A 144179-nucleotide genomic window follows, 5' to 3' on the forward strand; every position below is an offset into this window, starting at 1 on the left:
TCTGGTAACAACAACGACAAAAAAAAAGTTATGAGGTTGTTAACAAAATACGGTGTGGAGTTTGCAGAATATGTGGACAAAAATATTACCGACAGAGATGCACAAGGGCGGCTGGACCTGGTTGGAGGCCTCCTGGAGCTCAGCTTTAGTTTTATTTATAGGTATTTCTTCAGAGCCCCCCAATCATTGGATCATTGTTTTCTCTATTTATATATTATTGTTGTTTTAAAGGGCCTATACCAGCGGTCGGCAACCCAAAATGTTGAAAGAGCCAAATTGGACGAAAAAAACAAATATGTCTGGAGCCGCAATATATTAAAAGCCCTATTTAAGCCTTATAATGAAGGCAACACATGCAATATGTATCTTTATTAGGCTACTATCAAAATGACTAAGTTGCTACAAATACATAATGAGCATTATTAACGATTAAATGTTTATTTGCCCTGCAGTGCATTCTCCCAGCCTATACCTTGCAAAATCGGCTTTTTGAGTTTGTAATTTTCAGTCAACATAAAAAAACAACCCCAAAGCCGTATTTTAATCCATTCACGCATTTCTCAGTATTCCTCTAAAAACCTGCGTTCTGAGAAGGAGCCCCTCCCAACCCATGAACACGAGCGGGTTCTCATTATGTGGCATGGATAAGTGAGAACAGCCCCTTCCAGGAAGAGTCTGCACTGTCAGCACCGCCCCCATCCTATCACACACACCCACTTTGTCCACGGAGCTAGTGTTGATCAGCTGAAACGCTTTCATTTTATCTGCACAACATGCATATCCATCTTTGCAAAAAGTTGGATGTTGTTTGTTTTCGTGGGCTAGATGAAGAAACGCTGCCGAGGCCGACTCAAAATGCACGTCATGAAATGGGCGGCACCTACAAGTTGGGAAGGGCGGAGCCTCAGAGGTCGAGTAAAAAGGGCTCAGCAAAATAACTAAAATTTAATTAGAAATGTCGATTAGATTATAACATATATATGGATAAAACTGATTTGACCATTGAAATGATTCTTTCTGTTGTTGTTTTGAAGGAGTTGAGTCTTGCTAATGCTAATGGGCAGCTAATGGGCGGAGCTCCTGCCTGAGTTTTTTTGGTTTGCTCATTTTGCTGAGCTTTGGGCTTTGTCTGTTTTTTGATAAGGAGCCCTCAAGTCTTTCCTTTTAATATTTGCTGCTTTCCTTCCTTTCTTCTTACATTTACTGCTTTAAGGTTTTATAGTGTGCCTGTGTGGGGGTGTGTGTATTTTAGTGCTTCACCTACCATCATGAGATGTGTACTCACACAGACTTTGCTGTGGTTCTCTTTCCTCTCCAAACGCGGTAAACTGGGTTTTTGTTATAGAGACTTGGAGACGCATGAGCTGAGAGGTAATTTACCCAATATGCTTGGAAAATGTTGTTAAATAAATCCTGTTATTAAAAGAACATTTGGTCTGTGTAAATAATATTACTCTGTTGTTGAAAGGACTTGACGCTTGACTCGGACTTGAGGACAAAGACTTGAGACTTCCTTGTTATTTGAAATACAATGATTTGGTTCCATCTATTGCAAAAATAATAGTTTTAAAATGAATCTTTTGAAAAATATATATGTTTCACATTCTATTCAATTATGTATTAAGTGCAAATATACTAACAAGGTTGTCTCTACGGTGGCCCTGAAGCGCAAACCACATCAACAAGTCACTCAACACAAAAACATACTAAAGATCACGACGACAAGTAAATTCAATTCAGTTTTTTTTGTATAGTCTAAAATCACAACAACAGTCGTCTCAATGGGCTTCATACCGGTAATTGTAAAGCAAACATAAAATCAATAGAATCGTGAATGAATAAATAAGCAAAAGAAAATGCAACATTACACTTTATATATCAAAGCAAAATGAATGAAACAAAAATGAAACAATTTGGAAAACAACAGCAGCCGTGTAGCTTTGAACCCTTTGTGTGCTGCAAATAAATAATAAATAAATAAATAAATCTGTGCAATTCTACTAGACCTAGAAGAACCAAATGTTGCAGTTCCTCAAATGGCCACTGGGGGCTGGCGTCAGGAGGGAGAAATATACCATTGACTCCTTTGGTGAAAAGTTTGACTACAAAAATCAATTTAATGTTTTCATTCATTATGTTAAGGAGTTTTCAGTGACTTGTCTTCTGGTTCAACATATGTTGAGTGCGGGCAGGTTGGGTGGGTGAGGTGGGGGGGTTAAGTTCAATCCCCACCCTCTGTTACAGATGTGAGACAAACCTATATTTTTAATAACCTGTAAGCATTCCTTAAGTCAGAAATAAACTTTTTCGGAACACTCGGGTCAAAATGGCCCACTTTTGGATTTATCACCTGTTGGCGAGGTCAGAGATCTCCCACATGTCTGTGATTTTCTATGCTCCTCGCGGCCTTTAAGAAAGTAGAAGGTGGTGCAGATGGAGCTGGAGGGTGTAGCTACATATGTGTGTGTGTGTGTGTGTGTGGAAGGGGGGGGGCTTAACAAAATAAAAGCATGCAAATATGTTATCCTCTGAGTTCCACACATGAACAGAAAACGTTACACCGTGTTTTGGGCGGGTCGACGGTCTGCGTCTTGTTGCCGTGTTTACATGTGTTCAGTGATTTACTGCTGCGAGTGCTTTTCAGGAATGTGTGTTGCTGTGCTGCGGTTGATGGGCGGCGGTTAAAGAGCAGGAAAGTGTCAGAGCTGAGATGAGGAGAGGAAGAAGAACGGCCTCTCTGGATCTGAATTATGGTTTGATACGTCTCTTCAGCTTCTTCTTTGTTTTCCCTCAAACTCGTAGCAGGATCAGTTCAGTCGTATGAAAGACGCTTCAACATGCTGACAAACTTTTTGAAAACAAAAAAAACGCTAAACTTTGCTTAGTTGCCAATAAAACAGCTTCGACAGGACGGGGTCAACTTCTATAATTTTGTTGGAATCAAAGACTCAGATGAATCTTTGCGTCAGAATTGTTGGTGATCCGATTCCTAGCCTTGGTTACGAATTAACTTTGCGCCGAGGCAGAACTAATGTTAACCGTGAGTTTCCACCGGGACGCTCATGGTGTCTGTGCTCGCGCGCGTTTAAGAAACAGGGGGGAGGCAAATGGTGGCAGCGGAAGAGTGTGTGTGTGAGCGCACGTTCAGGGTGTGCTGCTCAGTTCACCGGAACAGTAATAAGAACGGTTTCCTCTAAAAGAACGGACACTGGTCCTTCTATTAACCCGCTCTGGAGGCTCTGAACGGGGAAGTGAACCCCGAAGGAGGATCCGCCATCGGCCGTAGATAGGATCTCGACCTGCATTTTCCGACCACGGTCAGAAACCTCATTGCAGGAGGTTCAACATCTATTAGGTGACAGAAGTGACAGTGAGCATGTCGACAGTATCATGCGACCCCCCCCCCCCACACACACACACACACATACACCTCCATCTCCTTACGCTCTCCTGGTTACACTTTGGATTTGTTTGGATGAAAGGAAAAGACAATTGGATAAGTCGAATGCTGTGTTTCCACATTTTATTGTTACATGAAGACAGCGTATCCCACAGTAACACATCTAATCTGTTAACGCACTTAAAACGGCATCACTCAACTGTAAAAATCGGGTCTACAAGAATAAAACTTTGCAAGTTTAAATGGGTTTTTTTCAGGCCAGTGTTAAGTACCTAAAGTTTCTTTATATTATTTTATATGGCAGATACCTACATAGGTTAATTTTATTATTTTTATATAAATTACAATTAATGCATTTTGCATTAAAAAAAATTTCTGCCTTTTTTGTACCGAAAAAATACCAAATTGAGATTTTAGTGTACCATTAAATCCCCAGGTCAGCATGTGAAGGTTTTTGAAACTGCAACCTGGCTCAGAGAATGCAAAGTGACAAAAAAAGGACAAATGTATGACAGCAACAAGTTCTCACGTTGAAGAAAAGGCGCCTACAGGACATGCAAACGCTAACTGCATCCTTGTGCAGCCGTGAACCGGGTCTTCTTTTTTCTTTAATTGTAAACAGCAGATAAATGGTGTGTGTGTGTGTGTGGGGGGGGGGGGGGTGTATGTGTGTGTCAGTGATGTCACGTTCCTGTGTTTTTGCAGGGGAACCCGATAGCACGGAACAATCCACGGCGAGCAGTTTTTTTGGCTCGGGAGCGTTCGACATAGCAGGGAGATAATTGCGGGCTTTGTGGCTGCGGACCCTCCAGAGATCTGGGGGATCAAACCCTCTTGGGTTTCAAACGCTTTGGTGACGCATTAATGCCTGCGAAAACATTTACCGTCCGGCAGATCACAGATGGAGTGATGTCAACGCAGCGCGGGTCCAGACCGGCCTCCGTGTCGCACCACAAAGCCTGTTTTTGACAAACTGTCCTGGTGTGAGATCTCTCATGTTATAGCATTTTGCAATTGAGATAATAAAAAAAATACATATATTTATATATATATATTTAGTTCTATAAAAGGGGTGTGTTTGAAAAAAAAGCTGGTGTTTGGGATATATTAGCTCCATTTTTTATAACTTTTTACTATAAAATTTTTTGGAATGTAGTTTTTCCCCCCAGAGTGATATTAAAAAGTTTTGAAAAGTCTGCTCATTACTGATTTCTTATAAGTATTTTTTTTTTTTTAATTTCAAGTTTATACAAAATCCTTTGGTCATGACCTTTGACCCTCTTAAAGAGAACCGTCTCAACCAAAAATGAGTCACCACACCAAAAAACTTAATAAAAAAAACTTTCTTCTGGGTATTTCTTACAAAGACGCAGGTCATCCGGAGTTTTGAGATCTTTGAACAAAACTGCACGCAGATCTTGAACAAGATAAAAAAACTTGCCCGTTTAACATAGAACAATAAAAATTTGGGAAACCGGAAAACAATATAAAAAACGTAAAAATAATTTAAAGAAAAACGTTTTTATTGCCTCAGAAACAACAAAAATATTAAGGTACCTTTAGCAAAAAGTCTTATTCTTGAAGTTTATTTTATTAAACCTACTTGAGGATAAGTATAGCACGTATGCTATAAATGTACGTGAAGTGTATTAAGTTTACGGTCGGAAAACTTCATTGGAACATTTGAATTTTACAAAGATAGTACATTAAAAGTAAACTTCAAGTGTACCGCCTCACTTTTAGTATAGAGTAACTGTAGTAAATAGCCTCAGTGTGCTAGGAGTAGCCATGGAGTCTCGTCGTAACTATGGATTAAACTCGTCGTTGTCTCTGACCCGATAGAACCAGAACTGTTGACCCCCTTTTCGCTTCAGTGGTCAAATTCAGACGAGCCCGGCTGAACATCTTCAGCTTTGCTTTCGTTTTTGGATTCACGTGTTTCTGTTGGCTCTCCTCGCCAACGAGCAAAAATCCCAACATCCTCAGTTCTGACCGCAGTTTCTGCAGGAACACGGATCAGAATCGGCAACATTTTCTCCCAAAGATTTGGCTTGCACACCACAGCTGTGGCGTTTAGAGGTGTAGCCTTCACTCCAAAGTGTCTCAGGTTGTCGTTCCACAGGGGAGTTCAGAGTGTTTACACGGATCTTTGACTCTTTGTCTAATTCTGTATATTTACAGTCTCCTGACCTGAAAACGACACTCGGAGCTCGGAGGAGGAGTAGAGGAGGCCAGGGTGGGGGGGTCAGATGCCAAAACTCCATGTATTTTGACTTTTTGCAAACTTTTCCGTACGGAAAGCTTTCAGCTTTCAGCTTATTCTAGCGCTGAGTTCCAAGCTGGAGTTTATTTGACTTTTTCCACTCACTTTACATAAATAAAGCAGAGGAAGGTTGCAGCTTGATGTTTACAGAAAGCTGCTCTCAGGGTTGACAGTCCGGAGTGACACCTCTGCTTCAAATGGACCCCGGCTCGTTTCCAAAGAAACAAATGGTGCTTGGCGATAATCCAGTGCACATGGTTTGGATTAAAGGCCCAGTGACGGTGTGTACCTTTTACACCGTAGTACTAGAGAGCTTGAAGGGACCGTGTGGGATTTTCCTGACACACTGAAACTCTGGCAGGATAAATTGACACGCTCTCCTATTTTTTAGCCTTCTTTTATTAATTTTCCTACAAAATAATATGCTTCCATCTTATTGTTAACCCTTGTGCTATCCTAGGCACTTTACCGTTGGGAGTTGGGTCATCTAGACCCACTAGACCAGGGGTGTCAAACTCATTTTAACCAAGGGCCACATCAGCATAGTGGTTGTCCTCAAAGGACGAGATATAACTTAAACATGTAACTAAATGTAATGAAAAATAAATGTAACTACTCCTTAATGTTAAATAACTCATTGTTTATTTATTATAACTTTTTAAAGTGACAATTACAGTTGCATAGAGACATATGTTTGCTTGTTATTCTAGCATAATTCCTTTTACATTTTATTCTGTCAGGTTAGGTTATATTGACAGTGTTAAAGTCCTAATGTACAGTTGCCCAATCCGATATTTCAAGTCTGATTCCCCCTAGATATGTGTGACAGTGCGCTTTCCTGTCTGGTTTTACAGAGAGACTGAGAACAGTAATAAACCCCCCCAACACAAAATCCTCCGGCGGGCAGCCGTGTGCGCACTTAAGAACGCACGCAGCTTGTAACGGAAATTCATACAGTGGAAATTAATAATTAGAACGCAGTAAATTTGTTGTATTTCCTCACGAGACGGAAACTTCTGTTGTGAGGATGTGTGCTTCTGAAAGCGCGCGCCCGTGTGTGTAAAGGGAGCCGCGTGCCACGTGCAGCAGAGGCAGTGAGAGCGCGCCGACGAAAGACAGTGACAGGCGCAGTGGGAGAGAAGGAGAGAACAGTCTGAAAGAAAGAAGGAAAGTCTGAACACAGGACTATCAGAAAAAGTAAATTATCAGCAAAGATGAACATGTTTAATGTGTTTATTACAGTCCCAATCACGCACCATATGCTGAACTTTAAACAAAAAAAACAAACAAAAAAAAAGTGCGGTGATGCCGTGATGAGGTCATCGTCACAGCCCTACTCGCGGGCCACAAAAAATGACATGGCAGGCCACATTTGGCGCGCGGGCCTTGAGTTTGACACATGTGCACAAGACAGTGCTCTGAACCCTTTTTCTTCAATGATTTGTGATCTTCACTGGTGTCCATGGATTACATGAAATCTTTCCACCTTTACCCACCTTTGTCATGGTAGGGAGAACACGTCAATGTAAGGGTGGGGTCATCTAAGATAGCACAAGGGGTTAAATATTATGAAGCCGAGGATAGAGCCCTGTGGTACACCAAGACTATTAATTGAGTAGAAGTAGCAACAAAAAGTATTTTTATTCCCAAAATCTAAGCTTGTTGAAAAAATATGGACTAAATATTTTAGATTTTATGAAAGGATTTCTTGATGATCTGTGGTAGGTGTGTCAAAAGGAAGTCCTGCAGGAACAAAATGTTCATATTGCATTATCTGATCGTAATTTGCAGAATTTTTTCCCTATTCAACAGTTCATTTGCTCTTACTGGCTCTTACTACCGCAGCATCAAAATGCCTAATGGGTTGATTGCAAACAGCTTTCCTCTTCAGATTTAGGTCTTCCTCCTGGCAAAAGTGTAAACATCATGCATAAAAACCATAAGTCAGACCAGCATTTGTGACTTTAGGTGACAAAAATGACATTTTACATTTAGTATATGAGAATTCCCGTGCTTTGGGAAATTATACCCTTGATGAGGACGATCATAATATTTTATTTCTAACATACTTTAAAAGGAAAGAAAGGACAAACTAGAAGTAAAATGGTAAATGGCGTATACTTATATAGCGCTTTCTACCTTCTTATGAAGGCCCAAAGCGCTTTACAGTCACAGTCCCATTCACCCATGCACACACACATTCACACACACATTCACACACTGATGGCGGCTCCGCTGCCAAACACTGGCGCCAACCTCCCACCAGAGGCAAGGTGGGGTTCAGTGTCTTGCCCAAGGACACTTCGGCACATGGGCGTGCAAGGCGGGAATCGAACCTGCAATCTTACGATCATGAGTCGACCGCCCTACCGCTGCACCACGGCCGCCCAAGTACAGTAAATATCTGTAAAGTCTCCCTCCATGGACTAGACCAGGAATGCCCAATGCATCAATTGCAATGAAGGAAGTGTGAGAAGATCACAGGCCATCAAAAAGAAAGAAAAAAAATTCAATTATATATTTTTTAAATTGCTGTGAGCCAATTATCATCTTTCCGTGAAGTATGTCAATTAATCGACACACAGAACATCCTCTGATACATGCGTCAGTGCACATGCGTGTTCAGCAACAGTCCGCTATCAAATGTGGAGTTTTTTTCCTCACAAAGGTGTTGAGCTTTCAGCATCAGACTCCCAACCGTGGATGTAGCTATTAATGTGGCACATTTTCTCTTGACTGGCTCCAGGTCAGTCACTTAAGAAGAATCTTAAACAGAATGGAAGGCTCACGGAACGTCTCTATTGTCCGAACATCACAACTAAGAACACACGGGTCCAGTTCCTCAAGCTTTTGAAGGAAAAATGACAGAGGAACCTTTTATCATGTTGTAATTTCACATATTCAGTCTAAATATATCAACTAAATTCATGATATTTTAAAATCTGCTTTTTTTTATACCATGTCTGCATTTTAAGTTCCATATCGTTTTCAGAGTATAAGTCGCTTTTGTTTTTGTTTTTTGCATAGTTCTATGGGGATTTTTTAAAAATAAATAGCAACAACAGTTTTTGCTACAGACAGAAACAAACAGAAGAAGAAGCGTCGCTCAGTCTTACACGAGGCTTGGCGGAATTGTTCCAAAGCAACACAGAGGATGAAAATTTCAACTATTTTAGTGATTGTAAGTAGTAATAATAGTTTAGTTGACTTGTTAGCATGTTCTTTATGCTATTGTTATTGAAATAATTGTATGTTGCACATAATACACTAGTAATATACTCAATTCCTTCTATGTTTCATGAAGCTAAATACAGTTACAGTAGTTAAGCGTGGAGATATTCTATTATTGTTATCTATTCAGTAATGTGATTTGCCTTTCAAAATAAAATGTCTGTTCTTGTTCCTGTATTTTGTCAAATACATTTATCCCAACGTAGCAAGTTATAGATGATTTTCTCTACTTCGTTGTGCTTTTTTGCCTGCTGTAATTGACACTATTCTGTTCCATTTAAAGCTTAATCCCAAATGAATCCCCACACAATAACAATTGTATTCATAAACAAATACAAATATATCAAATTTCATTGAAACATATTTATATCTATCAATAATCATATTTCTATTAACTTCTATTAACTAGAGTTTGTGTTGTTGACCTCTCTCCTGATGAGCGTAATCTAACCTAAAACTGTATTTATACTCACATTTTTACAGACACATTGATTTATCACCTTCATTTTGATTGTTTATTTTTCATAATCCTGCATCCTTAAACTCAGCATGTAATCTATCTGTTACACACCTCACATAACTTGGCCTCCCTGGAACAATCTGATTAGGCTTTTAGAAATATTTCTCTCATTTTCCATGTAGCACCTTCAGACGGGCTCGGTCTGTGACTTATTACTTTATAAATGAACTGAAACTGAACTGATTTGATGCATCTTGGGGGTTTTTTGGGGGGGTTTTTGGGGGCTGATCGGCCCGCCTGACAGAGAGAAACGCAAGAAAGCCGAGCTGGAAGAAGGGCCCGCCGGGTTTTATGAGCCATTAAAGTTTTATTCACCCCTGCACCAAAGCAGCCTTCGGCCAAAGGGTTACCGTGCTTTAAATAAACTCCCATCATTTCTGCCCAGCCCCCCAATATCTGTCTTCTGGCACCCAACCCCTCCACCCTCAGTCTAATGGACTGTTTATTGTTTGATGTTAAACTCAGACTTCATCGTTTTTTTCCCTCTCTGGTTCTTTAGAGGGTTTTTTGTTGTGTCTGTTTGTTGCTTCATTTTTGTCGTGAGTGCGAACTCATTCATTTTTGAGTCTAACATACGTGCAGAATGTCTATAAATTCCTGCTTGGTGGTGTTCTTCTCAGGAAAAAGACGCTTTCCAGCTGTCTTTCCCACATTTGACAGCAGGTGAAGATAATGTTTTGGGGGTGTTTTAGGGAGAAAAGAACACAGATTTTCATGGCAACACAAATTGCACATGACTTGGTCCCAAATATTTGGTGAATCAAACCAAATTCCACTAGAAGGGAGACCTGTGCTGTTTTCCGAGGCTTTCAGCCGGATCCGGAGCAGATTTTTAGGGGAAGGAAGGCAGGGAGGGAGTGGCGGAGGCTGTGCTCGCACTTGCGTTAGCGCAGCGTGAAAGTGTGTTACCGCTGTGCTGCAGCAGCTGGGGTGTCAGAGCGCAGGGATCCCACAGAGGAAACAAAAGAGATTAGTTTTGGCTTAACTTTTTCCACACTGCAGTGAAACTACCCCTGGCAAGGAGCCACAGCGGCCTGCCAGCTTCATGCTAACACGCACTCCTGTAGGGAATCTGCAGGAGCAGAGAGCAAACTTTAGTTCTAACTAGCAGGTAATTTAAAAGGGATTCCCCCCCAAAAATACATATTTGGCTTTTAAATGTGTGTTTTGCAATTCACACTACCTAAAAACAAAACCATGAGTCGCTAATTAAAATGAATAACCCAATCAAAACACCTAAGATAAATTGTTATAGTTTTAAAATGTGTGAAAAACAACTTTTAACAACTGTAAGGTTTTAGGTGAAAAAATTACCCAGTTTTAGCAAACACTTTTACACAAGAGTGAAGAAAAGCATACATTCTTTCAACTAACAGTAACTGAAATACCCCGACTACATTAAACTGTAGCCAAGGAAAAGGTGGCATTGTATGAAAAAAGGTTAATGATGCTTAAATGAAGGAGATAAATGACATGCTAACTGCTAAATTAGCTTACAGCAGTAACAGGAAACTACATTTTATATCTTGCAAATGCTACAGAAGAAATGCACGACGCAAGCACACTTTTCTGGAAAAAACAGAACAGTAAGCTGAAGACTAATCCTTACTTTGCTAAATAATGTTACGCTAGCTGGAAAAATTCAGGTCAAAGCAGCAGAATTATGCTAATCAATAAATACCAAAAAGAAACATGAAAATTCTATACAATGATGCTGAAATCATTTTTAACATTAAAAAGGTTAAGCTAAATTATCAAAATCATAATTTAGAAAAAAAAATAAAGCTTATAACTTTACAGGGTCAAATGCTAATTTAGCTAAAGAAGCTAATTCAGATTCAACATCATAGAAGCTAACTGCAATGCTATCATTATAATTAGCTAAATGAGCGTGTTAAATTGTAAAAGCCGGATATCTCCGTCAAACTTAACAAATAAATAAATACATTAAATAAATAATTAAAAAATATATATATATATAGATGGATAGATAGATAGATGGATAGTGTAGATATATATATATATATATATATATATATATATATATATATATATATATATATATATATATATATATATATATATATATATAAAAGAAACCTATGACTTTTGAAAAGGTTTAATTTTTCTGGGTCCGGACATGGAGGAGTACAACAGGCATTTTTACTGGTTTGGAAGATAAAAACATTGAAAAAGTTATAATGCAAAAATGATATCAGGGAGGTCCTTGATGGAGTGAACCTTGCTGCACTGGGAGAATCCTAAAGCCCTGCAATTGTGTGGGTGTTTGTGCGACACACAGTTGGGTCTGCAGCGGCTCCTTCTTGTGTTTATCTCACAGTTGCTGCTGTCATCACTTTCCACGCTGTTAAATCTGCTCTCATGGTTTCCCAAACCACCACCGTTTTGCACGTCTCTGCTGCCTGTTCGCCGGGGTGCCAGCCACCTCATTTCCTCTCCGCCCTGCAGACTGGGGATTCACTTTTGCGGGATGGAAGTGATGTTTGCAGAGCTCTCTTACCGTGTTGTGTTTGGGCTGACCCTTGGCTCAACTTTGACCCCTGACCCCTGCACAGATCTGTCATGAGAGGGAGCTGCTTAACAAAATGGAGCCCAGTTCAAGAGTCACAAAGACGGAGGCCGAGCGAGCTTTACCGCACACAGAGGACTCATTTATCCTCCCTGCACTGCAGTTTTTGTCCTCCTCTCCCATGCTTTCTCCTTTGGTTCCTCTACCTCTCCTTCTGGTTGTGTTCCCCTCTCCGCGATCTTCTCACCCCTGCCGGTTTGGTTTGGACAGCAGGGCAACGGATCTGTACCTGTGGCGGCGAGAAGCAGCAGGACTCCGGGTACGGAGGCATTAATGAGAGCGAGGCCTCGTCAGCCGGGAGAAATGTATGCTAATGATATGCACACGGCAGAAGCAGGCCAGGCAAATGCTGGCCCAGCTCCTGCTGAGCTCCGAGGAAGATGAGCGGCTCAGGTCAGAAGAATAGGAACAAAACAAAAAAAACACCACCTCCTCCTCTTCCTCCTCCTCCTCGTCTTTCTGCTTCTTCTTCGGCCTGCATCCCAGAGCGCGCAGGAGGAGGCAAGCCGGTAAAATCTGAGAAATGAGGCTTGTGTTGTGGTTTGTGTGGCCGTGTGTGTTTGCTCCGGCTCTGTGGGACGCTGCAGAGAAAACACCTTCACAGTAAAAAAAAAAATTCAAGTGATGCAAACCGTTTACTCTGAAAGCGAAGGACGTCCAGTTTCACAGAAACACGCGGTTCAACCATCAAGTCAGAAACTTTTTTGTAAATTTACTCTACATTTAGATGTGCGCAATTAACCAGATGTTAAAAATCAGCTGCACAAGTAAATAAAAGGCAATGAAATCCATGAAAAACAATTATAAATCCCTTTAATAAGATTTTAAGACAAAACATTTTTTTATTTGAAACAAATAATGTTTATTTTTCCTTAGATATTTCATTAATTGCTTAAAAAAGTGCCAAATAGCTGAAAAAGGACAAACACTAAATAAAAAGCAAAACTCCAAAGTAAAAGCTGAAATTATTCCAAGCATAACAAAAATATAAAAACATAATAGAATAGTTAGCGAAAATACATCACAGATTAAACCAAACTGAGCAGAAAAATAATTAAAACAAAAAGATGCAATTAGTGGTATTTTCTGGAAAATGTGTAAATGGGTTGAAACAGTTAAAAAAATGTAGATTAATGTTGTTTTAAATTTAGAGCTTGCATTGAATATTTTTATTTTGTTTTTTCTTTCATGCGCATTTACTTACATTTTTTTAGTATCTTGCAAACAGATAATAATGCAGTTAAGGAAAATGTTTACCAAAAGAATAAAGTTACTTAGAGAAAATAAAATAAATCTTTATTTTTTACATGAGGTAAAAATATTAGTGTTTACAAAAGCGTTTATATTTTATTTAGACATAGTTTTAATGATTATTTAAAAAAATAGTAAATATTTAGAGGCCGAAAATAGGTTTAAAAAATGATTTTTGACTTTTAATAATTTATGTTCGTCTTTAAATTAGTTTTTATGGCCTATTTTATTTAAAAAATATTAACAAATCTTTATTATTTCGCTTTTTGTAATAGTGATGGTCAGAAATAATCGTTCGGGCTTTTAAAGGGGTTCCGTTGGAAACGGCGGCAGCAGCGGCCGGTGTCCCGGTCCGCCGCGGCTCTCCGCCTCGCGCGCGCCTCCGCAGGAATTACGCACCGAAAGCTGTCCGCCGCCGCGGAAGGAGGAAACGGGAACCGACTCACACAACCCGGACCAAGACGAGGAGAAAGCGGAGGAGCAGCTCCTCCGAGGAGAAGCACCTGATGGAGGAGCTGCTGTGCCCTATGTCCCGCGCCACCTCGTGCGCTTTGGGCCACGGAGGAGCGGAACCCCGAGCTGCGCCTTCATCACGAGACAAACAACAACAACAACACCGGAAAAATCCACAAACAGCTGAAGACATTTAAAGTCATCGATCCCAATCATTGATTAGAAAGAATCTGATCAAACCTTTACGGGGAAACGATCAAATCAATCATCTTCCCTCCTCTTCCTCACCTGCTCCATGTCCATCCAGCCTGGTTTTAGGGTAATCCCCCCCCCCCCCCCCCATCCTGCTAGTGGCTTTGGGGGGGGCGCTTGTTTATGACAGCAGTAATGCTGGTAATTGTTATTGTTGAGATTACCTGTCAAGAGGAGAAAGGAGAGGAGGTGAAGCGGGGTGAGAGAGGCTCGGTGACGCGGGTGGAGGGGGGTGGATGGGGGGGGGGGGGGAGGCCGGGACACCCTGATGACTTCTCCGCTGATAATCAGCCCGCGCGGCCTGTGGGATAATTCAGCTGTCAATGCCACCTAACGGGGCCCGGCATCAGGCGCACGGCCCCAGCTGGCGCCCCTCATTTGGACCCAGGATGGAGGTGTGTGTTTCTGTGAGGGAGGGGGGCACAGCAGAGCTCATTTTAGAACTTCTGTAAATGAAAGCCATCATGGAACCTTCTGGCTTTTTCACATGATTGCCCCAATACTGTAACCCCCCCCCCCCCCAACATAAACTGCTTACAGTGATCAGAGCATCATTTTCAGTAAATATCACCGTTTATACAGGAAACTTTACAGTGAAAGTTTATTTTCTGCCATAAAGATAATCTTTTTTTTTCAAAAAGGCTTTAAAAACATGGCAGGAAGCTCACTAACATAAACACAATATGAATTAACTTTAACAAAAAATTTGCACAATACATAAAATATACAATAAACTTTATTTTGAAACGAAATATTTGATTTATTTTAGTGTACAGTTTAGTTTAAGCAGCAAATTGAAACTTCTGTAATTCTGTAATTCTGTAAAGAACAATAAAGATTTAAAATTTAAATCTGACTTCATAACTGGCAGTTAATAGTGTTTTTTTGTAACGATGTTTGTTAAAAAAATGAAATTTGAAGAAGTTATATTTATAAACTTCACAATAAACTGCAAAGCATTATGGGAACAATGTGTTTAATGTTTCTTTTCTATATTGTCTGCTTTGTTCTAGATTAAAATATATTTTAATTAAATACTAATATGCCATAATTCATAGCCGTCCGCTGAAAATTTACTGAAAAAAGTATTTTTTTAAAACAAATGAATCTGTAAATGTAGATTTTAAACAGACATAGTTGGATTCTTACTCTTTAATTTCAACAAAACTGCAGTCAAATGTGTTTATAACTTTTACGTTGGAGTTTCTTTTTTTGAAATTTGTGGGTTTTTTGTCTTTTTAGTTTTAATCACTTGTAAAAGTAAAGATTTGAATTCTTTAGTCGTTTACAGAAGTTGGCGTCAAATTCCTGGATTGTCATCAAATGTGAACAGTTTTATTTTGAAGCTGTTGCATTCATGCTCAGTAAATGCGATCAGCTTTTCCTGCACGCGCAGCAGCAGCTGAAAGGGCGAATCACTCCTGGAATGGATTTGGAGCAGCTATCAGCGTCGCCCCTGAAAGGCTGTCTTCATCAATGATGCTGGCTGACGATGGTGGAGGGGCGGGTGTGTGTGTGTGGGGGGGGGGGCTGTTTGGGCTGTGGAGAGTCTCAGATCTGTCATTTCACGCTTTCAGGGCCACCAGCAGCACAGAAACTGTCAGAGATTTGACCTGCCCCCTCAGCCCCCCCCCCCCCCCCCCCCCATCCAGCCGTGGATTTCTCTGTGACGCCACTTTTATTTTGGCGGGGCACACTAACTTTTGATCTGCCATTTTTGACACAACTTTAGAAAAAGAGAAATCAAGTCTCAGATTTTGAACTTTCTCTCCATTGCACTTTTTTTTCAACTCCTCCCCCCACTTTAAAACGACAATGTTAAAGACTAAATACCGGTAATCATCTTCTTGTTTTTTTGTCCTTCCTTTCTCAGAAATTCTCATTCCGCTAGCACGGGTGCTAAGGCGTTTAAGGCCCTAAACAATGCCATTCATTATCTCACCCAGATGCGGTGATTGTTGATTATAGGGCCTCCAATGTGCCCCCCCTCCTCCTCCACACACACACAGATGGGTGGACATTAGGTGAGAGAGGAGAAGCCGTGTGAATGGACTGGAGGGACGTTAGCGGCAACAGTGATTGATATTTGGCGTGTCGGCTTTTTAATGGTATTGTTATTCCTCTGAGTTATGTCCCGTCCTCCCCGCGTCTCGTCTCGCAGATGAATGGCGGTGTAATAATGAATAGAAATTATCCTGATTATTTTGTGGCAGAGGAGAAGTGTTTTTTTTTTCTTTTTTGGGAGGTGTGGGGGGGGGATTTTGTTTATTCTCTGTGTCTGTCGAGAGTTGAATATTTGAGGTGTAAAGATTTAAAACCTGCTTTGCGAAATAGAAAAATGTAGCAGTTTTTTTTTCTTTTTAAACATCTGAAACAGAGTCAGCACCCCCCCCCACCCCCCTGAAAACCTTTCTCTGATGAAAATGGTGTTTTTGGTGTTTTAACGTGTTCTTATGGCATTATTCTGATGATGGAGGAATTATATTAAGAAATTTAAGCTTAAAATGCATTTCTGAGTTTTTCTAAATTCAAATCGATGTGAATCAGAAGCAGATGAAAAAATGCAGTTTGAAAAAGATTGTAGTTGCTAGGTAGAAAATACGCTGGGAGGGGCTACAAGCTCCCTGCTCCGCCCCATTCTGATGCCTCCACTTGTAGACGACTATATCCATGTATGTCTTTGTTTACCTTGTCTGAGCTGCCATCTGGTTCAAAACTGTAAGCTAGCAGGAGAGCGTGTTCACCGGCATGTCCAAAGTCCGGCCTGGTGGCCAAATCGTGGACCGCGTTTAAATTTTCACCAGCCCACAGGCTCCTGTCATGACATCCATTAACAATTATTTCTGGTGATCAAATATGAAATTCATAGTAATTTGGGCTAGAATGTGTTTGGCTACATTTCTGTTTTATGTGAAAAAAGGAAAAGTAACCAATTAAAATTAAAATGTCAGTAAATATTCTATTTGCTTTTGATGTTATTATAAAAGTTCAAGGAATTGTCGGCCCTCACCAAGTACCCCCCCCCCCCCCCCCAGTGTAAACGGAGAACCTTAAGTTATGGGTGACAGAAAGGGGGGGGCGTGGTTGCTCCATAGCCACGCCAACAGTCCCGCCCACAGCTTGGAAGCCGCCCTGCAGAAACTATGTCCTGGAAAACCACTTTTGATTTGGGCTAAAGACGACCTGATTACTGAGAAGGCTTTGAAAATCGACCAAAAGATGATCCAAGCTGAACTTTAATGGAAGTGTTTGGTTTTGGTTAAAAATGTTCTTTAATGCGCCCTGTACATTTCCCCACCCTCACAATGTGTTCTATTTAGTAACCAAAGGTGTGGGTGGGGGTTACCTGACTCCGCCCCTTGCAGCTACCTGCTACAAACACTGCTGTGGTTGGAAATGGTCCAGCTAGTCTTTAAAGTTCAAAGAGTCCGCTTTGTGTCCCCCCATACTAAAATCAACCACATTTATGTTTTGACAAAAACAGGCCCTCCTAGGAATGAAGCCATCCCAGAAGCCCCGCCCTCTCTGTGTCAAACGGCCGCAACAATTGCCTATGTTGTCTGCGTTGCCTGCTGAGTGTTGATGGTGCGAACAGCTGAAGTGGACATCGCCAAAACACATGATTTAATGTGAAAGGCCGGCTTGTCCAAGGCAGTTTATGACACACTCTTCTGGCTCCTGCTGCTGTGCGCTGGGCCTGCCAGGAGACACACACATCCACACACACTCAAAGGCACAAACACACTTCCAAACTCTCCCCTCCATTTACCCTCTTTGCACACAAATGACGGTCATTATCACTTGCTGCTGGTTCCTCGGTTCCTCTCAGACTCTGTACGGTGGATCTCGGACAAGCCCCCGCGGACTCACCGCTCGGACTCACGTCACACACCTGGAACGATTTCTTCAAAAAGCTTGTGCTGACATCACTCTTAGAATCCCGTTTCTGTCTTTTTGGCATCTGAACATACTTTGTGCTAACAAAACCAATGACATTCCTGCTTTATTTTCTGAACTTTCTTTCATTTTAAACCATAAGAATGGAAGTTTCAAATTTGGCTAACAGTGTCTCCTCCCACAAAATGACGTGAACTTTCACTAATTTTTAGATTCTCGAAATGTAACAGAAACTTTCTGATACTTTTTTTCTATTTTAGTTTTACTAATTTTTTTACAGGATTCAATCTGTAAACTTTAAGGTAAACATTGAATTTAGGCTCCGCCCAAAATTACTTCATTTTCCAGCTTATTAACTCTTCGTGCTCCGGGGCCTCTAGGAGCATTTTTTTTAAACTTTCTAATTCTAATAATTTATCTTTAAAACTGTTTTTTTGTGGCAATGGTTAAACTAGAAACTGTCCAAAAGAAAGTCACTTCCGAGTTGCAGATTTTTTCCTTTTTTTGTCGGGGGGGGGGGGGGGGGGGGGTCGTTGTCATGTTCACGTCATCATCGGCAAACAAACCATTGAGTTCAGAAACATTGAAGGTGAAGCAAAAATGCTTATTTGTTCTAAATGTTTGGATATATTTAGCTCCTTTTTTTAGAAACATCAGACTTTATTCTTCATTGGTCCTTAGAGGATTTTAGATTTTATCACCTATGTGTTGTTTTTTTTCTCTATCAAATTTACCTTTACTTTTATTTACCTATACTTCAAAAATAATCTTGACCATCGTCCTTAGCTGTTTTAACCCTTATGCTATCCTAGGTACTTAACCATTGGGAGTTGGGTCATCTAGACCCACTAGACAGTGCTCTGAACCTTTTTTCTTCAATGATTTGTGATCTTCACTGGTGTCCATGGATTACATGAAATCTTTCCACCTTTATCCACCTTTGTCATGGTAGGGAGAACACGTCAATGGAAGGGTGGGGTTTCTCTAAGATAGCACAAGGGTTAACCTTTGTTCTCTTTTTCATTCAAAGCAGCATTTTTTATTTAAGTAATTGTAACTTCCTTTATAGCGATTTTACCCCTTTTATGCACTTTTGTACACATTTCCTCAGCTGTGAAGATTTTCTTTTTCACATTTTTCTTAAAAACAGCTTTCTGGAAAAGGTTTTTTAGAAAACAGTTTTTTTTAAATATGTAAACAATTTTTCATGAAAACAGTTCCTCTAGAAAACACATTCTATTTGTCAGGAAAGCGTTTTTGTTCTAGAATCATAGACTGGGTTGAATCATAATGTTTCAGCTTTATCCTTTTGTAGTTTTTTCTTTTTGTTAATATTCTTGTATACTGTTTTTTGTTTTAACTAAAGCCTTTTTCTAGGGGGGAAAAAGTTTTTAAAGAAAACTGTTCTTTTTTTAAAAAACATAGTTCTAGAAAATAGTTTTTTTCCATGAACACAGTTTTTTCATGAAAATGTAGTCCTTCTGGAAAAATTCAAGAAAAAACAGTTATTTTCATGAAAACTCTTTTTTTATGAAAACATAGTTTATCTAGAAAACAGTTTTTCAGCTTACTCTCACACACACACGCACACACGCACACACACACACACACACCATACAGAGCTCTAAAAGTGCTTTCTGTCTGTATCTTTTTTCTTCTTGAATCTCATCTCCCCGGCCTTTGGTGTTCCTCCTCACTCTCCTCCTCCTCCTCATACCAACATGTTGCGCATCATCCACTCCATCCATTCCTTCCTCCCACTTTCTTCCCTCTCCCGGGGTGTAATGTTGTGATGCCTTCCTCTGAAGCCCCCCCCTCCCCTCACCTCTCCTCCACCGCTCCCCCTGTAATCAGGGCCAGATGGAGGCAGAGATGGAGTGATGCAGGGAGGGAGGATTGAGTTCGGTCCTCTCGGTGTCTCAGAACGTGGGGAGCTGTCAGCCCTGTAGGGAGAGGAGAGTTCTCCAGCAATAAAACAGGGATTTATCACCACTCTAGCCCAGGGAGGGGGTAGTGGGGGGTGGGGGGCTGAAGAAATCAAGAAAGTCAGGTAGCAAAAGGGGGTGATGCGGGAGAGAAAAGAATAGAGTGGTTTAGAAACCCACAGAGGGATAAAAAGAGAGGCAACAAAAGTGATGGAGGACTCTTCATCATCGTAAAGCTGGAGACAGATGAAGGAGGCTGAAGGAGCAGAATGATGGACCGGCTTTACTGCTGGAAAAGCCCTGATGGAGAAAAACAAATTGCACCTCATCTGCTCGGCTTCCAGCAGCCTGACGAATGCTCCCCCGCCATCTGTGGCATCCGGAGAGACGCGCGTCCGTCCTGATGCCCCGCCGCATTCAGGGGGGACGCGGAGCGAGGAGAGCCCACCTCCCCGCTGAGCCAAATGAACCTGCTAAAATAACCACTCTCCACAATCGGCTGTGTAATTGAAACCAGAATGTGCAGGATTTGATAAATTGCTTGACCCCGCAGGAATGTTAAGGTCATAACTTTTTTTAGTGCGTTCCGGCGGCGCTGAGATGTGCAGAAGTGTACGTAAAGAGCAGAGCGTAATGGTCTTCCAGAGGCGCGGCGACTGTGACGGCCGAGCCCACCAGGAGCACAAGAACACACACTTCTCCTGCAAATGATCCGAAAAAACGTCCACGCAGACGGGATGTTTGAGCGCATCCCAGCTCAGACAAAAGACACCTGATGGCAGCGAAATATTCCATCTTAAAGGGAAATCTCTGTAATCTGGTTAAAATCTCCTCTTTCAAAAATGAAGCCACATGAAACGCCTTCAAATCGTTGGGGACATAAAAGCAGGGAGAACACTCTGTACTGCAGGACTTGATTCAATTACGCAAGCATCTTTATTTTTATTAAAACAATATATTTTCAGAATGCATTGTCTCTTAGCCCTAAATCAAATATTTCCATGCAGACTCTGACCTGCGGTGGCTTTTAAGGCTGCATGGACGTTGCTTTAAAAAAAAACAATACTGAACTTTAGAGTCAAACAGAGCTTCCCTCTCTTTTGCAGATGCATTGAATATTTTTCTTCCCAGGATCTGAGATGGATGGTGGAGCTGCTTCTGCTGCAAATCCAGGTGTCCTGAAGACCCACGTCCCTAAAAAAAAGTGTTTTTGATGTTTTTCACATGATCTTGTAGCATTTGTGTGATGATGTAGGACTCATATCAAGAAAATTAAACTAAAAATAGCATTTTTGAATTGTTCTTTATTCAAATCGTTGTAAAATTTTGCTCCAGGCTTTTGCTTTTACAGCTCTATTCCGATAAATGAAAGACTTGGTGTCAAAATTCCAGCCTAACACAAACCCCAATTATTCATTTCTCCCCCATGGTCAATTTTGAAATGGTTGGAACTTCTGTGAATTAAAGGGGAAGACGTAGATACGTCATTAACAAATCTGAGTCCCTGACTGGCCAAACTTCAACCTGGTTTAACTTTCAACTTGCATTTAACCCTTGTGCTATCCTAGGCACTTATAGTTGGGAGTTGGGTCATCTAGACCCACTGGACAGTGCGCTGAACCTTTTTTCTTCAATGATTTGTGATCTTGTCTGGTGTCCATGGATTACATTAAATCTTTCCACCTTTATCCACCTTGGTCATGGTAGGGAGAACACGTCAATGTAAGGGTGGGGTCATCTAAGATAGCACAAGGGTTAATGGCTGCACATTTTGTATGTAGAGCTTGGAAATGGCCTTAAAAACGTGTGTAGCAACACATGAACGTATGAGGTATGAATTTGGAAGACTAAAAACGCAGGTTTACACGCGTTTCCATGGACTTTTCATTGGAAGTGGCCGCTTGAACGTGTGTTGCTAAGTGTGGCATAAAAGGACACCATTTTTAGGATGAAACCAAATGGACTTCAGAAACTGTTTGTGATGTTTAAATCTGTGCAGTTGTCTAGATGACCCAACTCCCAATGCTAAAGTGCTTAGAATAGCACAAGGGTTAAACTCTCAAAGTTCCAACCTTCTGAGACGATTAAATCCAGTATTATAGACTGAAATCAAAGATCTGTTCAGGATAGAACATTTATGGAGATTTGGAGAACTGAACGCTTTCTGTACAGGAGACAGACCCATACTCCGACCCATACTCCCCGGTCAGTTTCAGGCGGATGATGTAAAACCCTCGACAAAGTCGGATGGCTTCCATGTTCCACAGTCTCTGCTCGTCCTGCAGCTTCCCTGCAGATCGTTGCTCCTGCACTCCTTGATCTGGAGCTGCAACGACGACTGCACTCCACTTACCTATTCTGCACTGAATGTGATGGGGCAGTAAACCTCCTCCGAGTTTCAATGAGTTTTCTTACTTGAATCAACCACTATGTTAGCATCAGAATGGCATACAAAATCTTGGATTATAGATGTTTGAAAACTATTTTGCCTGGTGGAAGCCTCAAAATTAGGATGTGGTTAACCCTTGTGCTATCTTAGGCACTTTAACGTTGGGAATTGGGTCATCTAGACCCACTAGACAGTGCGCTGAACCTTTTTTCTTCAATGATTTGTAATCTTCACTGGTGTACATGAAATCTTTCCACCTTTATCCACCTTTGTCATGGTAGGAATAACACCTCAATGCAAGATTACCAGTGAAGATCACAAATCATTGAAGAAAAAAGGTTCACCGCACTGTCTAGTGGGTCTAGATGACCCAACTCCCAACATTAAAGTGCCTAGGATAGCACAAGGGTTAAGTTGTGTTACGGTATGCAATGGTTCTCGAAAATGGAGATTACTTAAGTTCGTATAATATTATGCCGGATGGAAGCATCGAAATTATAGCGTTAAGCTCGTTCATAGTACTCAGATGGAAGCTTCTAAATTATGGATGTCACTTAAGCTTTTATCATATTATGCCAGTGGAAGCTTCGTATTTGGATGTTAAGGTGTGTCATCTTACAGGTTGGCGTTTGGCGCTGTACTCGAAAGGGAGCGGCCCAACGGACAAAGGTGCTGGGTCACACATAGCAGTCACACTTGTAAGTCTGAATATGGAATGCCTCCGAAACACACTTCATCTGATTACACACTGATATATATTTAAATTCTATCTTGATGAATTTGGTGTTGGGGTAGTTATTACTCAAAAGTTTATGGAAATTTGTCTCATGGAATTGCACGGAGTCTTATGCCAAAACTAAAAGAATGTGAAATGACAACTAAAGGAATGTGAAATGCAAAACAAAGAATGTGAAAATAAATATTATTGTTACTGCATGAGTTGTCTGACTGAAGTGAGCGACCTTGGAAGCATTTCGGGCAGGCAACTCAGGCAGGCATTTCACTTTGGTTACCCCCCTAGGGCGGTTCAGTTAATCAACTCACCTGTTCAGCGTCCTATTTAAGTCCAGGTGTGTAAGCTGTTCATCCTCCTTTACTGCAGCACTGCGTTTGTCGCCCCACCCTCCTCCCCAGCTTCCACCTGTGAGCTCCGTTAGGGGTAGTTATTACCCAAAAGTTTATGGAAATTTGTCTCATGGAATTGTACGGAGCCTTATGCCAAAACTAAGAAAATGTGAAATGCCAATGATAAAGGAATGTGAAATGCAAACTTAAAGGAATGTGAATGCAAAACAAAGAATGTGAAAGCAAAACAAAAGGTGTGAAAATAAATATCATTATTACTGCATGAGTTGTCTGACTGAAATGAATGCTGACTAGTTATTACCGCAAAGTTAGCTGACTGTTTTAGGAAAAAAACTGCACAGAGGCTTTTTTAAAGGTATTGTTTACGGTTCTATTCTATAAAACATTAAAGGAACAAAAGGGTCTCAGTATTTTCATGGTGGCTGGGTGAGCATGTTGTCAGACAGATCCTAAAACATCATAAATCTTTGCTAATATTGTTGCTAAAGTAATCTAGAGTCTGAATTCACAACACGGTTCTGCAACCTTGTCTCAGTTTGAGCTGCAAAGTTGGAAAAAACTTTTACAAAGTTCTGAAAAGACAGATGTTCGAGAGAGAAAAAAAACCGAATGGGTTAAATACTTCACGTATGTTTGAAGCGGCCTCCGTGTTCAAGTGTGGAGGACGTGGAAAGCCCCGCCAGAACCGGGGGGCATCCCGAGGTCAGCGCAACATAAACAGAGACGCGATTTACGATGTTTGCGGGCTGCCAAAGCGAGGGGTCTGCACTTTCTCACAATCATAATTGCTTTTTTCAGCTTTTCAATCAGTCTGTCTGTTAAAAAATATTTTTTGGATTTCATGTTTTCCATCCCTTCCTCTTGTCATTTGCCGTGTAGCTCTGCCTTCAAATGGACGTAAACCTTTAACGCTTTTTCTTAATCAGGAGCAGACTTTTTTTAATCCTGGTCCCGGCTCACTCCTGCTGACTGAAAGAGGGGGTAGACCTTGTCACACATGCGAACATCTGGTTGGACGTGGGGAGCATGCAGGCCAACAGCATTTCAGTTGACTGTTGACAGTCGTTACCTGTGACCCAGAGGACCCTTGCTGCTACCCGATAAAACAACCTTTGTACGGAGCCAGACGCATAAATATATCTCTTTAAATTTTCCAAAATAGCTTTTAATTTTACAAGTTTTATGGCCTTAATATTAAGTGCATATGTTTTACAAGACAGCGTGGCCTCTCGTTCACCCCCGAGGGTTCACCACGGGAACATTTTTCTTTGGTCTTATGAAGAAAACAAGAGACGGGGATAAAAGAAAAAAGAAAAGTTAAAGGCTTAAATTGATGGGGGTAATTTTTTTTCTCCTTGTCTTTGTGAGGATCCACAGAGTACAGGTCTGTTGGAAGAGTAGTTTTAAACATGTGGCCACCACAAAACCAGGTAAGGTACAGGTCAAGGAGAATGTCCTTTTGTGGTAAAAAATTGCAACAATTTGTTTTTCAGATGTATGTTTGGTAATTTTAGATCAATTCAATTCCATTTTATGTAACCCTTGTGCTATCGTAGATGACCCCACCCTTACATTGACGTGTTCTCCCTACCATGACAAAGGTGGATAAAGGTGGAAAGATTTCATGTAATCCATGGACACCAGTGAGGCTCACAAATCATTGAAGAAAAAAGGTTCAGAGCACTGTCTAGTGGGTCTAGATGACCCAACTCCCAATGTTAAAGTGCCTAAGATTGTACAAGGGTTACACGTTCTGTTTCTGTGGCTGAAGGATTTTCTTAAAGCTAACTGAGTGATTTAACCCTTGTGCCGAACTCGGCCTACGATCCAGTTTATTTTGGAGGCAGGATTTCACATTTCGATCTAAGGTGTGTGTTTTTTGCGGCTAACTTTAGCATTAGCAACACAATGAGTTCCATGTGGCTCTTTTTTTTACTCCCTCTGTTGTCAGATATAAAGTCACGAAACTGCTGCTCCTGTAGCTGCTTCATTTTTCAGTCTGTGGGCCGTGACCCCCCCCACACACACACACACCTACACACACACCTCTGCAGTTTAAGGGCCTGTTTGTCCATGATGTCATATGAGACAAACACATTGTGTTTGATTGGCAGACATAAACACTGATTGTGGTTCGAGCACCATTTAACGTTGGCCCACAACTCACGGCGGACGCTGACGCTATAACTGCGAAATGCCAAGGTCTTCCTCTGAGTCACCGAGGAAGATGAGAGGACTGGAGAATTCTGGGGGGAAAAATGGGAACGACCTAACAATACAGGGATTTTTATTTTTATTTTACAGAGTTGAGATGAATTCTGTCAAATGACATGGAAGGCTTTTTTTTTTTTTCATTCGCTGACATTTTTTTTAAACACAGAAACACAAGAATAAAAACCAATAAAAACAAGATGAGACAAACAAAAACACACAAATACATCATCAAACACATCCAGACAAATTCCATTCAAAGAAACTGATGATGAGAAAAAGAACACATGCTGCAAAGACTACAGCTTGCTCTGATTTATAGTGCAAATGGTTGTTGGACTCCAAAAATAATAATGCAAATGTGTAGGATTCTTCATCAAAAGACCTTGATGAGATACCCTGACCCTGAGACTGCTCCTTCTCTTCTACATCAATGTCCAAAAGAACACCTGACCACACTAAATAATCCATGTCAGAGAGCTACTCTGCATCAAATCTATTCCCTGAGAATCACACATGATCCCCAAACTGTTGTATTGTCACCTTGATCCCTGAAGAACATGCTCTGATCAGAAGTTCCATTTGTTCACCATGTGAGAGTTGTGACTCTTGTGCTATCCTAGGCACTTTAACGTTGGGAGTTGGGTCATCTAGACCCACTAGACAGTGCGCTGAACCTTTTTTCTTCAATGATTTGTGATCTTCACTGGTGTCCATGGATTACATGAAATCTTTCCACCTTTATCCCCCTTTGTCATGGTAGGGAGAACACGTCAATGTAAGGGGGGGGTCATCTAAGATAGCACAAGGGTTAAATATTTATACCTGACTTGGAGCTACTGTCAAAGACTTTAGACTTGACAAGAAGCTAAAGACTTACAACTTGGACTTGTATGTGACTTGTTGTGACTTTCTCTATGTTTTATTGTTTTCTGTAATGTGTAACCCTTGTGCTATCTTAGATGACCCCACCCTTACATTGACGTGTTCTCCCTACCGTGACAAAGGTGGATAAAGGTGGAAAGATTTCATGTAATCCATGGACACCAGTGAAGATCACAAATCATTGAGGAAAAAAGGTTCAGAGCACTGTCTAGTGGGTCTATATGACCCAACTCCCAACGTTAAAGTGCCTAGGATAGCACAAGGGTTAAACCACAGCTTTGTCAGGTCTAAACTTTCTACCTTTAGCTTCTAGTCAAGTCGTAAGTCTGTAGCTTCAAGTCGGTCATGAGTCTCTAGCTGTAGTGTCGTGAAGAGTGCTTCCATGAGAGCCAATCCAAATCCTGCAGAACATCTGTGGGAGGAGCTAAAACATCTGGAGAAGATCGTTTCAGACCTGAGACCTTTGGAGATGTTTGTTCCTGAGGACTGGACCTGCAGACAGACGCAGAAATCCTCCGACTGCACCTCAAAAGGTCATGCAGGGAAATGCAGACACATGGAACCATCGTGTTTGTTTGTGTAGGAGAACTTCGATTTGGGAGCGGAGCATGTGTGACACTTTTATTACAGGCAACCATTCTGTTAGATTAACACGGCCATTTTTCATGGGATGTTTACACATTTGAACCTTAAGCAAAAGTGACGGCATTTCCTTCTTTGAGACTCTTCGCATGAAGTCTAAGTTTTAAAGGGAGGCAACTCATCAGTTTATCAAAAACTTTTCACTTTTCTTATCATCCAGACCCCCCCCCCCCCCCCCCCCCCCCAGCAGTCAACTGAAGATAGATTTGCTTCAGGGAGGAAACTCAAAACCCCTTTTTGAAGACAAAACTGCTTAAGTTCTTGAATTTCTTGCTTTAAAGTGTTTAGAGACTTACTCCAGATTGCTCCTCCGACCTACATCAGTCATGCTCAGCGTGGAGAAATTCCTATTTTTGTAAAGATCAGGCTTAAAACCAACTGGTTTTACGTGTACATTTCAATCCTTTGGATGTGAGAGAGAAAAAACGATTTCCTCCAATTAGCTTGAAGAAATTTGCATTCATGGGAAGCAACCATTGTTGCGGCGCCCACTGTGATAACCGCGGCACTCGAGCGCTTCTTATTTACCTTGAAGCAGTTCTTGGCTCGTTGCTCCTCCATCTGGAGGCGACGACCCCGATTATCCGTTTTCCTAATAAATTCAGGCACGTCGTAGTCTACGAGCACCAGCGCCGCGTCATCCATCACGCAGCCTAACAATGGCGTCTCGCTCAGCTGCAGGCCTGCTGTTGATGCTTTTTGACGCCGTTTGCCGGCGCTCGCCGTGGGGATCAGATTTCCCCGTTCCGATGGAGAGTGTCATGATTGAGCCGTGATGGACGACATCTTGCCAGAGGACGGCCTGCGGCTTCTCGCGGGGCTTCACCCCCCCCTCCATTTGCATAACAAGCCCTCCTCACGACGCCTCGACAGATGTCAGGCCGGACAGAGAAGTTCGGCCTCTTCATCAGCTTTTGTGGCGGCTTCTCCGAGCCGTTCCTCCATTCTTCAAGCAGCCTTTGTTGTGTTTGAGCGGCTGAGGCGGCTTTTGTTTATCAGGTCACCAAAAAGAGGGAAAGCGGGAGTTTGGATGATAGTAACGTGACACATCTGCTCTGCGAGCTGCTCGTTCTCTGACTGTTCCAGGAAAAGAAAACAACTTTTTTTTCCAAAGAACAGTTCAAGAATTTACGTTCCTCCCGTGTGAAAGCTTAGTTTGAGGAAGCCTGAGAATGTTCGTGGAAAATATGAGCTTTGTGAGGCAGCTTTGTGTTGGAGGAGCGGAGTCAAACCACAAGCAGCTACACATTTACTTGGAGGAGTAAAGTGGCCGTCACTGCTCCCTGCTGTTGCGTGCCACCAGGAGAACATCTCCTGTTATTCCAAAACACGGCGCCCCGCGCGGTGAACCCTCCTCCCTTGTCTTCAGCTCGCCTGCATTGCTTCCTGCAAACCGTCCGTGCTCCATAAATCCTGCTCCTCCGTATCGCAACGCTACACGCCGCTCACATTCAGCCGCTTCGCTTGTTTCTTTGCTTTGTAAATCGTTCGACGAGCTCCTCAGGGTTTGGTGAGCAGTGAAACTTCTTCAGTGGCTGATTCTGCACTGTTTTTAGAAACCATAAAAGCCTTTTTAACAAACCTGATGAGAAAAAGTATCAACATTTTGTCAAAAATTGAAATCCAGAAAAGTTCCTTTTTTGAACTGTTCATAGCAGCTACTTTCGGGGGTGGAGTCCAACACTTGCCTTTACTCCGCCTCCTTTTTCAGTTGAGCATGTTTGTTTTAGCACTTGACTGTAAATGGGAACTGGACCAAGTGAGTGCGACATCATCCATAGAAAATGGCTTCGTCCCCATTTTTCATGATGTGGACGCCGCCATTTTGGAGCCAGACAATGTCAGTAAGCGGTGACTGGTATGGGTGGCTCTGAGTCGACGTTTCTATGGCAACAACTCTCCACCGATCAGGAATTATTTTTTTTGGAAGGCCACACCCTTACCACTTGAAATCGTTCCAAACCACGTACTTTTATTGAGGCATCTGATTGGTCAGTGAATAACTTACACTACAAAAAAATTCCTGAAAAACTATTTGGATTATCACAAACATGGAAAAAAGGGATCAGAGTAAGAATAGTTTGTAACAGCTGTTTATTTCCCTAAAGACATATATGGGATTTTGGCTTTGTGGAGCCAGAGGCTACTTCCTGAATTCTGGTTTAATTTTATCATGTGTTCTAATGACAATCAATGATTATTACATATTAGTACCGTTACTGTTTACTGAAATCATGAATGAATGTTTTCTGAAGATCATCAATCATTTCTAGGCACTGGATTTTGTTATTTCAAGAGTATCTATCTGATCAGAACCGGATTTAAAAACACTGTAAAACTATCAAATGAATGATATCAGTAGGGGTGGGATTATATAAGCTTGCTTCTTCCCACTCCTTTTCAAGCAATAAATCAAACTCTACTTATACTTTAGTTAATGATCACTGTATTTAAATAAGGAAATGTAATTTAAGTGAGGTTTTTGTTTTGTTTTATTTTCTGTCTTTTTAATCTATGCATTTCATCATTTCTGTAATGAGTTTGATAAATATGTGTAAATTCTTTATTGCTTTGACTACAATGCTTGAAATAAATCAATAAAATCAAAAAATCAAATCAACTCTAACATGCAGTTTACAGATAAAAAACAGCAGCATCAATAACAAAATAAAGAATTGCTGCTGGTTGTCATGGAAACCCATCCACAAGGAGGAGTTTAACTTTATGCACAATACAAAAAAAACAGTTTTGTGCCGATAAAACAAACACCTTTATGTGGCAAAAACTTTGCTTTTACTTTGAAATATAACTTTTTTCAAAAAGCGTAACATTTTTATTTGATGCTTATGTATTGACTGCCATGTTTGAAAAATGTTGGGATGGTTTTCCACCACGAACCTTTGTAACTCGCTGGTTCCAGAATGTGATGAAAACTGAGTTTGTCTGACAGGGACGACCTCCCGCTGATTCCTGATGAGCTGGGATTACTGAACTCATGAGATGTAGCTGAAGGTTTGACTCCACCCACAAATATAACCTCTGCTTCCTGAATCAAATATAGCAAGAAGTGCTGCAGGAGCGTCTGTTTAGGAGTTTACATAATTCCCAAACTGGAATTGTGAAAGTCAGACTTTTCCATGACCAGAAGGAGGACAGAACTGAAGGATAGAGGAGTGTGTTTAGCTCCAGGAGGAGAGAGTGTGTGTGTGTGTGTGTGTGTGTGTGGGGGGGGGGGGGGGGTCCTTCTGGGCCTGCTCTGGGCCAAGGTTATGGGAATATTTTATATTTGAGAAGTTTTTTTTGTACATTTTCATCTTAACAGCATTAGAACTCTTCAATCAGTTTTTACGAGAGCAAACTTTACCCCCTCCCCCCATTTCCCACGTAACGCACGCGCTCATATTGAGGCCCATTCTGGTTCTTCCCCAGGTGTGCATCGCATGGCCCCCTCCCCCATCTGTCCCGCATGCTACTTTTTGGCTCGTGCGCTGCGCGCTCGTGCCAAGGTGACCTCGATGGGAGGCAGGTGGGGGTCCGCAGGCGCTGACGGAGACTCTCCGATGGTTTGGCGAGGAGGAGTGAGGGGGGGGGGGGGGAGGGGAATGTGTCAAGGGACTCGATGTCTTTCACGCGCTTAGATGGCGATCTGGAATCTGTGAGCCAGGTGCGTCACGGTTTAGCTCGCGCTCGTACTCCCTCATCCCCTCCTACGCTTTTGTGCGCAATGACGCACTGAAAAATCACCAACTTTTTACAATTTTGCACCATAACAAATATTTAGAAGGGGGGTCATGGAGTTTCAGAGAAGGCCGGACCTCATGGAAGACTTCACCAGATTATGGAGGGAAGTCTTCATGTCAGATCTTCATCAGTCAAGAGGACCGTCGCTCCTCGTCCTCCTTTTCGTGCGCAATGACGCGGAGAAAAATCACAGTAGTTCATTCCAATGTTGAGCCATAAGAAACATTTGGAGGGTGCGAGGTTGTCACACTTCGAGGAGAACTTCACGAGACTCCGGAGTAAAGGTTTTATGTCAGATCTTCATCGGCCAGGACGATCTCCACTCATCTTCTTCATTTTTGAGCGCAGTGACGCACAGAAAAAACACAGAAATTCTTCCACGTCAAATCTTCATCAGTCAGGAGGGCCGCCGCTCCTCTTCCTCCTAGTTCATGTGTAATTACGCGTAGACAAATCATATAAACTCTGTGGCATAGCAAAGATTTTCAAATGGGGGGGTTGAGAGGAGACCAGACCTCAGAACTTCTCGTGACTCTATCCCGCTCTTCTTCTTTCTCTTCTTCCTCCTCAGCTCCAGAGTCTTGGGGTTAAACAAATGAAACTCTGGCCTCCTCTTCCTCCTTTGCGTCCTCCCAGAAAGCCCTCAGAGGAGTCGGGCTACAGATAATGAGCGGCTCCTTGCATTAAACGGACAAACAGCAAGCCGGCATCTCCTGACCCCTCCGTGCTCCTCCCAGCTCCATTGATCCCCCCCCCCCCCCTCCCCTCCTCCACCACCCCCAGCCCTTATGAGATAATGCAATTACAAACATCAATAAGGAGCTGCGAGGGGAATCATTATGTGCTGACAGTGATAAATGATGCTGCAGAAAGCAGCGGCTCCTCTCAAACAATCCGCGCCCAAGGGGCTTTTGAGGGCCGGAGCCTCGTCGCCAAGGAGACAGATGACATCCAAAATGGCCCCCGCTCGGTCCCTCTACTCCTTACACCCCCCCACATTGACTAACTGACTTTTATTTGGCCTTTTCTTCTGTTGCGCAAAGCAGCTGCGTGACTTTTTAGAGCAGAGTCGTTTTTCCAGAGAAAATATACTGAGTTTGATCAAAATCGGACTTAATGTTTGGATTTCTCCGTCAGAAATGTGTTTTTAGTGGTTTTGACTCAGTAGGTCGGGTTTCCCATCAGATCAGATCCAAACTAGTTAAAAAAAACTTCAATTTCTGATGAGAACACATTTAAATTAAAAATGATCATTAATTCTCAGAAAATATAAATAGGAAAAATATTTGTCTGCTAAAGTTGTGTTGTATTTTCAGGTTTTTGACAGTTAAATCTAAGTCGTCGCAGTAAATGTTTTGGGAATTCGTTTCAAAATAAATCATCTTTGGTTTCAAACTAATTATTTCTTTAAAGTAAATACGTTCATTTACACTAAAGCTTCATCACAGGATAAACGGATCATTTTTGGGATTTAAAAATGATTTTAGAAAATGCTTAAAAAACTGTTTTAAGACAGGAGGATGGCCGCGCCGGAACATCACCTTCCGGCTTCTGCGCATCATGAACTTTAGTCTTTTAAAATCTGTTTTAATGGAAAAGTGAATTTAGAGAAAAAAAGGCTAAAATCATATAAAATGTAGGAAAAACGCACACATGAACTAACACAGAAAACTAGTTAAAAAAAATAATCAGATTAATTCAAATTTATTTAGAATGTTTTATTGTATTTTTGTTGTTTCTTTGATATTTTTCTTCGTTTTAATTCAAATAAAATTATCATACTTTTTAAAATTAGCTTAAAATATTTTACATCTAAATAATTAAACTTTAAATGTGTTGTTGTCTGTTTTTATGTTTATTTTATGTTATGTTATTGTACGAACCCGCTTTTCTTCTTATTTGCTTTTTCTTTTTCTAACGGTTTTGATTTTGCACTCTCGTGTGTCAAAGCACGCGCGCGCTGTCTTCAAGAGTCCCGCGCGGACAGTTTCCTGGCCTCCCTAAAGAGGGCAGTCAAGCACGCGCTTTCCCCTGCAGCCTCGCGGCTCTCTGGAATCCTCAGCCGCGTGGAGGCGAAGTTACAGCGCGAGCCCGTTTTTGCTGCAGCCGATTCGACTGCGACCTGCCGCGCGGGCACCACGCGCGAGCGAACAAGGTTCAGTCTCTAATAAATAAAATATAAATGGAAGCTTGCACCTCGTCCGTGAAATAGAAATAGACTCCAGAACACACGCGCGTGTTTGAAACAAACACCAATGCCCTTCAAAATAAAAGCATGTTCTGAGAGGAGGCGTGAAATGAAGGGAGCCTATTGGCCACGTGAGCGCGCATCTGTGAGACACCAAACTACTTTCTCATCTTTGATCTCACTCATAACTTGTATTCTTTGGACACAAAAAAAACAAAATATTGTGAAAAATGTTTTGGATTCTAAAAAGGATTTTCATTTAAATTGTTGACCCTGAAAAACGTTTTTTAAATTTCTGAAAAAGCAGCGTGTCAGTAATGCTCACTTAACAGTTCGGTGTGTTTGGCTGCTTCTTAGGGTTGTTTATGAAATTATTATGCAATTCCTATTTCTGTACAGTTTAACTCAGAAACATAAAGAAAAAAAGCATTTTTTTAAAAAATAAGACACATCTTTAAAAGCCATTTTTAACACAAGTCTGGAGGAAATCAAAGCAGCTTTTGAGTCATGTGACAACAAAAAGAGACCTCCACATATGAAAGATTAAATTCTGACTTTTTTTCTTTAAAATCTTTTAAACTATGTCCTGTTTTAGGTTTGTACAATCAGAATATCCACCAGAACAAGCCAACTTCAATTCCTCTAAAATTCTGACTTCATATATGATGTTGGGCAGATGCCGTCAACATGGTTGGGATCTAAACTCCAATTAAAAACAAATAAAAACACTAATTAAGACCAACTTTGAAGTGAAATAAAACCGGGTCAGTTCATCCGTTAACCACTAGGTGGACTGTCACATAAGCAGGTCAGCCTCCAATTACTCTGATTTCAATGAGGTCCATCTTTTAAAAGAAATAAACAAACTGAGAGTCATGTTGTCAAAAATTCCACTAATAGGGGATGGAATGTGTTAAAGATTCTTTTTTTTGAGACGTTTCTCTTTGTATTTGTGAACTACTGTCGCTGGAGTCTTAAATATCTCATTCGTTTCACAATTTCTTCTCAATTTAGTTGGACAAAAAAAACTTTTTTTTTTACAGCAATTTGCAAATTTTCTTGTAACTTTGTGTGTCTAACAAGCTCGGACTGTAGTACATGTGGCAGAAAATATTCAAGTAGTCAGACAAAGTGAAAAGAAAAGAAAGAAAGAAAATGGCGTCAATTCAAACGCTAAACTGATTTTGCTAAATGTTTTAGGACAAATACACTTCTGGGATTTGCATAAATATCCCATCATTCTGCACTCTGGTTGCATGCTTCTATTGTTTTGTCTCAAATCAGACACAAAGTTGTCTCCTATTTTGTCTCATTTTCCAGTTTTTCTTAAAGGAAAAAACATGGAAAGAGTCTGAGATGTTGCCAGATTTGTTGAACATAATGTTAAAAAGACAGGAAAGTTAAAGCAGTGCAAATGTTTGAAAACTTTACGGAAACTCACAAAAGGTTTTTATCATTCATCAACAAGTCCCAAATTTTTTTTTAAAAAAAACACGCCTTCACTTCACTTTCCTGTTAAATTCATGTTTAAAAAATCCGCCATAACAGCATTTCACTACTTTCACACCGTCTTTGGCAACGTGCATTCAAGCAATCACTTCCAATAAAAAGTCAAAGTAAATGTTCAAAAACGCACGTAAAGGTGCAGAAACGCGGCGTTCAAACCTGTTGTCGCTACGCAAGTTTCATATATCTCAACAGAGCTGGGAAAGAAAAATAACCTAGAGCAAGATCCACCAGATTTACACCACGTTGACAATTCACACCAAACCTCTTCCCACTGTCGGCAGACATGCGGCAGTAAACAGTCGAAAAAGATAAAGAAGCCCCTCCCTGCTTGTCCAGTGGAACATTATTGCCCAACCATTAGTGCGTTCATTTCTTTTCTTAGTCATTTCTGCCGCCAACAACCAAAGAAAGCCACTACAAATGACAAGAGTGCATTTTTTCATTTATTCATTTCTGTCTTTAAAAAATTGCATTATGTCTCAGTGGGGGAGGGGGGCGGGTTTGATGATGGACAGGCGGCCCACGATGTGTGGAAAGAAACCAGAACCAAAAAAAAAAAAAAAAAGAGGAAAATGAAAAGTTCACATCTTTTGTTTTTAAAAAATCTATTAGAAACAACATAATATGCAGAACAATACAACAGCATTTACAGGAGTCCAGCGTCATTTTACAACAGTTTACAGTAAATCCTCGGCGTCCCCTCGCTTCCCCCCCGTCCGATAAATTCTCTCTCTGCTTCTGCGTCCGTAAAGAGATCCCCCTCCCTTTGGGCGTGGGTGCTACAGCGCCAACACCCCCCCTGATCCGCCAATCAGAGGAAGTCTCTGTCTTTTTCAAAGAAGAAGTCATCAGGTGTCCACATTCACGGCAGGCGACCAGTCTGTCGGCTCTGCTTCAATCACAATCAATGGGGGTTTGGGGGGGTCCATGTGGGTCTTTTGTGGGCTTTAGGGGGCTTGGAGGGGGAGTAAGTCTTGTGCCCACCAGAGAAGAAGTGGAGTCTTTTCAGAAGAAAGGGCTTGGGGTGAGTTGAAGACGAACCAAATCTAACGTTGAGTCCTGAAGGGTGTGGGGGGGGGGGTTCGGATCAGGAAGTTTAGCTCCTCGGTCTCTGGCGCACGTGTCCCCCTCCCCCCAGAGTTTGTCCCCACAGCTCTGAGGAGAAGAAGATCAAACTGGTTAACAATCAGCCTGCAAAATATCCTTTCTCGCCTGCGTTCACCTGAACATGCCCCGCCCACCCCTTACAGGTGTACTCAGGGCGGGTGGGGGTTTCATCTCCAACAGCTCTAACTCCAAAATGAAAGCCCCCTCAGGATGAAGTAGACACCGTCAGTCACTGATTAGCTGCCGCCCGGGTTCTAGCAGATTCTGCAAACTTAATCTGGGTCAGAACAAATCAAAGCCAGCAGGTGGTGGTGGTGGGGGGGGGGGTCCCGAAGCCAAAGGATTTAAAGAACAAACACACGCGATTGACTTGACGTGATACAGAGACTGAGTGTGTGAGAGTCTCCAGGATAATGCGGTTAACCCTTGTGCTATCTTAGCCGACCCCACCCTTACATTGACATGTTCTCCCTACCATGACAAAGGTGGATAAAGGTGGAAAGATTTCATGTAATCCATGGAGACCAGTGAGGTTCACAAATCATTGAAGAAAAAAAGGTTCAGCACACTGTCTAGTGGGTCTAGATGACCCAACTCCCAACGTTAAAGTGCCTAGGATAGCACAAGGGTTATCTGAAGCATCAGAAACTTCCATTCAGGTTTCCTGAACACCTTTGTTTGAAAAGACCACGTCGGTCTGGAAGGGAGGAGCAAACAGGTCCAACTTTCTCCCGCACCTCCATTATTTCTCATGTTAGCCACAAAAGCGGGAGAAACTTCCTGATGTCTGTGAAAGTACCACCTTTTCCACACTGTAAGGCGCACACAAAAGCCTTCGTCTTTTACAAAAAACAACAGTGCACCTTACAACCAGAAGGATTCCTTCTGGTTGGGTTGACTGACGTTAAAGCCATTTTGAGAGCTCTGTCTAAATATTCAGTTAGGCGTTATTGTGAATTTGCCAACCTGTAGCGGTGTCAGACTGTGTTTTTTTACGTTTATGACAAGGTTGGGAGTTAACTTAGTCACAATTACCTTTGTTTTAGCGTTGTCACACTTTTTTTTACAAGTTGGGAACAAGGTTGGGCCTTACAGGTATTGGGAATACGCGAATGCAGCTAACAGTTTTAGCGCGGCTAATGTGTAGCAAGTTACAAACACATTCTAGAATGACTGTGAACGCAGATTAAAACGTTTCAGTGACGTAAGGCTTTATCTCTGACTATTTAGTCTCGCTTAATGTGCCTTCTGGTTTTCTGCACTTTATCTATGACGCAAGTTCAAAAATAGACCATTTATTTTCCAAACCTGCCCGGTCCTTTCTGAAAAGGAATTGGCCTCTTGAGTTTATGGCAAAGCATTCCCACACCGTTATGCTTCCACTGCCACGGTTGACTGTGTTGGTTGATGTTTGTGGACGCTTCCATCTCACCCAAATACGTGTTAAAAAGGTTTTGGGGATAATCCAGATGGTTGTCTGTGTTTTTTTTTTTGCTCTGCAACGTCTTTTCTCCTTCAACTCTCCCATAGGGGCGTGTTCGTCCAAAAGTCTTTTTCTGACTGTTTAATCCTGAACTCTGACGTCACCTTGGTCTGGACTTCTGTCCGCGTGGACTCATGGATGCGTTCTTGGACTCATTTGGGTGGATTGCTCCCGGGAAAGTTTTCCAGCGATCCATGTTTCCTCCATGTGCGGATAATAACCGTCACAGTGGTTCTTTGGAGTCTCAGAGCTGCTACTTTAACTACTTTTTCCCTGTAGTCCACACGTTTGGACAAATGGATTCTCTGTGTTTAATGCTTTCTTTTCATTACATGAACCTGACTTTGAACTCGCCGTTCTCGTGTTTCACTATCAAATGACACGTTTGTGCTTTAAGCCTTGAAGACGAACGTTAGTTATGAGAGGATTCAGGGATAGTGAGACAGAAAACACAGACTCTATCTGGAAGCCAGAGTGGTCGCGGCGTCCATGTTTTCTCTGGCTTCATCATGTCTTCCTCCACAGTAACGAGGTCGTCCTGATGGTCGAAGTAAAGCCGGGTCGAGGAAGAGCGCACATCGCTAATAAGGTTTTTCGCTTAATAAGCCAACCCATCGCTGAGCCGCAAGCCTCATTTCTTAGACTCGAAGGGGGGATTCCGCCGGGGCCAAATCAACAGGGAGACACGGACAATGCGAGGTTCCTCCCAACGCTCGTTAATAGGAAAAGTTCATCCAACAGGAAATAAGTTAAGAAAGGGTTTGGAGGGGGGGGCTGACGGTGGAAGCTGGTGGTTGGGGTTAAGGGAAAGCATCTTGACCCCCTCGGTAGAAGGGTAACAAATTTGCGCCTAATGACTGCTGCAAGGAATTCTGGGAAAGAGTGTATTAGCCGGGACTGGACATCCAAAAGAGTCAAGCGCCTCCTCGTTTTGGGACAAGCTCCTCGTTGGTTGAACCATAAAACCCCAATGCGACGGGAATCCGTCCTAAGTATTGTCCAAAAAACTGGAAATAAAGCCACAGGCTAATTTAGCAGAATGGGGGAGGGGGTCATTCTAGAGTCACCATGGCTGTCATCAAAGGCTCCGCCGGCTTCCGCTTCAGTTGCTCTGCTTCATCTCTGTTGACAGGTGTATTGTTTCGCAGGGAGATCTGAGCTCCCAAATCCTCACTGAGTGGAAAGAATAACGCTAAGCAGGACTAATTATGACCCCGGCCTTCAGACCGAGCGCCAAAGGTCACATAAGAACTGTACGAACAACTTTTCATGACCAGAGTTCTCAGAATGAGGGTCAAAGGTCACATTACAACTGTAAGAACTACCATTAGTACCCATATAAGCAAAGTCTGTAGAATGAGCATTAAGAGTCCAGTTAAAATGTTTATGGGTTGTAGTGTTGTGACCCCAGCCTTAAGGGTCAGGGCCAACAGCTCAGACATCCAGGTATCCATGGAGGAGAGGAAGAGTTGTGATCACATTTTTCAATTTGCGTGATTCGTCCACAGCAGAACAGACTTTAGTGCAAAGGGCTTCCAATGTTCTGTTGGTCACACAATCGTGATGGCGTGTCCGGTCTGATCACGCTCATTGACAAGAGGGAGATCTACTTACAGCAGCAAACTCTACCACGTTTAATGCACCCGGGCCTGGACACCCCCCATTATCACCTCAAGAAACAAGACCAAACATCCCTTTACAGCTGAACCGCGTTCTGATGTTACTTAGACCGGGAGCTAACAGGAATTCATGCCGTATTGCTTCATTTCTTATATTCCTATTTACTCAAAAGTATTGTTTGTTCAAAAATAAGACCCCCCCCCCCACTCCACTCTTACAGACTTTTACCAACAAAAAAAGCAAAAACACATCAGGGATTTTTTACAGTCCGTGAACTGACGAAACGTTTTCTTTTTCAGTAATAGCGACTCACTTGTTAGCATCTGTTTTTAGAACCGCGAGATGCTCTCTGTCTGTGACAGCGGTCGATTACACCCCCTCCACTGTAAGAGCAGAGGAAAACTGTTCCAGAAACAGAATGACGTCATGACTTCAACACGGAAGAGCTCTTTTTCTGAAAGTCACTAGCTGCTGCTACTGCTAGCTTGACCGTGGTCGAGTATCCTGCTGTAGGTCAGGAAGGCCGTAACTGTTGTTCCAGTTTCAGATCCACTAAAACCCTTCAAATCTCCGGTTTTCATCCCGACTTATTCCAAACCTTTCACATTAAGAGCGCAGAAATTCCTCTTACGTTAAAAAAACCTGAACTCATCACAGGAAAACAGCTTTAAAATGATAATAAACATGTGCTCCTCTACTAATTGACCCCCCCTCTTTATTGTGCTATAGTCTGACCGTTCGATTGGTCATGAAATTCGACGTTCAACTGACCTAAAAACAGAGGCAGTAATGTTGGCTCGCAGATGAAGCTCTACAGAAAAGGCTTGTGTTGACTCTTGCCACCCCCCACCCCCCACCTCCTTTTTTTTAACTCCCCGTCTTCCCCGTCTCACAGAGGATTCCTCTGGTGGCCCAATTACGAGATTCAGCAGGCAAATTGAGGCTGTTTAAAGCGGGTCTGCTGGGAAGGCTGGCAGCTGCTCGGACACGGAGAAGCAGCGCATCCACACAGACGTCCAAGAACGCCTCCCCCTGCCTCCTTCCCGCGCCGCCAACCTGGCCCGCACTCCACCGCCACGAGATTTTTCTGTCTAGTCGGAAACAAGAGTGGCATATTTCCACCGCCGCGCACACGCACGATTGTGCGCCGGGTTAATGGTCTCTATTTTTGTAAACTGAATAAGTCAAATCCATTGGTCACAGCTCTGCTGATGGCATATTTAATTTAGATCTAGTCAATTAGGCCCTGCCGGCTACCTCCTCCATTTTGCACAACTTTCTGCCCCGCCCCCCCATCCCCCCATCTCACTGGCACGAGTAATCCTATTACCATGCACAGACACATGCACATGTACAGTTGTGCAGACCTGCACGGCTGCATGCAAACATCCGCCGCGGCGGCGATTTCACGTGGAAATGTGCGAAAACAATCGGCCGCTGTTGACCACTTTTACACACTGCAGCGCGACGACAGCACGCCATCCAGATATATGTGGGAGTCTGTTTGGCCCTGGGGCAAGAGGGAGGGAGGATGGTGGGGGGGGGGGGGGGGAGTTGAGAGATGGAAAAAAACAGAAGAAGGTGTTGTGTGAAAGAGATGGAGAAGAAGGAAGAGGGAGTCAGACAGACAAGGTGATGGAGGTGTGTATGTCTGAGGGGGGGGGGGGGGTAGTGTGTGGGGGCTGGGGGGGGGGGTATTAATGTGTCTTATGCACCAACCTGGCAGATTTATGACACTTAAGGGGACACTCACTTCTCCTTGCATCAGCAACAACCTGCTTGCATTTTTGCCAATCAGGTCTGTTGCTATAGCAACGTCATACTGCCCCCATCCATCCCCTCTCCCAAATGTTCCCCGTCCTCGTTTCTCATCTACCTTTGTCCATCCCACTTTAATGAAAACATGCCCAATGTTTCACCAAGAAAAATCTCCTCTTGACCCGTAAAGAATTCATTTCTGATGAGCGTTGATTTGTGAAAGTGTGAAGAGAATTATTGACGTGAGTCCGAAGGACGTAAACTATAAAGTCACATTCATCCTGTTCAATAATGACTGCTTAAGCTTTCCGAATGTGGTTCAAAGACCATTTTTACAAGGAATACTGTTATGAGCTGAGCCTAAAGTATGTGTAAAATAATGACTATCACGACCCTACTTTAAGAATGAGGGTCAAAGCCTCATGACCTGAATCCATCCATCACATGTGAGCCAAAACAATCATGTTAGAACAGTCAATGTATTAATATTACCACTGGTATGCTTCTATTATTATTATGACGTGAGATAAAAAGTTCCAAGTGGTAAATATTTACTTTTTTATGTAAGGATTTCTATTATGGTGACCCCAGCCTTCATAATGATCCATTTTGGATAGACCACACCAGCCCTTATAGGTGGATACCAACTGTCTGCAGACAAAAAATGGCCAAACTTGTATAGAAGCGCTGCTGGCCCGTGAAGAATTTTAAGATCTAGACAACCTGTTAAAAACAGAGAGCTAAAATATTTATGCTAATTTTTCCTATGGCCAATCTGTGGGCATCGGGTCGTAGTGAACGGTAGTGACTTTTTCAATCACCCCAAACCCTGCCCACTGTGCTACGGGTTCATTAGTGCTGTTCACGTGATAACATGTGTGCAGCCTGACTGTTAAAAACAAGGACATTAGACGATCAGTGTTGTTTATGTGGTCATCCTACAGGCGATTACGTAACACTTGTGTGCAGTATTTGTGCGCGATCAGTAAGGAGCCAGTATTCGCACCTTACAAACAATTAGAGTGTGGCAGAAGGGCGCCTTACAACAGCGCCACCTGTGTGTCGTAAGTGCTTGTGACCAACATTATCTTTACCAACACTTCACGATACACCAAACACACACATTACAATTGTACATTCCATTTTTCATGATGCCCCTTCAGGTGGCCCCATGAGCCTCAAGGAAACTGCAAGACCTGCAATGCCTCTGGATTACCCCAAAAAACTCGACGTACGGGAACCCCCCCCCCACACACACACACACGTGCGTGTTTGTGTGTGTACACACACGTACGTGGCACTAAGGCTTAAAGCGACATCATTTCTGCTCCTATTCCCGCCTGAGGAAAACATTTGTTGGTGTGAGAAAGTGATACAGTGGCACACTAACAGACAGGAGGGGAAAAGCTGATCAAAGGCTCTTTTTGGTGGACTGGGGGGGGAGGAGACAGGAAAGCCACTGAGGACCGGGAGCTGGTTTGTATCTGAAACCCATTTAGACTCCAACAGAAATAAACGATTTCCAGACGCTTTGACGAGGAACGACTTTTGTTCTCCAAAATTCTCCTTTTTCTGAAGTTTTGGAAACACTTTTGAAAACAATCAGACTGGAAACGAGCCGTGTGAGTCACTTCAAAGTCTTACTTACATTCCCATTTGGGTCGTGATTGGTCGGACTGGAGAGGGCGAGGCTACATGTAGTGCCACTGACCTTCCATGCCCATGTTCATGCCCATTCCACCCATCGGCCCTGGGAAACAAAAGTAACGCAATTTTATTAGGAGAGCTTGACGGTGGTTCCTCTGTGAAGATCATTTGAGACGAGGAGGTCTGTGGGTTCATGGGGGTGGGGGGGTCACATCCAAACCTGCTGACTTTAAGAAGAGAATCCCAGAAAACAGGATATCAGAGGAGCTTAAGGACAAACTCTGGGATTAGAGTTGATGGCGTGAGAGAGAGGCCGAGTGTGTGAGTCGGTAGGCATGGGGGGGGGCTGCACAGACATCCCATGAACGCTTGTGAGAAGAAAGTATGGCGCAACAAGACACATCCACACCTTGGGAAGGAGCGCAAGAGGACAGACGCAGAGGAAGCCTTACCAGGTGGTCTGATTCCCATGTGCTGCTGGCCGTCCATGACAAAGCCCCCCATCGGCTGACCATCTGGATTGTAGGGAGCTCCTTGACTTACTGGAGAAAACAGGGAGGGGTAGGGATGGAGGGATTGGAGGAAGGGGAGCGGGATGGTCAATTAGTGCTTTTAATTAAGGCTCGGCGGCCGGAGCGAGATCATCTGCTGGATGCTGCACGCGACGCCGCTTGGCGCTCTGCTGGGAGGGATCAGACTGATGCTGGAAAACGCTCCAGGATATTTCTGATGGACTACGGTTTACTAAGACACTAAGCTTCATCATTTTAACCACAGAAGCTTGTTGAAACCAAGATTTCTGTCTGTAAAATGAAGAAATTAACAAAACAAGTCTTAAACTGGGTTTACATCTACACCTGCAGGAATTACTTTACGACGTCCAAAATAAAAGCTGAAAATATTACGGTTTACGTCCAGATTAGATCTGGAGTTCCACAGAGCGCTACATTAGATCCTCTGATTTTTGTCTAACTCTTTTCCAAAGAATAATAGCGATGATCGTGGAGGATCTTAATGGGAATAGCATTAATTTTATTGACGTTTTTTTTATCGTTCAAAACACAATCTTTTTCAAAAAATGAGTAAGAACTGAAAGTGTAAAAGACAAAAACCAGAAAAAGACAGAAACCACAGAAAAACTGATTCTGTCTGTCAGCTCCATCAACCCAAATCCATGGTACATTTAATTACTACCAGAAACCTGGGGCATTTGGGTTTTAAAGTTTGAAAACATTTCTTTTCCCACCATTCATACACAATAATCAGATTATTTTCTCAACAAAAAGGGAAAAAACAAACATTTAAATGGAGGTTAAAGATGGAGATTATTATCATTTTTTAAATTTGTAAATCTGAGCTGTTGTTGAGAAATTAGGAAAAGCAAAACATCCCAGGATTTTCTGTGGAACATTGAATGCTGCATAGTTTTTTACAGGCAATTAAAGGCACCATGGATTTGTTAGTAAAAACATTAAGGCACAAATGCCCGGTTTGGTCAAGTTTATAAAGCTGAGACCAAATGCAGCCACCGTCTGCGGACACGCTTAGCGCACAGGAGTGACGTCACAGGTTCGATTCCCTGAACAAAGCGGTCCGCCGCGGCTCTGACCGCCAGCTCGTTCTTGCAGAAAAGCTGCAGAAAAAGAGCTTTATCTCACAAATGCAGGCCCAAAATTGAGCAGTGAGCAGAAGTGAAACCTGACCGTGACCCCCCCCCCATTGTTCTGCTCTCATACAAAACCACTTACCTCCCGTTTAGGCGGCTCGGGGGCCGGTCAAGCAAAAGCAGGACCTCAGCCCGGCTGAATGCCTTTGAACTTTACTGCGCCCCCTAATGCCACCCTGACCTCTGACCCTTATTACAGGTAATAAAGTTTACGACAGTCCAAACCAAGCCATGCACCAGGAGGAGGGACAGTGGTGTGTGTGTGTGTGGGGGGGGGGGGGGGTCCACTAGTTCTGTTTAGAAAAAATCCACTCATGATTTAGTCAAATTCAGCCAATTTTTCCACGTCAAAAACTGTATTAATGTTTGCTGTTAATGTGGCTAAGTTTTGAGTCGGGGGGGTCTGACATTCCTCTATTTACCAGTGGGGGGGGCTCCGTGTGCATGGAGTGAGGACGGCTTTCGCCTGCGCGACGTGAAAACAGTAACACTAGGAGACTTGCCTGCACGGTTTGACTGGTCGATCATGGGCTGAACTATTCTCCTCCTGGCGTTAATGAACCTGGGGGGTGGGGGGTGGGGGGCAGGAGAGAGAAGAAAGAAGAAACAATCAGAGCAAAGAAAAAAATATGTGGCCTCCTGCACAGAAACCACCCTGCACACCCCCCCCCCCCCTTAAGCCAAACCCAGGGCATCGATCGTATCAGAGACCTGGACTGAGCGAGTGTGACGTCATCCATACAAAATGCTTTACTTCGGGTTTCGACGAAATAACATCAGAATTCAGTGAGCAGTGATTGGATTGAGTTGGTCTGAGTCATCGTTTCTATGGCAACCACTCTTGCCACTCAGGAATGAGCTTGTTGGAAGGCCACACCCCCACCAATTGAATGTGGCTACATGAAATCTGTCAATCAAACTCTTCAAACTTTCAATGTGAGGCCAACAACTTTTATTCAGGCATATGATTGGTCAGTTTATAACTTAAATAACTTGAACCACAGAAAGAATATCGTGAAATAAAATATTAGGATTATAAAGAACGTGTCATAAAAATGTATCAGAGCAAGAATGGTTATTATAGAATCACTGAGTAACAGCTGTTTATTTCTCTATAGAAGTCTATGGGATTTTGGAGTCTTGTAACCAGCGGATACTTCCTGTTTGGAAGACCAGGGGAGGGGGCACTCAGTCCAGTTCTTATATACAGTCGATGATCCAAACACGTCGTTTGGCCAACCATAGCAATGATATGGAGCCTGTCCCGTCCCGCTAAAGCCCCAGAGAAAGTCTCATGTAAACAGGCCTAACAACGGCTCTGAGCGCATCTCTTTGACTTATGTGAACCTGCTTTAAGTCAACTCAAACACTGAGGTCTTTGTGGGGGGGGTTAACTGGGAGATTCCAGCTCAGACGGGGAAAACAAAGACGTTCGTGGACCGTGTGCTCTGTGCAGGGATGTATCAGAGTAGAGCAGAGCGGGGAGCCTGTGGCTCGCCCAGCGTAGTTGCTACATCACAAATAGGATCTTTTCAAACTACATTTTTTTTGTCTGTTTCTGATTCACAATGATTTGAATCAAGAAATACTCAGAAATGTTGTTTTTTCAGCGTAATTTTCTTCATACATGTCCTCCATCATGAGAAAAATGCCACAAGAACACGTTAAAAACACCCAAAACACATTTTTCGTTGAAGTGGGTTTAAATATCTAAGCTTAGAGCGTGCAGGCTTCTCACACGCTCGTGCACGCTCTGCCAGGCGGCGCTCTGGCCTTGCTCAGCTCTAACCCCTTTTGAAATGACCCCTTGGCCTGCTGTGACCCCACGGAGAGGGAGAGAGGGCTCCTGGGGCTCCTGACTTGATTTATGTGTTCCTGCTGTTGCCCCACCGGACACTTCTGTTTCTGCTGTGAAAGCCGAGCGCTCCCTCGACTTAAAGGGAACAATGGTCCTGCTGGAGTTTGAAAGCAGGAGCATTTAAAGAGTTCAGTGGTGGGGGAGGAGGGGAGAGGGGGGGGGGGGGGTAAGAAAAGGAGGCAAACACGCTGCATCTGTTTTGGAGCCTAATGGAGCACCGAAAGCTTTAAACCCCTTTGGATTTTCCTCTTTCAAAGGTTTGATTCTGTTACAAAAAACTGAAACTTTCTGATGGGGGGGGGGAGTGCAGGAATGCACTGACATGGCGTAGCACCATCAAATGAGAGAACGTCTGCATTTTTATCACTCTCCCTCCCTTCCTCCCCCTCCCATGTTACCCTGTTCTTCTGCTGGGCGGGGGGGGGAGGGGGGGATATGCAAGGGGGAGTAAAAAAAAAAAAAAAGGAGTGAGGGCCAAGAGGGCTGAGGAGGCCCGAGCATTCCTTTGGCTCCTCTCTCCTCCTGAACCCTTTGCTGAAGGTCAACTGGAGGCCAGCGCCGGCCAACTGTTGACCTCTCCTCCTCCTCCTCATCTCCTTCCTCTTCGTCGTGTCTTTCTGTCCCTGGTCTCTGCACGTCCTATTAATATCTGCCCCGCAAAGCGGTGAAGGACGCCGGCGCCGAGGCAGGGGTATTTAACTGGAACAAGGGCTGAAAAACGATGAACGGGGTGAGAATGACAATGTGAATGTCAAAAAGCAAAGTTAACGAAAGAAAAAGTTTGACAACAGTAGAGAATACTGAGAGTCCATCTTTAAGCAGGAAAAGTCCACTACAACACAGAAATGGGAAATGGGAAATTCCATTTTTTTTCAACTAAACCACGACAGAATATTAGGGACAGCATAAAAAAGCAGATTAATGTATGAAAATAAACTGAAATATAAAAAAAAAAATCAAACATTTACAAAAATAAAGTTGTGAGAAACAAGTTGATTTCCTAAACAAAAATATTGTAAAATTATGAAAAAAAGACAACAATTTACAGACAGTCCTAAAATTACTAGAAAAAAGTTGTAATTTTTTAAGAAAAAAGTTAAAAAATTGTGAGAAAAAAGTAGTTATATTATTAAAATAACCTCGTAAAATGGTAAGAAAAAAGTCGTGATTAAATTCATTTCATTCTTTGCAGTTACAATAAGTCAGTGTTGACTAATTTGCTCCTTTCCTTATTTCCTTATTTGTAAAACCAATGAACTCTACATCTCTCACACTGAAACACCGTGTTTGTTCTTTTTTGTTGTTTTTGTTCTTGTTCTTAGCAAACACACGTTTGCTTATTTATAACTTTATCATAAATTCTCAATTTATAACCTATACAAAACTAACTTTATTAATTTATTTTTACTTTATTCCCATATATTTATTAATTTTTTTTTATTGTGTCGTATTTAACCCTTTGATGAAATCCACACACAAAAATTTGCAATCTCATTTATTTTTAAAGAGATACTGATAGTATCTATGATGATATGTTGGTTGATTTGGTAAATCTTTGTTAAAAATTTTACTTCAAGATGTGAAAATGTCTCAAATTTGATCCACACATTTTTAAATGATTATAAAGAATTTATAATCAACAATGTTGCTTTCTCCTCAACACAGCAAGTAGTCGTTTAAAAAATGAACAACTGTAGATGAGTTATTCCACCACAAAGTTTAGAAATCAGGAAAACTTTTCCCGCCAAAAGCATTTTAGAGATTTCACTTAGGCAGCCATTTTAAAAAGACCAGGGAAAGCCCTTCTACTGCCCCTAGTGGAACGATGGTGAACTACAGAGCAGAAAATGTGGACCACATTTTAGACAATGGGTTTTTAAGGAGAATTTGGATCATGGAAATGAGATAGGGGTCTCAAAAATGTGTGATATGAATGTTTATATAGAACTATGCTAAAAAAAAGCTGTTTTTTCTGCCTCCAGAGACAAAAAAAGTCATAACATTTAGCTAAATAGCTACATGAAGCTGCAGACAGCAGATGAGAATATCCCAAAACACAAACAAATGTTGGACAAACATTTGGAGAAAAAACTGGCGAGATCTCTTTTCTTCCTTAAACAAACGGCAACGATATGTCTGAACAAAGTTCTGCATCCCAAAGAGCAGAGAGGAGGGCGGTGCTGAAAAGTTTGGGACGTTTCGACACCAGAACAGCTAAAAAAAAAAAAAAAAGCAGAAAGGCCGCCTCCTCTTATCGGTTTCCTTCTCCTGCTTTCTCTGCCTTATCATTCCTTCCCCGCGTGGTGGAAACTGGCAGCCCACCTCCCAAATCTACAGTCTGACCCCCCCCCCCACAACACACCACAACACACACACACTTCTCCCTTCAAATCTCATGCTGGTTTCCTGTCCCTGTCGTCCCCATATCTGAGGCCAGATGCACCATGGGGCCTGGAACAAAGGATAAAATGCCTCTCATAATAGCAGCCAAGGGAACGGAGGGATGGAGAGAAGAAGGAGTTGGAGGGGGGGGGGGGGGGGGCACTGGTCTGCAAACCAGACACTCTTGCTGTGACCGTTAATAAGCTAACAGACTGTGAGGGAAGGAGAGGCTGTGGTCAGAACCAGGAAAAGAGAGCAGAGTGAGGCTTCACCTTTTCACGACCCCCGGGTGCTATAGGAGCTGTGTTTACAGCCTCATGCCCCCCCCCCCACTGCCTCCCATCACGCCACAATGAGCTGCACTATCCAGCTCCTCCGCCAGCAACAAAGGATGCTGGGTAACACGCTGATGTCCAGAGAGAAACGCCAGAAAACATTTGAAAAAGCAGAGGAGAACGGCGCCCGCCCAGACCTCGCCGATGTCCCGCTCCCGCGCGTGCACAGGTGTGCACTGGGCTCGCGTGAAATGCCCTATTAAAGGCAAGAAATTGTCTTTTCCATAAGCCGCCTTGGCTGCGCGACCAATTGGGAGATCATTTAATAACCAGCAAGTGGAAAGATGCGGATTGGAAACACAAAGGTTCCTCGCATTGATCCACATTCACGGTGAGTATCTGCTGCACGTGTGCACGCACGCACGCACGCCTCCCAAGTCTGCAGCCATATCAGATGATTAAAGCCAGACTGACGGAAGATGAATCTGACACAGCATGCGCTGGTGCGCAGGCGCATGTTTCATCCAGAGGTGCAGATTCAAAATCTAAAGCCTTAGTCTTAACTGCCCCTACAGGGGTATCCAGGCCGTCTGCGGTCTATATGCGACACGCAGGTCGACTTGTGGAGCGGCCGACAGGTCATAGCGAACAATTAAACAACACACAATCCAGGGGTAAAGATCTTTTGGTTTTTTTCAACCCCACCAAACCCTTCGTACTGTGGAAGCAGCCCATTGGTGCTCTTTAAGTGTGACGATTAGAAATGAGGAAATCGGACATTCCAAGAGTCATTTGTGTTGGCATCCTAACATGTCACCTGCACGCCCCACGCATGCAGCTTTCCTTACCGAACCAGCGCCTCACTAACGACTGGAGTGCTGCGTAAAAAGGCGCGGTGTGACAGCATCACGACGGTACGGTCCATTTTCATGACGTCCACGTCCTAGACAACCCTAAAACCGCCGTACGGGTGCATGTGGCTAACACATACGTCTATAACCCTTTACCACTGGCGATGTCGTCCGCTGCTTCTGAGTAACACGCGCTCTGTGACATGACGTAACTTTTTCAACCGTGATCAACGTGAATCAGCAGATTCGGACGCAGAGAAAAGCAGCTTTTCATGACGGCTGTGCGGCGATACACAACACATTCTCAATGTCAAATGTTGCATAAAGCCACTTTTCTCTGTGATAGAATCCACTGGAATTACTTTAACTGCATAAACAGCTGACAAGTTACGGTAGAAAAAAGAATATAAACACTGAGCTAAAGGGAGCTCTTGTTTGATCCAAACCTAAGTTCCGGTGAGCTTTCACAGCTGCCCAACCAAAAGGATCACCACAGGAAACCAGCTCTGGACCAAACGGCTCAGTGTGAAAGCGCTCTCTGGAATTAGTCAGCCTATATAACCCTTGTGCTATCCTAGGCACTTTAACGTTGGGAGATGGGTCATCTAGACCCACTAGACAGTACGCTGAACCTTTTTTTCTTCAATGATTTGTGATCTTCACTGGTGTCCATGGATTACATGAAATCCTCTTCACCTTTATCCACCTTTGTCATGGTAGGGAGAACACGTCAGTGTAAGGGTGGGGTCGGCTAAAATGGCACAAGGGTTAAATCCACGTTTCCTGCCGTTTCACACACAATCAAGCTGTTAAGCATGTAGTTCCATTTCTCATTGTTGTTCATTATGCTCATTTAGCCATCTCCAGATTCTTTTCAGCTGATGAAACATTTTAGCTCCATTTTAATCTTGTTTTTTTCCTAATAAGCATCCAAACTGCATTTTGGCCTCATTTTGCTTTTCTAAATATGTTTTTCTGTCTTTACAGAGTATAGACCTTGAACCTGATTTGCAGAGGAAAGAAACCATTTTGTTTTAAAGCCAGATTATGTCATTTAACTCATTTAACATTTTCACTAGGATGAAGCAGTAAACGCTGTGTAAACATGTTCCTGAAAGCGAGAAGAAGCTGTCAGGCTCCGCCTCCTCTGCTGTATCAACAGCAGCTCTTTCTATTACAGAAGACTCAACGGTATTGGATTGAAGAGTGAACTCGGTTCGTCTTTTCTGACGGAGTCCACATGTGACGTCACGCCAGGCGGTCGTGCAGCATCTGAGCACGCTCCGGCGCGGGCCCTGCATGCATGCGTACGGTTAGAACACGGCGTGCTGCATGCTCTCACATGCCGGCGAGCCGAACTGTTCACTGTTTTTCCAAAAACCGCTTCAACAGTCGACGTTGTGTGAATTGCAACACAACAACCACCCCGGGAAAAAGAAAGGCGCTTTGGACTTGCACAGGTGTGTGGAGACGTGCTCTGGGCCGGCGTGCGATGGAGCGACACGGGACGGGCGTCCGACCGGCCGGCAAGTCACGCCACAAGAGTCTGGTGTTTTCAGTAAACAGCAGAGGGTTTTTTGGCAGGCTGGGAGGCCCTGAACCATCTCCAAATGCATGCATGCCTGTGCACGGACACACCCACACACACACACAGAGGCAGCTCTCTAATAACATGAGGTGGATTAGCAGGATCCAGCGCCACATATGGAGGCAAACTTAAGAAAACAGTGTGAAATTTGAAAGAGGCTTTAGACTGAGAGCAGACACGAGGGTCGCTTAATCCCCATTTACTGCACACACAGAAAGCGCCAGCCGCCGGGTCAACTGCCTAAGAGCCCGCCGCCGCCGTCCGCTTAGAACGCCGTAGATCTGCCGCAGCCGAGTTTCCAGAGAGGAGCAGAACAAACGCGCACAACTGGCAAGGAGCTGACTGAGGCTGTGCAGCGCCGAGCGGGACTTTCCAAACCAGACAACAATAAAGTGATGTTCACGCCGCCCTCCACAACGCAGGTTCAAGCCCCCATTTGAGCTTTCGCGTTCCAAACAAGTTTCAGACTCTTTCTAGAATTGAACGCGTGTTGAAAGTCAAGCCGGGTCAAACTTTGACCAAGGAAAGACTCAGATTTGGTAATGACGCTTGGCTGGCGTCCCTTTTAATTCACTTAAGTGCCAACTTGTTAAAAATGGATCTTGAAGGAGGAATTCCTAATTGTGTATTTCTTATGTCAGAATAGAGGAATGAAAGAAAAAGCCTGGAGTGAGATTTGCACCGCTTTGACATTTCACACCAAACCTCTTCCAAGTGAAGGTGGCGGACAAACGAAGAAGCACATTCTCTGACGTGCGTCACATCTTTAGCGTAAACGTAGCTTAAGAGCAAGAATAAACGTCCCGCTCAGCTCATTGCAACATGAAAAATCTCGCCAGGAATCTCATCTTCATTTTGCAGAAAAGGTTGGAGTCAGGATGTGAGGGAGAACCGGCGCTCTGTCTAACCTGTGACGTCACTGCGTCTTATTTGGAGTGGGAGCAGGAATTGAACCCACGGTTTTAGTCGAATTCTGAGCTACTGAGGTCCCTCCGGCTCTCGTCAGACTGGCGGCCGTGCTTCCACACAGATCCACTTTCTCCCGCCTTTTATGTTCTTGAGCACCACCAGCACCCACCGCCTCTATGCTGCTGTGTCCTGCCCCGACCCCCTCCCCGCTACAAAAGGATGTTGAGGAGAGGGGGGGAATGAAAAAGGGAAAGAAAGAAGGAGGAGAAATGCAGGTTTGTCCTGAGGCGGCGTGCTGTGATGTAAGAGAAATCGCAGAGAAAGAGGGAGCAGGGAGGTGGGTGGGGGGGTGCACAGGGACCCTGAAGCGCACAGATTTGTGTTGACACAATCCAGTCAGCAGTGGGTTGTGTCTGCACAGGTTGAGGACTCCTCCAATGGATTCCGGTCATAGCGACCGAGCCCGAGCAGCAAACACGGCTTCTGACACGGAGGGGTGAGGTCATACGTGAAGCGCACGTGAAGCGTGCGCGGATCTGCGGGAAGGTCAGGCGGTTTCCGACTGCTGAGGATGAAACAGGCTTCGGGGCAGAGCCGGAGCTCAGAGGACTTTCCATGAACAAGTTCCAGCATCGCTCGCTCTCTGCCCTCCCACCAGCGCCGCCGCCGCCGCCCCACACTCAAACATGCACCTCACTCTACCTGTTTGTGTCTGTTTGTTAACCCTGCAGCTGCTCTCAGGCTCCACACTAACACTCGCAGGAAAACTCCACAGGGAATTTCCTATATTTCCTCCTTACAAACCCAGAAAGTCAGGAAAGAAAAAAAAAGAAAAACAAATCAATAAAATGTTCACATTTTTAATCCACTAAAGACAAACAAGTTCAAACTTTCAGTAATAAATGTTATTATGACTCAGGAAGAGCAAGATCTAATAATTGAATCACAATTATTATTGTATTATTGCTGAAAAGATTACAATGACTGTGGAAAGGCACATTGTAACTAGGATAACTAAAGGTCGCCTCACAGCCTCTACCTACATTTGTGAGAAAAACTAAGAGAAGTTGTGGTCGTAACGTGAAATTCTTCACAGATGTATCAGGAATGAACCACGTCAAAACCGCTAAAGAAGTATGAATAAACACGCAAAGAACAGGTAAACCAATGTAACATGAACCGTGCGGGATTATTGCGCTCTTCATCTGTGATTAGTGCATCAATTCCATCATTTAAACGTGACGTGTGCCGTTTATAAAAGCTACACATCAGTGGTACATGCGTGCAGGAACAGTCGTGGAACGCTTTGCGTGTGCGTCTAGCAAAAATCATTCAACAGACCAAAACCCAATTCACATAAAGAACCCCATGTGGAAAATGGACTTAGTGGCTGTGTGTCATGGCCTTAACATTACGGCAAAGCCTTTAGGGGTTTATTAATCCTGCAAATATTAAGACCCAAACCATCCAAAAAATATGCAAAATGCTGCACTGTGAAATGTACACAATATTCATATCTGGCCCTGGACCCTCAGAGGGGGAAAAATTGCATTTCTAATGGTTTTACCAAGGCATACGTCATCATAAAAAGCCCAAAAAGGCATGGAAATACTATTTCATTATTGTAATGTAATAGTAACTTTTATAACCCAACTTGTATTGCACAGAGAATGAATTATCACTTTTTTATGGGGACAATTATGACTTTGATGGCCTAAACCTTCAGAGTATAGATGGAAGGACATTTTTTCATGACAACAATAAATATAATTATGACTCTAGCCTCTCATACATGAGATTAATAATAATATGGCCTGAACTTTTAGGGTGAGGAATAATAAGAGAGGTCAGGAGTATTATGCATTGTAAAATGCCCCTCAATATTTGACTAATTATTGACAAAGATCAAGAAATTGTCAACAAAAGCTTCTTTAAGAGCAAAAAAATATAATGTTGATGTTAAAAATAACATTAGTAATAGCAATTCAGCTAAAAAAAACTGCCGTTTTAATATTATTAACAGCAATAAAAGTGTTTAAAACCGTATTTTTGCACCTTTCATTTGTAACGGCATTCATGTTTGCATTTGCCACCCTTCTAAAGTCTTCTGCCCCCCTCCTGACCCCCGCCTCTGGATTTTATTAGGTAATAAACTAAAGGAAAACGTATATTTTATTATTTTGTCATTAATGACAGAAATATTGACTCAGAAATCAGGGGAGGGGGGGGGCAAGGTGCCCCCATTTGCCACCTCATAACTCCGGCCCTGGAAAAGGCTCAAAGGTTCAAAGTAGTTTAAGAGTCTTGTTCAGTCCAGAGTGAAAGAACTGATCGTTTTCTGACACTGCACTATTGCTAGCATGTTCTCCATGTCTCCCCGGTCTGCTCCATCACCTCCTGCTCTCCGTCCTCTCCTCCTGTGCTTTCAGAAACCCGATAAGCTGCAGACACAAATGCAGCCGCCGCTCCTTCCACGGCCAGTCTGCCCTTTTAAATACTCCTAGCCTTCTTCTCCCTCTAACTCTGTGTCCAGGCTTTTAAGACGTTCGTAAAAGGAGGTCTTATTGACAAAACAATTGCTCAGCGGGGCTTAAACACTGCCTTTAAAGGGGTATTATTAAATTGCAGGCAGGAAGGGGAGGGGCCGCCAACAAGGGAAACCTGATGACCTCTCCATCGATTTTTACATCACCGGAGCGTTAGGAGAACTTAGCACGGAGAGACGGACTGCATCCAGACGGACATTTTATATGTTTCTCGCTGAGCTTTTAGCTGCTGCGTGTGTCGGGAGTGGTGTAATTTTGTGAGCAGGTAAAAGGTTGTGTTGTTCAAAAAACGCTTGGATGCTGCGGCTGCAGAAAGGCGCACGCCTCCATCTACCAGCTAATCTAATTACTGCTCTCTTTCGCTGCTCATCCACGCGTCCGTATGATCCATCTCGGAGCAATTCCCAGCTCATTTTAATTGTTATTACTTGTTAAGAGCAGGTTAAATATGCAGTTTGCACACGGAGTATGATGAGGCCTGACTCTGCAGATGGATGGCTCTACAGATCATAGCTGCAGGACTTTTGGAAGATTTGCTGGAGCTTAAAAGCAGAAAGTCTCTTCAGAAGGTTCACCTTAGATCTTACATGACTACAGAGACTGAAGAATTTTCATGTACATCTAATCAAGAATATAGAATTTGATCCATCTGTTAAAGAAACCCTTTTTATCAGGTTTGCAAATTCATATATTTTTTTATTATCAATAAATTAAATCAAACTTAACTTCAGGCATTCTCATTTTTATTTTCACAGATCTGACTGGAACATGGAGGTCTTTCTGGTGGCATTGTGGTCAGAGATTTTTAAGTAATGAATAACGACGGTAAAATGTTTTTAATTTCAAAGGATGCCAGTTTTTTCCATGAATGTCACTGAGACTTACTGCAGAAAAAGAAGAAAATGCTTCAAGGAGTACATTTGGTCACTTTGAGGCCAAAAAATAAATGATATTTTGGTTCTTTCATTATTTCCCAACTCTTCTTTTCCAAAGCTCTGTTTTTGTATTGGTTTAGCCGTTAGCAATAGGCTGCGCTAGCATATACTTTTTTTGCATATTTGGAAACGGTTATTTTTCGTGTCTATTTATCCCCTAAATTTAATAGAAACAAATCAGATTTTTATTGCTGTTTAATTTTTAGCTATGAAAACGCTTTGATTTGTATTTTTAGAGATTAACTGGATCAATTTAAAGACACGCTCCAATGAAAATTGACTTTTTGGGTGTTTTTAAAATGTTCTTGTAGCATTTTTCTCATGATGAAGAACATATATAACATTAGAATTTGAATGTTCTGTGTATTTCTTTATTCAAATGTTGATGGATGAGGAGCAGACAAAGCCCCGCACTCTGAAAAAGCTTGGGTTTGTGACGCAGCAACATGGGCGATCCACATTCTCAGTGCCCTGCTCCAATTCTAAATTCTCTACCTAACAAATAGATTCATGTCCGTCTTTATTTTCCTCCTCCGAGCTGGACTCAAAAGTGTACGGCTGGATAGCTCTGATATGGCTCGCCATTTTTATTAATTTATTTTTATTTTTCCACGGTAATGTTATCTTGGAGTTGTGAGGGGCTGTAAGCTAACAGGAGAAAATGTAAAAAAAATGGCATGCTGGGATATCAAAGTAAGCTAACTTCCACACCATCCCAGAGGTGAATTTTGTAAGCAAAGCAAGAACATTTGTTACTCCTAGCTATAAGATTCACTTTCCTTTTATATTTCTTCAGAATAATTCAGTATTTGCTAGTTCATCTAAGTACTTTGAGCACTTTAAAAACGGTCTTTTTAGCTTTTGCTGTTAGTTTTTAGCTAGTTTAGCTATTGGCTTGTATTTTGAATGAAGCTAGCTTAGCAAAGATAGTTTTCTTTTCTAACAACAAAGGTAGCCTTAAGTTAATCACTTTTTATCATGTTCAGTGTACATTTGAGTTAAAACCAAAAACAAAAGAAATCATTTAAAACTTTAATTTCTAAGCTTTTACTTTTAGCCTAAGAGCATTTGATAGCTGTGGAATAACTTTTTTTAAATGGAAATTTACATTTGCTTTTTAAATGAACACATTAATTCTAACTTAGTGGTCAATATGTATAGTAAAAAAGTGAAAGTTTGAAGGAAACGTGGCTGTCAGAGGGTTTCACACTGACAGTGCTGGTTTGCTGTGTGTACAGGCATTGTTCACTTGGGTCCAGGTATGTGGTACACGGTGTACCTGTGCTGCAAAAGGCGTGGGCGTGGCTCCTCTCTGCCTTCAGGTATGTGTTTACATTCTCCGTATATGAACCGGCTGTGTGTGCTTTCTCTGTTCAGATTGAGACTCCCTGCTGGAGCGTCTCTCTGCCAATAATTCATGAGTGATCTGCGCCCCTCGCCGGCCTTTAGCATTTTTATTTAATCAGCTGAGCACCCCCCCATCCACCACCCCACCCCCCCATAGCGCGCTGGCTCATCAATAATGGACGCAGACATGTGTGTTAACACGTCTTCTGTGCGTGAGAGAAGCTGCTCGGCTGACAGAGCGGGAGTTTCTGAGGAGCATGCTACACGGCTCCAGTGTGTGTTTTATTGGCCGGTCACACACGCCTTTCGTCTGTGAGTTCACATGGGGGGGGGGGGGGGGGGGGGGGGGGGCTTGGCATGAAAATGACACCAAACACACTTTCCAAAGATCCTTGATTTTTCTTTTTTTTTTCCAAAGAGGCGATGCCTGAGCGACAAACAGAATCACATCGGGGGGAAATTGACTTCAGTGGGTCAGGAGGTACCATCAGCGGGGTTGCTATGGAGACACCCAATGACGGGGCTTCCCATCCAGCACAACAACACGCCTGTGAAATGGCAGTTCCCCTAACATCACCCCTCCGTCTCTCCTCTGCTTTTTACTCTCCATCATCCGTCTCGTACCTGCTCAGCCCTCATCGCTGCGGCTAAAGAATGCAGGGAAAATGTGGACAGGCGTGCGCACGTGCACACGCACGCATGTGTGTGCGCAAAGGGATATGTGAGGGGGCAGCAGGAATCCCAGCATGCCAGCTTTAACGTCTAATACCGCTCAGATTAACCACCCCCGGTTGTCTTTCACAAACCCAGATTAGCCACCTACGATTCACACATGTGGTGTAGTGGTTGTGCACAGATGTGCACGTGTCCCCCCCCCCCTCCCTCTGGGGTTTGTTGCTGCATCAGTGAGAGCTAGCAGTGCGAACTCTGCTGCTCATATGACCATCCGACTCCCCACAGGTCACAATTGATCCCATGTGGATATCAGATGGGGGTGGGGGGTCACGTGATTTGATAACCCCTAAAGGGTTCTCCTCAGGTCATGGGGGGGGGGGGGGGGGGGGGGGGGGGGCTGTCAGAGTGTCTCTGAGGTGCCTCATTCAACATTATTAACATGATCAGACTGCTTGTAAAAGGGTGTGGTGGGGGGTCTCATGTTCTCCCCCTCTTTCATCTATTTTTCACTCCCCAACACTTACCAGGATTATTCTGAGGGCATTGCAGATCAAACGCCGCCAACCCCCCCCCCCCCAAGCCGTTCCTCAGCCTCTTTAATTAGACACGGTTAATAACGCTGAGCACGCGCTGATAGCCATCGCTCTGATAAGAGCGGCCGCACAAGGACACCCCCCTCCCCCCCTCGCTTTTTTAACTTTACCTTTTTCAGTGTTATCTTAGGTTAAGACGGGTAGTTAGCGGTCCTGTTTTACAGGCCGGCCCACCACACTCCAGCCCAATTAACCGCCTGCTTAGCTCTAACAGCTGTAATTTGCAGGTCAGGCTTTTCTAAGTGGAGCTCCTTGTTAAAGTTTGGGGGGTGGTGGTGGGGGGGTTAGTAAACACTCTACAGAAGGAAAATGCATTCATACAGTACGACATTTATTTTGAAATAGAGGAGCACATTGTTGATACCAAAACTTTGAAAGAAAAAGCCAATCATCGGTGCGTTCCTCGTAGATGCAGCAGGATTTTTTATTGGATTTTCTCAGCATTTCGTTAAAGATGGCAGTTAATTAACATGGCTGCTCATGTTTGGGCAGAGCCGGAAAAATCACTCCAGGCCAAATCTCCTCATTGATCTAGGTGAGCGGGATTGGAGATGAATATGCGGGTTGAGCGCAGGCATTAATTCCAATCATTAGAGACTGAGATGGCCCTGCAGGGAAAAAAATGAAGGGGGGTGGACAAGGAAGGAAAGGGTCCATGCAAACTCGGAGGAGACTCACCAGTTGTTCACTTGTAGGATGGTGAGGCCCGTGTCCTGGGCCAGCTGCTTCTTCTGCTCCTCTGACGGGTACGGATGCTGCAGAAGACAGGAGGAGGTGGTGGAAGTGAGACGTTTTGTTTCTCAGGAAACCTTTCGATGTGTCTTTTATCAAAGGAGTCAATGTGGCCCCCCCCCCTTCCCCCGCCTCCCCCCTCCGCTCTGATTCATTAATTAAATATGAAATCTTGTAACTAACAGCAGCCCCAAAAAGGCGAGCCAATTAGAAAGTTAAGTGAAGTGGAGAAGCAGCTCTGGTAATTAGGTAGCGGCTTACACAAATATATATCACACTGCTGCATATGGAACTGAGGGGGAGGGGGGTACGTATTCAGAGCAGAAAAAAAAAATCCAGCATTTCTCACTGAATTCCGTTTTTTGGTTTCAGTTCTTTAACTATCAAAGAATCTGTAAGCCTTTGGGTCAAACAGCTTCGCGACTCTATGGCGCCATCATGGTTCCACGACGGAGCAATAATGCAGAACGGACCGAGACCTAAAAATGAAATGATGAAGCGGACGGGTGACAAATGTAAACGTTGTCACAGCAACTGAGAACTGTGTCAATGGGGCGTCCAATATAAAACACAGTGAAATAAATAGGGTCAAATGTTTTTACATACATTGTAGAAGCAACATGAGATCAATCTTGATAACCTTTATGATGCTGAAATTATGTAACTTGTTGACCTTGAAAACATTGCAATCAAGTAGAACATTGTTGCCATCCCACGTACTTTTCAGCGGTTATAAAAAACACTAGCAAAAAACGCTAATATGTCATTTTATGTGGCTATATGAGCGATACTGACATGTGAACAGTGGTTGCTAAGGAAAAATGAAAAATTACTTCAAGCTGGAGAGAAAAAAAGTTGCTCTGCGTATTCATCAGACCGAGAGAGGAAAAAACATCTATGGTTGCTATGGACCCTGAACCTCGTGGAAGCTTTAAATTAAACGTGACTGCCCAGCGATTTCTGCATTTGAGAAAAACAATAAGAAACCTCCAGTTTTTCTACAAACTGTTAAGCACATATTTTAAAAACATTACATTGTTATTTTTCAAGATATCTTTAGTGTCTACTAGATTAAAAAAAGACAAATGTTCAGACTTTTTGCTCATCGTTCTGCTACTCGTCCATCATGTTCCTCAGTGATGACTCACAGCAGCCTTCACACGTGGCCGCTGTTTTCCAGCACATCTAACGAGACGATGCACCCTTGAAAGTCAATCAGACAAGAGGAATCAGCGCGGCGCCAGCTTTTATTTTTATGTTTTCATCATCAGATTTCAGCACATAATGAGCCGGATTGTGCTTGAAAGCATGAGTGGAGAGGGATTTTTCTTCCCAGCCTTCCCTCGTCCATGTGATTGGTTGCAGGGCGAAAAAGAACACAACGAGGTTAATTTCATGCGCCGGGTTATAACTAAATTGTCGCCTCCGGCCAATTTGGTGTCCATTTCTTTTCAGCAAGTATTTCTCTCGCTGGGTGACCGTCTGCCTGCTCGTGTTGACATAACAGATAAGTGCAGGAAATCCCAGGCAAAGAGGAAGAAACTGTATTGTTTAGGGCTGAAACAAAGATGGTGGAGAAAAAACAGACGACGGACCCCGGCCTCCCCTCCCATCTCAGGGTGGGTTTTCGGGACAGTTGGTATAAACTCTGCGGATGCATTCATCTCTGCTAATCATGTGGAAGCAACTTGTCGTTAAAGTCCTCCTCCTTGACAAAGACCTCTGATTGAACACCAAAAACATCAATGAGACCATTCTATGCATCACAGATCTGTGGAAGCAGGAGTGTCTGCCTCGTGATACTGGGGGGGCTTTGGCCACGCCGGGGGCCATGACGAAGCACAAAATTCATCCTGTTTGGAAGCTCCCCTCCCTTCAGCTTCCAGGCAAACAGAAACAAGTCACACACAGAACGACTCTGAGGCCGGAGCGGCAGGATCCGGGCGCTTTTCACTCATGGGATTCATCTTCATCAGTCCCTCCGTCACTCTTCTCATTCCGGCTATAAAATGCCCACATTTTATACAGGACAGCAAAAAAAAAGCCCTTAAAATGAAACCACAACTCCACAGTTTGCTTAAAACGACACACTAAATCATCATGATTCACTACGAAGTAGAGCTGATAAAGGTTGACAGACAACAGGCGCTCAGGACTGTAAAAGTCAGTCCATCAGTTTTAAAGTCGCACTCCGATCAACTTTTGATATGTTTTAAAAGCGTTCTTCTTTTATTCATAATTAAATCCAAAACCTGTGATTTTTTAGGACCTGGTTTCTGCAGAGCAGAACTCATCAGGGGACAGTTGTCCTCCGTTTGTCCACCTTCTCCGTCCAAACAGCTTCTCGCTCGGCAACAAGTTGCTTTGAATTGCGTCTGTGAGTTATTCTGGGGCCTCCGTGGCCTTTGGCTGCCATGTTTGAGCCATTGCAGTAAGGGGGATGGGGGCGGGGGTGCTTTAGTGAGAAAAGCAATAACATGTTCTTTAAAAGAGCAGATGGAAAGTTTCTGCTCATCCCTCCCTCCCTTCTTCCTCCAGCCTATCTTAATGATACGTCTTTCTCCAAATATACAACTCCTTTCATGAGAGTTTCCACCCCGCGCCGCTCTGCGAAGGACGTGTGTGTGTGTGTTGGGAGGGTTGTGTTGTTTCGGCTTCTTTCTCATCAGTGCGTCTTATCAGTACGAGTGTGCGCACATTACATTCAAAGATGCGCTGCCCTTTTGCATTGGTTCTCATTGGAGACACTAAGCTCAAGTCCAGTTGTGTGTGTGTGCACGCCTGTGTGTGTGTTCGACATCCTGAGACAAGAATGGGAGGATAAGGAGGGAAGGGAGGAGACACGAAAATGGAAATGTGGAGCTCCAGGCTTCCATGAGCAGATAAGAGCATAAATATTCCCTTTACCCCCCCCACACACAGAACCCCCACCCATCCACCCACCCAATCCATGACTAACACGTTTGATAGTAAAAACAAGTTTGCCTCAATGGTTAACAACTGAGAGAAGACAAACCAAAAGCAATTGGATTCACTTCTCATAATTCAGATTTCTGACAGAAGGCAGTTGAGCAGCTGAAGGTCCTTCACACCTTTGAGGATTCTTTTGGGAAATCTGACGAGCCAAAGTGAAGTCAGACCCCTCCAACCTCTGATCTTTTAGAATAATCTCCATCGTCTCCAACAAATGAGGCGTTCCAGAGTTCGGGCTGAATCAGAGCAGAGGCATCGCCTAACACCTTCTCCACCTCAGCACAACCAACACAGACCAAGACCTTCTCAGATTTACATTCATGTATTTAATCCAACAAATCCTTAGAAGTTCTGAAAGGTTTGAGATGGACTTCCAGCAGGTTATGAATTGAATCGATGTCTCAACCTGTGGGGGCGGTGAAGGTGGTGGAAGTAAACTCACTTTACTAGCAGCTGATCGAAGACTGGATCCAAAATCCATCCATCTAGCCATCCATCCTTCCGTCCGTCCATCCCGTCATTCATCTGTGCACTTATGCATTCATCCATCAATTCATGCAAACATCCATCCTTCATCCATCCATGCATTCATCCATCCATCAATTCATGCAATCATCCATCCTTCATCCATCCATTCACCCATCTGTCCATCCTTCATCCATCCCTTCATTCATCCATCAATTCATCCATCTGTCCGTCCAGTCATTCATCTGTGCATCCATGCATTCATCCATCCATCAATTCATGCAAACATCCATCCTTCATCCATCCATCCATTCATCCATCTGTCCATTCATTCATCCATCCCTTTATTCATCCATCCATCTTCAGAACCTGTTAGTTAGGGTTGCTGGAGCCTATCCTACCCTTGGGTTAAGGTGGGGTACATCATGGACAGGTCAGCCGTCTGTAGCAGGGTCACACACTAAAACACATCCAGTCACTTCAGACCTAAGGACAATTTAGAATCACTGATTAACCTGTGAAGCATGGTTTTGGACTGTGGGAGGAAACCGGAGTTCCCAGAGAAAACCCAGGCATACATGAGGAGAACATGCAAACTCCACACAGAAAGAACCCAGCCGGGACTCAAACCAGGACCTTCTAGCTGTGAGGCAAGAGTGCTGACCGCTGCGCCACCGTGCAGCGCTTGACCCAAACTAAGGGGGGAAAAAACAGATACTGGGCCTTTTGACTTTTCACCAGAATCTCTGCCCTCCCACAACAGAAGGGAGATTAGCCTGAATATTTCCAAAGGTGCTGTTCCAACAAACCTGGAGCCCACTATAAGCCTGAACTGTCTGACACAGAAAGCCTCCAATTTCCTAATTCTCCTGCTCCTTGGGTGGAGGGTTGGATGCTGGTGTGCGCTCAGACAGCATCTCAAATTCCTCTCTGTGTAGGTGGCATCGACTGACATCCCTTTGACTTCATTAGGGAGCAGGGACCCCGCAACAAAGCCGGCGCTGGGAGAAAAGGGGGGATTAAAGAAGGAAGAAAAAAAAAGGAAAGAGAGAGTGAACAAAACAACAACATAAAAAAAAAAAAAGCCCCCCCTTAACCTAATTTCCTCTGATTCATTCTGCTCCGACGCAAAAGAACAAAACAGCGCAACAACAGTTCTTTTGAGACAGATCTTCACACTGCCTTCTGCAAAATAAACGTCCCCTTCTCCGAGCGACGAAAGAAAAAAGGCAGGAGCCGGCTCTTTTATGGTGTTGGTCTTTGGTAAAGCGGCTCAAGGCGGGCATGAATTATTCACCAGGCTTCTTCTGAGAGGGGAAACCTCGATATATGTGCAGCAGAACGAACAAACTGGCGTTTTTTTCTTTAATTGAGGAGCAGAAAACAGATTTGTTGGGGGTTTTTTTGTTTGTTTTTTTGGGGGGGGGGGGGGTTCCTCGCAGAGATCCGCCTGTGGGAAACAGTTAAATCTGGTTAGCCGTCGGGGCGGAGGGTGTGAAGTGTGTCATTAAAGCTGGAGTACAAAGTGGATTAGATGATGGAGTTTGTTAGCGGCGACGATGACGCACGATCGCTCTCCCAATTGAGGGCTCTGCTGTGATGCGATGAGGTGGTGGTATTATGATCCGGGAGGGGGCGGGGGTCTGACTGCGCCGTACGCACAAGTGTTCTCAAAGTGCCATTAGGCTTTGTTTTAAAGAGGGGGGGTGGGACCATTCAGAGAGCACCTCCTCTCCGGAACAGTAAGAGTGAAGGCACGCTTCATTAGTCCACCCTACCCCGGCTCAGGGGAGGCGACATTTATTGAGGGGGCCGGATGTTGCACAACACCTGCCGCTGAGCTTCCCCCTGTGCAATAAAGGGAGGGGGGGCCGCGGCGGCTAGCTAGCACTAGCGGTAAGTGCTGCTCTCTGGGCTGAGGCTGATGAGCTGGGACTAATTCAAAGGGTGATTATGTAGTTTGCTGGACCACTAAACCTCTTTAAGCCCGTAATTACCACCTATTTGAGCGAGGGGAGGCACTCCAAAGAAGAGAAGAGCAAGCCGCAGCTGGAGGTGGGCCGCCTCAGGGCTGCCGGGGACTAAAGTGTGTGTGGGTGGGGGGGAGCGTAAACGAGAGGAAGAAGAATCCACAAAGCCCCGGTGAAGTCAGAAACCCGCTCCAAGCTACCAAATCGGGAGTGATCTCCCAGCTTTGAAGACTTCAGAACAGCAGCAGTGAGACAATCCGACAGAGCTACGCCTGATTGTGATGGAGGCCGGGCCACGCTGGACAAAAGTCTTTTTTAGGCTCCTGTCCGTGGAGTGCGACAGGGAATCAAATGCTCAGATTGCATGTGGACCATGAGGGACTCCGTCTCATTTCATCCTGACTCTCAACGAAATATGACTTCTCGTAACGCACAGAAATCTGAGCTCTCAAGAGGAAGCAATTTGGGGACCATTCTAATAACCCTGGCGATATTATTATGCTATTATCGTAATTACCCTTTTGCCCCCAACGTTTTAATTAGAAACTCACCGTTGGCCCCTGGGGGGGGGGCGGGGGAGTAGGTAAGAAGAACTAAGAGTTGGCAGAAAGCTGAAAGTTGGTCTTTCACAAACTGTTCCCTTATGCCCGGTTTGTACTTCATAGTAGGGGTGTAACGATGAATCGATTCCTACAATCCAACCAGATCAATCTGAGTTGATCAATTCAACCTACACCATTAGAAAATCCTTTCAAAATAAAATACATTGGTAGGTCTCTTTTACTGTAACATAAAACCGACTATCACAGCAGAAAATGATCAGTCCATCGTTCCAGTCCAATGTGTGGAAACATTTATAGTTTAGCAAAGACAAGTGACCATCCAGTGTGCTAGAATGTTCTAACAATGTTCCCTCTGGATTATTTGGTTGTGGAAAAACAGCATCGAGCTTAACTTTAGGAAATTAAAATGTGAATGGATTTGACATTAAATTTTGTCTGTTTGTACACATATTTAATTTACACTTGATAATCTTGCAAGGAAACTTCACCTGCACTGTTCAGTAGCAGGTATTTCTCTCTGAGTCACACCTGTTGAAGTTTCGGATATAGACGTCCCAGATCGATTTTTCGGTCAGTGAATCGAATCGTTCAAAATGAATTAGTATTGTTGTTTCACCCCTACTTCACAGCAGTGGGTCATCTATTATGTCACATCCCTACCACAGTCGTGCGGTCTAGTTCATGCTAAGGTTGGCCGGTATTGCTTAGGTTTATACACAATAATCGCAACGAACATCTGAGTGGCGTTTATACTGTTCTAGCCTAATGATGTGATGGTCTACCTGGGATTTTTTATAGAGATTTTTGAGATTTCTGTAGTTTATACCGTACATATAAAGTTGGTCTTTTTTCAGATGCAAAGTCTTTCTAAAGATGCTTACATTTCTATAGATATGTTTGTGGTAAATTAATGGTGCAGACAAGACAATGTAAGCAAGCCCCAACATAACAAATAAGCATACTTTGAAATAATAACCTGCTTCATATCTTAATCGACCATCGCTGAGGTCCTAATTGTATTAGAAATTAAATATGCAGTGAAAAGGTTGTGGCGTTTTTTAAATCTTTTTGGAACCGAGTCAGGATATAATAATAATAATGTCTAACCTCTTGTATGTGGAGTAATATTGTCTTCAAAATCCTGGAACGTGAACATTTTCTAGATCAAGTTTGCTTTAATTTGATCCCTCCAAGTAAGTGTAGGTTAAGCGATATGCAGATGATGTCATCATTACGCAGAGATTGAGGTGATTCCCTTCTGATAGTCTTGCGACCGATGTGACCGAGCTCTAACAAATATGCTCTTTGCTGCTGTGCATCAAGGACGATGGCATGGACGCTCTTCATCCGTCTTCACCTCTGATCTCGTCTCACCCCAAACGTTCCGCCCGCACTGCTTTGTTCCGGTGCAGCAGCAGTGGCAGCAGCAGCAGCAGCAGGCCTTCTCCATCAGTGCACCGCTTTTGCAAATCAATGGCTTAATCTGTCGTAACAAATAAGTGAGCAGCACCCTCAGCCTCTGCTGGAGGCGCCTCTGACAAGAGAAGAGGAGGAAGGAGAAGGACGCCGCCATCACAGAGTGGAACTCACCATAAATCTGTTTAATGACAACTGAGGAAAAATACTGGAACGTCTTTAAAGCGGTTGTTGCTTTTTTTAAATCGTCATCAAGCCCTTGGGTTTCTCCAACTCCTCTAGCATGAGTGATGCCCGTCTGCATCCACTCCACTGGACATACAACGGGAAATACACAAACATCCAAGCACAATGCGTGTGTGAGGCTGTCTGCCATGGCAGGGGCACCTCAGGTCAACTGGTCAAGTGGAAACCACCATCATCCAGAGTCCTGTTCCGCTTTATGCAGAAAAACCACCATCCGAGGATCAGAGATTACGCCATAAATCACAGCTTCCTTTGAAACAGCACCAATATGGCTATGACATCATAGTCTGCTATCGTAAAAACGTAAGGCAACGCAGCTGTACATCATAGAAACGTTAAAGAGAGGGGGAAGAAAGAGCAGCAGAACCATAAAAGACAGAAAGCCCATATGAGCTCTCAGAGAAAAGAAAAGAAAAAGGGCGATGGAGGGCAGGAACACGAGTGCAAGGAATTGATGTATTAGCTCAGCCAATGTGCAAATGGATAATAACAGCGCACGCATGCAAAAATCGCACAAATAGGCGTGCGCGGGCGCCCACACGAGCGCACATGGAGTGTATCTAGGCCAAGCTGCTGCAGTCGCTGTAAGTAAAAGGTATCGAGCTGCTGGCTGCAGCCAGAAAATATCCACCAATCCTCCGGATCGCCACGCACAGCCTAATGGAAGACAGCTAACAGCTAGCGCTAATGTGATTTCACACTTAGGAGAGTTAATATATCCATGGTTGGTTGACATCACGGCAATAACTTGGGTGTAGGGGTGTGTGTGGGGTTGTTAAACTCTTTGTTTAAAAGACTTTAAACGTCCAAAACTGTTGGAATCAGAAGTTAACATCACTGATATCCTGCTAAAGCTGCAGATAGGCCATGCTTCCACCTAATTCCACAGCGGGGGGGCGTGACGTCACAGTGAACCTTTGTGGATTGCACGTTTGAGTCCCCCCCCCCCCCCCCCACACACACACACACACATACACACACACCCCCTGGATCTACAGATCACTGTGAACCGATTAGTGAAACCAGGAAAGGTTTCACATATCTGAGTTAGTGGGCCTGCAGCCACTCATCAAAGGCAAACACACGCACACACACACACACACAGAGCTCACACAGAGCTGATAATGAAAAATAGTGTGAAACAGTTTTAGCCATCGATCATTCTGACGTACAACCAAACCACAAACTCAACTGATTCACTGTTTCCCAACCATGACATTATGTTTTAGTTTGGGGGGGGGGGCAGAGGGAACATAACGGTGCCTTATACTTGTACATGAATTAAACAGGAAAAGTCATTTCAAAATGCAGCCGGATGGGAACTGACCTCCTGGTCTGACTTCTGCCAGAGCACAGATCTGGATGCTGGTTTTTTCACCGTGGTCTGTCTCTACGGCACAGCCTTTGTAGTTCTGGCTTATGTTTGGCTCTAAGGTTTTAAGCTTTTTAGGTGACGAATCAACCCCCACTGCAGTCAGCTGTCCTGAAGTATGGTACAGATTTACATTGATTACGTAAACACTTTGCTACTGTAAAGAGCTGCTCACTGGACGTTACTTCTAAAGTTCTGGGGTTACAGAAACACTTGAATGTATATACAGTGTTTGTTTTCCAGCATGATTGATGTGAAGAACAGCCTAACCAGTGTCTTTGATTTAGTCAGCCTGAGCAAAGCAGGACCAACACAGACTGAAACATTTTTCAGCTTTAAACCTCGGATCGTCTTGAGGGCTGTTAGATCTCTTGATCTCCTGCAGAACTGCTAACCGACCTTGAGGGTCTGTAAAGTTTTCACGTTCTCAGGGAAACGCACTCCTCGCCCACCCCCTGACTAGAGCCAGATCAACACACACACACACACACGCACAAACACACACACACACAGGCTCGGTCTTGGTCTGTGGCAGACGTTTTGGAAAAGTTCAGAGGTGACATGAATTAAAAGTTAACGGCCCATGAGGGCTGTTAAGTTGAGGAGTAAAACGACCCAACGAGCGGAGGGGCCAAAGTCAGAAATGTAAAGACACTTTATAAAAGAGGTGGCCTTGCACTTTGTTGGGATAGCAGGAATATCCGATGGGAATACGTTCAAAAACAAAGAAGTGAATAGTTTGTTATACCTACAAAATCCGACATTTTTGTGATGTTTTTCTGGTTGTTTGGAGCTATGATGACCCCCTAAAGGGAGGTGCTACGTGAAACCACCACATGTGAACTGCTAATGTGAAAACTGGCGTGATTTCGGGGAGGGCACACATTTTCTTTGTGAGTCGCCCCATCACTCACTGTATCTCCATCCATCTGCTCATCTACTCAGCCATCCATCACGCCGTCCATCAATCACCACACAGATGGCCTTTCAGGAGTTTTCTGTCAGGACCGATGCCCTTTCTCTGCCCCGGCCATACCATCAACCCCCCGCCCCCCTTAGAAAACTCCCACCATGCACACATTTGCACCTCCATGCACCTTCAGCAGATGGATGGTCAAGCTCTCAGTTGGCAAACAGTTGGAGGGGAAAGTCATGTGGGCTTCAGGAGGCGTTTTGTGAGAAGCTGCAGTGTTTGTCTGCGAGTGTCGGTCCACAAAGGGGGGAGCCCCCAAACGGAGCTGTCTGCCTGTGGTCTCTGGGGCCTGTCAGGAAGGATAATTGATGATGTTTTCATTACAAGTTGTGGGGTAATGTGGGGGTTGGGGGCACCGTGTGTGAGTGTGGGGATGGGCAGGTTGACTCAGCTGCCGCCTCTTTGACACCGTCCCTCCTCAAGATTGGTACGGAGGAGTCATGGCTTCCAAATGCCCCCGCGCAAACACTCGCACGGTAAATCAATCACGCCAACACCGACCCCCCAACGCACACAGATGCACGCAAACACGCCCAGAGCCAGTCCGCTTCCACAGATAGGCAAATCAAGTTTTTTTTCCCGCCGTCCCGTCACGGTGTCGTGCCAGGTCTTTGGCACTCCGTCCGTCCGTCCGGCTCCCTTTACAATCCTCGCACTGTGGCGCCGAGCAACCCGACCGCCGCTTAGATTGAATTAGACCTAATCCGAGACACCAGTACACATATTACTTTACAGTATGGAGACAGACGTCGGGCCTTTATCACAGCTTATGAAGAAATGAATGAAAACACATAAAGTCAGGTGATGTTCTCCTTTTAAGTTTCCCTTCAAACATATTAAGCAGGCGTCCCGCTGGCCCGGAATTGAATCATTTTTCATGAGAAACCTAATTTGTGCAGCGGATAGATAAGACAAACAACTGCAACAACAATCACATGACAGCCGAACCATAAAAATCCCCAAAAATGACTTGAGTGTTCTCCCGAGCTTCTCTTCCCCCCATTTTTCTCCGAGCTGTCTCCCTCCTTTTCCCGGTTTCCTGGTTCCACTACAGCTGTGCGAGAACGATGAAAGCCAAGTTCCAACACAGAACGCGAGCCTCTTTCCTGGAATGGGTTGCCACGGTGGGCCAGGGTTTCCGTGGGTAAGCGGGGCGCTGACATCTGCAGGCTCCAGCAATAAACAGCTGAAGAATAATGGCGTCTGAGGCAATCGCGAACTCCGACCTCAAACGTTTTTTTGGTTTTTTCTCCCCCGCCTTTCTGCTGTTTGAAGAAAGCTCTGAGGATCTGGTTTGTGTTCCTGGAGCTGATAAGTCAATGATGTAAGGGTCAGCTAAACTTTTTATTCTGATTAGAAAAGTTCGGGCTCCAGGTTGAGTAACTGAGTAAATGTTTATTTTTTTTCTCCATTAATAATTTTATTGCTTTCATCCCCAACAATAACGTTATGGGAAACATTTTCATGCAGATTCTTTCTATTAGACAAGAATTTGAAATATTGTTTGTGTCTTCCTCACAAAACAGTCTCAAAGTTTCTGTAGATGCACTGTTAGATGAAGTCTTCAATGCATCAGAGCCCACTGAATCTCTTTTGGGGTCACGCGGTTGCTGGAGCCTATCCCAAATACCGTTGAGTGAAGGCAGGGTAAACTGTGGACAGGTCACCAGTCTGTCGCAAACACACAATTTAGAGTCACCAATGAACCATCAGAGCTTATGTGACAAACGGCTATAAAAAAAAATGTGTTTTTGTTCTACAAATGTAATATTTTATCAAACTTTGGGAAAAACTTGTTATATTTTTCCATAAAATAAATCAAAACAACTGGAATTAGATTCTGGGAATAATCCCATATTCTGCATCCCTAGAAATTGAGAATAGTGGTCCATCGCTATAAAGTGGTTCAGTTTTTGCTTTGCTGATTCGCAGACTTTCTTTCTTGGTCTACTAGCACGTTTTTTATTGTGTCCTCATTGGCTGTAGAGCATTGTCAATCAATCTTTGGAGTGCATCGTCCCCAGTACAGAAAGAGTTCAACTTAACAAATCAACATAAATCATTTGCGATCAGATTTATTTCGATGTTTACTTCATGAATTTTGCACATTGTGGGTTATGTTTAGAACATAACTAACACAACAAACAAGGGAAGAGGCTATGGCGTAGGCAACACAGCAAATAAAGGTTGCTGGAGCAACTGTTGAGATGTCTGTCCTCACAGAAACTCCTGAAACGGTTGAGCCACAATGAGAATTCACAAAAATAGTGAGCTTTTTTGCAAACTTGTTTGATTTGATGTCAAAGATTGCTCTTGATCTACCGTAAATGTCATCAATGTGGTTGAGGAAAAACAGTAAAAAACAAGAAAAAAGGGAAAAACAATGGTTGCTATGGAAAAATGTAAAACTTAGTTTGTGCTAAAGCCATGAAAAGAGGCACATATGTTCTCCAGCAAGAAACATTCACAAAATACTATGGTTGCTATGGCCTCAAAACTTTATAAAAACTGATAGTTGGAATCAAATCTATTTTGCTCTGATCCCTTCCATTTTTGTGATGCTAACTCTTTAAAGCTGAGGGGGGCTTTTGTAATTTTTACTCCACTGAAATACAACATATTCAGCTTTGTATTGATCCATCCATCCTCCCATCCATCCAACCATACACACACATACACACACCTATATTCTAGAGACTGTGCCCCCCCCACCCCCCCCACCCCAGGGCCTCCTGCTTGTGCAGAAATGAATTATGTCATTTCTCACACCTGTTTCTGCTCAACCCCCTCCTGCACCGTGCAATGTTGTGAACAAAATAAGAAAAACATTTTCAAGAGAGAGAGAGGGGTGGGGGGTGGGGGGTATAATACTCCCAAAGCTTGGCTACATCTGCGTACGCGAGCGGGTAAATTATACGCTAATTGTATTAAGGCGTGGATTATGCCTTCCAGTTGGATATGTTTTTTATATTCTCTCTCGCTGCATTTTACACAGTTTAAGGGAAGAAAAGGGGCTTGGGTTGGGAAGAGGAGGTGGCTGGGTGGGTGGGGGGGAGCAGTCATTGAGGGTTTGCGGGTTGGCGTCCTTTATGAGCTGCGATCTCGGCTGCCCCTCGTTACATCGCATCTGTGTACAAATAGGAGGGAGGGGAAGGGAGCCAGAATGAGAGCGCCTTGGTGATAATGTGTATGAGGCTGAAACCCACCGCCCTGCCCCTTCACACACACACACACACACACACACACACACACACACACACACACACACACACACACACACACACACACACACACACACACACCTACATCAGTGCACCAAGGCAACAGTGTAAATGAGGATAGGAGGGGAGAACGAGGCAGAAAGGCAGGGGTGAATTCCATCTAATTACTCCATCATATAATTTCACAAATTGCCTTTTCATAGGGGAGTGGAGAGCAGAGCACAGGGCGCGTTGGGAATTTGAGGCCTGAGCTTTCATTTACTACTCATTTCTTGTTAAATTAAACAAGAAAATACCATTTGTGTGCATGGAGGGTTGGGGGGTGGGGGGTAAGTGGGAGGACTGCAGGATGAAGAGGAGAGGGTTTCATCTAAAGAGAGGACCACTCGTCTCATCAAACGCGCCTTTTAAAGAGCAAACAGGAAAATAATTGAAGGGGTCAAACGACAACAAAAATCCAAATGGAAAGAGTGGAATAGCCCCCCACCCCCACCCCCCACCCCAATACACACACACACACACACACACCCACACACACACACACAGTCCATCTGCTTTATTTTGGTGTCCTACTGACTTCACAAATGCATGTCAAGCTGGCAGCTAGCTTGCACGCTTCTGCCATTGGCTGCTAAACATTAGCAGCTAAATTCCTGCGATGGACAACAGCAACTGTGCGAGTGTTGTCATAACAGCGAATTCATCGTGGACCCTCAATCTGTTTATCAGATGTTTATCAATCCGTTTCCATTCCGGCACCTTTGAGGAGTTAAACATGGTGGGCAACAGCATCAAGCTGGACCTTCATGAGGAACATTTCTTCTGCTTTTGGATTTTAGATTAAATTAATGTGGAATAACTCCTCCCCCTACATGGCAACCACAAAAGTTTGGGTTTTGAATGGAGTAACCAAATCTAAAAAAAATAGTTAAAAACCTAACAAAGTTACGGTTCTCCCTCATTTAGGTCGTTCTAAAAAGATATGCTTCCAATCTAAAATCTGCAACTCTCGGAACCTGAACGCATTCTGTACAGGAGACGTGGTCCGGAGGACAATGATCCATAATCTTCTCCATCCAATTAGAACACGGTCACACGCTGCACTGTTAAAAAAAAGGATGCAAAATTTGGATTCACGTATTCTTCCTTAAAAGAAATAAGTTATGGTTGTCATGTGGCGTCTTCCTCATGGGGTTCACTGTTTCAAGTCACACTCTGACTTCCACCCTGGATCATCAAAGCCTCTATTGTGAAGCTGATTCTTCCAGATCTCCCCCTGAAGGCAACAAACATCAAATCTGAATGACATTTTGGGAGGTTTGTTGGAAAAGATTACACAATTTTTCGGAGTATTGGTCGCATTTTTGCACATCGTTTGGGCAACTTGTACTCCGGATCAACGTAAATTTGATTTTCTTACTTTCTTCGTTACTTCGACTTATAGTCAGAAAAACTTTGTATGGACAGAAATGTTTGGGATAAACCAAAAGGACCTCTCTCCTCCTCCTCCCTCTTTGCCCCGGCTCCCTCTGCACACACTAATATCCTTCAGTCATTTCGGATTCTTGGAGCTAAAACCTCCCATAAGTGTAACACGACACAGAGTGTGAGAGCGCAGCGTTTCCATGGAGGATGCACCTTCTCTGTGATGCAGCAGGGAGGCTTAGGACGGGCTGGACTTTGCAGGGGGCGTGGATGTGATAACATCCTCGCTTGTGGTTAACAAAAATGATGAGAAAGCAAAGAAAAATGAAACATTTTGTCCTGATGTTGCAGGACAGCGTCCCTGTTCTTTGTCAATGGCCCTACCTCACATCTGCATAAAAAGACATCAAAGAACGCCTGTGTGAAGAGAATCCATCCAACTAATAAACCACTTTCCTCTGCATCCTCCCTGTTGGCTCATGGGACACACAGCAACACCCTCTGAGCCGTTCTGGTCCAACTCCTGACACGGCCAGCATGCGAGTGACGCGCTCTCAATGCTTCGATTCTTGTCTGAGGTCCAACAAGGAACGTTAATAGTCCCATGTAGAGCTGGAGAAGTGAAGAACTTGATCTAGCAGGAGGAACTTCACACGCTGGTGGACCTGAACCACCTTAGGCTAAAGTCCCTTAGATCTGCTTCCAAAGAGTCCCCACCTCACTGTTTTGGACGGACCTTCTCCGTCGTTTCTGAGGTGCGTTCAGAGTCGCCTCAGTGAATCTGTGTGAGTGCCGACGCGCGACTCACAGGCTCCCAAATGCAACACCCAAATTAGAGCGAAGAGATTGCTTTGATTTGAAAAGCAGCCATGTAAACTAGCGTGTAATGTTATTTCGCGTAGCAATGTTGGCCTGCTCCTCCCCGACTCCACCAGCCTGGAGGTCCGGCAGAGGTGTATGACTCCAACCAATACGACCACGGGAAGACGAGCCCTCCTTGATCTCTCATCCCAACAAACACACATTCACACACCCATAAGATTAGGTGCCAATAATTACACAGGCTCCTCCCCTCATGTAGAGTTACCATGGCAACATCACTGTGTCCCTGTCAGGCAAAGTGTCGATTTGCTTTTGCTGCCATCGAACTTTGACAAACTCCTCCTGAAAGACACTCAGTGGCCTTGTGGTAGAGTGTCCACCCTGAGATTGGAAGGTTGTAAGATCAAATCCATGCTCTAGTCATGCCAAAGACTCTAAAAATGAGACCCAGTGTCTCCCTGCTTGACACTCAGCACCGACAGGTTAAATTAGGGGTTAAACCACCAAATGGTTGCGTCTGAAACTCACCCCCCCCCCCCCCCCCCCAGGGGAGGGGTCAAAGTTAGAAAAAAACTTTCACACACTCAGCTGTGAAGATGGATGGATTGAGTTTGGGCCAATTTTTGAATCATCGACTGGTAAAGTGAGTTACCTTTAAAGCACCTCCATCACCACAACATCAACTGGGATAGGCTCCAGCAACTTTATGGCCCTGAACGGGATTCAGCGGCTTCTGAAGATGGATGGTTAGATGGATGGATGGATGAACGAATAAATGAATGAGTAGATGGATAGAGTTTGGGTCGAGTTTTTAACCATCTACTGGTTAAATAAGTTAACCCAAAGCACCACCATGTCCGCTGGGATAGGCTCCAGTAACCTCGTGACCCAGAAAGGGATTTAACGGGTTCTGAAGATGCATGGATGGAGGATGGATGGATTATGAGTTTTGGGATCAAATGATCTTCAATGTTCAGAAATCTGCTGGTGTAAATGTGTTTTTGTGCCGTTCTCTTGGGGGTTGTAGGGGTGATATCGTGCCTTTCTGGTGCTCTGCACATTTGGTTGTGGCCCTAAAATACCAACCGGTCCCCAGTTCACTCAGAGTGGAAGAGCAGGGAAAGCTCACCGTAAGGTGCTGGAAGAGCCACGCTCTCATGATGTTGGTGGCCACCTTCGGGAAAATCCCCCTCTTCTTGTTGTGCTTCTTCTCTTTGTCGGGGTCGTCATCGTCCCCTGTGCTCGGAGAAGCCACGCTGTTGTCCAGGCCGTCACCTGTCACGTGACACCAAACAGGAAGAGATCAGACTCTGTTCACTTCCCGCATTCGACGCAGCGCTGCGCTCAAAGGGAATAAATCTGATTTCCAGGGAATTTGGAGGGAGGGTGGGGGGGTTTATAAGGCTATGAAGACACAACAATGGCTGGAAAAACAGCCCCTTCATAAGTGCATTCAATTTTAATACATTTATAAATAACCCTGCCTTTCATTTCTCTCCTCCCGGTAAGCGCCTGCATCCTTTTCCATGGGGGGGGGGGGAAGAGGAGCACAAAAGACTTGTAAGGTCGCATTTCCCCACTCTCCCATCCAAACCCGCGCAGAATTGAAAATGACAGAGAGATTTAGTCTTTATTATCCTGAGGGGAAAACAGTTATTGAAGCGTCGACCCGGTTCCTTCTATCATTTCCACCTGAGGAGGGGAGAGGAACACGCCACTACAAAGGAGCAGGCTGCGAGGCAATGGGGGGTGGGTGGGGGTGTGGGTGAAAGGAATAAAAAAAGAAAAGGAAGTGGAAAGGCACAAACAGCGCTAACAAAGCTAGCTGCTTTTCATGACAATGACTCCACGGCTGCTCACAGCAACCTGTAGGCTTTTGATAAGGCTCTATTAAGGGCAGTTAACCTCACCTGCGGGGAACGGCGCTCCCGGGGTTTGAGGGAATTTGTTTGGGTTTGGGGTGTGGGGGGGGGGCGGCGCTCTGTAAGCCTGCTCAGATGCATTCAGGCTCAACAAACACTTCCTACAGCAAAGATGCGCTCATGAAAAGCCTGATTGTTGTTATTGAAAAAAAAACAGGAGGCATCCTCAATGACACAGGTGGATCTCACAGGGTAGGAAAACCTGCCGTGGTCCCGTTCATTGACTGTATGTGAGAACTGGACGGAGTGACCCCTCCCCCCTCGTGTCCCAAACAGGAAGTACCTGTTGCTCCAAGAAGCCAAAATTCCATAGAGGTCGATGGAGAAATAAGCAGCTAATTCTCAACCATTACATTAGTCAGAATAAATGTTATTGCTCTGATCTTCTTGCTAATTCTCATTTTTTAAGCCGTTTTTTTCTGTAGTGAAAAGTATTCACATTATAAACTGACCAATCAGATGGCTCAATTAAAGTAGGTGGTCTTATAGACATAGATGGTCTTATGTTGAATTTTCTGAACGTTTGATTGACAGATTGGTTGTCAAACAATGACTCGCCCACTCAGACCAATCACTACTTACTGACGTCGTCTGGCTCCAACCATGGACTGTATAGGTCCATAAGGGTTCTGGACCGAGTGAGGTTCCAACAGAATAAAGTCAATCACCTTTTTTTCCGCGACGTAGCCATGTTGGAACCAAAAGTCAGTCTGAGTTGACATTCTATGGTTCCCGCTCTAGCCTTGCTGTAGGCCACACCCCTACCACTTGAAAGTGGGCTACATGAAATCTGTCTAACGTTTTTAAATGTTCGACGTTAGACCACATACGATTATTGAGGCATCGGATTGGTCAGTTTATAACTTGAATAACTTGGAATAAAAAGACATTTAAAGATCCGCATTTAGGCTTACATGCTAAGACTAGTTATTCTGACAAATATAATGACTGAGTAATAGTTGTTTATTTCTCTACAGAAGTTCTTAAATTCCTGTTTGAAACACCAGGGGGGAGGGGTTACTCCGTCCAGTTCTCATATACAGTCAATGGTTCCAACATTGCGGTGTCAATATCCCCCCAAAAATGGTGACAGAATTGACTTAATTTGGTTGGAGCAGGAAGTAAGACATTTTTTATAGGGTGACATCACACGTATTCGGTCCAGTTCTCATACGGTCAGTGGTTCCACTTCAGGAGTAAGAACCGCAGAAGTGGATGTTTAGAGATGCAGCGGCTTCCTGGCTCTGTAGCAGCAGCAGCAGATAACCGAGGCTGAATCCACTCACTCGTCCGGAGCGACACCTGGCTAAAGCTAAGCCCAGACTCATCGATAATTAATGGCGATGTTGGCCCTAATCCGGCTGGAGATGACTTTTTCCAGCTTGCCACATCAATGGAATAATCAAGGGCCTAAAACCCGGGCCTTTGCTCCCCATTACCTCAGGCAAAAGAATTCCTGAAAGCATGCCCGGAGGGCACCTGAATTATACACGCCATTAGGAGGCAGAGCCTCTCAGCCGTGCACACAGCGCTCTGCGCTGCTCTGCCAGAAGGAGAGACACGTGCACACTTGTGAGGGCTTTTTAATGAAGGCAGTGGAGGGGGAACAACAAGCTCCGCGTTGATGTGGCAGCGTCAATGCAAACGCCACCCACCGCAGCGCTGATGCTGTGATCATGTGGAGATAACAGGGTGGTGGTGGTGGTGGTAGGGGGGGGGGGGGGGGGTATTGTAACATCACCCACAGGCAGGGCAACAAATCAGCTTATTACTTTTTTATTTATCCTCAAGAGATCCAACAAACATGGCGCACGCCTCCTAACCGGTGACTTCTCTTTAAAAAGGTGCCACTGACTCCGCCCACTCTGAGATCTTACCGAAGTTTGGTTTGAAAAAACTTTCAAAGAGTCAAACTATGCATTTATCTGCTACATAAAAACACAGGTAAATACCAGAGAAAGGAAGTTTTTAGACTTTCATAGTTTGTTTGTCTAGCAAAGATGGCCGACCTGGCTTTGGAAAAAGCCTTAGAGTCTATTTTGACTGAATAATTAATAATAAAATCAACGTAAATCAGCTTTTCTTAGCGTCTGATTCTGTTGGAATTACGATAATCAGGTTTGTGCTCAAAGGTTTACGGGACGCCAAAAGAGCGTGTGTTCTGTGGCGTCTCCGTGTGTTCAAAGGTTAAACGGTTTCTCTGTAAATAGACTCCTCCCCTGCAGATGCTTCTCGGCTCTCCCTGGTAAAATCCCCCAAAATTCAATTTCTAATGAAGAACAAGAGGCAGCAAGTCCTAACATCTGTCAATAAGAAGCAGTCGATGCTAGCGTCTATTTAACAAACAATTACCGACGGATCTGTCGATTGATTAACTGCTAGCAAACACACAGGTTAGCAGCTTTTTTCCCCCCCAGCCTCGTTCCGGCCTGGAAGTAGACCCCCCACCCCCCCGGTGCAGGCTTCAGTTACATCATTAGCCTGGGACAAACATAGCCCGGGCTGAACAAGTCGAGTTTTTTCTTCCTACTGTTTCAGTCTAAAAACACAGCGGCCCCCGCTGGCTGTGCTGGCTGCAGAGGGCCCTGTAATCCAAGACCAGACTTTCATTGGAAGCAAATGCTCTCAATCCGTCGTAAAGACCGGCTTGTGTTCAGCAAAGCCTGCAATAACAAACCCGGGGGCTCGTCCCCCCCACCCCACCAGTTGGGAATACGGGAGCAAGCGGCCGGCGCACCAGCTCAAGGAAAAGCACGGCGGGAAAGGGGGTGGGGGGAGGAAAGGGTTTGCCAGATGAGGAAACAACAGCACATCTGGATATTCCTCCGTCCTTTCAGACATTCTTACTTCACCTAAAGGGGGAAAACGCTGAAAAAGGCTGTCAATTTTATTGGCATTTCCATTTTCGCCGCCATTTGATACCAATCACCTCTCTAGTAGGTCTGGGGCTAATTTCTGCTTTTCTTTGAGTCCTGTAAGTGTGTTTGTGTGAGCGTTTGGGGAGGGGGGTTGGCTGTGAGGAAGGCAGGCAAAAGGTGCTGAAGCTGTGTTCAGCAGCCGTGCTGGCGAAATGTCAGCGGTGTTACCGCAGCCTGTCAGAGAACGAAGGGAGAAAAAGAAAAAAAACCCGGAGGAGGGAAGGAGGAAAACTCCAAAACAACAGACGGAGCTCAGACTCAACGAAGGGGAGAAAATAATGGATAGGCAGAGATGAGGCAGCAGCACCCTGGAGTTAATCAGAAAAAGGAAAAGAAAAAAAGTCAGATGCTCCAACACTAATAACTCTATTTTTTTCTTTCCTTAAGTGACATTATTCCCAACAAAAATACCCCTAAATCTTCAAGAAACGTGGAGATTCATGTGATTCTGGACATCCCATTTACAAACGGGGCTCTAAACCGAGGCTCTGCGTTGAAAACGGATTAGCATGCACCTTAGAGCAGCCGTGCATGCAGCGTTGCATAATTTTTCCACCAGCAGCTCCTGCAGAGCGCAGCGTTCAGACTGTAGGTGGAGAAAAATCTGTAGGGAAGCTTCCTGGGAGATGTGACGGAAGGAGTCCAAACTGCTTCAAATGCATTTGGTCTCGTCCCATTTAGAGATTAGAACATTTAAAAAACACCTATTTAGAAAGTCTTTGTTTTTGTTTGCAGCAGCCAGAACACGCCAAAAAAAAGAAAAACCTTTTTCATTCAGAAATTCAGTAGATTTCTAAAGCATTTTGAGCCTTAGAAATAGTTCAAGTTTTCTTGATTTTTCCTTTTTATTGCTCATCTAAGTTATGCAATCACAGTGAAGAGTTAAGAGGGCCTAACATGCTAACGCTAGCTTTTTTCACTAGCTAGGTTGCTGATTGTGTCCATTTTCTTGAGCTAAACTTAATGTTTTAAGAGTTTTTTTTATTTATTTTTTTACTGTTTTTATGTCTTTCTGATTATTTCAACTGCACAAAGTCGTAAATGAGAAATTGTTCTCATTCGACCTACCTGGATAAATAAAGGTTTAACTTACTAACAGACCTTTGATTTTTCATTTTACTATAATCCAGAGAACTACTACTGTTTTCACATTTTTTATCGTTCGAATATTTCCACACTTTAAACCAATTCTTACTAGGGTTGTGCCGATGGACGATATCATCGTCCATCGTGATGGGTGACTGACATCCCGATGGACGATATCATCGTCCATCGTGATGGGTGACTGACATCCCGATGGAGAGACCACCATCGTGATGCCACGCCCCCGCCACGTTGCGAGTCAACACCATAAACCGCGGTTACATGTACAAAATATCTTGATGGGATCAATGGTCGGATTAGAATCCAACCGTGTACATGGGCCCAGAAAATTTTTTCCAGAACATAAAAACTTTCACTAAGGTCACACTTTCCGTCGGAATAAATCATTCGCACATGCGCAGTAGGGTTTGAAAACCGGAAGTATATAAATTCCGCCGAGCGGCTTTTTTTTTTCAAACTTTATTGAATGTAACAATTCAATACAAAACAATGTTAAAGAGCGCCGAGCGGCTATATACATTGACATGTCAGCTCGGTAAAATACGAGATGATCTTCTAAACGTCCTTTTAATAATGTTACGGTTATTATGAAACACCTGTTCGCTCATCATTTGAATTTTAATCCGTGTGGTCAGTGCTTTTTCTGAACGTAGCCAGGATTAGCAGTATGCTAACACGGGCTAACAACATAAGCTTTGGGTGGCGCTGCATGCTGTGAATAACATCAGCCTTTATTTAGTCGGGACACGTGATTGTTTGAATGTTTTCTAAGGACTGAGCGACATTTCTGCTTTGAAGCTCAAACCGCTGTGTGTCTGCTGACGATCCGAGCTGTGCTCAGACACACACTTAGACCCGGTTCTGATTTTGGTTGCTTGTACCCCTAGAGCTGCGGGACGGATCGCAGTCTTAAATCTCCCACATATACCGCTCATGTACCCCCCCCCCCCCTCCCATCAAACACAAAGCTGTAAATCCGCGCTCCGCCGGTCCACTTCGCTAGTTAAGTGCGGGAGCAGACTACACTTCTTTTCTATTTTGTTTGTTGTTTTTTTGTTAAAGTCACTTCCCTCAGTTTATACTGGATCATCGCGGATTAGTCATTAGCTGGGAAATAAAATGAAAAAAGCAAAATAACGAATAGCAGTTATATAAGAACGAAAAATGTAAAAATACCCCCCCCCCCCAGGCGATGTCATCGTCCATCCCGATGGTTGAGAGCAAACATCGTCAACGGCCAATTTACGGGACATCGCCCAACCCTAATTCTTACTATCTAAATTTATAAAATCATCCATAAATACAGGGAGAAAAAATTAGAGTCAGAAAAACTGTTTTTGGCACATGTCTGAAAAAATGTATCTAATAAGGTTAGCTTGTTTTTTCTTTGATGTCCTTATGATTTTAAAATTAATTTAGATGGTTCTACATTTATATAAAATAGTGAACCCATTTATGGTTGAAATATTTTACATTTCAAAGGATTAACTTTAAGAAGATGTATAAAAATAGCCAAGAAAATCTCCAGATAGATGTGGCATGGATGCTAATGTTAGCTTGTCACTAATAGGTCTACCGCTTCTTTACTCGCTTTTTAGTTGAACTTTCTTACTGGGACTGTTTGAAGATTGATACAACTAGTCCCTCAGTGATCAAACTTTTACATTTTACATAATCTTCCCTGAAAATATCTCACTGTTTTCCTCTCTTTGCTCCGCAGAAAGTTTGTTTGCGTTCACACTGAAGCGAACCGCACCAGAGTTCATCTGCATGTAAACAGGGACCCTTGTTATGAAGAGGACCAGAGTTCTTTTGTTTGGTCCAAACCGGAGCTCAGGTGGGCTTTAAAACCTGCCATAACCAATGAGACCGTCAGAGGCAACCAGATCTGGCTCAGACTAAAGTAAATTTCAATAAATTTTCTATTTAATTCTTCAATTTCATCAAGAATTTGAGCAATGCTTTCACAGGTCAGTCCTAATGGCTGATTCCTTCCCACAAACTGATCCCAAACCTGAAGTGAGCAGTCACTGTGCGGTGAGCTGCTTCAGCCTTGTGTGGCATGCTTTGGAGCCAAAATGCTAATGCCGGCTGTTTAGATGTGTTCTTGTGGGCTTGTGTCAGTCTGTCTTAAAGCAAGCTTGTTAAGTCATTCACAGAGTCACTGGCCAGTCAGCCAGTAAACCAGTCAGTCACTGCGCTCCCAGGCTGCCAGCCTTATTAAGAGCCTCAGCAGGCTGTAACCCTGGGCTGCATGCATACAGCGCGAGCAAGCTAAGCTAGCAAGCTCCAGTTCCTCCATGAGGAAAAGCCACGGGCAGAACTCTGGGCCCGGCCCGCTGATCAGCCATGACAACGTCTTTGAGACGAGTTAGAGGAAGAGGGGGGGGGGGAGAATCAATGAAGGGTGGTTGGGGTGCGTGTTTGTGCGAGATGAATGTATGCATGCGTAGATGTGCATCGGTCTGTATGTGCGTGCATCTTTCCTCATGCATGCGAGCGTGTGGCAATTAGGAGCAGGCCACTGACTGGAAGGAGCCGGGGGCAGTTGAGATGCCCCCGGGCCAACCAAGGGAAAGAATATTTTATCAGTCCCCTCTCACCCTGTCTGGAAAAACACAAAAACTCACACACAGCCAGCAAAGGGATGAAGATGCAGAGACGTGGCGAGCTCGCCGTACGCTTCCTCCTTCATTCAGCTTTTATTTTTGCACCGCTTTATTCGCGTTGCTCCTTTATCACCTCATCTCTCTGTCTCAAGGCACACTGACATTATCAAGCGCTATCTGGGCTAATCTGTTATGATCTGATTATCAAGCATTTCTCGCATTAGGAGCGACACTGGTGCTACTTGACCCCCCACCCCCCACCCCCTCCCCTTCCCACCGCCAACCGCCACATGGGCACGTGCCACTCTGAGGTGTCAGCTACTTTCCTCATTCACAGAGACCTTCAGGATTCTGACATTTAGCCGTCTAATCATTTGTTTGTCTCTGAAGCACAAGCAGCGAAACCCAGCTTTGTGCCAGTGTGGCGGTGGGGGTGGCGGTGGGGGTGGGGGCTGTGACAGCACATTAAGTCTTGAGGTTTATTTTGATGCAAGATGAATCTTGTGAGTGCAAGTGACCTGCAGCTGATCTTTTACAGGCCACTCCTTAAGTTTCACACCCCAGAAAAGCTCACATGACCCTGGACTGGCTGCTCAGGCGAGGCCCAGGCCTGGGGGGCCTGCTATCCTTTTCCACATGGGACACAAGCACACCTCACATTTGTAGGCGAGAAATTCAAACAGACACACACACTCGCTAAAGTGCTCTGCATTTTTTTTTTTTTTGCCTCTCACAGACACACACACATTACATTCCCAGAAATCCTCAGGGGGGGGGCTTGTAGGAGGGAGGGGGGGGAGCAGTCGAAAAGTGGCGTTTATTGTATTCAGGCCATTCATAAGCTGCAGACTCTCGAAGGGGGAGTGTGAGGGACGAGCTGTGGACTTTGCGTGTCTGTGTGTAGGGGGGGTTTCCTTCGCATGGATCTGGTAGCCCCTCCCACCTCAAAATATTTTCAACATTCAGGAATTCCGTGCAACGCAATTCCCAAGAAGAGGGGCTTCAAAAAGCCCTCTTTAGAGGTGCGCAGCCGTTCACCTCCATGAGGCGGCGTTCCAAAAGCCCGGCACACACTTCCACACAAAACACTCTCTGTGACCAACATACCCCCCCCCCCCCATATATTCCCAAGGAGGAGGAGAGATGGAAAGAAATCCCCACTCTTCTTCAGCAAAACAGTATAGCCAGTCCCCCTCTCTGCCTGCTTTAGCCTGGTTTTCTTTTTCCCAGCAGAGCAGATTTGTCTTTGGAAACTAAAACAACCCAGCAAAAGACTCAAGATTCCACGAGAAAGTCCGAAAACGACGACGAAATGTGGAGTGATTGTAGAGAACAAAGGAAGTTCCTTCAGATGGTGACTGTAGATCAGTACCGGCAGATTCAGCCGTCACCATCCGAGCACACGGGAGTTTTGGGGAGAATCATTTGAAAGCAGCTATTTTATTGGTGCTGAGCAGATCGGGGGGGCCGGGCATTAGGTTGTCCAATTTCAACAAGCTACATTAAAGGGGAAAAAAAAGGTGTTTCTAAAATAGTCAAAGCCTTTAGAGGACAGACCAAAAAAATTCCAATAAATTCCCACTCCTATAATCTTTTAATCTCTTTTAAAACCAATCCCATTGATTTTTAATTTATGATTTTGCTGTTTTTAGCCAAAAAATGTGTCGTTTTCTAGGACATAGTCTCTGTAGATCGGTAGGAGTTCATTAGAAATTCACTTCAAAGTTGTGGGTGGGACTGTTGCCGTGAAGCACCCCCAACCCTCATCCCCTTCCTATAGCTGAGAGCTCTCTGTTTACACACTTTCCCACTAGTTCACAGACCCTCACACCCCCAACCTAACATTACGTATTGGATGTAGTTGTCTACAAGTGGATGCATCCGGAGCGGAGCAGGGAGCCCAGCATTTTTTCTACGTCACAAATGCAAATCATCAGCACCTGATCTACAGCGATTTGAATAAAGGATCTCTCAGTAACACAATCTCTTGATATGCGTCCTCCATCATCAGAAAAATGCTACAAAAACATTCTAAAAACTCCAAAAACGTCCTTTTCATTGGAGTGGGTCTTTTAAAATATTCAACTAAAGCCATCAGATTCAAACTCCAGGAAAAGTGTAGAAAGTAGGATTTAGAAATTCAAGCTTCTCTTTGGGACTGGGGGGGGGGTAAAATGCTTTGCAGACAGAGAAACAGCTGATTCCAACCAGAGACATCCTGCCTAATCTTAGCCGATCAATCAATTTAGTTGTCCGTCACCTAATTTATTTATTTGTTTTCCCACTTTGGTCAGCTGGTGCACTGCATTGTGGGATTTGTTGTGTTCACCTCATTGTGGAGAGAGAGTTGTGGATCCAGACAGACGCCTTCAAACAACAATGAATATTTACGGAGACTGTCCTCGTCTGGCTGCTTTATTGTACGCTCTTAATTTTTCTTTCTGTACAGTTGTAAATGTTGGGCGGGGCCTATGTAGGGTAACTTCATGCATAATGGAAAGATGGAACTATGTCATGGGGTAAATAAATAAATAAATATGAAAGATTTTCAGCATTACTCGCTAAAACTCCATGAAATATTCAGCTCAGAATGAATTAAAAGACCTTTTTTCCCAGTGCGCTTTAGTCCGTCCACTGTTGGCTCACAGGAGCACGGGGGGTGGGGGGGGGGGGGGGGGGCGGTTGACATAGCCATAGGTGATGGCAAAAATGTCAGTGTAAATGTGACTGCTCTCTCGGTGCCATTTCCCCCCCGAAAAGGGTCATCACCACGGGCAGCCTGACACGCCGGGAAGCGCCTGGAGCTCGGGGCAGCGAGTCGACATTAAACCGCACAAGCAATGGCGTTCCAGCGTCCAGAACGGAAGACCAAGGAAGAACCAGACGAGTCGAGGGGGTGTGTGTGTGTGGGGGGGGGGACCAGACACAGAACAACCGAAATGAAAGTGCAGCCGAGGAATTCACCCTTTCATGTTGAGCACTTTTCCTGTGCAACTATTGATTTTTCCCCTCTTGCTTTTGTGTTTTTTTTTCCTTCCGAAAAGACAGAAGGCCAGACTTGGTTCAAATGAGTGCACTTGTGGGGGGGGGGCACCCGAGCTTTTCCCCTCTGATGAAAACACACAAACACACGCAGGAAAAACGCCGCCTCTGCCGCTGCTTTCCCACTCTTTACTCTCAATTGTTTCACCGCCTCTCCGATGGCTTTTGACACCTTCAGCTCACCGAGCTTCAGCCCAACTCAGCCAACAGATAAGAAAAGGGAGGGGGAGTCAAATGGACTGTGGGGAAGGGGGGGGGGCACTAGAAAGGACAAGGGCCATAACAAAAGCTAAGAGCACTTAACAGCACAATGGCACCGCAGTGCTCTCCAGAAGTCAGCTGATGTGCTGAAGGGCGTTCCAGAGCCCTTCAGTGGGGATGAGGGACAAAAGGAGGGAATCTCGTGGTAATCCTGAGGAAAAACATCCCGTTTGCTTCAGCCGGGATCTCCTCTTTGATGTGAACTCGCGGTCAGAGTTATGCTGTTTGGTCCAATCCAGATATCACGCAAGCTTTTACACCTGCCAAACCAGGAGGACCATCGGAGGAAAGAAGATATAGATTAGACCAGGACTGGATCTGGATCAGACCCGGGACTAAACCCGGTCTTCGGATCCGACCGGGACTAAACCCGGTCTTCGGATCCGACCGGGACTAAACCCTGTCTTCAGATCAGACCAGGACTAAACCTGGTCTTCAGTGCCAGTTTCAGGTTTCAAACTTGCAATGTTTTAAAAGAGATCTGCCTTAAAATCTGTAAAATCTGTATCTGTTTCACTGCAATACTTAGTTACGACAGTAGGTGGAGCTACCTACAAGCAACACCACAGATTCTACAATGAGATAAACAATAGAGAAAGAAAATGTGATTATTAACAACAGTTTCGAAAGAGGACGTCCATAAATAACATTCGAAATATTAAAAGAAAGAAAAAATTTACCAGCAAAGCAAGTTTTTGATTTTCTTTGGGGTTTTTGTATTTGTTTGGTTTTGCAAAAAAAAACTTGCAAAACTTTACGTTCATATTGCATTTTGGAGCAAAGCCGTTTTTCTTAGCCTCAGGCATTTCATGAGTTTGGTAAACTGAGTTGTGATAGTGGAATGAATGGTAACACTGGAGCTAAAGTTTGTATTTTTTAAATCAGTTTTAACCCCTTCACGTTCTCTGTCACTAAATTCCCAACGTACCATTTTAATCCAGGACTTCACTCAATTTAGCACCATGTTGAACGGCAAGAAATGTCGATACTGGAAATGAATTCAAGCGTGAGGGGGTTTAACATCAGCAAATTCTTTTTAATTTTGAAAACTCTAAATCAGGCGACTCGAGGCTGTGACGATCATGAAACGATAATGTAACTGGAACCAGGGCTCCTTCATAAATGTTAACAGGGAAAATGTTTTGCTGATTTGTAATAAAAATGTTGACAGATGAAGTATGACGACAGTGAAAGCAAATATCAGACCTGCTCTGCTGACACACAGAGGAAAGACAAACAAATGAGAGCCCTGGTAACAGATTTGAGGTCTAGATTTGAGCCAAAAGATCCTCCCAAAACCATCCTAGAAAGAAAGCAGCATGTTGAATAGGAGCCTCGGAGGATCTGCAGGCAGCTTTAGACACGGAGGAAAGCGCCCAATGAAGATGTTCAACTGCAATAACTCTTATTTGTTTAATATTTTGCGGACTAAAAGACAAATCAAGATCCAGGAAATCACCATGAAGTTCCATTAGCCTGCCCACATGGATGCTAGTTAGCCGGCTAGTACTGAAATAATCCTCATTTGGGTCTTTGTTTATTTGTTTTTCTTCATGTTTCTACAGTTTGTAACTTTAACTAAAGTAGTAATGAAAGCCAAACTCAAATTTGATTCATAAAACTTTTAAACAGCTATCAGAGGCTAAACTAACCATTAGCATTCAAAGCTGGCAGATCTGCTTTTATTTTGAAAAATATTTTCTTATTTTGGTACCGTTCTGGGCTCTTCTTGCCTTCTTTATTGTAAAATTAAATCTCAATGTGATTTTTCGAATAATATTTTTGCATGTCTGACCTCAGAATCAGATCCAGTCATCAAAATAAAAGATTAAATATGAAAGGTAGGTTTTTTAACAGAGTTATAATAATTACCTTTAGTTTGATAGTCTATTAAACTAGAACTGATGAGACAATAGCTAGAAATCCACCAGGGAAAAATCCATGAAGTCAATGAAGTAGAAAATGCAAACTCTGATTTAAAAAAACCAAAACACTTTTACAGTAAAAATAATAATGTTGATATAGACTGACAGTTAATTTAATCATAAAGTGGAACATTTTGTAACATTTGAACACTAAAGCTGCATTCGAAGAGAATATCTATATCGACTGAATACAACTGTACATTTTTCAGAAAAGAGCTGTGCATTGTGGGAAAATTGACAGTATAGCCAATGAGGCTTACTTTTAAAGAGCCACTCCAATCTTTTTTTGTGATCTTTTCATTTTTCTGATGCCGTTTTTAGCCAATATAGTTTCTGCAGAGCGGCAGGAGTTCATCGAAAATTCACCTCTGAGTTGTGGGCAGGGATGTTGGTGTGCGGAATAACCCCACCCCCCTTCCCATCACCAACAACTGAGAGCTCTCTGTTTATGTGCTCTCCCTTAACTTACTGCTTAATTTTCTTTATATATGTCCTCCATCGTCAGAAAAATGTCACAAGAACCATTTCTATCGGAGTGGGTCTCACTGTGTGAAAGAGTTGAAACGTTCCTGTCAGCGATTCCGGTTTCAGTGAGGGTAGAAGCTTTGTCACAAACTTCTTGCCCCCACAGGTGTTATAATGAACCCAAATTTAAGCCTGAAAGCATCTCCTCAGCTTCTGTGATCCTGGGAGTGCATGCAGCCGTCAGAGACATGGTCTTGAATTCACGGCAGGATGATGGACGCAAGCTCCGATAAACTATTTTAATGCACATGGATTTTCCCACTCGCGTTAGCCTATCAGCGCCGGACAAGCTCCGCCGTGGTGGCAGATAACGCAGGCATGCTAACCACGCTCCGGCTAATAATAGCTGCCCCAGCTTGCAGAGAGGTTGTTTTTCTCTAAAGATTTGAGGACGTGGTCCTGCCCCCCTTCAGCTCAGGTTAGTGAGGGGGCGTCAAAAAAACAAGATAAATCGAATCTGTTTGGGTATTTTGGAGATGTTTCCAGCTCATTTTTTTCTTTTAGTGGATTACAGAATTCACTCCCCCGTCCTTGTCAAGGCCTTCACCGGCACAGGATGTGGCGTTACGTGGATGTGAGGGGGGGGTAGTCCTATCAGCTGGTCCATACCCGGCCCTGATAAGGGTTTTGGGACAGAAGCAGAGGAAGGGGAAGCGAGCGGGTCCGCATGGACCCGTATGGACAAGAGTGATATGCCCCCCGTGGATGCCAGCGCTCTCGCCGCTCAGTCCCACCAGGTCACTTCCTGAAAGAGTCAGCTATCTCGGGATGGGGTGAGCTGGTGGTGGGGGCGGGGGAACTTCCTGTAAGACTATGACCTCTCTGCTGCTCACGAGAACCTGAATGGAACAAAGACCGGAGCGCCCATGGGAACCAACATATATGTGTAGCTGTGTGAGTTTAACACTCCAAAGGTTATCGCCAGTGAGAATCTCTTCACCCCCCCCCCCCCCCCACACACACACACACACACAGTCCCTGCTCATCTCTTTGAGTTTCTTCAGCTCGGAGCGAGGGGGGACGATCAGGTTACATCCGAATGTGTTCACCCTTCGCAAGTGTGTGCATCACGAGTGGCAGCTTTGTGTTGCTCTGCAAGCACACAAAGTAAACGGCCATGCCCCCCCCCCCCTTGTGTTTATCTACAGGTATTTGTTATCTAGCACTCCCTTTCCTCTTTTTCCCTCCCTACACTCTTAGAAAAGCTTTATCTCTGGGCTGAATCCCTCTACAGCAGGTATCCATGTCAAAGGAACCCACAGTGGGGTTGGGGGGAGGGGGGGTTGGGGGCCCTCTGGGGACAGCATGTTTGGCCTGGGTCAGCTGTGGGTCAAGCTTAGGCCCAGCAAACTCCAGTTATAAAAGTTTAAATGTATTGCAGGTCACCTGAGAGGCACAATCATGTGTCAGAGGTGGTTCTGTGGGTTTATTTTCATGTCCAACATCCCATAATCAACAAAAGCTTCAGGTGATGCTACAGACAGAGATGCACTAATACAGCTTTGGTTCAGCCCAACAGAGGGAGATCCACAGGAACCAACATCTGTAACAACTTTTGGGTCCCCACCTGAACGTTTCCATGGTAACAGCCTTGATGTTCAGAGCTGGAGCTGATCTGGTTTGTTGTTAAATGATAAAAGATCACAACAACACTGTTGTATCTGTTTCCACAGATACAGTCAGATACAGTTTAGATTAACCTAAAGGAACTAAGAGAACATCTGGTCTGACCCAGATCTGGTCCTTGTCCAATCCAGGTTTTGGGATGGTCTGATCCAGATGTATTCCAAGTTTGGCCCTGGTTAATCCAGATTCAGTCCTGGTTTGATACAGATTTGGTCCTAGTCTGTTCCAGGTTTAGTCCCAGTCTGATCTGTTTTCCTCCGATGGTCCTCTAGCAAACCGATTGTGGTGCGGTTCACTTCAGTGTGAACGCAAACAGACTTTTCATACACAAAAACAATTAAGAGAACCAGAGAGACCAAATATCATAAACTCTAGGTGTTTGGAGGAGAAAAAAACTCCACAGAAGCAGCAACCATGAAAAGTCTAAAAATGTGGTTCACTGAGGAACTGCATATGCGTTAAAAGTTCTTTAAATTATTATTATTACTATTATTTGTGGGTAAAACCTTTAGTCAGCGTATGAAAAGCGTCTTCCAGAATGGGCAGACCTGGAGGTGTTTGAAGGCCGATCCTCCGGCTAAGTTCCCGTCAAGCTTTTGTTTGTTTGCTCCTCGCCTGCATGTTGACGACAGCGGACCATATGTGTTTCTACCAGCAAAATCTGAAGTGGCAACGACTCATATCAACACATAAAGAAAATCCGCAGGGATTCAGGCTGCGAGCAAAGACCAAAAAAAAAAAAAAGGCGCTTCTGCTGGTGCTTTGCTGGCATGAAATTGGCTTTGTGTGGGTGTCAGTTTGGAGAGCTGGCTGGTAAATTCTCCTTTTCTTTTGTTCAGAAAGAAGGGAGTCGGGGTGGTGGTGCAGCGGCGGTGGCGGCGGCAGTGGAGATGGAGGGGGGGGGGGGTTGCTTCATGCATAATGGTCTTAGCCAGGGAGGTCTGGAACTGTGTCCATAAATTGAATTATTTCAATTTGACGGAGAGGGAGTGAGGGAATAATGGAGGGGAGCTGCGCGAGTGTGTGTGTTGCATTTACATGCGAACACATGCACGGCCCACGGAGGCGCAGTTTGGATTCTCGGACTTGCTTCGTATTTACACGTGAGAAAATAAGTAGCAGAAGATTACAGGAGAGGCCAAATGCTACTTCATAGCAGCTGGATACAAATTTTAAAAAAAATTCTGCTCTGCTGAGAATCTAACTTCACAAATGTGAAAAAAAACAACAAAAAAACATTTTTCTAATTCCATTTTCTGTTGCTGTCGTCAAGGCCACATACATTTGCGTGCAGCAGGGTGGAGGTGGGGTGAAAATATTCCTGACACAATATAATCGGCAGGAGACCATATGGCAAACTGGCAGCAAGCTATTTATCCTTATCCTCTTTGGAGGCTAAAATTAGCACGTCTGTTTGTGGCTTTAAGCTGGACTCCAACCACTTCCATACAGCTAATGATAAAAAAAAAAAAAGAGCTGTCACTCCCCCACCTTCAATCATTTCTACACCACCCGTCTTTGTGTGCTCATTTACACACTCAGCAAAGTGTTTTCATTGCATCCAAGTGTCGCTCAGCTTCTCCAACAAGCCCCTGCAGCAGGAAAGCCAGGATTTCCTGAACATGGACCCCCTTGGTTAACTTAAGAGCACAGGATGATGAGGCTAATCTCTTTATCAAAAGCCTAAATAAACGTTGGTGCTGGGGGAGCATGTGGGTCCTCCGCGGGGACCAAACAACACCTCCTCATCCAGTCGGTGGAGGCTGTCTCCGGCCTCCGCTGGCGGACTCCTCCGCTCTGCCATCAGGGCTTTCCCAGAGAAGTTAGCGTTTGTGTGATCCGAGGCCTCCTGGGCCCTGAGCTCAGCTCCTTTTGAGAGTGAGGAGGAGGAGGAGGGACACGGGAGGAGTGCAGAGCGAGAGAGGGTCGCTTTGGGGGCCAGGCGGAACGTGTTGTGACACATCGAGCATGAGTCGCTGTGATTTTTACAGTCCGAGTCCCGGCAAAGCCTGGATGAGGAACCGCCTGTGCGGTCTCCGTGGCAACCGAGCGTTTTTTTCCCCGCTCGCAGCCGAGAACTGGAACAACAAGAAACCCTGACTCAGGAGGCATTAATGTAACGTTGCACTTCCAAAACCCCGCGATCTGTTTAAAATTGAAGTTACTTCAGCTGTCACACACCTGAGTGTTGGACATTCAGATCTGACCTCTAGATTTGAACCCCCACCCTAACAGAAAAGCATGAAGCCCCTGTCAAAAATATTTTTTATTGTTGCCGTTACCACTCTGTCAAATATGACATCATCAAACCCCAAGCTTTCCAAAAACGACTTTGTTGTTCATCACTCCCAGAATGCAGCTCTTGAACCGATGGTTCATTAATATTGGTTAATAGGCCACGCCCCCATTTCAGCACCATTAAAAATTCTATCAAAAAAAAGATGAAAATAAAAAGAAAACCACTCCAGCACGGCTGCATGATATCACATCTAAACACGTGAAACAGTTTGATTATTTCTGTTGGACATTGGAGGGAAAAGAGATTCGACTGACAGACAAGCGTCCTAGTGGTCACCTGAGGAACTGCTCTGGCTCCGGTTACTTTAGGCTTTTTAACAATCAGACGCGTTTGCATAACTCCCAGCTTCAGTTCAGGTTTGTCAATGCAAGTTAAACAGGCTCTCAGAGAAGACTGCAAACATCCCAGCTTGACAGGAGGAGGAGAAGCCTGAAAGCGTTGGCGCTTGAGACGATCTGGTTTAAGACGGTCGGGAAAAGACGCTGCACTGAGACTTCCTGACACTCCAGAGAGATCTCTGAGGCTCGCAGGGCGTGGAAGTGGCATCTTTTAGCAAAAAAAACAGTAATTAGATATAGGGTTTTTGGCATTCACGCTGGTCGCAAATTAAAGAAGAGCGCTTCCTGTGAGCAGACAGCGAGAATGCGTCTGGATCATTAGCGCGCCACAATGATAATTTGGGAGCTAAAGATACATCTCCGTCCCGGAGCGGAGGAGCTGAAGCTCCTCTTGTTTTTAGTTTGTGTGGGGAGCTGCGAAACGCTACGATCTGGAGGAAAAGGAAAAGGAAAAAACAAGTTTGAGAGAAGCATAGAAGGAGGGAGGCTGATGAGGAGGAAGCTGCCTCACGGATGGATGGATGAATATGGATTTCATGTAAATTGTGCACAGCCGCCATACGCTAATGGCCAGACTTTGCATTTTTTCAGTCGCGCAAAAACACGCAACCAACAGAGGATGGAAGGAAAGAAGGAAAGATTTGATTTAACCTCATTTTTTGATCTATTATTAAAGCGTTAAAGTGGTCTTTTAATCATGTCTATGCTGTTTTTAGCAAAAATTTACAAAGTGTCGTTTTCTAGAACATAGTTTCTGTAGAGCGGCAGGAGTTCATTAGTAATTCACCTCTGAGTTGTGGAGCGGAGGTCGGTGCGCCCTATAGTGCGGATAATCTGTTATGCGTCCTCCATGAGAAAAAAACACCCAAAACGCCATTTTCATCCGAGCGGGTCTTTAAAAACACAGAAAAGACTCCCACAGACTCTGACAGCTTTTTATGGAACTATTTTTATGAGGATTATCTTCACGCAGGAGATAATAAAACCAAGTTGGAGGATGTGATTGACAAAGCAGAAGCCCCGGACAGACAAACCCACTCCTGCTTGTGGGAACCTGATATCATTTCCTCTTTCTACAGAGGGGCAAACTCGGGCCACTCCGCTTTGCTTTCTGCAGATGAGGCAATAAAAAATCATCAAGCGCTGTCATTTTCTGCCAAGTGGGTGACAGGGACGCGCCGGCCGCCGTGACGGGTCATAAACCTGGACTGTGGAGAAGCCAAACACACTTTCCCACAAAAAAGCAGGTGATTCACTCTGGCTGAAGCCCTCACACAGACAACCAAAGGCCATTTTTCTAAAAACTCCCACAGGTTGGCTGGATTTTCATCGCTACGCCTATACAGTAGACCTTTTTTAAAGTCTAAGGTTGCTACTTTGACCTGCAGGCGTGGACAGGAAGCCTCAAGTTCAGATGGAGACATTTCCCAGCTCCTTGAAGGCATCATCTTCAGCTAAAACGTCCCATCAAAAAATCCAACTTTTGACTTTTAGCCTTTTTGTTAACTCTGCTTCAACATGGCGTTACCGTGACAGCAGTAGCAGAGTGAGGCGCCCAAGGAAAGTGTGAAGGAGAGACGGCCCCACCTTCATTAAATTTCGTCTTTTCAGAAGCTGTTAATCTAAATGTGAAGAACACTAAACTCCACCTGTGACAGTGCCTACAGGTTAGTGGAGGGGTGGTGGGGTGGGGGGCTTTAATGATATTTGAGATGCAGTAAATCCATCTGAGGCTGATAAAGTGGGTCTTTGCGGAAGAGGGGTGATTAGGCTTTATGGCTGCCATGTTTTGGTGTGAAAGTGAGCCTCAACACTGGTGTGACTCTGCGTTTCCAGACTGCTTGAGGTTTTGTGCATGCCCTGTGCAGGTTTGCCCCCGTTTCTTTACCCGTATCCACCCGTAAGGGCAGCTGTGACTATAAGCCATGAAGCTGTTCAAAGGTCTCTCTCTTCCAGTCTGCTGGACAATCGGACCAATTAATGGGTGACCGTGGGAGAGCCACGTGATGCTGACTGATCGGGCGAGCGACTGCCCCCGTCCCTGCCCCCTCACTGCCACAACAGCCCCGCCCCATCTGCCCGGCCTGACTCCTGCCGCCTGACCTTGTTGGAGGGTACAGATGGATATTAGGGCGGATGTGAAGATCAGGAATATTCCTGATCGATGGGGATTCACAGCCTGTGATGTGCAGAGAACGACAGTAATGGAGGGCGGGGTGCAGAAATCTTTGTGGGACGCGATTTTGAAACCGACCACAGATCAGAACAATTCAGCTCACATCTAAACCTAAAATCTCAGTCTGCGATGTTAGACAATGAGGGAAGTTTTTCTTAGATACGTACGTGATATCTACTGTCGGCCATTAGCCACTGCTGCTATAACGTCCACGTGGCTGTTCCGACTGATCCGCCAGGGGGGCGGGGGTCCCTTACAAATTCACAAATGCAAACAGGAGCACTTTATACGGCGAGCTGGTGCACATCGGGGACCTCTGTACCCTTCAAGCATTTCTTTTCTCACAGATCGGCGGCTGCAGAGCAGCATCTCCACAGGGCTTACACACAGGGCCGTTCCACAAACTAGCTTAGCTGGCTTAATAGAGAGGGACTAATTAACTGCAGGGTCGCTCTGACTTTTCTTAGTTGATGTTTGCTGCTTGTTTACCAGAGATCTCCCAGAGAAAAAGGGAGGAGAAGAAAAAAAAAAGCAAGAGGTTTTCTGTCTTATTCTTCGGGGCAAAAGGAGAACACCCAGCACTGATTTTAATGACATGTGTGAAGCAAATGTGATCCTCCCTCCATCTTTTTGTTGCTGCCAATGGAATTCAGAGCAAAAAAAAAAAAAAAAAAAAGAGACAGCATAAAAATACCATTGGCATTGTGGTCAAAGCATAAACGCCATAAGTGAAGATGCCGCATGTGAGAATTGTCACCACATGCAAAAATAAAAGACAGACTGCTTTCACATCGCTGACAAAGCACTGAGAAACGTCTGATTGTTTCAGGGGGTTTTCATGAATTTCATTGTTGAAGTCTGTTGAGCGGCGATGAGGATCTGTACATCTTCGACTTCGGACGTCAGATTTCTTCCTATAAACGTCAAAGATTCTCTGTGAAACTAAATCTGGGTCATTGTGAGTCTGCAAAGACAAAACCCTCGAAGGAAGGTCTACTTCTGTCCAATAAAGCTCTTTTTTGTGTCCAAACATGCCTAATTCTTTAGGTGGACCCCCTCGCAGCCATTGCTGTGTCCCAGAGTCATCCCACAATGGTGAAACCCAGAGGTGCCCCCATCTTTTTCTGCTCACACCACCAAATTAAAAGCAAACTCAGGCAAAGATGGCAGCCATTAGCGTCTGAAGCTAACAGCTAACGCTAACCACAGGAAGAGGGAAAAGAAAGGAAGAAGGAGGAGTTTAGGAGAAGAACTAAGAGAGAAAAGTTAGGAAAAGAAGACAGAGGAGTGTCTCGCTAACACACACGACAGCGGAGAGGAAAAGAAAACAAACCCTAACCGCTAAGCTTTAGAGCTAGCAACTAGCTTAATGACCAGTTAGCTATGTGCCACCCAAACATCTCCACAGAAAACAGACAGGAAACTTTTTCTGCTGCTTTTTTAAACGACGACCCAGTAAAACCACAGAATTTAAGCAACAACAGAGAAAATTTTAATTCAAAAATTAAAAGGTTGAAATGGTTTATTTCACCAAAATCATGAGCAAAACTAATAAAATACCCAAAGAAAAAAATCTGCACTGAACTTGCTGTTATCTCCTTGATCATTTTTACTTTAGCTTTTGGTGATTCAGCCACAGTTTGAACCTAAGATTTTCCTGCTTTCTTTAACAATTCAGGTGACACTCCCACCTGAAAGCTGTAAAAGTGGTCGCTGTTTTATACTTTTTTTTTTTTTTTTTTGAAGTAAAAACAAACAGAGCAATCTCTAAGAATTGAAGTATTTGTTTTAGTAATAACATTTCCCACTAAAAATATCTGAATTCTTATGGGCTCATAACAAAGAAAGGCTTTGGCTCCACCCCTTGTTGCCATAACAGCTAGCTGAATGAAGTCGGGACCAAAAAGACGCCATATTTAAGACCAAAACAAAAAAATTTGCACTTGGACTCATAAAACCTTAACAGATTCCTCACAAGAAATGCAAAAAGTATTTATCAAGATAGGATTGTGCACCAGCATAGAGCGCCATCTAGAGTCAATCTCTGACATGACAACAACAAGATGCAAACTGTTCTGACTTTACATTTTCTAAGGGTTCCAAAAGCAAAACTTCATTTTTGTGTGACAGCCACAGCGATTGCGCATTTGTCTCTTATGAAAAAAGCTAATCACGGAAAAGACCTTTGACCTTTGCAAAGACGCCCCCTTGAGTCCAAAAGTGACATTTTGTTAAAAAAAACAACAACTTGCCTGCCCCATTATTAAACATCTTTCAGCGCCTGCCTTGACCAATAGGCGGTCCTGAAACTAAACTTTTTATAAATTTGGGGTGCACTCGTGCTTTTTCTTTGTCGAACATGAAAACGATAAACAGGGAGGAGGATAATGTCTGGCTCTGCAGGAATGAAGGTTGAGGAGGAGAAGGGGGTCAGAGAGGATGCAGACGGCTGGTCCTGAACACTATAGACAACTATGGGAAGTTAATAATAACTGCTTCCTCCCTCGAGATACATGTCTTCCGGCAACTTTGAAAAGAAAGGTGGAACATTTTCAGTGAACTCATCAATACGACCTCGTAACCAAAACCATAACCCAACGTTTTATCACCAAAAGCAAAGCTGAGAAAGGTGAAAAGACCAGGACAATCAGGGGAGAGGCTGAGGGAAATAAGGGGAGATATGAGAGAAAGAAGTGGAAAAAAAGCTGTGAAAAATGGTATGATGATGAACAAAGAGGTGAGAAAAAGAGAAAGAAGAAGGAGAAACGAAGGGGGAGCACGTGGGAGGCAAGAAAACAGGGGGAGGAGAAAGGAAAATCGCAGGGAGAGAGCAAGTGAGGGCAAAATGAAAGAGAAGAGTAGGTGGGAGACAAGGAAAATTTGCAAAAAAATGGAGGGAGGATGGGGAGATGAAAGGCTGAGGCGGAGAGGAAGACAACAAGCCGTGAGTGAGAGTGCAGCAAAGTGCCAAAACAGATAAATAACCAGCTTACTGGGATTACCGGGAGAATGACAGAGAATGCAGCCGAGCCAAAATGACGCGGCAGCCGCCGCTCTTAACCCCAATAAACCTGAAACCGCGCCAAGATGTCCTGCGGGATTAGCTGCCGTCACTCCCAGCGTTTGTGTTTACAATTCCAGCGCTCGCACTTGACTTAAAGCCTCCCCGCTGAACGCCACCTCCGTCACGTCTGACTCCAAACTTCGGCTTCAGCAGGTTCTGATTCTCGGAGTCTCGGAGTCTCGCTCCACAGAGAAAAAGTGACATTTTTGTGAAACTTCTTTTTTGGGAATTTTGCCTTAAAGAGAAATCCAGTCAACCAATAAACGACGGCAAAGAGGAAATCCAAACAAAATATTCAACCAAATTTTCATCCATTTGCACAAACGTTTCCCAAGAAGCCTTAAAAGCTTTGGAATCGAACAGACAGCCACACTTCCATGACGCGGGGGGGCAGTTGGAGGGGGCAAACGGGGCCCGACCATCAGAGATGTGAAAAACGAAGTTTGGCCAAATGGGGAGGGGGGGGCAAAGGTCAGCCAGGGCGGGAGCCCGGATTCTGCTCGTTAGGGCGGCCAATCAGGGGCAGCGCCGCACCGTGACTCATCAAAGGCAGAGCAGGGCACGCACACGCACAAAGACACATTGTGCGAGGCTCCGGCCCTCCGTGGCGCTCCTCCGCGTCACGTGGCCCTCTTTGTCCCGGATCCAAACGGGGTGGAGGAAAAGAAAACAGCGGAGAGCCTTTTAACCGGCTGCTCGCCGGGACCTGCGGTTCAGGGTTCCGGCCGCAAATACAGGCGTGCGCTCCGGCCTCCACTCCCTGAGCCCCCCCCCTCCCCTCTGACCTCCTTAAAACAGGTAATAGAAACCTCGGGGACTCAAAGGACGTTCGGGCTCACCCTGCTCGCTGCTGTTGTCTCCGCTGTGTGACGTGTGTCCGCCGCTGGACGGTCCCGGCGTGCCGCCGGAGCGCGTGGACGCCGTGTCGTCGTGATCCCTGTTCCAGGACGTCTGTATGGAGGGTGGAGGAACAAACAGCGGTCAGTGAGAGGCCACAGCGTTTGAAGTCAGACTGAGATCATCACTGCTCCCGCATTTCTGTGTGATGACCTCGGCGGGGACTCAACCCCTTCAGAAACGAGAAAACTGCTGCTGAAGCGCATGTGTGACTGCTGGCAGCTGACAGCAGGCGGAAAAACGCTGCAAAAGCAGACCCAGGCATTCTAAAAATCTAAAAAAAACATAGGGCTGGAAATCTGCAAACAAAAACCAAGAAGACAAGTTGATCCAAATATGCATCAAACTTCAGCTCCAAATCACAAACACAAGTGATTTTTTTCTTATAGCTTTAAATCATTTGAAGGCATCAAGCAGTAAAACGATTTGTTTGCAGTTGAAAAACTTTCTGGATAAGAGTCTTTTTCTTGCAATAAGACAATAAAACACTTTCTTCAGGTCGACTTGACTGCTCCGTTCTAAACCAGCAAATTTAGCCTGAAAAGTTCAAGAAATTTGATTGAGGTTATAAACAAAATGAGGTTTTGAACGGATGAAGGGAGTGAAAGAAGGAGCTTTATGGGGTCTGATGAAGAGGAGGGACCTCATCAGACATGACAAACTCAATATTTCAACCAAACAAAAAATGAAAAGATCCAGAAAAGTTCCGACTTAGAAGTAGATTGTTTTTTTGTTTTTGAGGCCTTGAAGAGCCGGAGAGGTTTCATCACACATGGAGAGTCGCTGCTGGCAAACACGCTCGTGTACAAGGAGGAAGAAGGAAAAAAAGCACCACCACCTCATAGAAAGCTGCTGCATATTATTGAAACCAAACCAGATGTTGCTTCCTATCTCTTAGCTCTCCTGACGGAGTCCGGCTCAACGACAGTGAAGAACGCCGGAGGAGAACCGCTGCATACCATTGGGAGCAAATGATCGAGAAAAGTCCAATTCACGGGTTTGTTTAGAAAAAAAATGTTTAAAAAAACAAAGAAAGGAGGAAAGTCGTGCGGGAAAACACACAAGTCAGCAGATCCAACACATTTGGGGCGCATTAGAGCTCGTTTGATCTTCCTGGGCTATGAAATTATAATCCAGTGATTACATGGACGATATAATCATTGTTCTCTAGATTAGGCTTTGAGGCTCGACAGTAAAGAGCGTCTGCGAGGACGTAATGGAGACGAGGATAGAGGGGTTTTTTTTTCAGTGAAACAATGAGCTAAACCTGAAAAACAAAAGAAAACCTCCATTTAAAAGTTTCTAAAAAGTTTTGAGATTTAGCAGAAACATCAGAGCCTGCACAAGAAAATGCTTTAGTGACCAAAAACACCAGAGTGATTTCAAAAAGTCACCATCACAGACAGCCTAAACGCGTTGAACCCATCAAGTTGCCCTCCTGAGGATAATGGTCTCCATGACGACAAGCTTTTAGTTTCTCATCTTTTTCTGTTTAATCTAAGCAGCAATTGCCAGAATTCTATGTATTTGGGTGACCCAAACTTTCCGTGGTTGCCATGGCAACGTCTATCAAGGACTAGCGGTGAGACTGTGTGTTTTAATTAGAGAAAAAATATGAGCATAAGTGAACATTAAAAACAGGAGAAAGTTGTTGGTTTTTTATGAAGAATTTGGACGACTTGTGTCGTCAACTGCTATCCTCAAGAAAAGACCAAAGCAGCCCTAATTGAAGAAAAGAAGAAAAGAGCTGCAGCCGCTTTGGGAGGTGACCGCTGCGGCCCCATGGGAAACGGGGCGGGGCCGAGATGGGGCCCGGTGGCATCTCCGCGGGGACGGGGAGTATATTTAGAAAGCGCGGACCGCCCCTTTGATGGAGCTGCTCTCTCTCTCTCTCTCTCACAGGATCACATCTACCTGCCATCTGCACACTGATCTCCATCACTCCTCCTCATCGTCTCTCCTGGTCTGGGGGGGGGTGGGGGGGTGGAAGGAGGCACCGGGGGTGTTTATGTTTGCTATATAATGGGCATATTTAACATGAGCAACCCAAGGGGGGTGGGGTCCACGGGAATTTAAAAAGTACCTCAATGGGGCTCCTCAGTTTCCTTTAAACCTCAGAAGAGGGTCTGGACCCCCACCACCACCCAAATACAGCGGGGGGGGGGGGGGGGGGCTGAAAGGCAGAAACTCAAGAGCCTGAGCGGATCCCGGTCCATCTCGGTTCCGTTCAGTCTGTAAATCCAGGTTTGGCCTCCCCAGCAGAGGCTGCTTGTGACGCTGTTTTTATCAGAGGGAGGGGGGACTTTCCATTAGCTGAGTACACACGAGTTAAGCTGGGTTATTGTTTACTTTACTGAAAGCAGGAACCACAGTGGCATTTTTTTCTTTAGGGGGGTGCCACCAATTTTCACACATTCATATTTTTTGGGGCCATTTTTCTTCTGAAAAGTTGCAAACAAACTTTTCCATCCCCCCCCCAGCCCTTGGGCCTCCTTGGTATTCCTGGTTCATAATGGGGGGGTCTCTCAGAAACAAGCTGGTCACGTGGTCGCCTCTTTGTGTCACTTGTTGAATCCTCAACGGCCGGCTGGCATTCACTCTCAAATGGACAAAAAAGAAGAAAGAGGGGTAAAGGGGGGGGGGGGGGTGTTGCAGAGCAAGGGGAGGCTGGGTTGAAGAAAAAAAAGGAGGGGGGGGCTGAAAAAAAGCTGCCGCCGCTCCGACCCCGCAGTTTAGTGCTCGGAGCAGCCACGGCGCTCCTGGGGCGCACTGAAACCCGACCCCCGGCTCAAGCTGCCGCGCAGAGCTGCGACGGCAATGTACTGATGAGAAAATAGTGGCTGACCCCACAGTCATGTTGGGAGGGGGGGTGTATGTGTGTTTTTGTGTGTGTAGTAGTTGGGGGGGGGGGGGGGGGCCTCACTCTTTGACCGCCAGGGTCTCTCTGACCTGGAAACCCCATATTATCCTGCAGGAAAGAACCTATGAGGACAAAAAGTGCAGCTCAGCCCCCCCACATGTGCGCGGGATGGGGACACCTCTCCAGTGAATTAACTCAACTTTACACCCCCCCCTCCTAAAAAAAGGCTTTTGATTATTTTCCCGTTTTTGGAGGAAGTTTCAATCAATTCCAGCCTCACTTGAGCCCGCAGAGGAGCCCTTCAGACTTGGAGTGAGTCCTCTGTGGCCATTACACCCCCCCCCCCCCCCCAGAGTTCATTAGTAAATTGTCCCTCCCCCCCACTCTAAACTCATATACTCTCTGTACAATTAAAACCAACTGTGTGGATGACGCACAGCAACAAGGGAAAAGCTTCTTTAGACTTGGAGCAGCTGAAAGTTGGAGCTTTGAAGGGAAGAGAAGTGTTGTGCTGCACATGGGGGGGGGGGGGGTGTCACACACACACATATACATGCACACATGCCCCTGACTTCTTCACCCCTCAGCTCTGCAGTGGCAGACATGTTGGACTGAATAAATTCATCCTTTTTTCCCGCCTCGCTGAATAAATTGGTTTATGAATAAATGAGGCGGCTTCCTTCTTCTTGTTAACACGCCGCTTTTGTGTGGATTCCCTCCTCTTTCCCTTTTTCCAGTCCGCTTCAGCGTTCTGCCCCGGGGCATTTATTAAAAATACAGATTATGCAGAAATGCACATAGGTCGGACGCACAGCAAAAGAAGACAAATGTATAGACGCACATGCGCACTGTTGCTCTTCATTTGCCCGAAAAAAAACCTTGCTTTACGCACATCCATTAAAAATTTAAAAAGTTTTGTTCCCGTCGCCAGTGAGCATGCGCGCCTCTCAGCTGATGCGCCACTCCACCACATGGAAGACGTGAATTATTTAGACTAATCACTATCCCGCACGTGGGGTACTTCATTTACCCCCCACCCCCATCAATGGAGTAAAAAATCGAATTTACTGAAGAGACCTCTGTTTTTTACCACCTGCGGACGTCTCTGGCTGCGCCTGCGCGCGAAAGCGTCCCATGCGCCAATCTGCGCAGAAACGACCCCCCTTCCCTCCCCCTCATTTCCAGATCGTGAATTTGCACTTTTTTAAATTTCTTTTCTTTTTTTACGGCTCCAAATGAAAATGGACGCGCGGCGGGTCAGCTCCGTGGCGGCGGTAATCTACGCAGGTCGGTTGCGGGTTCAAGTCTTAATGGAGCAATAACAGCGCTATTATTCAGATGTCTGTCCTCTGTTCTGCAGGGAGGGGGGTGTTGGTGGGGAGGGGGGTTTAATCACATGCAAAATAGCAGCACGTACCTGATCCAGGGCCACGGATCTCGTGATCTCCTCGCTGTCGGACTTGGAGCCCCCCTCCCGGTCGTCTATGACCAAGTCGATGGGCATCTTTCCCTTCAAGCAGCTTATGTACCGGTGACAGAAGTTATCACACAACTCGTGCACCTGCGGTGGAGGGAGTGGGAGGCGTCAGGCGCGTGCACACAAACAAACACAAAACCCACTAACAAAACCAAAAAAAAATCCTTTTGGAAGCGATTTGAATTGTGTCTTTTGCGCTTTCCAGTCCATTTATTTTCGTACTAACGAACACAGATTGGATTTTTCTGCCCTGAAAATAAAGATATCGGCAGATATCAACTGTGACACGAGGACTGAAGGGCTGGAGCGCGCACAACAGCCGTGCCAAATCCATCACGGCGGCGAAATTTACGCAAACTTGTTACGGCTTTGCGTACAAAAAAGTGCAGATGTTTATTTCAATTTACGATAAATGAAATTAAAACTTTCCTTTGAAGCTTTAAAATCTTCCTTCAACGTCATGACACCTGTTTTTACGCGCGACATAAGCAAAGGCGCAATGGCGCAGTGATTGATTTTGACGCTAATTACAGACGACTGGAGAAAAAAAATACATTCATGCAAATGTCAGCCTCACAGGCCTGAAGAAGACAAGAGCAGAAGGGAATATTACCTTCTCCAGCTCCAGTAGATGAAATCGTAAAACTTGAATGGCTTGGATCATCTGAAAATTAAAATTTCAAAAGATGAGGTTCTTTTTTTCATTTAAAGATGAAGAAAATGTTCATAAGTGTGGATTTTATGTAGGACGGATATTAAACTTTATTGCAGGGCTGCAATAAACTGCGAGTCAGAGATGGATTACTCTGACAAGAGTGAGGCTGCACTCAAATAATCTGAGACTCACCAGATTATCCAGCTCTGGGTTTGAAGAAAACAAAGGTTTTTCTGCCCGAATCTGAAAAGTCAAAAAATATGACACAAATTTAATTAAAAATGATGGATGGATGAAACTTTTTTGTCTTTTTTTTCTACGTGTTTGCAAACTTTATTTGTCCTGCGGCGCACGCAGCTCTGCACGAGCCCAAACTTTCCTGACCTGCTTTGCAAACACAGCTATGTCTTCATTGAAGGACTCCGAGGAACACACGTCTCCCCCCGCCACTCCGGGCTCTCTGGGGGTGCAGGTCGCTAATTCACATTTCTCAAAAATCAGTGCAAGCAAAGGGAACAGGGGGTGTCTGAAAACACACACAAACATACACACAAAAACACACATAGACGTTTTAATAACTGCAAATTTTCTAATATTTCTTTTTTCCCAAAAAAGTGTTTAAGTTTGCAATTTGGGTGCAAATAAATAAAATTACTTCAATTAATATAATTATTCTATATTAAATTCACATAAATAGTGACATTGGGGGCAACTTTACGCATGCGCTGATATTCTAAAACCACATTTTTATACTAGAGTTCAATTATTTTTGTAAATCACATTTTTTATGGTTCATTGGGACATTTTGCAAAAATTAATTTATACATTTCAGGAGCAGCTACAAGTAAAAACACATTCGGTCACTTTTGCAGCAGAAATTAAGCTTTTGGCAAATAGGAGAAAAACTGCGCACCTACCCGTAAATAGCGTCTTTATCTCTCTTGAGAGCGTCGTTGACCGAGGAGCCCATGCTGGGGGGCATGGTGTTGGTGTGCGCGGTGTGCGGGTACTGGTGGGAGTGCAGCTGGGGGGGCCCGTGGTTGAGGTGCACAGCCTGCATGGAGCGCGCGCCGTGCGGGTCTCCGTACATGGTGCTCGGGATGCCCACACCGTCCATCCCGTAGTGGGGCAAGTCTTCGTACTGCACACGACACAACACGCAGCGGCCACAGTTAACACACATGCGCAGAGGGGGGTTAAATGACTAAACTTTTTTACAAGTTTGGAAATTACTTTAAATTATTTTACATTTTTAACAAGAAGAAGATTCACTTTTATTTATTAATTTAACTTTGATTTAAATTATTTATGCGCAAAAAGATGAAACAAACTGTTTGGTCTTCAAAAGTTTCATTTTTTTGTGAAGATAAAAAAAATTCAAACTTTAAAAAATATTTGATTTAAAAATGAAATTAATAATTTCAGAAGCTGCTGCTCTGTGCTCTTTGCATACGCACGCACGCGTCCCCAGCTAACTAATTACAGTTTTCTGATTTTAGAGGCCTATACGCGCGCAGCCGCAGTTTGGATCTAAAGAAAAAAAAACTTTTGCTTTAACAGTCAGGGAAAAAACTCCTAAAGTTGTTTGGAGAGGAAGAAAATTTTTCACCCTGAAAATTTGCCTGAATTATTGATGCCTGCAAAACTGGTGTTGGGGAGGGAAAGAGGAAAATGCATTATCACTTAAAGCTGAGCGTTTGCACCCAAAAGGCACAGAGGTGCAAAGCACCCCCCCCCCCCCCCCACTACCCCCATGCGTCAAACCCGCTGCGGCTCAGAGTCTCCAGAGTCCGATTTTACACGGTTAACTATCCGTGTGAAGATCTGTGCAGCTCTGAGGCAGACCCGGGGAGTGCGCACGCATCAGCCCTCACCTTTGGCCCCACAAAACAAAAAATTCAAAAAAGAAAGAAAGGAGCTAAACTGCGCAATTGTGTGCGTATTTTGGAAATGTGACGTTTTGTTTTGCCTCGAGTTCAGTTGTGCCTGTCAGAGCCCAGACATGATCACGCGTCCGGGGACTCCCGCAACCCGGGTCTTTCCTGGAGCGCGCAGCCACGCACCAGAACTCACCCCGGAGGTCACGGAACAAACTTTGGTGTCCGTGCGTGGAGACGTGCGAGTCACAAAGCGCAGAGGAACTTTTTTGTTTTGTTTTGTTTTTTTGGAGCGCTGCGCTACGTACCCGCTGCGCCATAACCCTCCGGACTCCCTGCTCTCAGTTCGGGTAAATCCGCTCCAGGATTGACGCGCAAGAAAATCCAAACAAGGCGAGAAGGTGTTGGTGCAAAAGAAAATCCCCAGTTTCTCCTCCTTTCTCTTCCTCGTCTCCTCGGCCGTTCTGCTTTCCCGAAGCCCCGCAGATCCCGCAGCTTTCGCGCAAGTTTCGCCCCGGCGCGGCGGCGAACGCGTCCTCGGCTGTCCCTCCCTGCGCGGCGGCACCGGGGTCCTTTCTTAGGCGAAACAGCCCCTCAATGAAAAGTGGCGACTCTCATGGTTGTTTCTGTCGCTCCGCCTGTCAGTCAGAAAGAAAGAGGGGGAAAAAGAAAAAGGGAAAAAAAAACCCGCGAGGGCTTGTCAAAAGTGGCCGGATGAATGATGGTCCGGCGCGCGCCTCCGCGGGTCCGTGCGCCTCCGGAGCGTCAGAGTTAAAAATGAATCCGCTCTCCTCCGGTTCTTTGATCACTCTCGGCTCCCGGCTTGATTTTCTTATGCAAACGCGTCCACAGTGGATCAGAGGAGGAGGAGGAGGTGGATGGGAAGGGAGGCGGGGGGAGACTTGCTCAGGCTCTCTTAAAGGAGCCACGATCGATGCCGAGTCCTTCTGGAGCGCGTGTGCGTGCGCGCCTCGTTTGTGTCCAATGCACGCGTGTGTCGATCCGGACCAGACTGCTGAAACCCGGAAGCAGTGGCGGCCATAACAGGTCGCGTCTTCCCAAAACGCACCGGGCTGCAGCAAGTGGCGCGGAGAGGAGGGGGTGGGAGGACCCTGATGAGGGAGGGGGGGGGGGTCTGCCCTGCCTGCCTGCTTGCCTTGGCTCGGCCTCTGAAGTCAGGTGCGTCAAGGATATACTAAAATAAAGCGGCGATCGCAATCAGTTTTGCGCGCATGCATGACGCGCGGATCCGCATCATCTGCATCGTTTGCAGCTCTCACTTTTCCCCGCAATATTTCTTTTCAAACTTGCGCAGAAGAGCCAATCAGACGGTTTTCTGCGCAGAAGTTTAGCCAGCGCTGAAAATTTCCCATAAGGTTCAAACTCATGAATGTTGTTTTTTTCTTTTCTTTACTATCTCTCCACGCGCGTGCATTCACCCCCGCAGCAGCGCGGAATGGATCGCTCCAGCCCGACCGGGCGTCCAATGGCAGCAAGGCAGAGGGATGTGAGCCCCCTATTGGCTCCCAGCGTGATCGATCCGAGGGTGATTGATCAGCTTTTCTAGGCCACATTCTGGAGCAGGCGCGGAGCCGCAGACCGTTTTGCGCAGAGAGCTCTCGGATTGCGCTCGTGCATAATATTACCCCCAAATGCGGAAAAGTTGAGTAATAAATCTTTATTTTTTTAGAGCTACAAGAGTACGGAACAACTTCAAGGTTTTTCTGCTACATTTTAAGAAAATATATCAAAAGTGTTAATAATGTGTGGCTGAAATTCCTAAAATAAATATACACTTGCTTTACTATTTATAAATGTATTTATGTTTTAATTAAGGACCAAACAAGCATATTAAAATGTTAATGACACTTTTGTGGTTTTGTGAAGTTTTTATTGTTTAGGTTCATCCGAAATTCATGCAGATTTTAAATGTATTTATGTTTTATTCTCCTTATCTCGTCCATGCATCGATTGCGCGTCGTTTACGCACCGTTTACGCACAGGTAAACGGTGCGTAAACGTTTACCTGTGTTGGAGTGGGATTCTTTCTTTTTCCCTTCTCAATCATCTGACATAACGACAGCGTGGCTTCACGTGGAAAACATCCTGCGTGGTGGTGGGGTTGATGGCAGTTTTTAAAGCAAATGCACCCAGACTTTTAACGCAAAAAGGAGCGACTGTTTGGTGTATTTTTGGTAAGTAATTCCGAATATTTTTACACAGTAAAAGTGAATATTCCTCACGTATATCTGAACAAAAACTGCGCGTTAAAAACATTTCAAAAAGTTTAATCAAAATCAGAACCGAGAGTTTTCTGTGACACTTTTCAGACTTAACGTTATTAAAATCTGATTCAAATTCTTCGTTTTTCATCAGATAAATAACTGAAATAATTTTAAAAATTATCATTCTAAGCCAATCTTTTTAAAATTCCCTTGTTAAAATGTCTGTAAAGTGAGAATTTAGTTTTTTCCCTGCAGTTTAGGTCAAAGAGCTCCAGACTGGATCTGAACAGAAAGGCTCCAGATACCCCCCCCCCCTCCTCCCCAGACCCTGTTGAGCAGCGTTTCTCGCTTAAGAACAGTTTATCAAATGATTGAATAAGGCAGAACATCAATTAAAGATCAGTTTTAATCCAGTTTCTTGAGAAAAGTGTGACTTTAATTTTCAAATCAACATTGTTTTTCTCTTCTTTTTAAATTTTGTCAGGATTTTCGTCTTAATCCATCAATGAATTTAAAGCATTTTCAGGAATCACTCAAAACTAAAAGATCGGTCATTTTTCTCCGTGCAGTTTGGACTCCAAGTTCATACGAGCCGCTCACATCTTTTACGCTTGTCCGCTTGCGCCTCCTGCCGGTAGAACAGGAAACTGCAGTTTTCAAGACTCCGCAGTCAAAAACCTCAGATCAGAGAAAGGATTAATGAATAAAAGTCATCTTTTGGAGTTAAAATGGTCCTAAAAAAAAAAAAGGTGGCGTAAGACTCGTTACCTCTTCATCCCATCCTGCCTCACCCCACGTGACTGAAAAGTGGAGCACAATAGAAAAACTAGAACACAAACAGACAAAAAAAAGGGTTAAAATCTTAGAAAACAGGCTTGAAGGCAAACATTATTTTTGTGTTTAGGCCTTTCTGTTCAGACCCCTATACTTTAGTGACAATATGACACAAAAATGTGCACTTTTCAGCAACGTTTCACATCTTTGAGGTAAACTTGATCAATGTTATGATCAATACAAACTGAGCTGGATTGTTGAGGTCCGTTTTTTTTCCTTCAGTTCTTCCTTTAACTGATTAAAGGGGAAATCAGTGAAACAAAGTTGAAGTTTTCTTGTTCTGAATCTGGAAAAGGTGACACTGTCATTTGTCCAGATGCTGCAGCAGCTGCATTAACTGCTGCAGGACAGAGAATGTGACAAACAGCTGCTTTAACGCAGACATGAACACAAACACACACACACACGTGAACACACACACAGGTGTAATCCCTGCCAGTCAATTTTCACATGTGCCACCGGTCAGCGGGTCAGCAGCTCCACTTTCACTCTGAAACGCCGCTCGCTGTGTGAATTAACCCCGCAGACAGAGAGAGAGCTCATCCCTCCGTCACACACACCTCTTTTACCCCCCCCCCCTCCCCAGCAGCATTTGTCACCAGCGCTGTTATTTCAGGTGCGCTAATGGAGAGACGGATGGAGCTGAAACCAGAAGGAAGAGCAGGAAGCGATGAGTGGCTGGATGGACATGGGGGGGGGGCTAACACCTCCAGGGAGACTGTGAATTGATCAGCACCTTAGAGGATGGAGGGGGGGGGTCTGAAAAAGGAGAGGAGAAAGCAGAAGGATGAGTGGGAAAGGCTAAGTTATAAAAGCAGAACGTGGTGGTGGTGGGGGGGGGGGTGCAGGGGGAGGTGTGAAGACTCATCTTCTCCTGGACGAGTGTGAGTTCAGGCTGCAGAGCGCCAGGGAGCACAGCACAGCCTGGTGGTAATAAAGTACCCCCCTCCAGAGGATCCAGCGCGCCGAGCATCAGTCTGCAGGCTTTAACGTCAAGCCGCATTTCTGCAGGTTTAGAACACGAGCGCCATTCAGCATCAGGCAAAAAACTGCAATGCAGCATGGGAACTTTTTTAACCCTTGTGCTATCCTAGGCACTTTAACATTGGGAGTTGGGTCATCTAGACCCACTAGACAGTGCTCTGAACCTGTTTTCTTCAATGATTTGTGATCTTCACTGGTGTCCATGGATTACATGAAATCTTTCCACCTTTATCCACCTTTGTCATGGTAGGAATAACACGTCAATGTAAAGGTTGGGTCATCGGATAGCACAAGGATTAACAGCATCATTAGAAAATGACATCCTTTAATGGAGAAAAAGCCCGTCGCCTAACCCGGACTAAAATCAATTCTGTAAAAGGTGGTATGTCAACTGGGTGTTGCTTCAGTGTCTATCCACAGCTTCTTTTGCTGGTTTTAGATATGGTGGTTGTTTTAGAGCTTCACAGTTCATTGTGGTTTGAGGAACAAACGGTAAAGTGTCGCACATTCGAACCGCTTGGGTCACAAGAATTTATTTTTTTAACTTTTTCTTTTTAGTCACTTGTCCTGTCCGGCAGCTGAAAAACAGATCAGAGCTGAAGGCCTCTTGTGTTGGACAGATTTTACTGTTCCAATAGGGGTTTATGGATCTTCAGACACTAGGAATATATTTGGATTTGAGGCTAAACTTGGTTTATATTAATTATGTTTGCATACATTTTTTTGTCGGACCGGACGGAAAGAAGGTAGAGAGAAGGAGAGAGGGATGTCAGAGGTGGGGGGTGAGGGTACAAAAGTAGGGGGAGAAAAAATGGAGGTTAAGACAGTAGGAGAGGTCAAAACAAAGCAACAAGTTGCTGGAAGTTTATCACCATTACCGTCAGGTGAAGATGTAAGGCATTTGCCTTAAATGGGCGGGGCCTGTCCACACACACAAATGTTCCAATCATACCTGTTTGCTCAAAAAACCTTCACACACAAACATGTTCACACATACACAATGCAGCACACACACATGACGTTTCATAATAAAAACCCTCAGTTCAAAAAAGTCTGTTGTTCTCAATCGGACGACAATAACATTTATTTATGATGCTTTCAGTTTGGGCATAAATCGCTTATATCAATAAATTACAATTTGTTGTTTAAGAAGAATCATTTTGTCCAAAATCTTGTTTTTATTTTCCCAGCATTCTGCGCTGCTGGACTCCCGTTGTTCAGAGAAAGGTCAGCCCACCTGCTTCTCACCACACGTTGAAATGGCGGCTCGCAAAGAGGAGCTTGTTCCCAAAACAGCAACAGTTTCTTAGGTTACGTGGTTCCGTTTTGTGACTTGGAGACTTGGAGCATCAAACCACACACTGCAAAACCTGTTTCCCGGTTGTTTCTACCAAAAGTGGGAGTACAACAAATGTGTTTATAACCCTTGAAACACTGGATGGGTCATTTGGCTGCATGCAGGACTAGCACATGTGAAACCAGGGTTTGATTCCCTGCTTTGTGGTCCAGCCAATTTGTTCTTATAATAATATATTTATAATAACAATAGGATTAATAATAATAATAATAATATGTTATAACAATATTGTTTTTGTTAAATATATTCTGTCATTTGTTTAAAAAAATATTGGGGGGGGGGGGGGGTATTAAAATCGGAAATCAAATTTGGTGTGAACATTTTTTTATTTCTGGCGTTATCGCCCAGCCCTCGTTTGGGCAAACAGGATGATACGAAGTGTCCCCTACATCAGCGCTTCTTGTTCCAGGCTTGTAAACACCGAGAAGCTGAGTGTTGTTCTGACAGATTCAAACAGGAAGCGCTTCAGGTAAGCAGGGTTCATCCTGGAGGAGCCCGGACGTCCTCACAGCAGTGAATCAGGTTACCAAACACGCTGGTTGGGAGTGGCGGCCGCCAGCAGACCCGACGCCATCCTCTCGAACAGACTCTTCTGCTGAAAGGTCAGGCAGAGGTCCCATCGTCTTCCAGCTTCTGAGCGGCCCTGAGGCAAAATGGCTGGAGTTCATTAGAAATTCTCCTCTGAGTTGTGGGCGGGACTGTTGGTGCAGAGCAACCCCTCCCCCTTCCTATCCCCGTTGCTGAGAGCTCTCTGTTCACATGCTTTCACGCTAGCTTCATTTTCTTTCTATATGTCCTCCATCATCAGAAAAATGTTAAAAACTCTAAAAACACATTTTTCATCAGAGTGAGTCTTTCAAGCTTCATTTCTTCTCAAAATAAAGAGAAATGTGGAGAAGTGAAGAAATAGTTGAAACAAATAAGTTTTTTTTTTAGGAACAATGACAAACAAACTGTGAAAAGTTCCTCCAAACTGTCAACCAGTGGTTTGATGTGTTCAGCTGGGCTTTTGTTCCTTGCTGCAGGTGTCACAACCATCCAGGAACAACAACAGGCGGCGTCACGTTTGACACCTCCGTCTCTGCAGCCTTTGTTCTGCGCCGCTGCCTCTCCATCAGAGGAGGCCCGACAGCACACCTGCCGCGAGCACACATTCCTCACACTCGCTTCTTTTGCACTTTGGCAAGAGTCAGAGCGCTTCTACGCCGCGTGGATCCGGCCCATCCGTCTTCACAATGGTTTTCTTGGTGTTCAGGTGCTTTTCAGACACATCAGACTTCACCTGATCATTGATCCGACTGAAACGACGCAGTTTCTGCTATCCTAAGAACTTTTTCCTCTATAAAACGTTAAGGCCGAATTCCCACCCTAACCCCTAACTACTGGAAATTTGAACACCACGCTCACTACTTTTTTTTTTTAAACGGCGAATATGACATCATCCATCACACAAAGTGAAAATGTAATTAATGTGAGCGTTTTGCGACGACCATTTGAAAATCCTTTGAGTTCTGAAGATAAAAACGTTGATATTTTATTAAAAAATGCATTTAAATACATTTTCTTTGCAAAAATTGCTCAGATGCAATGCATTGTGGTCTAATTTCTCCAGTCTAGTGAGCATCGATGCACACTGGTTTTTTGCAGAGATTTCTGGGAAATTTCTAGGGCAGATTTTGGAATTGTAGATTGAGACAGCAATACAAAATGGTGAACGCACCATATAGTGCACTACGTGGTGAGTAGGGAAGGTATTCGGAGACAACCCATAACACGATGTAAACAATGAGTTTAAAATGATAAAACGTTCCTTTAAGCTTTCTACATGTTTGATCTTTTTAATTTTGTAACATATAAAAACTTTTTTTTCTTATTTTAATATAAAAGTTCAAATAAAAACAAGAATCTTTAACAAATCGAACCCATAAACCACTAAACAATCAAGAGGATGTTACAACAAGCAAACTTGCATTTCTACAATTATTTATATGTTAAGATGATAGACATAAATAGGAGGCATAAACAGAAAAAAAAGAATAAAAAATGAAAACAGAAAACAGAGCAAATTGATTCAGATTAGTCCAACGTTTAATTGTCAGCTCATTCATTTGTTATCATATTTAGCTAAATGTCCACAGTCACATGCAAATTTTTGTATTTACTTTGGTTCTTTATAAACCTCAAAAACGTAATTTTTTAATCTCGCTCCATTGTTCAGACCTATTTCATGTAAAATATTATATATAAGTAAAGTTCATAGTGCAGAAGAAATAATGTAAAAAGTTCATCTATGTTATTTGAATGTTTGCATGATAGATCCTAATTTTCTGAAGACATTAATTAAAATTTTCATAAATGCTTTGCTTTCTTCTTTTTTGAAAAAGCATTTATGAAAATTGTAGCAACACTAAAGTAACACATTAGTAACACTCCCCTTAAAAATTAGTAATAAGACATTAATAGGCATTAGTAATGTGTTTATTAGCTTTTATAATACATTCATGAGTTCCTTGTTAATCTTTTCTAACATCATGTAACGGATGATGACAGTGATTGTAACTGTAATCAAAATGCTAACATTTTCTTTTAAATTTACTCTAAAATCAGGGTGATTTCCGGTTCTGGGTTACACGGCAGGACGCGTGGCGTGCCTCTCTGCGAATACAACTATCTTCAAATTACTTAAAAGGTTGATTTTCAAAAAAGAGAGCTGACCATGCCCCCGAAGAAACCCCAGGAATATGATGACCTCAAGAAGACTCTTGACATTATTCAAGAAACGCTGAAAAGTTTATATATTCCAGATGACTGATCTGCATTTGCCATGTTGATTTCTAAAATAGTTATTTTCTGACGTAATACTTAAGTAATTCATCTTTGTCATGTGCTTTATCGATATCTTATGATTTTTAATTCTGTCTGATAAAAACTGGGAACCGGATATTGATAAATCATGTAATAAAATGGTTACAGTATAATCGGGGTGGGATTATATAAGTTCGCTTCCTCCCACTCCCTTTCAAGCAATATTTATTAATATGTCTAATTATCCTAAGTTTGATTAGTTACTGTATGAATGTATAACTGATGTTTATATTGCTGTTGTGTATTATTTCTACTTAATTGCTTGAAATAAACCATTTCAAATCAAAAATAAAAAAAAATCAAAATCAATCAGGAAACGGTGCAGCATGTCTCATCGGTAAAATCGGTAGGAAATGCTCATACAACACTTTAACTTAGGAATCTTCAGCAGAATTCTTCTTGTTTACAAGCGATCTCACTTAGGTTATACTCTACAGATCTGTTGCTGCTTCAGATCTGTGTTTTTTTTTTTTTTTTTCAGATTTGTCCAGACTGACCTATCACGCGCGGAGCCCCTAAAATGAGGACCCGGTGGGGTCATTAGGGCGAAACCACGGTGGATGGCAGGTTGAACCCCCTGAGACGTTCAGACAGGTGAGTCGGAGGATGTGCACGTCGCCGTGCGCTCACTGACAGCAGCAACAGAAATCAAGAAACCTGTTTGATGTTTCAGGATTTAACGTCAAACATGAATTCCAACGAGTTTCACGGACCTCAAGCGCCAAAAGCTTTGAGGCGTCCAGAAGACCCCCATGAAACACATCTGGAAACATGGTTACCCATTACTTCCCTCTTCAAATAGAAATGATTTGTATGCAAAAGCTCAAAAGGCGCATGTACATGCGTTTTTTTATTTAAAGGGGTCGCTCAAACGCGCCTTTCCGAGCTCGGTGTGAACGCAGCATTAGGGTCACCAGTTAAGAAAACGTTTTTTTCCAACAATATGGGGGACTTCTGGTTCCAGTCAAGGAGGTCCGGTGTAGGTACCAAAAATATTCAGCCTGCAATAACTGTTCGCCTGCAACTAATGATGACGACACATTATGTGATCGGCTGTACGTTGGTCTGATGACGTTTAAGATAGTGATTGCTCTGCATTATGGTGTGTGTGCTGTTTTTTTTCTTTTTTTGTAATTAGTATATTAGTGCTTTCAACGTGTTTTAAAAAGGAAATAAATACTTTGCAATCATAATTGTTAAAAAATGGCGTTTGGGCCAATTAAACCCGACTGCACACAATAAATATATATTGTTTCTCAAAAAGTCGTTCATTTACTCACGTTGGAAAATGAGTTTATGTTTCCAACGTGTCTCCCTATTATACGTTCTGTGTAACAAACATATATGTCAGACACTGCTTCTAATTTAAAATGGTTTATTAGTTCTGAGGCAAAAGAATTTCAGGTTACAAAATGAAACATGAAATGAAAATATGAGCCCTAGCAGATCTGGACGCTACGTAGTTTGTTAAAGCGGTGTTACCATAGTGTGACGTCATCATTAGTCGCAGGACCACGAACAGTTCTTGCAGGCCGGATACCTTTGGTACCAACACCGGTTCTGGGACAGGTCTTTTGGAAACAGATTACATTGGGTCATGTTCACGACAACGTCCGGCTCCTGGTTCGTCAAATCAGCCCCGCCCTGATCCACCCTCATCATCCTCCATCACTGCCACAACACACTTTGCTCCGCTCCAAATTAAAACAGCAAGGCTTCCGTGAGCAGCGCTCCTCTAATGGTTTCATCCACCGTTGGCTTGATCTCTCCCTCCTCTCTTCTTATGTAAGCTGGCAGAAAATCTCCTAAATCCCTCTCTTTTGCTGTTGTTGTTTTTGCCGCTCCGTTTCCACAGAGAGCATCTGAGGCCGAGGCAATTAGAACCCGCGCAGTTCTGGACGCATCCGAGCATTTAGCTAAGAGGCTAACGAGAGCTGCAGGCTAACCGACACAAGTTGATGTTTGATTTTTAACCAAAATTTCAAACGCTTTTGTTTTAACGGTTTGTTTGCTGTGGGTAGCGGATCCCCGCCGTGGGGCTGTTTTTGTAGACACCGGCTGCTGCATTAGTGCATGCATTTGCCAATAGGAAGCATTAGAGTTTTACAAGAGGCAGATGCCTGCGAGAAACAATAAGGAGAAAGGTCATAAAGACAGGAGAGGAGAAGAAAAGAAGAAGCGAGTGAAGCAGGAGAAAGGCAAGAAAGACCAATGGAAGGTTGCTGCTAATTCTTCCATATCTAAGCCTCTTTGCAGAAACTGCCTTTGTCTTCCAAGTCCCAGTCATTAGAGCATAATCCTATCAACCAAGGGCTAATCTGAGGGCAGAGGGTTCACCCCCCCTCCCCCCTTTGCACCACAGGTCAACACACACATGAATGTTTAAAGAAATGTGCAACCTCATCCTCAAGAGAGGCTCCTGTTTACAGGAATATTTCACAGAAAGCAGTGGTTGTGGGAAACGCAGATGACGGTGGACGTCAAAAGTTTGTCTGCAGAGCAGATTCTTGTCCGTGTCCATCTCTCCTGCTGCCATCATCATCATCATCATCATCATCATCATTCTCCTCTTTATTTCCGCGCTGACCATGCCTGAGATTAGTTATTGATCAGCGGGGCCATAAATTATTCTAAAGTGAAAGCCCAACAACACGGTCATTACAGATTGACTGTTGAATAGTCGCCATCCATCATTCAAGTTTCTGCACAGGTACAAACGCTCAAAGCGTGAGGTGGTGGAGGGGGGGTTATGTCTGGAGCACACTCAGAATGACCTTTGGAGACGACGTGTGAAGGACCTCAGAGTCAGGTTCTCCCCTGGAAGGTGGTTGTCTTTGGATGTTACCATTGACTGTAAATGAGAACTGGACTGACTCCTCCCCCCTCATGTTCCAAACAGGAAGTACCCGCTGGTTCCAAGAAGTAAAAACCTCATAGCCTTCTACAGAGAAATAAACAGCTGTTACTCATTTTATTGGTCAGAATAACCCTTCCTGCTCTGATACCTTTTTTTTTTTACATGTTCTTGACAATCCTCATTTATTTTAGGAAATTTTTTCTGCAGTGAAAAGTATTCAAGTTATAAACTGACCAATCAGACGCCTCAATAAATCATTGAGTTGTTGAAGACATTTGATTGACAGATTCTCCCAAGCCTGCTTTTAAGGGGTAGGGGTGTGAACCTCCAACACTCCTAATTGGTGAGAGTGGTTGCCATAGAAATATTGATTCAGACCCATCACTGCTTACTGACGCTGTCTCGCTCCAACACAGCAGCAAATCACCAAAAAATGGCAACTGAAATGACTTCACGTGGTTGGAGCCGGAAGGGAACCATTCTCTATGGGTGATGTCACACTCAGTCACTCCAGTCCTCATTTACAGTCAACAGATGCGACAGACTGACGGACTGTTTTTCTCCTCTCACTTGCTAATGACTCAGTCTGACCTTACAAAATAAAAGCAGTCCAACTTCACCCACTCTACGAGTTACAACTTTTTTCTTAAATTCTGTAACTTCATAGTGTGGTGGAGCAATTCAACAGAGCCAGCAGGCACGACAAACTGCTGATTTAGCAAAAAAGAATTTCTGATTCCTGATTCCAATTTCAATTCCAGAGCATTTGCTCTCACATAATCTGCCTTCACACACGAGAATGAAGGCAGTTCTTGCAGGCGGAGCAGTTTTCCTTGAAATGTGAATTAAAAAGTGTCACTTTTTTCTAAAGGAAGTTGAAAAAGGACAAGAGAAAAAAAATGGTATTTATGATGCAGAAATAAGGTTTGGTCACAAGCTCCCTGCTCTGCTCCATTCTGATGCCTCCACTTGTAGACAACTAGATCCATGTATGACTTGTTTCCTCTTCTGAGCTGGAATGTTGATCAAAACTGGATAGCTCCAATATTGATTACCATTTCTGGTGGACCGCTAATGTTAGCTAGTAGGAGGTTGTGTAAACAGAGAGCTCTCAGCAAAGGGGAGGGAAAGGGTTGCTCCATGCCAACGGTCCCGCCTACAACTCAGCTTCAGAGTCCACTGGAATTGCGTTAACTGCGTAAAGCGGTTGAGGAGTTACAGTACTTGTCAGAATGTCAACACTGGAGCTAAAACTCTAGTGTTAAAGGGTTAAGTAGTAGCATCGATTCTTGTGTAAATGCTGGCCACCAGGTAATTTGGCTGGGAAAAGGAACTATGCCCTGGCGCAGTTCGACTAGCAGGGCCCAGTGTGAATACAACCAGACTGCTTTGGTTTGTGGAAACCGAACTTTAGCAGCGTTTTGGAATGCGGGTCTTCATGGGAAAAAACATTTATGCCGCTCGCTGCAGAGGCCCGAGGACTTCAAGGAGTTGTGGAAAAAAACTCGTCAGTTTCTTTCTCCTGTTCAGGACAACGAAAACCTAATCCCACCCTCACCCCCCATCCCGACTCCCCCACGTGTTAGATCCAGATCCGTAGCGAAACATTTCTTGCCCCCTCGCCTTGACACGTTTGGATTTGTTTGCTCGAGGTGGCGAGGAGGCAGAGGCGAGGCTGGCACGAAGCGGGTTGGGCGGATTTCATCCAAGTTTATCAAAGTGTAAAGTACTTAAAGCATCAGCGCAACACAATCCCCTGCTGGTCACTGTATAAATCACCATATATTCTTATTGGCCTAAGCCCTTGTTATGAGTAAATACTGCGGGTAGGAGAGGATGGCAGGGTTCAGGGCAGATTCCAGCAGCAGGAGAGTGGTTGTGCGACTTTGTGTGTGTTTGTGTGGGCTCACGGCGCTTAGCAAGGCTAAGCAGAGGATAAGGAGATCAGCAGACGGAGAGAATCACGCCTCTTAAGCACCCGCGCAGCTTCGAACTTTTCCTTTTCCATCCGAGCACGACGCTCCTGCCGTTTTCTTCAAAACGACCAAACTTTATTTACAGACTTGTTTCCAATCAGCAGCAATGCTTGCTTACAACATCTCCCAGGCTTAGCTGAAACCACACAAGCCCTGATCCCTGCTCCCATTTTCTTCTCATTCGGGTTCTTGTCTATTTAATGGATAATTTGGGTTATGCGGGGGGGGGGGGGGGGGGGGGCAGACAGTTTTACGTTTCTGTAAGCCTCCAACTTTTTGGCAAACAGAAGAAAAGAACTTGGCCATAACTCCATCTCACGCTGGCGTTTTGTGCATTGGAAGTTCTCGGGGGGGGGGGCTTGCTCTGGCGGAGGGCCTGAGCCCGTAAATTGGATATTAGGAGGGGGGGGGGGGGGGGGATATAAATGGAGCCTGTGTGCGCTCCCGTCCCAGGAATTACTGCCTCCAATATCCCTGCGTCTCGGGCTTCCGAAGCCCGGCCAGATAGATCCCCATCTCGTTCAGGGGGCCGAGACTCTATCCATCGCTCCTTAACTTTTATGAAGCTCCCAAGCTCTACAATGGGATTTGCCAGGGTGTCTTTTCCCCTTATCCAAGCACAAATAGAGAGAGGGGAGGGGGGTGACAATGCAGATATAGCTGCATTCTTAAGACTGTGACCTTCTTCTAGGAAAACAAGCATCCCAAACTGTAAAGAGGTCTTTTTTCCTCCCCGCATTCCCTTCACAAATGCATTTTTCTAACTTTTCCATCTTTTCTCCACTATGTAGTTTTCTTTTATTCAGTCCTGTTCTCCCTTACGAATGGCTTCAGTTCCCCCCACCCACCCACCATGACTTTCTTCTTCTCCTGCCATGTCCCCCCACCTCCACCATCTTCCTCCCTTTGGTAATCCTAAGAAGAGGGTGTGAAATTAAATACATCACGGCGCAGCAGATTAAAGCGTTTCATAGGCAGTTGCTCATCCACATCAAACTTTCGCTTTTCAAGCCCAAACATTTGATCTAGGTTAGCAGCCAAGGCCATGGAGAGAGAGAGAGGGGGGGGGGGGGGGGGGGGGTAGGAGCCACATTTGAGTCATTAGAAAAAAATAAAATAAAAGTTTGAGCGGGAGGAGAAGCTGGACTGAAATTTACTGGAAATGGCAGCAGAAGCTGAGGCTTTTTTTTTCTTTCATAGCCGGGCTCCAAAGCCTCCCCAGTTTTCAGGTTTCCAGTTTAGGCAGTAGTAAACGTTAATGTGCCATTTCCCAGCTAATGAAAATGACTCACACCATCCATCACTTCATCACAGTCTGGGCCACACGTGCATTCCAACCCCGCAGCTCCTCACCCATTATTATGTTTTTACACTACAAACGCAGGATTTTTGGATGTGATGCTTCTTGGTTCCTTCACACTCTGCAACACTCCCCCCGCAAACCCAAACTGACACCTTTGTCATCGTTGTGCCGGAAAGCGTCCAAGTCAGCCACAGTTTTGTCACACTACTGAGAAAACTGACGGCTGCAGGCCTCACTTTTTCACTCAAGCTTTTGTTAAATTTGCAAAAAAGTTGGTGCCAAAAACAAGCAGATCAGCTTTAGAACTTCTGGATTTTCCTTTGTCTTTTCTGTTTTTTTTTATTATTATTATTATTTTTTTTACAAATGCTTAATTGTGGACAGTTGTGCAATTTTTTCTGACATTTCTTAAATTTTTGCAGTGAGGCTGCACGTTTCTAAACATGCACATCATCTCTTCTTCTAAAAAAGCATATTTACACTTCATGAAAGCTCAATAAAAAAGATTACTAAAACGACTTAATTTTGCATACTTTAGGAAAAACAATGCACCTTTTTGCACGAGCTAAGCTCAGCAATGAAAGACAAAACAGAAATCACATCTCCATGGCAACGAAACAGTTTTTCTTCTTTCAATGTTGAAAGTGAAAAATCCTCTATCATCCTATGGTAAAATTAAGTGAAAAGGAACTTTTCACTGTTTGTCCAAACTTCTCAAACCCCTGAACCTGTTTACCATCATGATGGTGGCTTCACAGCTAATAAAAGCTTATACCGTATTTTCCGGACTATAAGTCGCTCCGGAGTATAAGTCGCACCAGCCCAAAAATGCATTATAAAGTAGAAAAAACACAGATAAGACACCGGACTATAAGTCGCATTTTGACGGGAAATTTATTTGACAAAATCTGAGACCAAGAACTAATAAGTTCCACAACCTAATATGACACAATCATAGCAGACTGTTTCTCTCATAGTTTCACAGTAATTCTTTCTCATATTTATTTATTCCTTTCATGAAGCATCATTGGCCAACTAATACTCTGTTTTCATCCTGTATTTGTAGAAACAGTTGTCATTTTTATTGCATTTCTGAATCTATGAAATCATTGGAAAGTAGAATATTATGTTGTTAGCCTTCAAGATCTTACTGTAAAAAGAAGTTTGCTGATTCTCTGAGTCACTTAACATACTGTTAACACTTAACATACCTCATACATCAAAATGACCCAGGAACATCATCTCTGTTCCTCACAAATGAACATAACAGGAGGGTCAACAATGTATTTATTTGAATTTATTTCTAATATAAGTCGCTGCAGAGTATAAGTCGCACCCCTTGCCAAACTATGAAAAAAAGGACGACTTATAGTCCGGAAAATACGGTAAGTAGGTACATTTCTCATCCATCTGAGCTTTTTCTGTCTGTGTGTTCTGAAACCAGTGACGAAAAATCACTTTTTCTGCTGTTTTGTCTTTTCATGATCTAATTTTGAAAGGTTTGGGAGACGGGAGTTGTTGTCTTTTCTCTTATAAGTGACAATCTTCTCCTCTTTTTCCAAACAGACTCCTGAACAGAAAAAAAACATGTTTGTTTGAATGAGACAGGTGGAGATTAAGGGGACCCTTGGATAGTTTGGAGCGTCATCCACTCATCCATCCATCACTTAAATCCACTGAATCCCTTTCAGAGTCACAGGGTTGCTGGAGCCTATCCCAGCTACTGTAGAGAACATATAAAACTGTGCCACAAATGTAACAGAAAGAGAACGTTACAAGAACAAATTCTTCATCTTTGTGAAACTGTTAAAGAACAAACGCGGTTTTTGTTTCACACCTCTTACTTTTTTCAGGATAGTTTTATTCCCTCTGGCATTTAGGTGGACGAAGCATGGCTTCTCCTCCTGCCTGTTTCGGCTCCTTCAGCAGACGGATGTCCATGAAACCATTTTTTTTTTCCTGAAGATGAGGTCAGACATGGAGGGAAAGCGAGTCCAGCTGGTTTTGGTCCGTCTCTTTCTTTCCGCTAATTCCTGCCTCATCCTAATGAGTCTCCAGGGATGGAGGCTCGCACTTAATCCACTCATCTATTTTGACTTCCTCTGAAACCTCAGAAGTCCGCTGAAGGTCATGTTCTCTTTGCTCAATGACACCCATTGATTCAAGTGTGAGGAAAGCTGGAGTTTGGGTTACAGAGCACCGGGAGAATGAAAGAGAACCTCCTCGTTTCGGGAATTATCGCCACCAAAACACACACGACATAAAAAGGTGAAGCGGGTGTGTGGGTAATGAATTTTTATGTTTTGGTGTCTGCTGGTCAGTCAGGCTGAGCGGCACAGAAACTCACAGCAGCTGCTGCAAAGACTAAACACAACAGCAACTCAAAGCTGCAAAGAGACGCAGCAGAAACATCTGTGAGGCTGTAGTCACAACAGAACAAGACTAAAACACAACCTGAACTTGGGCCCATTTAACAACTTCTGGATTTGAAACATTCTGTGACATTTCAGTTCTCTTTTTTACAGTTTGTGATGTTTAATGGCTGTTAAAGGTTTAAAGTAGTTTAATAGCTCAGTCAAGAATCATGAAGGAGGTTTCTAGAATTTAGAAAAAAACGGAGCAGCAGCTAAACTAACTGGGATATTAAAACAACACACATATCGCCCTTGGCAACGGTCAGGTGACAAGTTCCAATAAAAAGTCCACGTTAACATACGTTTCTGGCATCTGCGACGGTCGTCTTCACAGGTTTAAATGCCGCTTTCGAGCTCTAAATACAAAACGTCAAAATTATTGTACGTTTCAGAAGTTAAACGAGGTCAAACTTTGGCCATACAGGGAATTGGATTCTGTAGTGACACATGGACCTTTTTCTTGACGGAAGTACCAACCCTTTGAAAATTAATCATGAAGGAGAAATTAATAACTGTGGTTTGTGTCCGGATGGAATTCTATGACACCAAGTCTTTTTTATATCACAATAGAGATGTGAAAGAAAAGCCTGGAGCAGGATTCACCAGATTTGCACAACTTTGACATTTTGCACCAAACCTTTTCCAACTGTAGGGTGAAGGACATGAACTAGTAAACAGTGTAAAAAGACAAAGAAGCCCATTCCTGATTGTCCATTGTGAACATCACGAGCTACAAGCATCAAGCTTAGCTCGTTCTTGAACGCACCTCAAATGCTTGGTGTGAGTGAAGCTTCACGAAATATATTTTTGAGATGATCACAAATTTTTTCTTTGAAGATGTTTTCTCATTTGTATTTATCACTTTTTCCATTTTCTTCACAGATGATCTTCTTTTGCTGTTCTTCAATCTTGACTGACATGTAATCAAGTCCAAATCCCGCAGCCATGCAGTCGTTTAGAGATCGCTGCATCCTGTCGTAGCAAAGAAAAAAAACAGATTTATCCCAACGACTAAAGCATCTCCAGATTTTCTTATATTTATAATAATGGGGGGGATAAAAACAACGTTTGAATTGGCTAATCAAAGTAATCCAACAAGATCTTCTCCCTCCGCGCAGCACAAACGAGTAGATTGACATGCGCTAACTTGTCAGAGCTAACCCGACAGCTGCATTCACATCAGCGCACCCTGCCTTTGTGCTGCAGCCGACTCAAACACCTGCAATCGTGCTCCTGTCAGCCAAAATCCACTGTACCAGACAGCAACCGACGAGCCGCCGGAGCTCAGCGGGGAAAGGAGCGGCGCTGAAAGAGCTGCCACACGCTAACCAGCCACTCAGCGACAATGACTGCCGAGGAGAAACAGATTAATAAAGAAAAGAGAGGGTAAAAGAGAAGATAAACACACAGAGTGGAGCTGTCGGAGGTGAGTGCAGGCTTGGGTGGAGGAGGGGGTAGAGGGGGTTAAGCACGCAGCCTGGCTCTGTCTTTTTTTGGGTGAAATCTCAATGAGAGTGTATAATATGGGCCCTTCAGAGGATTGATCCAGAACATTCTCCCCCTTCACTGGCCTTTCTTCCAGCTCAAATTGAGGGATTACCCCAGGAGGAAGTGCTTTGATTAGGCACAATAGGCATCTATCCTCTGTTGATATGTGGGATTGAGGAGGAAAATCCCTGACAAAGAGCTGAGACGGAGAGCGAGGGCCGCTGGATGAGAGGAGCCAGAAATGGACTCTTCCAAAAAGGGCTTTGGTGAAAAGAGGAAGCACAGACGGACCGGAAGAAGAATTACCAGGAAGAAAAAAACCCTGAAATTTGGAGTCAGCTAAAAAAGAACCAACAGACTTTGGTGCAAACTAGAGTTTGTTTTGGAGGCGTCTGATCAGGAATCATGTGGAAAAAGCCTTTGGAACAACTGCTCTTGTGGGTGGATACAGGCTGTCTGCCGGCGGAAAAATGTGTAAACCATATGGGACATGCAGGTGACCCCAGAAATGTCAAAGTCGAAGAGCGCTAGTTGAACGTGTAGAGCGAAAATGTTCATGGACTTTTTTATTCGGGCAACAGGTCATACCAAATGTACAAAAATGAAAGAGTAGGTAAATAAGAGCAAGGGAGACGCAGGCGTGTCGTACACATTTTTCCTTTTTTAAACCCCCCTAAATCCTGTGGACTGCACAAGAAGCCCATTTAGTGCTGTTAGAGGGATAAATGAGGGATCCTTGAACGCAGCTTGAGTATAGACACTAGGAATTATCAAAACTTAGTTTGTGTGGTCATCCTACTTCAGTATCATCAATGTGACATGATAATGGTCAGTGAAGGGCTGTACGCGCACCTTACAGACCTACGGGTGAAAGCATCACCCACATGTCATAAGTGTGTGTAACCTTACGAATACTTCACAATACACGCAGACACATCAGAATTGCATGTCACATTTTATTACATTTCATGGCGCGGCCACATGAACTTCAAGGGAATAGTTGAAGAAAGGCAGACCTACGCTCTCCAAAACCCTTTAACACCGGGGATGTTATCGTCAACACACGTTCTTTGACACACTGTAACTATTTGACCATTTAGACGATCAACAGGAATCAGCTGATCATGACGAGGAGAAAAGCGTCTTTTCACATCCGCCAAGCTGCTTTTCTCTACTTCCAAATCCATTGGAATTATATAATTGCGTAAACGGTTGATGAGTTATGGTTGTCAACAGAATGTGGACAGTGGAGCTAAAGCTCTGCAGTTAACCCTTGTGCTATCTTAGATGACCCCACCCTTACATTGACGTGTTCTCCCTAACATGTCAAAGGTGGATAAAGGTGGAAAGATTTAATGTAATCCATGGACATCAGTGAAGATCACAAATCATTGAAGAAAAAAGGTTCAGCGCACACCAGACCCCCAGGAAACCTACAACCCACAGCATCCGTACAGGTCATGTGGTTCAGGTTAAACCTACAAATGACAGACATGTCATCTTCCTCTACACAACCGATTTGGACAGAGCTCTCTGGTCTTCAGCTCTTGTGAGATCCCAACAGTTTGTTGTTTTTGGCTTTTATAGTTGAAGAAAGATTTCAAAGTATATCAACGTCGCGGTCTTCAGAACGGACAGAATGGCATCTGGGAAAATGTGTGTCCTGTCTCATCAGTCGGAGCAAGAGGTTCAGCAGCTTCTGGACGTCCATTAAGGACGGTTGACGTACCCAAGGTCATTCCTGTCCTGTTTTTGTGGAAACATCAGCATTCTTCTCAATGCTGCAGTGTCTGTGACTCAGCCATGAGATCAGATGTCTAGTGTTTGCATTTGTGCTTCACCAACAAACCAAAAATTACCAACCTGAACTGCAGTTTGCCCTGAAAAAGCGGCTCTCACCGGAGAGGATTTGGTTCTTCTAATAGTTTCAGTCTAGAAATATGTCACATATAAACAAGACTTTGAGATCTTGAATGTGACTTTGCTGTTAGTTCACCTGTAAACCAGATTTTGGAAAAGGTTTTACCGCTTAAGCCACACCCACCAACTGGGGTGCAAGTGAATGTGTGTGAATGTATATGTGTAAATGTGTGTGTCTATAAGTGCATGCAAGTGTGTAAAATTAGTTTGAATGGATGTGTTTGTGTGAGAGGATGTGTGTTTTTGAATCTCTTTCTACTTGAATGCACGTGAGTTTTTGTGTCCATGTTTGTGTGCATCATTTTGTGTGCTTTTCTGAATGTTAATGCATGTGTTTAAGTTTCTATGTGGATGTGTTATATGGCATGTGTGTGTGTGCATCACTATGTGTTTTTCTGGACGTGTGTGTGTTCTTGTACGTGTGTGTAAGGGTGCGCATCTGTGAGTCTTTCTGGGCATACATGTGTGTGGATTAGCGTGTGTGTTTTTTTCTAATTGAGTGAATCCATGTGCATGTGTGTGTAAAAGTGTGCATCATTGTGTGTTTTTCTGGAAGTGTGTGTGGGGGTGTGCTGGGATGTGTGTGTAAAGGTGCACGTCTGTGAGTCTGTTTGGGCATATATGTGTGTGCATCAGTGTGTGTTTTTCTGGGCATCTGTGTGTAAAAGTGTGCATCATTGTGCGTTTTCTGGACGTGTGTATACATGTAAGTTTGTTTACATGTATACACACATCCTGAAAAACACACAATAATGCACATGTGTATACATGTTGGTGTGTTTAAGGATGTGCATCTGTGTGTGTGTGTGTGTGTGTGTGCATGTGTGTGTGACTTTTCTGGGCAGAAGTGTGTGTGCATCAGTGTGTGTGGGTGTTAGTGGATGTTTCAGTGTGTGCATGTGCAGTTCTAGGGTTCTGTTTGTAGTGTCATCTGTCATGTTGTGTAGTTTTGTGTTGCCGTTTTTGTTCAGACAGATTAGCATAACTGAAATCTTTGTAAATGATCCTAAAATCCACGCCTGGCAAAAAACAACCTCAGCCGTTTTGTGTTGGACACTGTTGAGGTGCATAAGAAGATCAGCTCTTTAGCAAAGCACTTACACGTTGAAAACTCTAATCTGCCCCCCCTCCCCGCCTTTTCTCTCTGGTTACTGTTGTATGGAATCGTGCACGTGCCCCAGGCCTGTCAGGGAAACCCTGTTATCCCAAATGAATCCAAGCGCCGCTGTTATCCGGTTTCAGCGGGAACCTGGAGCTACAAGATGCAGACAAACGCTGGCCGGGCGGGGTTGTTGGGCGGGGGAGGGTTTATGTCAGATTTACACATATTCAATTTCAGGGTTTTCAAAACTCCCCAAGGTCAAAGAACAGGCAGAAGGGGCAGCAAGTGTCACTGCGAGCACCCGGAGGGCCGTTACAGACCGCACAGATCCTGAGGTGGGGGAGCGCAACGTACAGAAAAAGTAGGCGTGGCACACCTGTTAAAGACTACCAGTGCAGCTTTGGCTACGGTGAGCTGAAAGGCGCACAACTTCAAAGGCGGGCTGGGGAGAGGGCCCTCATTTACATTCTTCAGTCCAGTCTCTGGGTTTTGGTTTAACGAGCTGAGAAGCAGCAGCAGACAGCTGACTCCTGCTGGCGTGCACTTGAGTTCATGTGTGTCTGCGTGCTCGCTTGGTTAGCAGAGTTTTCCCACCAATGAGCCCCTGAGAGCATGTTTGGTTTGCCAGATCAGTGTGGCACGGTGCGCCTCTCAAACACGCACTTCTTCCTCTGAAGCCTCTCCAGCAGTGCAGTCTGCGCACACTCCCAGGCTCAGACTGGACCGTAAAAGTCCAGAGGTTTGCCAAACTGAAGCAGGCTGGCTTTCTACTTGGGAGCTACATATGTGCCCCCCCCCAACCCACCCCCACCCCGTTCCTGCTGCCACGGAAGCTGGTGTTAGAGTGGCTGCAGAGCCGCTGGCAGCGACCGCTGGCAGCCTTTATCTTTCTGCTTCACTGCTACTGGGAGGTTCCTTTGTAATTCTCTAAAAGAGACCAGTTTTTTCCCACATTTGCAAACAACAAATGCAAACATTAATTCAGAATAAGTACAAAGATCCTGCTTATGAATCTTTTTTTTCTTCATGGGAAAATAATGTCCAAAGTTATTGGGTTCTAAGAGCGTTCATGAAAACTGGAGCAGCGTCTCAGGATGTTATTTTTGTTGATGCAGATGATGTGACCCTGCTTAATTCAGTGACAAGCTCCATGTTTTTTGGGATGAACCTCCAAGTCTGAGGAATTGCTCACCTTCTCAAGTGGAGTAGTATCTAGCAGCTCATAAGGAGAAGGATAGAGTGGGAGGTCATTAAACAAAAGAGTCTCTGCTTGTCCTTCAATGTGATGAAAGATAAGAACCTTGAATTAGAAACTTCACTGACTGGTTCAAATGATTGGAAAACAGGAAGTATTTTGTGTCAATTGGTAACTTCACATCTAAACCAACAAAAATTACATTTGGAGTTGCCCAAGGCTCCATCCTTGGGCCACTTCTATTTAGCATCTACATGCTCCCACTGGACTAGATTATAAAGAGCAACAGATTAGTTACCATAGCTATGCAGATGACACACAGACATATATTACTGTGACACAAGGAGACAGAGGCCCAGTGCAGACTCTTGATAAAAAGCATTGAGGACATTAATGACTGGATGTGTCACAACTTACTTCAGTTAAACAAAAACAAAATGGAAGTTATTCTCTTTGGGGTTAAAGAGAAAGGGTTGGAGGTCACTATAGAGGTTCAATTTATTCTTTTAAAAACCACCAACCAGGCCAGAATCTTGGGTGTAGGGAAGGACATAGACCTAAATTTTGATAAAAACACCAAGGCAGTCACAAAATCTGCCAACTATCATCTTCAAAATATTTTAAGCATTAAAGATCCAATGACATGGAAAAACTAGATCATGCGTTCATCTTTAGGCGACTTGACTGCTGTTACTGTTTTTACAGAATTACCAAAAAAATCAATCAGGGAACTAAATCTTATCCAGAACTCTGTTGCCCAGGTTCTCACAAGGACCAAAAAAGTAGACCACAACAGTCCAGTTCTGAGGTCTTTACACTGGCTGCCAGTCTGCCTGAGGATAGACTTTAAAGTTCTAAAGCTGGTTAATGGGCTGCATGGTGGCGCAATGGTTAGCGCTCTTGCCTCACAGCAAGAAGGCCCCCGTTTCAAGTCCCGGCTGGGGGACATGAAAAACACAACATCAATGGGGGACCTTTCTGTGTGGAGTTTGTATGTTCTCCCCGTGTATGCGTGGGTTTTCTCCAGGATCTCCGGCTTCCTCCCACCGTCCAAAAACATGCTTCATAGGTTGATTGGCAACTCGAAATTGTCCATAGGTGTGAGTGTGAGAGCGAATGGATGTGTGATTGAAGATATTCTACCCTGCGACCAGTCCAGGGCATCCCTTGCCTTCGCCCAAGTGGCCGGGATAGGCTCCGGCAACCCCGTGACCCCGAAAGGGAATAAACGGTAAAGAAGATGAATGAATGAATGAAGCTGGTTAATGCTGGTTGACTGGTTTACCATAAAAAAAACATAATTGACCTCCTGACCTCGTACGAACCAACAGACCTCTGAGGTCACTGGATCTGGCCTTTTGTCAGTTCCTAGAGTACAAACCAAATATGAAGACACTGCATTTATTTACTCCACATGTTTAGATCAGACTTCCAGAAAGCCTTAGATCAGCTGAAACATTCAGTTTATTTAAATGCAGGTTAAAGGCTCACCCGTTCTACCTGTTCTCAGCTACTTTGGATTAGTTTTTATTCAATAGTTTACATACTGTTACTTTAAAATTATTGTAATTATTTTTAACTTTCTATAATTTTTCATTTTAACAATCACCCCTTTGATTTTCCTTTAAACATATTTTTTATCCTTCATGTAAAGCACTTTTAATGGTCTACCTGTGCAAATCAGTGACAGCAGATTCGCTGTGGCGACCCCTAACAGGATAAGCCGAAAGGTGAACAACAACAACTTTCAATTGTTTTTGTGCAAAAAACATGCTAAACATTAAACATGACCAAAGTGAGTCTCTCAATCTCCACGTTCATCTGCTTCACACCTTCATCACCAGAGAAGGAGATCATGGATGATATGTTAGATGACGCTTCTTCATAGGGGCAGGATGTAGATCTGCTTCTCCTCTACCTCAAGCAGACTGGTTGAGGCGGTGAAACTGCGTCCTGGATGGATGCCTTACAGGTGTGGTGCAATGACCAGGTGAGCAAACCTGTAAACCCAGGACTTTGTGGATGTAAAAACTCCAATAGGTCTGGGGGTGCCCTGATTCACTTAAAGGGTCGAATACAATTTCGGTTCATTCTACAATCATTACAGAAAATTGCCTATATTTCTAAGCAGGAGGGAGACATGATAGTGTTGAGTTTGAGCCTTTGAACTGTTCCCGCCTGCAAGGGAATGGGACAAAAGAAAGAGACAGAGACAAATATGACACTAGTGTTAATCTCCATCCCTGTGCATGTGTGTGTTGGGGAGGGGGGGGTTAAGGAATACAAGGAGATCCTATTTCATCTTTCATTTAGTCCCAGTGGGCCCCTTCATGAACAGAGGGATTTCTGGGAGCCCTTGCAGTCCACCCCTCCCCAAAAAGAAAGAGCCTCAAATTTGTCTCTGATTTCATCCAACAGCTTCAAGAAAGAGAGGCCTCGTCGTGACGGAAACAGCTGGACGTCAGATTTGGTGCTGCAGATGTGTAAATGGTAAATGGCGTATACTTATATAGCACCTTTCTTCCTACAAGGACAAAGCGCTTTACAGTCACAGACCCATTCACACACACATTCACACACTGCTGGCTCCGCTGCCAAACACAGGCGCCCGCCTACCACCAGAGGCAAGGTGGGGTTCAGTGTCTTGCCCAAGGACACTTCGACTCATGGATGTGCAAGGCGGGAATCGAACCTGCAATCTTACGATCATGGGTCGACCGCCCTACCGCTGCACCACGGGCGCCCGCAAAAATGGCAAATAAACAGAGCGCATGTCATTATTATCATTTTTTTAGGAGAGAGACATTTATTTTATGTCAAACACACAAACTTAAAACATCAACATAAACAGGTGAAGCCAAGGCTTATTTTTCCGGGATGGCTCGGGGGGCCCCCCGACAGCCCCATTCATTAACAAGTGTCAATTGAGTCCAATTAAACTTATTACGTGGCGGGTGTGATGGTGGTATGAGGCAGTGGAGGGGTAAAGGAAAAGGTGCGAGGTGAAAGAAGGAGTAAAAGGAGTTTGCTGTTAGCAGTGACAGCTGCCTCCATCCTCCGCGTTCAGGTTTCAGCTTGAATTCGAGACTTGTGATGTCCGACAGTCTCAGGAAAGCACAGCGCTTTGCTACGCCATCCAAGAAAACGGGGGCTCCAATCATCAGCACTTGTCTTTTTCACCCTGGATTTCTCAGTGATTACCTAGAAACATTTATCTCCACACAGACATCAAGTCGGATCCTCCAAGGAGCTTTTATGCTCGTCGTCAACCTGCTTCTTCCTCTTCCTCTACTACCAATTTATTTCGTAGGTTTTCCTGACAGAAGTTTTCTTGGGCGTAATAGGAGTCCACCTGTGGTCCGTCATTAAATAAACCAGATTTTCATGCCTTTTGTGCTGCTTCAGCAGAATTTTCTCAGTGGATTTAAGACGTCTGAGTGTTCTTTCTGGAAAAAACCCTCAGAGCAGACAAGGATAAGCTTGCTCTAGATCAGTGTTTTTCAACCAGTGTGCCGCGGCACACTAGTGTGCCGTGGGAGATGGTCAAGTGTGCCGTGGAAAATTGCCCTCATTAACTGATCTAAAAACATTTCCCATCTCCAGGAAATCAGCTCTTTGTTCATCCAAACAGGTCCTGATAAAACACTGAGAAGTTAGGAATATGAAAGATCATAAAATACTTATTTCTTTGTGTTTAACTGATTCTATTAAAGACATTTTGATAAGAATGACGGCACCGCGATTTACCTGCAGCTATAACTGTTTTCTGAAAAGTCCCGCAGCTTTTACTGTCTCCACGACTCCACCAATCATTCTTGAAGGCTTAATCACATGTCATCAGTCTGACCAATCAGAAGTGTTTAAAGTCTAAACTTCCTTGTTCCAATTTAGCTCATAACTCACTCAGTTCCAACAAAAACACCAGCTAAAGCTCGTCTTTAGCGGTGTAGCTTTCCACAGAATCCGGTATCAGACCGTGGAACAAGTGAACAAAACCATGAAGCTCAGAGACGCGAGTCTTTCTCCCGTTTTCTCGCCGTATTCACACTACATCTCCCATGATGCATTTGCTTAAAGGGACAGCGCCTTAGCGTACAATGAGTCGTCCTTGTTACACGGATTGAAACCACAACGAACATACAGCTTGTATGTAACTTAACTTTTATTACATCTTTTAGAAAAAACACATCTACAACTTCCTGCTTTTTCTGCCACAATTATCACAAAAATGCACGTCAGATTGCCGGGGGGGGGGGGGGGGGGGGGCTGTAGATCAAAACAGACTATGAGTTTCTGCTTTGTTTTGGGGGGGGGGGGGGGGGCTGGTGTGCCGCGGGATTTTTGTCAAGGTTAAAGTGTGCCGTGGCTCAAAAAAGGTTGAAAAACACTGCTCTAGATCACCACAAACCCTTACCAACCTTACATTCCCCAAAACAACAGAGGCTTTGCGCACTCCATACAGCAGGTGGTGACCTGTAAAGATTTCTTTGGTTGCTCAAGGGATGGAAAGCATTGAGGAGGTAAATTTATGACATATAAAAAGCTTCACCAGACATCAGCATGAAGCTGGGATGGAGCACCATCACAGCGGTCAAATGAGCCAGACTTTGGGGCGCAAATGCGTTCCGGTACGGTTTGATTAACCCTTTAACACCAGAGCTTTAGTTGGATTGGGGGGATAAACAATCAAATGGTTCCCGAGTGCAGGGTCTGCAGCTCACTGCTCCCCCAGGGGACAGGTCAAATGCAGGAAACACATTTCACATAAATAGGCACACGACAGCTAATGGGGCTTTAACTTAAAATCAATAAAAGACGAATTCAAAGAGTTCAACTTCTGAGAGCACAAATTCCTAGACGATCAATTCATAGGACAAATTTGAAGGATGAATTCGTACAGGAAAGATTCGTAGAGGATGTATTTGTAGGACAAATTTGCCTGCTTACTCCTTTCAGGCGAAACTCATTTCTGCGTTTTTTGCACACTCCAAGTTTTGAATTCGGTCAGAAAGTTGTTGCTGCTCCTCGTCTGCACACTCCTGGCAGCGGCACTGTCTGAGGGAGCCGCACGGGGAGGTTCTGTGGCGCCGGCGCCAAGAGATCACAGGGACAAGCATATGCTCACTGGCAGACCGCAACGTGGAGGACATAGACCGGCAGCCCTCTAGCCTCCACCCGCACACCATAAACACAAATGCGCACAGATGCAAAAGGACAGGGTGATCAATATGCATGCAAAAAACACAGACAGCTCCCTTATTTATTGGTCAATACAAGTGTGGGCAAACATGAGACAAACACCTGTGTTTTACAGTCACACATCAAGAGAGAGGGACAGTTCCCAATCCTGCCAGCAATGTTCTGAATTATTCATGAGCGAGAAATATTCAAATAATCATGAGCTGCTGCTGCTGAGCCAAACCCGGCTTCTGCGGTTCATTTCCCAACATGGGAGCAGAAATTCCTCAACACACCTCACTGCTTGTTTCTCCAGATCAACTTTCAGACACAAGGAGTCTGTCGGAACCTGGCTGTTAAATTTAAGCTTCTGCAAAAGGCGGTGCGAAGAAAATCTCTTGAAACGACTACAAGTGTTTTTCAAACCCCAAAGGAAGGTCACGTTAAAAACCAGTGATCCTCAAGACTCTCTGCATCTAGCTTGGACTGACAGGAGGTAGGAAGACACAAAACAGCCACTACTGCCGGTCGAGAAGCTTCTCTGAAGAGGTTCCGACTGCTGAATGAATGAATCCTGTTCACTTCCTTGTTTTAGGTTAGGACCAAACTTTGGGAGAGCATTATGACCGTTGTGCGCTACATCAGAGGAGGGATCACACAGACGGCACAGATCCATTTCTCCATCACACAATGTCAATCGTGTCTCCGAAGCCTCAAAGTCCCACTCCCACATACAGTTAGGCTCAATGCCAAAAACTGAAAACAAATAGAAGCATAAAAGTTAAAAATACAGTTACAGCTCCATTTTTAAAGGCTTTAAACGGACTGAAGCTGCGTTCACACAGAGAATACGTGTTCATGTACAGGTTAAACACGTAATCTTGAAGTGCATTTAGTCTATGGCGTTCACACTAAACAAGCAAGGATGGGCTTTTTCCGCTAGCACATATCTGCCACGTAGAGCTGGAAGCGGAGTGGTGCAAAATGTCAAAATGGTGCAAATCTGGTGAATTTTGCTCCAGGCTTTTTCTTTCAGAGCTCCATTCCAATATGTGAAAGATTTGGTGTTTTATAATTCTAGTCGTACACAAACCGCAATTATTAACTCCTCCTACATCATCACTTTTCAAATGGTTGGTATTTCTATGAAGAAAAAGGGACACCATCTATATGTCACTCCTAAATCCATGTCCCTGATTGGTCAAAGTTCCACCTGGTTTAATTGTCAATGTGCTTTCAATGGACGCATATTTTGGGGGCAAAGCAGGAAAATGGTCGTAAAAACCTGCACAGCTATGCATAACGTAAGTTTCAAACTCAGAAGCCTGAAACTTGTGCTTACGTAGAATTTTCATGGTAAGTGGCCGCTTGAACACAAGTTGCTGAGGGTGGTGTGAACGTAGTCTTAGGTTGTGTCCCGATTCCTTCACCAGTCAATAAATAGTGCACTATATTGTGCATTCACCATATTTTAGTGCTGTCTGAATCGACAATTCCAAAAGTGAGTGCTCAAGAAATTTCCAGAGCTCTCTGGACTAAACCAGTGTGCATTGATGCTCACTAGATTAAGGAAAAAAAGACCTCAATGCATCATGTTTGAACAATTTTTGTGGGGGGAAAAAAGTACTTAAATGTATTTTTTTTATAAACAATTAAGTTGTCATCATCAGAAGATAGTGGATTTATAAATGGTTGTCGTTACATGCTCGTATTAAGTAGGTTTTTAGATTTTCACTTTGTGAAAAAAACAATATTGAGCACGGTGTCCAAACTACTTTTGAAATCCTGGGCACTAGATCGCCCCACTTTATATCGTTTTTAGTAGTTGGGATTGCACATAGTCTTACACTTATTCTATCAGAATTAGCATTAATATCAGTAAAGAATTTGAAAGAGTTAATTTAGCATTTTTTGCCAACTTACTTTTTAATCTGCTGTGTCCCTCACACAATGTCACAAAACCAGTCAGTATATTTTCAATTTTTCTTTTATTAAAAAACAAACGCACTTAAATCTTCTCTGACTGAAAAGGAAAAACAATTGAGCTCTTAATTCCAAACACAACCCTTTTTCTTTTGAAAAAGACAGCATTTTTTAGCAAATAGTTTTGGTGACATCCACCGAAACACCCAATCTGAGGCGTAAATGATAATGGACTCAATTTGCGTTGAATTCAACCAGCAACGATAGAAGATTATTCCAGGTGATATTTTTCCATCCAAGGTGTCAGCATGAACTCAGAGACAGGACTTCCACCACATCATTTTACCAACATTTAATGTGCAGGACATCCCCTCAGTAAAGTAGTGTCTCCAGGCATCGAGGTGTCACTCAACCTCTTTCACCACCAAACCGACTCAACAAACCGGCTGAGCGGGCCCGTCTTTGTTCTCCTCATGTTAGCTGTCCATCACTTTGATTGGCAGACAAGTGTCAGAGTGAGGGAATGTCACGAGATGCCAGGAACGAAGCAAAAGCCACGGCAGCAATCTCAATATTTTATCTCCGGTGTGCAGAAGGTCCCGTCGCTCTCATAGTTTAAACTCTAATCATGTTAGGCCACAGGGGCATGTCATTTAGAAATCCAGCGTCCGACTCACCGTCGCTGTACTTTCCTCCCTGGCCCAAACAAATTATTGGAAGATTCCATTATTTCTCCATTATGCATATGTGTCTGCATGGGGCTGGCTGGTCTGAAAGTGAATGGGTAAATAGGCTGGGATCAGTTCATCATGCTCCAATACGTCTGGTCCTGGACACAGCTGGGGTCCACAGAGGTCTTCAAATTGGTCATCATTAGGGCCATAATGCCACTGTTTTGCTTCTGCTAATGCCTCTCTGCAGCTAATCAGCGTGGAAAAAGCTGCTTTTGGGTCCGTCTTTATCAGCAGGATGAGAGGACCAAAGCATTGAAAGAATTCAACCTTTAACCTCTTTACTCTGTTAAAACTACTCTAAAAAACTAAATTAAGCATAAATGAAACCATCCACACTATTGATTTTGTTTGGCATTTATTGATTTCTGTGTTATGAATCCCATTTTTGTGTTTTTTTTTTTTTGTCTTGCACTTTAAATCAATCTCCCTCGAATTTTTAAAGTCTGAAAAATTCACATTATGTCTTGTTTACTTCAAAGAACGACTGATTTTAGATACAGGCTGTTTTAGGAATAAAGGAAAAACATTTTTAAACTTCAATGTTTTAGTAATATTGTTGTCTTCACGTCAATTCCGTTCAGCCTTTTAGCAGGCAAAAGGTATGTAAGAAGTACAACCCCTTTGATCAGAAAAACTCAAAGCTGTTAGTTTTACAATTAATTTACCTTAAAGGTATCAGAAATTTTAAGAATAATTCAATTTTTTTAATTGAAGACATGCAGTCTGTCCTTGTTCTGTAACATTTTGAATGTACTTGTTGAACATTATCATTACTATAAAACATCCAACAGTAAATATGGCATCTTTTGCAATGTTCTGCATATTTTCAGCTTCATTTTAAGCATTTCTTTCACTCTGTAGCTACACAATGCTAAGTAAACAGAGAACCCTTAAAGACCCACTCCAATGAAAATCATGTTTTTGGCGTTTTAATATGTTCTTCTGGCATTTTTCCATTGATGGAGAACATATACGGTATATAAAGATAATTAAGCTTAAAATTCCATTTCTGAGTATTTCTTTATTCAAATTGTTGTGACTCAGGAGCAGAAGAAAAAACTGTCATTGGAAAAAACTTGTAGAAGCTACACTGGGCGGGGCCACAAGCTCCCTACTCCTCTCCATTCTGATGCATCCACTTGTAGACAAATAGATCCATGCTCACCATTTTTGTTACACTGGTAATGCTGTTGGCTGTAAGCTAGCAGGAGAGAATGTAAACAAAGGGATAATGGGAAATGAGGGAAGACTTACTCCCCCCCAAATCTCTTATGAATTTCTGCCTCTCTGCAGAAACTATGTGCTAGGTCACCTATATAGAGTCCTATTAAACAACTACAGTAATTTCATATTTAAACATTTTTCTAAAATTCAAATGTTCCATTTACTTTGAAAGAAGAATAATTTCTCAGATTTTAGAAAGATTCTAAATCTAAAAACTTATTTCTTTAATCATTTATTACATTTAAAAATAGGGATCACGCCTTCTCTTGTGAGATTTGAACCAAACTGATTAGATTTTACAGCTTTAAGTGTGATTTTCTTAAAATTCTGCAGATTATTTGAAATCCAAAATAGTTTAATTAAATCTTATGTTTGGTTTGGTCTTCATCTCTGATCCAAAGCAGGGTAAAAATTCCTCTCTATGAACATCAGCAGCTTACCATAAAACCCAGCAGACACAAGGTTTTTCCATTTCCTATGAATGAGAGCAGAGGGAGCCTTCCAGATTATGAACGACATAAAGGGAAGTGTGTTACATGAGCTGATAATCCATATTTGGGCCCTGGACGCTGTGTCTGGGTTACTGTTGGCAGCGTTGGTCGGCTGTTTTTAGCCACCTGGATTTTTACAATGTCATGGTTTTATGCTTTATAGCCTCCAACCCATTTCACAGTCTCAAAGCAATAATGACTGTCGGTTCATAACTCAGTGGGGGTTGTTGATACCCTTTTGCTGCATCTGCAAATACCTGTTTGGTGCAATAGATTTTCCCAGCCTGAGATGTAATTTAGAAAGTCTTTATGAATTTTTTGGACTCAAGTTTTAAGCTTTTCTAAATGCTTATGATAAAAAAGTTTCACTTGAGTAGTGTTTGGGTGTTTGATTCAATGACATTTTTGCAGCTTTGAGAGACCCATCACAATGAGAAAAAAACTGGGAATAGAAGAGATTCTGTCCAGGAACAAGTGACCAAAAAGTCCAAAAAACACACACAAGCAGGACTCAACAGTGAGAATATCAAAGAAGCAGAAGAAGATGGAATGAAGTGCAGGCCTCACTTGACCTGTTTCAGGATTCAACAGTAAGAAAGAGACTTTTGGACAAATTCTACTTCAAGAAGAAAGACACCACTGAGCAAAAAGAACAGACTGGACACATTTCATTTGCTTAAAGTGACCCAGAGTTTGTTTAGCCCGATAATCTGAAAAAGATTTTCAGTCAAAACACCCAAGCGGACCCTTGTCCAGGACCAGGAACCGCTCCCAGCCCCATCTTTGGTCTCAGCTTGTTTCCTATCGACCTGAGCTCCGGTTTGCTCTGAGTTTCCCCAGTCTGATTAGGCTCTGCGCTGGGAGCGGAACAACTGGACCAAAAGGGCCACCGTAGCCGGGTATTATGGGGTGTAATTTGTTTCTTTGGAACCCCATTAGCTTCCACAGAGTGGTCGTTAGTCTTTCTGGGGTCCATAAGCATAAAATATATAGATTTTGGCAATTTCACAAAAACCTAAAATGATTTCCCAAAATTCACAAACTAACAAACTTAAAGCTTCACATGTTAAAATAAGTTAAAAACGAATTCATTTTTGTACCATCATATCAAAAACACACACATTTTATAAAAGCAAATAATACAAGTCTTTAATTATTGTGAGTAGTTCATGTATCTTAGTTTTAAAATCTTTTTGAAATGATATTTGTTATTAATATTCCTTGTCCTCCCAGAAAGTTGATTCCATGCAACAGAAGATCTAAATCGCACTGTTCTTCTCATACGATTGGATCTTAAAAAAGGAACACTCAAATCACGTAATCATGAGTAGGAAAGTAGCAACCATGGTGATGAGACACAGAAACTGATTGAAATTTGGTCAGATGAATGCAGGTTCATCAAAACAACCTTTAACATGACACAGACTGCTTCTTACTGTTTCCCTGGCAATCTATATGCCATAAACACTTATCAGCGTACCTTATTAGCCAATATCTCTAAAGTAACTGCTTCGCTGACTGCCTCTGCCGTACCAAAGTAGTAAGTCAAAGGTGTTGTACCTGACGTTGATAAAGACATTCAAAATTGATCAGCAAAATATTAAATTTGAATAAGTGAACTACCCCGACAAGGATTGCAAAGCGTAGGATTCCTTTCTTTTGTTGCTATGACCCGCCCTTGTAATTTCTGGCCAATGACTGAAGAGCTCTTTAGCCAAGTGTTTTTGCTTACAAGCTTTGGTTTGAAACAGAAATGTCGGGTTGAAAGGCTGTCTGAATACAGATCAAAGGCAACGTTCAAGACTTGGTCCGGACCAGCGAACTTTTCTAGTCTAAGAAACATCTGGATTATGCCCAAAACTTCTTAGACAAATATTATGATGATGCAGAAGAAAAACTTTCCGAAAGCAGCATGTCCACAAACATCTGCACCCAAACCAACCGATTTTGAAAGAAAAGCCGGATATGGAGGTGGGAATATGATGGTAAGGGGATGATTTCCAGTTTCAGAACCTGGAAAATGGGTTCCAATAACTGGAACCATTAAGTTTCTCTTTTCTAACTGAAAATTCCTGACTTCCATGACTTTCTGAGCCAAGCAGTGGAAAAATCCAAACACATTTATATATAAAATCTCTTGAATGACCTGAAGACCGTCTATCAAGAAGCTCAGCCTGCATGAACAGACGGAATCAGCAAAGGCTGGTTCTGTCCAAACATCAACAGGGACTTTCCTTTCACTCCACTTTCTTCACACTTGTGACAGTGTGAGGACTCGTGTCAGTAAATCAAGTCAGAGGGGATCATTTAGTCCTAATGACTCCACTGAAACCAACACCCTCCTCCCCTCATCTGTCCGACAACAGGCCCTCAGCGCCGCAGCACAATGTGGCAAAATGTCACCTTTGAAAATTAGCCATCAAGCAGGGGCAATTTTCCCCCCAGCTAAATTGCTAAATAAGTAGCAGGGCTGTAATAGGTAGCAATCTGGGGCTAATCTGATGGGATCATTTGGAGACTGCCGGACTGGGGGTGTAGAAAGATAGGAGGGGGTTTTACATGCATGACCCGCTCGACTGAATTTTGTAGGAAGTTGTCTGTTGCTTCAGCTACCAGGGTTTGACTTTGCTGGGCTTTTGTAGGACTCTAAACTCAAAGGAGCCTTCATGACAAATTAATTGGAGGGGGTGGGTCCTGTGTACACAGCTGGAGAGTCATGTGACTTCTGGTAGTGGGAGGGACTCATTGACTGTCATTGTTGACGGGCACCAGATGCCAGCCGGTGAAAAATACAAGGGGAATAAACAGGGAGTGGGCTGAACAATCGCTGTCATTCAAAGATGGGCAGCACAACCAGCTGGATTCAAGCGCACCAACCCCAGAAGATCCTTGCATGTTTCACACCCACTTGGTCTCTGCAATAAATGCAGAATAGACTTTAGCTTTACCACTGATTGAACAGTTTCTTTCTTTACCGCCGTTTTCAGAAAGGACTCAAAGGACTTGGTGTCTGCAAGGACTTTTTAAGTTTAGTCAAAGTTGGGTCAGATCTGGAGCCTGTCAGCCCTTTGTTCAGCCATAGTTACATGCACACAAGGGGGTGTCCTGTACAGGTGCTGCAGGTTTTTGGGTGTCTTGCAGTTCCCTAGAGGCTCGTACGGTCACCTCAGGGATTGTCATGAAAATTGAACATATGATTGTTGTGTGTAGTGAGTGTATCATGAAATATTTGTAAGACAAATGTAAGCTGCTCGCACTTCTGACGTACGGGTCAGAAGTGTCCTTATGCCACACTCTAGTCTTTAGTAAGGTCTGCGTACTGACTACACGTAAATGCATGTGGTGTGTAGGTGATACGTAAGTGCCGGTAGGGCGCCCAAAGACTACAATCCAACTGTATACATTCCCAAACTCTGACAGTCAGACTGTGATAAAAGAAGTGTGCACTTATCACATGAACAGCACTAATGGGCTCCTTGTTCAGTCTGCAGGCTTATAGGGGGCTGAAAAAATTCAAAAATCCATACGACGTGCCTGGGTCTCACCTACTTCCCCCTTACTTACCCTTAAATGTCGTTTAAGCGTTCACTACAACCTGTTGCTAGCAGCATAGAAAAATATGTGCGAAAAATATCTTCGCTTTACAGGATCATCGAGTGGTCTGGGACTTTGATGTTTGCGTCAAACTTTGACCAATCAGGGACTTGGATCGGGTAATGACGTGTGGATGAAGTCACTTGTAATTCACGGACATGCCAACCGTTTTCGGAAAAAAAGTTTGATCATGGAGGAGAAATTAATAATTGCGGTTTGTCTCCGTCCAGAATTACATCACACCAAGTCTTTCATATATTGAATCAGAGCTGTGAAAGAAAAAGCCTGGAGCAAGATTCCCCAGATTTGTACCTTTTTGACATATTGTACCAAGCCTCCTCTAACTGTACAGGGTACAGGGATTCGGGTAGTGACAGTCCAGTGAGAACACCATAGGCTAAAAAGTGGTTCAAAAACCCGAGTTCAGCACACTTTTGATTGTGCGACACATGCCCGGTGTGAACGTAGCACAGCAAGTATCTTATCAGGAAGCTCAGTCAGGAAACAAAAATCTGGATCCTATTGATCAGGGATCTTCTGAGAGGAGCAGATCTTTTTGGGATTATATGGTCTCCTTAATCCCACATTTCTACTCTCAAAGCAGCAATTCCAAATAACATTTATCTGGTTTGCAAATGAAACTAAAAAGCCAAAAAGGTTTTATCATATTTTAAAATAAGGATTGTATTGGTAAACAGCAGAAAATGATCCAGAAACTACTCTTGAAAACCTGCAAAAACTCTCTGATAAATTCCAAATGAAGCTTCAGAGATCAAACATGACAATCAAAAATTATTGGAAAAAAGATAAAAATAAAAAATGCTTTTAGCTGCAGTCGTTTATTCTCTGAAAATATATTTCTTCAAAGATTTCACAATTTCTTACGTACATTTAGTTTTTTTTCAACCCTAAACAATTGTAGAGTTAAGACCGCATATGCATCATTTTTTATCGTTGACTAAATAAAGGGTTTTGTGTTTTTTTTTAATTAATATTTGATAAATATCTGCTTTACTATAAACCTAAAAACAGGAAACTGACAATCAGAGGCAAAAATTGGAGATTAAATTCATTTAAAAGACGTTCTCTGAACACAATAAGAGGAAAAATGAGGCTCAGAAAAATGTCTGGTGAGATCCAAACAGATGGAGGACAAAAGCCAGGCGAAGTCTTGTTTGTTCACATTTTGCCCTTAGCCTATTACAGGAAAATGACTGTCAGTCTCACTTTTGATTTGCTGCATCTCCTCTTCCCACGTCTGAGCAGCCAGAGCGAGACGGTGCACCTGAACGAGTGCGTCTATCGGAGAAGCGCCTCCTTTGATCTGCCAGACCCGTCGCGGACCTCCGAGTCCTCATCTCCCTCGATAACAAGGCAGGCAGGGTAAACGTGTTGATGGTGGCAGACGGTGCTGGCATTCTGGTTCAAATGTGTCAAATTAGTTCTCATGTCTCGGCCTCATTCCGCGCTGCCATCTTTTTTTTTCTCTCTGACGCTTTTTTACACTCTGGTCCCTCCATCAGTTCCTTCCACATACAGTATTCCAGTGTGACCCCCTTCCCTGGTTGCCAAACCCCCTCCCCTCCATACACATCCCTACAGATCTACACAGGAGGCTGCTTTGGGAGCCTGAACCTCATCTCTGCTTTCTAATTGAAAGATGAGATAGTACAGTCTCCTGGTGTCCCGTAACAAAATAATTTTAAAAAAAAAGGGTAAACATGAAGCTGAAGTGAAATGAACATTTGTTTTTATGTTTGTCAGCTGAGAAAACAAACTGGACATGTACTCGTATTAAAAATGAAATCCTTGATGTGCATTCATTCTAGAGTGTCTGTTTTTTAATGTAGATGTTCAAGTTTTGTGGTCATGTGGATTCTGCACTATCGTTTGTTGTGTAAGATCTATACCTGTCCCTTTGTTTGTTGTGAGCATATCGCTAAATGTGCCCAATGTTTGTATCTTTCTTTTGCTTTTATCTGCAATGAAGTCTCATATTCTCTGCACTAAAGAGCTCGCTGGATTATCCCATGAGCCATCTTATGGGGTCTAGATGACCCGATCCTAACATTGACGTGTTATTCCTACCAGGACAAAGGTGGATAAAGGTGGAAAGATTTCATGTAATCCATGGACACCAGTCCGGATCACAAATCATTGAAGAAAAAAGGTTCAGCGCACTGTCTAGTGGGTCTAGATGACCCAACTCCCAATGTTAAAGTGCCTAGGATAGCACAAGGGTTACAGCGCGCAGCGTCAATGAAGGGTCTATTTTTGAACTAATGTCATAGAATAATGTCAAACTATAAAGTGGACAAAAGAGACTAAAGAGTCAGAGATAAATAGGTCCGTCAGTCAGACTGTGTTCACAGTAACTCTAGAACTAACACGCTTAGCCGTGTTAAAAGCGTGTGCTGGGTTTGCTTAGGAACTGTACCTGTAACACCTAACTCGTAAAAACCAAACGGATGGTGCTGAAATCAAATTAAATCCATCTTTACAGCACAAAGTGCTTTACAGCAAAATAAAACAATTAAATAAAAACAAGCACAACCACATCAAAATAGTGCCCCTCTCCACCTCTCCCCCAAACCCTTTCACACATCCCACCTCTTTAACTGATGGACTGATGATGAACACTGGAGAACAGTCTGAGCACAGAACTGCTTGGTTGGTGGAAACGCTGATAGTTGGGACCTCTTCCTCTGGTGATAGCTGCATAGCCAACAAGGTGCAGCATCGCAGGCGGATAGCTCAAGGGCTAGGCGGGGATGCAGATCCCCATCTGGAACAGCAGCTGACCCAGAGGCAGAGGATCCAGCCGAGGAAGCACTGGAAACACAGATAAAAAGAAAAAGTAAAAATTTGATAAAAGCACTAAATAAAAATTAAACATGACCATAAAGCGTATAAAATGAATTATTAATAATCCAGTGAAAATCATAAAACAATCAAATTAATAGACACAAAATAAATGGAAATAAGAGAATTAGCTAAAAGCTAGGTCAAAAACAAACGTGGCTGACTATGCAAACTCCAAATCTTAATAGCAACAAATAAAAGACAGTCCGACATGCTAGCTGCATTAG

At 43.8% G+C, this 144179-nt stretch overlaps 1 protein-coding gene and 2 long non-coding RNA genes across 3 annotated transcripts; all 3 read right to left on the reverse strand.

Annotated features, from left to right (window-relative positions):
- Positions 1-30486: 30486 nt before the first annotated feature.
- LOC111948784 lies at positions 30487-31459 on the reverse strand. The gene is made up of 2 exons (XR_002874776.1): positions 31252-31459; positions 30487-31160 (listed from the first exon to the last, which is right to left on the reverse strand). It is a non-coding gene; the product is annotated as an uncharacterized LOC111948784 (long non-coding RNA).
- Positions 31460-34854: 3395 nt separating this feature from the next.
- Positions 34855-106438, reverse strand: meis1 (Meis homeobox 1). Its single transcript, XM_023963803.1, has 13 exons — positions 105735-106438; positions 104467-104690; positions 103934-104075; positions 103742-103792; positions 103508-103558; positions 102835-102978; positions 98500-98611; positions 74981-75126; positions 58352-58428; positions 44218-44276; positions 42501-42590; positions 42050-42151; positions 34855-35588 (listed from the first exon to the last, which is right to left on the reverse strand). The coding sequence occupies exons 1-12, from the start codon at positions 105744-105746 to the stop codon at positions 42093-42095; spliced, it is 1167 nt and encodes a 388-aa protein (XP_023819571.1). The 5' UTR covers positions 105747-106438; the 3' UTR covers positions 34855-35588; positions 42050-42092.
- Positions 106439-108039: 1601 nt separating this feature from the next.
- LOC111948855 lies at positions 108040-109223 on the reverse strand. The gene is made up of 2 exons (XR_002874852.1): positions 108420-109223; positions 108040-108329 (listed from the first exon to the last, which is right to left on the reverse strand). It is a non-coding gene; the product is annotated as an uncharacterized LOC111948855 (long non-coding RNA).
- Positions 109224-144179: the final 34956 nt, after the last annotated feature.

This window comes from Oryzias latipes, chromosome 15 (genome assembly GCF_002234675.1).
Source record: "Oryzias latipes chromosome 15, ASM223467v1".
Classification (NCBI taxonomy): Eukaryota; Metazoa; Chordata; class Actinopteri; order Beloniformes; family Adrianichthyidae; genus Oryzias; species Oryzias latipes.

Bases quoted from the DNA above. Each gene is read 5' to 3' on its own strand.
- meis1 (XM_023963803.1), bottom strand. The intron at 103,559-103,741 runs GTGAGTCTCAGA...TTTAATTTTCAG, and splicing joins ACCCAGAGCTGGATAATCTG to ATGATCCAAGCCATTCAAGT. The intron at 58,429-74,980 runs GTGAGCTTTCCC...TGTCTTCTGCAG, and splicing joins GGCTCTTCCAGCACCTTACG to CATCCGTACCCGTCAGAGGA.